The 115341-nt window shown below is 36.6% G+C and overlaps 5 protein-coding genes across 9 annotated transcripts; all 5 read right to left on the bottom strand.

Moving 5' to 3' along the window:
- Positions 1 to 6400: 6400 nt before the first annotated feature.
- Positions 6401 to 20969, bottom strand: LOC104883953 (caffeoyl-CoA O-methyltransferase). Of its 2 annotated transcripts, none has more exons than XM_057391001.1 (6): positions 20875 to 20969; positions 14177 to 14254; positions 14011 to 14090; positions 13208 to 13352; positions 7275 to 7406; positions 6401 to 7010 (listed from the first exon to the last, which is right to left on the bottom strand). In XM_057391001.1, the coding sequence occupies exons 2-6, from the start codon at positions 14240 to 14242 to the stop codon at positions 6720 to 6722; spliced, it is 714 nt and encodes a 237-aa protein (XP_057246984.1). In that variant the 5' UTR covers positions 14243 to 14254; positions 20875 to 20969; the 3' UTR covers positions 6401 to 6719. The 2 variants fall into 2 exon arrangements, with proteins under 2 accessions (XP_057246984.1, XP_048490270.1); XM_048634313.2 differs by lacking the exon at positions 20875 to 20969 and adding an exon at positions 14819 to 14924 and having other exon boundaries at positions 14177 to 14253.
- A 9189-nt stretch (positions 20970 to 30158) lies between these two features.
- LOC125492727 (uncharacterized) lies at positions 30159 to 43147 on the bottom strand. Its single transcript, XM_057391567.1, has 4 exons — positions 42578 to 43147; positions 33016 to 33082; positions 32443 to 32930; positions 30159 to 30359 (listed from the first exon to the last, which is right to left on the bottom strand). The coding sequence occupies exons 1-4, from the start codon at positions 43145 to 43147 to the stop codon at positions 30159 to 30161; spliced, it is 1326 nt and encodes a 441-aa protein (XP_057247550.1).
- Positions 43148 to 59438: 16291 nt separating this feature from the next.
- On the bottom strand, positions 59439 to 66614 carry LOC104883952 (probable metal-nicotianamine transporter YSL7). The gene is made up of 7 exons (XM_010668533.4): positions 65410 to 66614; positions 62646 to 62806; positions 61774 to 61871; positions 61512 to 61646; positions 60969 to 61158; positions 60339 to 60867; positions 59439 to 60161 (listed from the first exon to the last, which is right to left on the bottom strand). Exons 1-7 carry the CDS (start codon positions 65768 to 65770, stop codon positions 59617 to 59619), a joined length of 2019 nt encoding a protein of 672 aa, XP_010666835.2. The 5' UTR covers positions 65771 to 66614; the 3' UTR covers positions 59439 to 59616.
- A 1814-nt stretch (positions 66615 to 68428) lies between these two features.
- LOC130589924 (uncharacterized) lies at positions 68429 to 71496 on the bottom strand. The gene is made up of 4 exons (XM_057391566.1): positions 70252 to 71496; positions 69084 to 70109; positions 68810 to 68988; positions 68429 to 68612 (listed from the first exon to the last, which is right to left on the bottom strand). Exons 1-4 carry the CDS (start codon positions 71494 to 71496, stop codon positions 68429 to 68431), a joined length of 2634 nt encoding a protein of 877 aa, XP_057247549.1.
- Positions 71497 to 74439: 2943 nt separating this feature from the next.
- Positions 74440 to 92764, bottom strand: LOC104883951 (DNA replication ATP-dependent helicase/nuclease JHS1). 4 transcript variants are annotated; one of them, XM_010668532.3, is made up of 35 exons: positions 92570 to 92753; positions 91616 to 92205; positions 90782 to 90949; positions 90467 to 90697; positions 90317 to 90382; positions 89910 to 90119; positions 89720 to 89770; positions 89571 to 89632; positions 86798 to 86930; positions 86577 to 86687; positions 86368 to 86464; positions 86091 to 86173; positions 83995 to 84060; positions 83643 to 83798; positions 83484 to 83539; positions 83339 to 83396; positions 83141 to 83251; positions 82998 to 83054; positions 81889 to 82023; positions 81554 to 81796; positions 80632 to 80706; positions 80368 to 80489; positions 80199 to 80271; positions 80013 to 80117; positions 79717 to 79884; positions 78736 to 78805; positions 78500 to 78651; positions 77553 to 77630; positions 77388 to 77480; positions 77156 to 77293; positions 76996 to 77035; positions 76825 to 76898; positions 76552 to 76689; positions 75721 to 75840; positions 74440 to 74933 (listed from the first exon to the last, which is right to left on the bottom strand). In XM_010668532.3, the coding sequence occupies exons 2-35, from the start codon at positions 92150 to 92152 to the stop codon at positions 74775 to 74777; spliced, it is 4236 nt and encodes a 1411-aa protein (XP_010666834.2). In that variant the 5' UTR covers positions 92153 to 92205; positions 92570 to 92753; the 3' UTR covers positions 74440 to 74774. The 4 variants fall into 4 exon arrangements, with proteins under 4 accessions (XP_010666834.2, XP_048490273.1, XP_048490274.1 ...); XM_048634316.2 differs by having other exon boundaries at positions 91616 to 92753; XM_048634317.2 differs by having other exon boundaries at positions 90467 to 90679; positions 91616 to 92753.
- Between the last annotated feature and the right edge of the window lie 22577 nt (positions 92765 to 115341).

Genomic DNA, 115341 nt, shown 5'->3' with positions numbered 1-115341 from the left:
CACCTATGTACACTTTTACATTATTTTAATATATTTGAAGTTAATTATTACCTTTCTCCACTTGTCATATATTATTGTATTGCAATTTGCATTTTTTTCTTGTCCAAGAGAGGTTATGGGTGGGGGTGGGCTGGTGTGTGGGTGTAGGCTGTGCTGCTGCTGGTATGTGCAGGCTGTGTGCAAGCAAAATAAAAAAAAAAATTATAAAGTGAAGGGCTGCGCTAGTTTAAACTAGCGCAGCCCTTCTTACTTGAAGGGCTGCGCTAGTATAAACTAGCGCAGCCCTTCTAGCAAGAAGGGCTGCGCTAGTCCTTCACTAGCGCAGCCCTTCTTCTTAGAAGGGCTGCCCTTCTAAACAAAGAAGGGCTGCGCTTGTGAAGGAGGCGCAGCCCTTCTAGTTAGAAGGGCTGCGCTTTTTTCAAAAAGGCGCAGCCCTTCTTAGCAAGAAGGGCTGCGCCTTTTTGAAAAAAGCGCAGCCCTTCGTCTTGAAGGGCTGCGCTTTTCTAGCGCAGCCCTACTTGAATAATGAAGGGCTGCGATGGAAAGGGCTGCCCTCTAAAAGCGCAGCCCTACATGCCAATTTCAGCGCAGCCCTACTGCTTTTTTCCACTAGTGGATCTTAATTAATTAGTTAATTTAGTTCTTAGTTTATCAAATCAAACATCTTGTTAAATCTCCGACTTAGCTTGCAGCAATTAGCAACATTAGTGTTCTTCTTGCTATTCCCTGCGGAGTTTGACCCTTGCTTATCACTTTACCTAGTTCAGTGATTTAGTTAGGTTTTGTTTGACTTTAGGAGATTAATAACGACCTAATTTTCCCTTTGTCAAAAATCAATTTCAAGAAATATCATTTAAAATGACGATGACTTAATATGGATAAGGTTTTTTGAAAATTAGTTTTTCATACCATGAGATAGGGTTCATGGTTTAGGTTAATAGGTGCGAACGTCTGGAACTCGTCTCCTCTTCCATTCTAAAGAACGGGCTCTTATGAATGCATTATTTTCCTATTTTAAAGTAATCATGGCTATTAAAAAGTAATCATGGCTTTGTATGATAATTATGCATAAACATTTCCATATTTTTCATTAATTGATTGATGTAATAATTATTTAATAAGAAAATATTATTACAACAAAATGTACATATTTCAATCTATAGAAATCTTAAATCTTGATCTTCAACATGATGCTCCTTGATCTTCATCTCCTTGAATGGATTTTCGAATTCATGTTATTTGTAAACTTGTAAAAGTTAAAGATTAATTAACTTTTTTAATTTATTATTTTATGATGATTTTTATTTGCATAATAAAAATGATTCATTTTAAGATCGATAAACATAAAATTTAATGACTTTTATCATTTTCGTAACAAAACAAAATATTTTTTATGAAATTTGAGTTAATCACTTTATTTCATTTTCCAGATTGCACTTTTGTTCATAACTTTTAGTACATAAAGTTAAATTGAACATGTGATACACCAATTGGTAGGTAATTGAGTTCTTTATGTTGTGTCAAAATTTTACAAGATTTTAGTGACAACTCGAATTATGGTGAATTTTATAGCAAAATTGGTCAAAACAGGACCTCTATCCAATTTATTATTTGAAATCTAACTTATTGAACTTATTTTTAAATGAGTTTTGGTATTAACATTCTAGACACCTTGAAGTACTAGGCTTTAAATTTTCACTAGAAATGGACATTTTTAAAACCCTTTTTTATTTTTCTTAACTGAAGAGAAAATCAATTTTCTAGAATTTAGTGATTTGCATGAACGATATTGTAAAAATGAGATAAAATATTATTAAATTCCCATGAAATTGATTTTTATATTATTTGAAATTCACTAAGTACTACTTTAAAGTTGATGTTTTTAGTTTTACCTAAACGAGTTTAGTTTGAACTCTACTGAAAGAACAAGCTTATGTTGTACTGAACGAAATCAGTTTTTCAACCATTTTGTATGATATTTAATCAACTGTACAAAATTTCCTTTTTAGAAATTCCAAAGTTCATGGATACATCTTTAAAGCCATAGGAAACATATTACATCCTAAAACTATTTATATAATACGGACGAAAAAATAAAATAAAGTACGAAATTAAAACTGATTAAAAATTTACAGCATCACAATTTCTATTTTATGGAGATTTTTATGCACAACTTTACTTGAATTTTTTTATGAAAACACATATTTTGGTGATGAATAACAACTTAATTAAGAAAAATCACAAAAACACATTATTTTCTAAGAGTCTCTCCATTAGAATTGATTATTCTAAGTGGGATAATTTAAGGTTGAGAATCTATTAAGACTTCCACATACCCAAATCACTCCAAAAATTAGAAAAAATAATAAGAAAAAACAAGGAAAAAAGTTCGTAGATTATTCAGAAAGATTGATATAAATAACAAGAACTTAAACTTTACCTTGCTAGCTCAATGATGCACTTCCTTTTGCAAAGTTTTCTACTTTTTTTGTGATTTTCTTAGTTTCTTAGTTTATATTGAGTTTCTAAGTTTACTTAATTACTAACTAAAAACCCCTTTTTGTGTTTTTCTTTGATGAACTTCTTACTACTAATTACTTTCCTAACTTTTTTCTTTCTTTTTCTTGAATGAAATTTTTCTATCTTAGAGGACGGGAGTAGAGAAGATAAGAGGTATTGAAATTGTGAGAAGTTAAGTTGTGTGGAAAATTGTTGATTGAAGTTGTTTTTGTGAGTAAGAAGTTATTTATGATTAGTGAAGATAAAAGGGGGGTTATTTATAGGAAAATTAACTGATGAATTAGGGTTTGATAGAAGTAGAAAAATCATATTTTTAATCCAAAAAATATCAGATTTTTTCCCATCCTAAATCACCCTAATGACATCACTCTACTGAGCTCACCCTAATGACATCATCAAATTTCTTTGAAAACACAAATATTCTTATTCTTTTTAGATTTTCTCATCAATGAGGCAAAATCAGATTTTCAGAATATATTCTCCCCTAAATATATATTAATACTTAGAAATGCATTTAAAAAAACGTGAAAAAACGAAACTAACCGGATCACTGCGCCGAACGCAGGAGCCTGCGCTAAGCGCATGGCTCTGCGTCTGGTGCAAGATATTGTTGGGCACTAGGCGCACAATCATGCGTCTGCCGCATAATCACGTGCCTGGCGCATGACTCCAATCCATCAGTAAAAATCCGAATTCTCGCCTCTTACACATGGGATTTGATTCTTATTATCACACCTTTTCATGATACTCTTATTCCTTAACGAATAGATAAATGATGTGATTCGTGGATAAACAATATTGTTTTTTTTTACCATATACCCCTGACTAAATTTTTTTTTGCATCATATACCCTTTCAACTTTCCAAATTCGCCATATACCCTCTACGACTCTTTGTGATGCGGCGGAACCATGACAATTAGGATTTCAAGACGCAGCAACGCCTCTTTCAAAAAATACATCCACTTAGCCTTTTGATTGACAATGTTAGACTTCCGTTATTTATTAGGTCCTAATCCTCCCATAACCTTAATAAACTAACCTAAATCAAATCCTAAACCTAACCCTAACCCTAATTTAATACACTAACCCTAATCCTAATTTAATACACTAACCCTAACCCTAACCATCCCTCCCTTACCCTTTATCCCCACTGCCCCATCACCCTCTTACCACCACCACCACCCTCCCCTTCTCCCGCATCCCCCAATACCCCTGAAGCCCTCCCTCCTCGCTCCCCCGCAACTCCCCTCCCCTCCACCCCCACCCCTCGCAGCACCCCTAAAATTGTCGCACCACCCTTGAACCCACCATCACCCTGAAAATCGAACCTCCAAATCGCCGCCACTCTCCCCTTCCATCGCGGAACCCCCTCCCCCTGTAGTCGCGTACCCCTGAAACTAAGAAAAACCTCGCTTAGTTCGATTTTTTGAACGAATTTTTCGGGTGATGGGGAAAGGGGTGGGGTGGGGTGGGAAAAGGGGGTTGCGGGTGGGGAGGCAGTGGCGAGGGGTTATGTGGTGTGGTGGTGCGCCGGTGGCGATGTGGTGCAGGCAGGAGCGCGTAGTGTTGTTGTGCAGGCAGGGACACGATGAGGAGATGTCGTTCCCGGAGGTGCCGGCTGCCGCAATTTTGAGCGCGTTGGTACTGGCGGAAGTGGTGCTGGATTCAGGGTCGTGGTGGGTTGCGATAGTGAGGTGATGACTAGGGGATGGGTTAGTGGCAATGGGGGGCTGAGGTAAGGGATGGGGGAGTGGGCGCTAGGATAAAGAGGTGGGAGAGTGGGGGGTTAGGGTTAGATTTTTAGTGTTAGGGTTTGATTTAGATTAGTTAATTAGGGTTAGGGGAAGATTAACACCTAATGACTAACGGAAGTCTAAAACCTTTAGTCAAAAGGGTATTTTGATGTAGTTTTTGAGAGGTGGTTGGAAAATTGAAAGGGTATTTTATGGTGCAAAAAAAATTGTCCGGGGTATATAGTGAAAAAAAACGTAAAGAGTATATTATTATTCTTTATTCAATGAACAATGCCTTGACCATCAAGAAACTGATTCCCACTAATTTGGAGAGATGATTAAAATTTCGGCGCCCAATCACGACTTGTTTTTTAAAATTTTCAAAAAACTAACTTGAAATAATTAACGAACATTCGCCAGATAATTATAGACAAACATGATCGTCAACAATTCATTTTTATTGAAATCAATGGTGGTAGTCGTTGACCACGATTTTCGAAAAATTATATTTCTAAACCGCGATTATGTGACAAACACGTAAAAATGGAAAACCACACGACGGAATGAAACTCGTATTGTGAGACGAAATGTGCCTCTGGCAGGGCAGACACTCCACGATGTACGATTGTTCTTGTAATTTTATTTCTTTTTTTAAAAAAAGGTTATTGTAATATTTTTTATAACAGGGGTTCAAATTTTGGTGTCTACATCCATCGCTGAAACCCTCTCCCATCCCCACCGCCAAAAACCACCCCCTTCCCGTTCCCCAGTCCCGAAAACCTCCCACATCCTCTTCCCCAGCCCTGAAAACCTCCTTCCCTATCCCGAAAAACCTCCCATGTAGCCTCAAAAACCTCCCCAATCCCGAAAACCTTCCTCCTCTCCTTCCCCACTACCGAGAATCCCCCTTCCCTTGCCTCCAGCCCTCAAAAACCAGCATATCGCCTTCCCTACACAAGGGGGCGATTTTCAAGGGTTAGAGGAAAGGGGAGGTTTCGAGGCTAGGGACAGGGAAAGTGGAGCTTTTCTGGGTTGTGGTGGCTGGTATGGTGGCATGGTGGTGGTTGGGGTGGCTAACAGGTAAGGAGGGGTGGGGATTTAGTTAACTAACGTTAATGATGTTGAATTAGAGTTAATTAGGTTTAATTAGAATTAATTAGTATTAATTAGGTCAGTTAGCGGTTAATTTGATTGATTTAACCTTAATGACTAACGAATTTAACAATCATTAGCCATTAAGGGTATTTTAATGATTTTGCAAAACCTCGAGGGCACCTTATGCATTTTGGAAACTGCGAGGGTACCTAGTAAATTTTCGTAAAAATCAAGGGTAACTGGTGAAAAATCCGATGAATAAATGAGGTTACTTATAAGATTAAACTAGTTTTATTCATATGATAAAAATAGGTCACTCATACGATTAAAAAAAGTTACTGTCGAAACTAAACGAGCTTACTGCAAAAAATAGTTGGGAATATAATTTTTTTTTTAAGTTACACGTAACAATAGAACGGGTTACTCTTATAAACATATTGGGGTCATTTATGTACAAAATGGGATCATTTATGTACATAATGGGGTTACTCATATGATTAAATGGTTACTGATGATATAAATAAATAGGGATACTCATAATATTAAATGAGTATATTCTAGAAATAGTATTCATCCTTCCTAACCTCCTCTCTAGGTAGTAGGTTTCTATGGGATAATTCCTCACCTAAGCTTCTCGATTCATCTCTCCCATCTCAAAACCTAAGCTTCTTCAATGGCAACTTATTCACCTTCTTTCTTGCATAAACTTGAAAATTACACAAAATATCAAAAATTGTCGATTTAACTCAAAGATATGCAGCATATGTGTTGTTCGCACTTGCTATAAATCGCAACATTATCAACGGTGTCTCTCAACGATAAGCCAATCGACGCTGATATGAGCGTTGGGTTCATGAACATTTTGCTACTGTTACCTGTTCAAGTATTTCTCCCTCATTTTGGTTCTCGACATTTTTGGGATTTTCATTGAAAAAAATCAACGCATAGGCTTATCGTATGGGTCGGCCACACCAAAAGTTATATGTGGCCGATTACATATAAGAACTTGTTGTTATGGATTATGAAGAAACAATATAACTCCAAACTCCAATGATACTAATCCGCCATTGAGATTTTATTTCTTTTTGTTTAAAACAAAGTACATGACGTGTAATGAACGAAGAAACATTTGCGGACATCAATTGAGTATCAGGTGATAGCCTAGTAGTTTTGGCATCACATTCCATCCCAGAGATCCTGGAATCGAGTCTCACCCCTTCCAAGGAGGGATCCTCAATTTCCCCTTTTCTTGCAAATGACTTCAACCGCAAATTACACCATCGAACGAAATGTGAAACCAGCTACAATTTCCCGGTCGTCTTCTAATTGCAATATTATTAGGAACAAGCCAGGGACAAATATGCAACGAATCAACACACACGCCTACAGAAAGTAATACCATCACCAAGAGGTAGATGAGCAATTTCAATGCGAGGATCAGCAGCCAGAAATTTGTTGAGTTCTATAACAGCTTTTCGATACTCCTTCATGAAGTCGGGTACTTCTGATTCAGGCATGGCCACTGTCCCACCCCAAAGTGTGTTGTCATAAGCGATCACGCCACCAACCTTGATGAGTCTCATCAACCTCTCATGGTAATTTAGGTAGCCAGTCTTGTCCGCGTCCACAAAGGCAAAGTCGAAACTCCCCTCATTTTCTGGCTGTATTCACTCAACAAAGTAGCCATTTTCAGTTAGCCATGGCAGTGGCATCATGCCTTTAAACGTCAAAAAATATACTCATCTGCTCCATATTTACTGCGAAGCACAGAATGTGCAGAATACAAATCTATGTAGAGAACATGAACGTAGAAGTAACCTAAAATTCAGAATAGATATACTCTAAGGAAGAAAATAGCGTTTAATTTCATATAAATGCATGAAGTTGCAGGACAGCAGGAGGAATTCTAATGGAATTGTACTTACATTTTGCAGAAGAGTATCAAGAGCTAGCTTTGCATCAGATTCAATGAAATTGATTTTGTCTTCAACGCCAGCTTTTTGGATAAAAGGCAAGCCAATCTCATATGCCTCCCTATCAACGTCAATTGCGGTAATCTGTAGTATCCAAAAACTAAAGTTGGCTAATCTTGCAAGAAAAAAAGAATATACTCGTTTGAAATTAAACATATATATTCTTTCACGTTTCAAAAATAATCGGTCACATTTGATTTGGTGTCCTCTTTGAAGAAATTAATAAGAAAATCGTAACTATCTTCACCACAGAAACATTTACATCTCCATAATGCCAACGTAGTTTAACTAGTTGAAAGGTAACTTATTCTAGGCCTGAGTACCTTAGCATGCAATGTGGAATAGGAGTATAAGTGGATTGGACTGCATGGGACTTTGTCAAGTTCAAATTTAAATCTATTCCAAATTTTTTTCGACTCGAGAAATTGAGTCCAAATCCGTTCCAAATTTTTTTTAAGTCCAATCTAGTCAAGTTCGGGATTTTTTTTCCGAGTCCGAATCCAGTCCAGTCCAATTATTATATAATATATCAATTTTTTTCCAATTTAAGTTCACTATGTTTTCTCATGATTAAAGCTTTGAAATTTGAAAAAGTGAAGTAAATATTTCTTCTGTTTTTTTATACATGCTACATATGAGGGTTTTTTAAATAAAAGTAGAGAGAGAAAGTGAGGGCTTTTTAATAAAAGTAGAGAGAGAAAGTAGGGGACCATTACTTTTTGAATAAAAAATATTTGTTACGGAAAAAGTATGGGTATTTTTAAAGAAGAAGGTGAAGTACCACCAACTTTTTAATAGCATTTTAAGATCTTTATGGTGAAAAAATATTCATTTATGGTATGTACTATCAATTTTTTTTTTTTTGAGGGGAAAAATGAGCACATATTATAAAAGATCAAGCTCCGCCAAGGTTTGAATACCTTGCGGGAATGAATGTGTACAAATATGATCCGTACCAATAACCGCCTCCCATCTAGCTACAGAATGGGCTAACGTATTTCCTGCTCGTTTAACATGAACACAATGAAAAGAAGGGAACAATAAATTAGCATCAATAATATCATCAAAGAGAAGATAAATAGGGGCAGCGCCCTGCTTGCGAGCTTGAATATCCCGGACCCCTCTTAAGGCGTCGCATTCGAGTATCACCTTCGCCAACCTCAACCTGTGGGCTATCTCCACCCCCAAAACGAGTGCACCCGCGCCTCAGCTAGGGAAGGATCCCAATTCACTGCCATCCGCCTTACACCAGCCGCCACAATCGTTCCCCATTCATCTCGAGCCACCATCCCAAACTGCACACCCCCATCATGTCTTATGTGAGCATCAACATTAACCTTTACAAAAGATGGAGGAGGAGGACACCACGTCGCAGAAGAGGAAACACGAGAAGAGAGTTGAGTAATTCCACCTGCTGTACCCACTCTCTTGGTATAAGTCAGATGGTCCACTTTCAGCTTAATAAACCCAGCACCAACAGTAATGGGATCGACAGAAGACGGCTCCTCGAACACATGTTTGTTCCGGCAAAACCATGCGGCCCACACGAGCGAAGCAAAAGAAGAGAGTTGCTCTTTATCCATTTTATCAGCCAACCACACAAATCTCTACGCAAAAGACGATGGAGAGGCGTCAACAAGCAAACCCGACATGTCATTATGCCTCCATATTTCCACATACTTACACGCAAAGAGCGTATGCATGATAGTTTTCTCAGCATCTCTCCACACACTGAACACTCACTCGAATTACGGATGTGACGCCTATGCAAGACACTCATGGTACCCAAACTCCCCTTGCAAGCTCGCCACAGAAAATGACGAAGTTGCGGAGGTCCATCCACCTTCCATACAAGACTCCATATGTCACGCTCACCATCCCTATGAAAGAGCTCCCAGGTGCGTATCTTCCCCATTCGCCCAAGCCAATACCCATATCTTACCGTATAAAGCCCATCAGACGTAGGCCACCAATATCTTGAGTCTCCCCTCCATGATTGAGGGAGAGGGATATCAAGCACCGCTTGCCTTTCATCTTCCACAAACACATCTGATATTGCGTCGACGTTCCAGCAATTATTCGCATGGTCTAGTAGCTCCGAAACCCGCAATTCCTCATCAATATTGCCATAAGGAGATGGAACAAAATGTGTGCCAGCACCACCTAGCCAGAGTCCTCCCACACCTTAATAGACTCCCCATTACCCACCCGCCACTTCAAACCTTCAAGCAGTAGAGACTTCGCACCCCATATACTTCGCCAACTATAACTTGGATCAAAACCCCTACGGGCATCAAGGAAACCAGAATTTTTAAAGTACCTAGTCTGCAAGACACGATGTAGAAGGGAGGGATTTTCCATGCCGAGTCGCCAACCTTGTTTTGCAAGTAAAGCTTGATTAAAGCATTTCAAATCCCGAAATCCCATTCCCCCCATAGCTTTCGGCAAACAAAGAGATTCCCAACTGTGCCAATGAATTTTCTTCGGTGAATTGTTGGCCCCCCACCAAAATTTCGCAAGCACATCATGAATTTCATCAATTAAAGTTTCAGGAATCTTAAATATGCTCATCATATATGTTGGGATTACTTGGGCCACCGCCTTAATGAACACTTCTTTTCCGGGACGGGATAATAACTTTTCTTTCCACCCTTGAACATTTTTCCAAATTCTTGCTTTTAGACTTGCAAAAACAACTTTCTTTGACCGCCCTAGGATGGTAGGCAACCCTAAATACTTCTCATGTCTATCAACTTCTCACACTCCTAACGTTCTCACAATCTCTTCTCTTCTGCGCACCTCAACACATTTGCTAAAAGCTACTTTTGTCTTGCTTAGATTCACCTTCTGACCAGATGCTCTTTCGTACGTTCTGATATAACACTCCCTCAAGTTAGCTTTAGCAAATAAAATGTTGTCATCAGCAAAAAAAGAGATGAGAAATTGCCGGCCCCCCGGCCTACATGAACACCGTGAACCATTTTCTCCCTTGCTGCTTTTTTAATCAACCATGAAAACACATCAGCACATATAAGAAACAAATAGGGAGATATAGGATCTCCCTACAAAAGCCCTCTAGTCGAGGTTAAAGAGCTTGAGATGCCACCATTGTACGTAAAAGAGAAAGATACATACCAACTTTCATTAAACCCCATTTTGAGCATCACATTCTCCAAAAAAACTTCACTCCACCCTATCATATGCTTTACTCATGTCAAGCTTAAGCGCCACACTTCCTTGTTTTCCTTCCCCCCTTCTCTTCATAGCATGGAAAATTTCAAAAGCTAACAACGCATTATCAGTAATAAGGCGTTTAGGAACAAAAGCACTCTGATTTTCCGAAATGATATCACCTAACATGAATTTCATTTTGTTTGCGAGAGTTTTAGATATAATCTTATATAGAACATTGCACAAACTAATCGGTCTAAACTCTGTCATCCGCTTAGGATCATTTACTTTCGGAATTAAAACAATGCATGTGCGAGTTACCTCCTTCAAATCAATGTCTCCACGCCACCAGTTTTGGACGAACCGAATCACCTCCACACCAATCATCCCCCAAAACTTCTGAAAAAATAGAGCATGCATCCCATCAGGGCCTGGAGCTTTGTTAGGGGTGCATTTGGAATAAGGCCTCCCGAATCTCCTCCCCCATAGGTTCCATATCTAGAGTATTGTTCATCTCCAAAGTCACTACTTTCTCTACCCCACTCATTGCCTCCTCAAAGCCACATGGATTCTCCGTAGCAAAAAGACTTGCAAAATAAGTCTTAATAATATCGTCCATCCCAACTTTATCTTCCTTCCACACCTCCTCGTCATCAAATAACCCAGCAATTAAATTTCGTTTTCTACGATGAGAAGCTTTATGATGGAAATAAGAAGTGTTCTTGTCTCCATCACGAAGTTGGTTAGCTCTAACCCGGGAATGCCAATAAGACTCCTCGAGTCTTCGAAGATCACCGAGCTCGTCATGAAGAGTACGACATTGCTGCAACAGATTCGCATCCAGCTGACCCCCTTAAATATCACGAAGTTTACCTCCAGCTTTTTCTATTCGTTTTCGCACATCCCCAAAAGTATTCGATGACCACGAAGTGAGGTTCTCGGCCACCCACTGCAGTCGCACATGAATGGGGTCACCAACACCATCCAGCCAAGCATCCGAAATTATTCCCACACTTATCACTAGAAAGCCATAAAGCCTCGAAACGAAACAACTTTCCATTCATTCTTTTTTCCAGTTGATCCCCAAATTTCAATAGAATTGCCGCATGATCTGAATGAAAAATAGGAAAATGAATTACCTCCGCATATGGAAACTTTGAGCACCAATTGTTATCCGCAATGAAACGGTCCAACCGTTCCCTAACAAGCTTATCCATCGAGTTACCACGTTGCCAAGTAAAAACATTGCCTCTAAAACCCAAATCTCTACAGCCACAAATCTCCAGAGCCTCCTCCCCAAATGCATCCAACTGTCGCTCTCCTCTCACAGATCCCCCCTCTTTTTCAAGAATTTCGTTAAAATCACCACATAAGCAACGGTAGTGTAGAGCGAGCTCGAATATTTCTCCTTAAATCCCATGTCAAGTGTTTATTTATTGCTTCGGGACATCCATAAACACCCACCACTTTCCATGTCGGGATATTAGCAGCATCACACACCTCAACTTCAATATGATGGTTAGAGAAAGAGCATACATTAACAGCATTTGTACGCCACCAAAAACCCAAACCACCGGATCTCCCTTCACTACTCAAACACAAACCATGTTGAAAACCACATTTGTTTCTAATTAATTCAAGTCTTCGAGCATCCATCTTAGTCTCCATCACAAACACAAAATCCGACGTGTCCCTCCAACACCATTCTTGGAGGGCTTTAAGTGTCAATGGGTTACCAAGCCCATTGCAGTTCCAGCTCATGAGTTTTATTGTTCTTCGCGGGGTTGGTAGACTCCAACCGCCGCTACTTGAGATTCAAGAGTAATCCTTGTATCAAGAAAAGTTTGAGTAACATCCACTTCACCCTTCATCCCCCACTGTCCTTCCAACCCACCCTGCAATTTAAGCTTTTTGCCGCCACCCTCCATACCCTCCTTCTCGTCATCTAACACCATATCCTCTTCCATTTTGCGTTTCTCACACCTCCCCTCCTCCTTACTGTATGTACTATCTATTATGACATTTCAATTTAAGAAAAATGTAGTATCTATAAAAAAAAACAGAAGAAGTACATCCTTAAAGTCTTATAAAATGCAAACTGCAAAATACAAAAGGCGCGAGTTGAAGTAACGTTTGCCTTTTTTAGTTCTCACATTGGATTCTTGGAGGATAAATGAAAATTTTGGCGCGGGGTAAAAGAACTTAAGAGCGAGATGGTTAAGAAAGTATAAAATTTCAAATTGTTTTATTTTTCAAATATATATATATATATATTATATATTATATATATATTATATATATATATATATATAATGCATATTTGAAATTTTTGGAATGCATATATATATATGCTAAATTTTTTTGGAATGCATTGGACTTATTGGACTCCAAAGGAATGAGTTCAAATCCAATCCGAAAATATTTATACACAAAAGTTTGAGTCTGAGACCAGTCCAAACATTTTTCAGTCCAGTCCACTCCAATAAGTTTGGACTGGAGTGGATTGAACTCTGGACTTTTTGCAGTCCACCTACACACCCTAATTTGGCATGTTTTTCTCCCAATATTGGATCTTAGCACGCAAACTGGTATTATTTTAGGATGTAAGTAAAAATGTAAAATATGATCACCTTCTATATAATTAGGATTATGTGACAATTAATACCGCGAGGAGGGAAAACTTGATAACATACGAATCAATGCATAAAACCAACCTTTCCATCACTTGGGATTGAAAGAGCAGTTAGTAGCAACGAATATCCTGTAAAAACTCCAACTTCAATTGTCTTTTTAACTTTTTCCGTCTTCAAAAGAAATGCAATCAGTTGTCCTGCAAGTGGTGCTCCAGCCATGTAGCACCTGTTGGGTTACAATTCAAGAAACATACTAAACATTAATTACACATACTTTCTTACCATTATCGTCATTGGCATTGATATAATACTTTCCTACCAGCAAACTTATATATATATATATATAGAAGTAAGTTCATATATATGAGAATACATATTTACATGAGATTAGACTAAGGCTATGTTTAGTTCACCTTATTTTTGCTTATTTCAGATCTAATCAGATCAGATCAGATCAGATCAGAAAAAATAAGTTCAGATCAGTTCAGATCATGCTTATATTTAAAAATCATTATATCTTTCATTACATATTAGTAAAAATTATAATAATTGAATATTAATAAAGTACTCATTGAGACGAATCAAACAAGACCCCACATGACTATATTTTTCTTATATATTGAGAAAAATCTAAAAGATAAGATCTTGTAATCAGAAAAAATAAGTTCAGATCAGATCAGATCAGATCAGAAAAAATAAGTTCAGATCAGATCAGATAAGTTCAGATCAGAAAATTTCAGGTGAACTAAACATAGCCTAATAGTGTAGTACTATAGGACTATAGTACCTTTGGTAATTAATCCTGTCTACAATACTGTCATTGATTATGCCAATAAATTAACAATAATGATCTTAAAAGTAGCCAAGGAAAAAGAAAATATTACCTTGGGTGACTTTCAGTTGCTTTCCTCAGCTCTTTTAGAGGTTCTGCCTCTCGTGGATATACACTAGTTTCCAGAATATACTGCTTGCAAACAAGTGTAAGGATAAATATTATGTACAATAAAACAAAAAAAGAAAGAAACTAATAACAATATAGGCGATACTAACGTTGTGCAATTCCTCACTCTCAAGTAATCCTGTATTCTTCGCCTTCTTTTTGGTCTCAAATTCCATCTTTGAAATCCCTGCACAAAGTTTACAAGTTAAAACATCTTAATTAAGAGCTTGCGCTACTCGAAAAGTTTGATTATTGGCAATGAGAACGAATGATTCCTAGGATGATTCACCTAAGCACTTCACAACAGTGTTCTTAGTATCGAGATCCTACGAGCTCTCTTCTTTTCGACATATATAAATTCGTTGTTAGTATCGGGATCCTACTGCACTTTAATACTTCAAACCAAATCGTATCGAGTTTGTTGAAACCCATTGAAAGTCCACTTGTGAGTGTCCCACATTGGAAAAAGAGGAGAGAATAAACCACTTTATAAGATGAGAAATTACTCCTACTATCACTAATTGGTTTTAGGATGGAACCTCCTAATTTGTAAGTGGACTAATCTCTCTTTTTTCTTATTGGGTTACTCAGGCCCAATTTCGATCAGCAATTAAATGTGAATTGACTAATAAAAAACGGAGGAAATGAGATTCATGCTCCTTACATGTATATATATGACTTATGAGGATTATCATTAAATAAACACTAACATGAAAATTTTAATATTGCAATAGAGCCGAATATAATCTCACCTGATTTAGACATGATGCGATCCAAACCAAAATTATTATCTAATAAAGTTAAAAACCATCTATGATCTTGATGGCATACACCTATGTAATAACATGAGTTTTTCTAGCGGTGATGAATTGAATTGAATAAAATAATATAAGAAGAAGATCAGGAAGGCAAGTTGAATTTAGCTTCTTGCTTACTGAGGCATTCGCTGCCAATCTGCCAAGCAATGCATGAGTTGGCTACTTGGCACTTGGCAGCGGAGAATTTCCATGATGCTAACGAAATGTTTTAAGGGCGTTGGTCAGATGGAAAACATTTTCAATATTAAGTGATTTTTTTTGTAATCTATTTTCTAGAAAAAAAAAAACTCAATTTTAAATTGATTTTAATTTTCTATGTTCAGTTGCAAGGAGAGTAATTTTCGTTTGAACTTATTTTTTCTTTGTTTGTGTAGTGGTATTGCTTGATAGAGTGGGGAAAGTTGTGGCTTTCCTTGCCTTCATAAGGAAATTAATTTACTATTCTTGAGAAATGAAGTTCAACTCAGTTTTGCCTTTTTTGATCTGGTCTGAACTAATAAAAAAAGTCAGGAAAATACTTTTTCTTCCAACCAAACACACCCTAAGTTTACACGCGCTTTAACAAATAATAGAAGTATGAGAATTCATCACCAATCTGAGTAGTGTACATGTTCACAACAAGCCAGGAGTTGGCAAAGGGTTGTGAGTGCACAATGAATTGAGGGAGTAAGAGTTAGCGACTAATAATGATAGGTGCATGTTTGAGGGGTTAGGAACTTAGGATGTGCTGGGTTAGGAGAAAAGTTATTATGTTATAAAGTGTAATTTTCACTATAACAAATGAATGTAAGAAAGTGTAACTATATGAAAAAAACAGTCACTATATATGTTTGTGAGTTGTGACTTGCCGAATGAGGAAGACAGCAGCTTGCGCGAGAGAAGAATGGCTCGGCACGAGTGGTGCTCACTGTCGGTCGCCGCAACATGTCAGTGCGCCCGCACCAAGTAGTGGTGCTCCGCACATTCGCTACGACGGATTTCTTCAAGTTGAGCAGAACACTTTGGTGCTCCGCACATTAGGCTGGTGCTCCCCACCAAATGTTGGTGCTCCCGCACCAAATGTTGTGCTCCCGCACCAAATGTTGGTGCTCCGCACTATCGGGGAGGCGAAATTTTTCCGGTTTTTTTTATCTTACGACTTAGGGCTTGTATCTTAGACTTCATACAAATATGTTTTGTCATATTTAGGGTTTCTTAACCACAAAATACTAGAGAGAGAGATTAGAGAAAACACAATAGAGAAGATTAGAGAGAGTCTTTGAGATTCAATTGCAAACTTATTCAATTGAATCTTGCATTGTATTTGTAATCGTCTCGTTCATAGTGAAGCGATCTTTTTCCCTTGAGGACGTAGCTATCACGTTGATAGTGAACCGTTAAATCTGTGTGTCATTTATTCGCTTTCTTGTTTTCTTGTGTGTGTGCTTGGTTGTTGTGAATTTTGTTGGTTTAATTAAACGCTTCCGCATAACAAGTGGTATCAAGAGCTACAGGTTAACACCGGGGTTAATCGCTTTTGGAAGGCAACAACAACCTTAAAGATCGACAAGTTTACGGGAAGGAAAGTTTTGGGCTATGAGATAAAGATGAGAGCTTTATTGAAACAACAAGGATCTAAAACCATTGATTAAGGGTTTCACAACAACATCAAAAGAGGGAAATCTGACTGGTCTAACTGAGGCTGAGTTGGAATCTATGGAGGAAAGAGCACACTCCACTATCTTGCTATGCTTGGCGGACGATGTCATCACAGAGGTTGCAGATGAAATCACGGCTGCAGGTTTGTGATAGAATTGGAGAGCCTGTACATGACAAAGTCGCTCACAAACAAATTGCTATTGAAGCAAAGGTTGTTTGGCACGCATGAGAGAAGGTATGTCCCTAAAAGATCATCTCGATCGTTTGAATTCTATTTTACTGAGACTTGCGTAATAGATGTTAAGATTGAGGATGAGGATGCTGCGTTGATATTGTTGGTTTATTGTCAAGTAGTATATAAAGGTCTTTTGTGGTTGGAAAAGACACTGTGTCCCTAGAGGAGAAGTGGAAAGTGTATTATACTAGGGAATTGCGTCATAAAGCAACTGGTGATATGTAGAGGATCGTGATTATTCTGCAGGTTTGGTAGCAAATGCAGAAAAATAAGGGAGATTCGAGTAGGGATAGGAGAAAACCTAGGTCGAAGGGCCAAAAGTAGTGATCTTTGCCATTATTGTAAAGAACCGGGTCATTGGAAGAGTGAATTCCTAAGAAGGATGGTTCGGCTTCTTTTGCAAAACAAATAAGGTTGACTACGATTCTGAGGAGGACTCTAATTGTCCATGAGGAGAAACACTTAGAAGATAAGTGGGTTCTAGATAGTGGATGTTCTTACATATGTGTTCTGACAAGGAGATGTTTTCGACCTATAGCTTATGCAAAGTAGTGTTTACTAATACGGTGTGTGAGGTGGTTGGAGTAGGCTCTGTGAGGTTTAGAATGCATGATGGGAAGTTAAGGATCTTAGAGGCGTGAGGCATGTTCCACAACTTAAGAGAAACCTTATATTCTATGTTAGACCGTAAGGGTTTTCGATTCCAAGGAGGGGATGGAGTTTTGCGTGTGGTGAAGGTTCTTGTGAGTTACCAAGTCAGGTGTGGGTAACTTGTATGATTTGCAGGTAGACACTGGCTAGAGATGATCTGTGTTGAAGCTGCATTCTGTTGAAAAATGATGGTCTTGAGTGTGAGGTGGAGCTTATGGGGGCTTCTACACATGTTGAGGGGTCAGAGTCAACGAGAATGAGTTCAACATTTGAGAGTACTAGTTGGGCTGAGGATGAGATGAGTAGAGTTTGTGGGAACTTCTACACAACTGGTTGAAACTGAGGGTCATCAAGAAGAACAACCAAGGGTCTCTAGCAGCAGATTGGTATGATAAGGTTCGGTTCTATCGATACTTGCTTATAGCTATGGGATCTCGAGCGACATGTCTTTGCCAGGGAGTGTTGGGTTGAGAGGTGATTCTGGGAGAAGTCACCAAGAGGTAGCTAGATTGGAACTCCAGGAGGAGTTGCCTGCGTTCCAGTGAGAACGAGGTGGAGTGCTCCGGCGCGAGCATAGAAGAACTTCGACGGAAGTTCCCCTGCGCCAAGGGTGTTTTGTTTTGGGTACTTAGACGTAAGTGCAAATGGCTCTAGTTGGAGCAACTGGCAGGGTACGAGCTCGTCTTGATTAAGGTGGAGCTAGTGTGTTTGCGGTTCAGTGAAGGTTTATTTCCGACGGGTAATAAATTGGGTTTCAGGTGAATGCGCAACATGGGTCTCATAGGCTGTGAGACAGGGTCATTCATGATGAGTGGTCAGCGATCTTGGCGAGATTGGGTGAGACTCATATGAGGGCAAGTCTGGCATCGGGTGAAAGATGCATGAGCAGGAGGGGAAAGGAGTATCTCGCGTACTGTTGCAGAGGTACATGATGTGTTGATGGTTTCGAGGTGGAGTCGTGTGATAGATGCAAGTCAAGGTGGAGATTTGTGAGTTGTGACTTGCCGAATGAGGAAGACAGCAGCTTGCGCGAGAGAAGAATGGCTCGGCACGAGTGGTGCTCCCGCACCAAATGTCGGTGCGCCCGCACCATGTCAGGTGCGCCCGCACCAAGTAGTGGTGCTCCCGCACATTCGCTACGACGGATTTCTTCAAGTTGAGGCAGAACACTTTGGTGCTCCCGCACATTAGGCTGGTGCTCCCGCACCAAATGTTGGTGCTCCCGCACCAAATGTTGGTGCTCCCGCACCAAATGTTGGTGCTCCCGCACCAAATGTTGGTGCTCCCGCACCAAATGTTGGTGCTCCCGCACCTATCGGGGAGGCGAAATTTTTCCGGGTTTTTTTTTATCTTACGACTTAGGGCTTGTATCTTAGACTTCATATAAATATGTTTTGTCATATTTAGGGTTTCTTAACCACAAAATACTAGAGAGAGAGATTAGAGAAAACACAATAGAGAAGATTAGAGAGAGTCTTTGAGATTCAATTGCAAACTTATTCAATTGAATCTTGCCTATTGTATTTGTAATCGTCTCGTTCATAGTGAAGCGATCTTTTTCCCTGCCTTGAGGACGTAGCTATCACGTTGATAGTGAACCTCGTTAAATCTGTGTGTCATTTATTCGCTTTCTTGTTTTCTTGTGTGTGTGCTTGGTTGTTGTGAATTCTTGTTGGTTTAATTAAACGCTTCCGCATAACAATGTTAGATAATGGTAGATTCGTATAAGATTGTAGACACTGACTATATGCAGAAAAATTATCACTATATCAAATTGATGGTTTTAATCTACACTAATATTAATTTTACAAATTTCATATTTTTTGTACCTACATCCAAGAGTATAACACCACTATTAATTTGTTTTTAAAAAGAACAAGGAAGATAATCATCAGAACAGAGTGACCACTAGTCCACCACAATGCCACATAAAGGTTAGAGAGAAGAGTCTCATAAACTCTTGAGTTATTTCGTTTTTCCCAATATATCCTAACTTTTTCAAAAAGTTCTTTAAAATTCACAATATGCACTAATGATCGTGAACTGTTTTAGTTATTACTCCCTAATTATATTATTAAACATTAATTGATTTCTATTTGACCCATTAATCTTAATTGACCACTAATAAAACATCACCTATGTCCCTTTTATCTCTCTCCCTACATAACTCTCTTCCTTCTTCCTTAGTCATAAGTGGTGTTTCGCTAATGGTCTATTAGCATAAATGGGATAAATAGAAGTTAATTAGAGTGTAGGAACTAAATCAAAAGTTAATGATCAAAACTTTGATTGTTATTAGTCATTGAAGGCATATAGTGTATTTTAGAGCATGTAAAATGGCTTGGTTTTAGGTTGGTCTAGCAAAAAAGTAAAGCTAGTTTTACTTAGCTTTGCTATTGAGGCAATTGGCCCCTGGAATTGGTTGGTCTTGATTTCCAGACTAGCAGCACCTCGGATGGAGTGCACGTCTCTAATAGTAGCGCGCCACTTGGCATTTTTGTCTACTACACTCTTTCTTTTAATTTGTAACATTCTAAATTTTGTAATGTTGATAAAAAAAATCAACTTAGTACTTTTTTTAAAAAAAATTACAATAACGGGTATAAAATATTTTTATCTATAAATTGAGTCCAAATTTCATATATTATTTTTAAAAAAAAATTACAATAACGGGACACGAAGGGGTATATAATGAAAATTTAAAAGTTAGAGGATATATGCTTAAAAAAAAGTTACTCGATAGTATATGCTGAATAATCCTTATTAATTAATGAGAAAAATAGCACGTGATATACAAAATATCAGAGTGCTCAACAAGTGGTCCCGATGAAGAGTCCCCATCCATCCCAAAGGTAGAGGCAGTGCGATATCACTTGAAATCAGACATAATCTCCACAAAAAAAAAAAAAAAAAAAAAAAAAAAAAAAAAATCAGACATAATTAATTGAGGTCTATTGTGCAATTGCATCCCAATATCAATGAAATCATCATCAACCATACGCAAAAAATCATGATCACCCTTTGTTCAGCAAACTTCTTCATGTTAGAGCTAACAAAGGTTAAAGCTAATACAGATAAAAACGTCAATATATTTCTTTGTTTTGCTAAAGAATCATAACTTAAATAGCCTTACTCAAAAAATGAATACATCTCAGAGACAAAAGTTTGCAAAACCAAGAAAGGTGTAAAAAAAAGCAGAGTACATAGATCAAGAATCTAGCTATGAAAAGTGATTTTTAGTATAGTTTCAAGGGGTTAAATTTCATGTTTAAGGAGTAGTACTAAATTCTACACTAATTACCAATCCTGGTTAAAAATCAGATGAAATCAGCATAGAATATTCACAGTCAACGCCACCACAAATTCAGCAAAGCAATAAAATTGTAACAAGTAAATTAAACATGAATTATGAGAGATCAAAACAAAGAAAACTGAGAGCGATAGATGTAATAAAGAGGAAACATACAAAATCAGAGATAGTGATGAGCAGTGAGCTGTTGAAGTTTTTGATGCAGGGACGCCTAACGCCTTCGTAAGTGATAAGTTATAGGAGTAATAACTTCTCCTAGAATTCGAAATAAATTGGAGTGTCGGTTAGTCGGAGTCTACCCATAATGTATTGAATATTTGAATCACAATAATTGTATTGTTGTGAGAAATAGAGAGAGAAGTTATGCAAATATATCAGAGAGTATTGTATATTGCATTGATGTTCGGTGTATTCACAAATGGTAGTATTTATAGGCACAAAACTTACTGTGTATTTGCATAAATCAACAAATACGGCGAGAAAAACCTATCATGCATTGAATGCATGGCAGTGGAATTCATTGTGCTCAACAGTGGAATTGGTCATTCCACTGTTTTCCAACACTCCCCTTGAATGTCCACTGATAACTCATAACAGATGTTGTCCTATTTAGAATGCTGTTAGGAAAATCCTGGGGAAAAATCCATAACTAGGGAAAGAGTATAACTATAATATATCCTTATATGCTTAAAATTAACTGCCTCATTAAAAACCTTGTCAGGAAAAACCCAGTGGGATAAAAACCTGATCGAAGGGAAAAAGAGTGCAGGCATATAATACTCCCCCTGAATCTAGCATATATCATGAAGATGACGCATTCCAATTTTTCGGACTAATTCTTCAAATTTCTTCGCCGGAAGGGATTTGGTGAATAAATCTGCAAGATTCTCACATGATTGGATTTGTCGAATGTTGATCGTCCCTTCCTTTTGGAGGTCATGAGTGAAGAAGAGCTTTGGTGATAAATGTTTAGTTCTGTCTCCTTTGATGTACCCTTCGCTTACTTGGGTGATGCATGCAGTATTGTCTTCGTAGATGATAGTTGGATTTGTTGTTATTGTTTCCATCCGCATTCTTCTTGGATATTCTTGATCATTGACCTTAGCCATACACATTCCCTTCCAGCTTCATAAAGAGCAATTAATTCTGCATGATTTGATGATGTGGCCGTCAAAGTCTGCTTGTGATTTCCAAGATATTGCAGTACCTCCATAAGTGAATACATATCCGGATTGAGACTTAGCCTTTTGTGGGTCTGAGAGGTAGCCAGCATCTGCATATCCAATGAGTGACGCATTGGGTCTTGACTGATAGAATAATCCGAGATCTTGTGTTCCTCGAAGATAACGTAATAAGTGTCTGACTCCATTCCAATGTCTCTTGGTTGGTGCATTGCTGTATCTAGCTAACAAGTTTACTGAAAAAGCTATGTCAGGTCGAGTATTGTTAGCCAAGTACATTAAAGCCCAATTGCACTTAGATATGGTACTTCAGGACCAAGAATCTCCTCGTTCTTCTCGTGGTCTGAATGGATCATCTTTCTCATTCAGGGAACGCACTACCATTGGAGAACTTATTGGGTGGGCTTTGTCCATGAAAAAGCGTTTCAGGATTTTTTTGTATAGTTTGATTGATGGACAAAAATCCCATTTCTTAGATGTTCTATTTGCAGGCCAAGGCAAAATTTTGTCTTCCCGAGATCTTTCATCTCAAATTCTTTCATCAAGTATTTTGCAGTGCTTCAAGTTCTCTAGGAGTTCCGATAATGTTCAAATCATCGACATATACAGCAATGATCGCGAATCCTGATTTAGATCGCTTAATGAAAACACAGGGACTGATTTATTATTTTTGAATCCTTCTTTCAATAGGTATTCACTAAGACGATTATACCACATTCTTCCAGATTGTTTTAACCCATAGAGTGATTTTCTCAATTTTATTGAGAACATCTCTTTGGGCATGCAATTTTCTGGTAGTTTTAGTCCTTCAGGAACTTTCATATAAATATCTGTGTCAAGTGAGCCATACAAATATGCGGTCACTACATCCATCAATCTCATTTGCAATCCTTTCGAAACTGATAAACTTACCAGAAATCTTAGTGTAGTTGCATCGACTACTGGAGAATATGTCTCATCATAATCAATCCCTGGCATTTGCGAGAAGCCTTGGGCTACTAATCTTGCCTTATATCTAGTAACCTCATTTTTCTCATTTCGTTTTCTCACGAATACCCATTTGTACCCAACTGGTTTTACACCTTTTGGTATTTGGGTTATTTGACCGAATACTTCACGTTTTTCAAGTGATCTCAATTCTGCTTGAATTGCCTCTTTCCATTTTGGCCAATCTTTTCTACGGCGACATTCATCAACTGTATTTGGCTCTACATCATTTTCATCGTATGTCATTTCAACCGCTATCGAGTAAGCAAAAATTTCATTCAAGACAACATCTTTTCGATTCCATTGTCTCTTTGTAGAAACATAATTAATTGAAGTTTCATTGTTGTCTAGCTTTCATGTTCCTTTTCTTCTGGAACACGTTTCTCTTCATTTTTGTTTTCATCATGCTCTGTTGGGAGATTTATATTAATTTCGTTCGTTGTCTCCCCTTGCCTTTTCATTTTTCTCGGTTTTAAATCTTTAGAACCGGGTGGTCTGCCACGTTTTCGACGTGCTATTGACTCATTTTCAATTGCCTTATTGTCATTAGGAATTTCAATCCGTTCCGGAGCATTCGCAGCAGGTACATGTGACTTTGTCACTTTCTTAGAATCTGTGAATGCATCTGGCAATTGGTTTGCAATACTTTGCAGATGAACAATTTTCTTGACTTCTTGTTCACATGAATTTGTTCTCGGGTCCAGAAACGACATTTGCGATGCGTTCCATGTAATTTCCGATTTTATATTTTGTGGGTCCACTTTCTCTCCCCCTAAGGATGGGAATACCGACTCATTAAAATGACAGTCGGCAAATCGAGCCGTAAATAGATCACCAGTTGTTGGCTCTAAATATTTGATAATTGATGGAGATTCAAATCCAACATATATTCCCATCCTTCTTTGTGGACCCATTTTAGTACGTTGGGCGGAGCAATAGGTACATGTACAGCGCACCCAAAAATTCTCAAATGTGAGATATTCGGTTCTCGACCAGATACTAATTGTAATGGTGAGAATTTGTGATAGGCTGTCGGCCTTAATCTTATCAATGTTGCCGCATGTAATATAGCATGACCCCAAGTAGTAGATGGCAATTTTGACCTCATTATTAATGGTCTTGCAATTAATTGTAGTCTTTTGATTAATGATTCAGCAAGACCATTTTGTGTATGTACATGAGGTACAGGGTGCTCAACAATAATCCCAATAGACATGCAATAGTCATTAAATGTTTGGGATGTAAATTCCCCAGCATTGTCTAATCTTATTTTCTTTATTGTCTAATCTTTATTGTATGATCTGGGAATTGAGTTCTTAATCGAATTATTTGAGCCAAAAGTTTTGCAAATGCAACATTTCTGCTTGACAGAAGGCTCACATGTGACCATCGAGTAGAGGCATCAATTAATACCATGAAATAACGAAATGGTCCACATGCAGGATGAATAGGCCCACAAATATCTCCTTGAATTCTTTCTAAAAACATTGGAGATTCAGTGGCAATCTTATTTATAGATGGCTGATTATCAATTTGCCAAGTGAGCATGCAGAGCATGTTAATTCATTTGACCGAGGAATTTTGACATTCTTTATAGAGTGTCCATTGAGTTTTCAATGATTCTATGCATCATTCCTGTGCCAGGTTGCCTAATCGGTCATGCCATAGAGTAAATGATTTTCTATTATCTAACTTCTGGTTAGATATCATATTAATTTCAATCGGACGTATATCTATGCGATATAGTCCCGAGGAAATTGCTGGCAATTTTTCATAGATGTATTTCTTGCCGTTTTTCTCTGCCGTTAGGCATATGAATTCCTCTTTGTTCACTGTCATTGTTTCCAAATGGTAACCATTCTGACGTACATCTTTGAAACTTATGAGGTTCCTTCGAGATTTACTCGAATATAATGCGTCATTAATTATCAATTTTGTCCCATTTGGAAATATAATGCAAGCTTTTCCAGAGCCTTCAATTAGCTTGGCTGTCCCAGAAATTGTACTAACATTTGCTTGGAATATTGTAAGTTTTGAAAAATACTCTTTATTTTTCAATATGGTGTGTGTTGTCCCACTGTCCAGGAGACATTGTTCTTTAGTTCCAACTTCTGATGAATTCATATCTTCATAAATAATAAATACGATGATTAGTATAAGAAAAATACGTATTTTTATTAATAATAAAGGAACAAATACATGAAAGTGGATATTGAAGCAGTTTAAATAAACTAAGCACATTAATCGATTGTGATCTAAACAAACTTATTTTCAACTTCAGCATCATCCATAAAAAAATCTGAAACATCAAGGCTGGGCATGGATGTAGTGGCTTCATTAACAAAGTTTGCTTCAGCATTTTTTCCTTTGTTTTTTATTGAAGCTTGATATAGATCTACCAAATGTTTGGCAGTACGACATGTGCGGCCCCAGTGCCCGTCATGCCACATCTATGGCAAGTATCATTTCCTTTATAGGACGTCTGCCTTGATTTCCAGATGATTGTCCCCAATTTTTATCAGAATGTTTAAAATTATTATTTCTTGGGGAAAATCGGCCTCTTCCACGTCCACGCCCTCGGCCACGGTAATTACCACGTCCTCTCCCACGACCGTTGTAATTACCGCGTCCACCACTATGTATAGCATTTGCTTCTGGTGGATTAGAGCTTTCTATGCATTTATCTCATGAGTGGCTGAAGACCCCGTAGGTCTAAGATTATGATTTTTCAGCAAAAGATCATTATTTTGTTCAGCCACAAGTAGTACTGAGATTAGCTCAGAGTACTTTTTGAAAGCTCTGAACCTGTATTGTTCTGCCAATATGATATTAGAGGCGTGGAAAGTGGAGAGCGTTTTGTTTATCATTTGCTCTTCTGTGATGGGATGATCACAATATCTTAACAATGATACAATTCTAAACAATGTTGAATTGTAATCACTGACCGTTTTAAAATCCTGGAACCTCAGATTGGTCCAGTCATAATGTGCCTTTGGGAGAAGCACATTTTTGTGATGCCCATATCTTTCATTTAGGCTATCCCATAGTTCTTTTGGATCATCCACAAGTAGATATTCACTTTTTAAACTTTCATGTAAATGATGTCTTAGGAGGACTAAGGCTTTTGCCTTTTCTTGTACAGTCGCAATTTTAACTGATGCGGCTGTTGTAGTTGCATCCCCTTGTTGGGTTGTCACATCTTTAATTGTATGTTCCAGTCCTTGGGCCTTTAAATTCATTTGGGCGTCCACCGTCCATTCTAAAAACTTTTGCCCAGATAGATCTAGTATGTTAAATTGTCTTTTCACTAGATCTCCCATTCTTTTGACTACAAATAGGTAAATATTTGAAATTAGTAATGATGATAAATCACATATATATATTATCTCCCCCTGATTTATATCATTATTATTATAGATAAATAATACAAACAAAAAAAACTAAAATAGCGACAACAATAATGAAGCTAAGCAAAAAAAAACAAGAAAATACCAAAAATAGAAACAAAATACAACATGAATAAAAAAAAAAACTTCCTAAAATGCACTTAAAACAAAAAAAATTGATATTCATGTGCATTTTTCGCCATTCTTCCGGGGGAAATTTTTTTTTTTGTCTCCTATTTATGTATTAGGAGATATATCATTAATGCCATGAGGAGGAAAAAGAAACCGGCTATAAGAAATAAGTAGAGTTTTATTTTCCTAAAATCCTCTTCAAAAGAGGAAGATGAGGGTGGAGGACGGTTGTCGTCGGCGTTAAACATGGTGGCCGGAAGGTTGAGGAAGAAGGAAAAAAAATTTGTGGGTTTAGAGAAAGAAAAATCGGAAGAAGATAAGGGATATGTGGTGAAAATGGGGATGGTAATCCGCTTTTATAGAGGGTTATCCCTAACTGTGCAGTTCATATACAGTTAAAAAATATACAACGCAATAAAATTCTAATATTGACAAATATATATTAGAGCATGCTAGTAAATTGGTAATATAATATATGTAACTATAAATGCAAAAAAGTAGAAGATTAGAGACAATAATATATAATAATGTTCTGAATGCTTGTTCCCTGCATACATACGACATTATTGCACATATAAGACATAATAATGCTATCATTTACTAGGCCGTCCATATAGGGGCAATAAAAAAAATTAACCTGTCCATATAGGCGGTTTAAGAGCAGATAAAATAAAATAACGTAAATAAAATGTCCTTGCCCTCCATGAAGGTGGCGTTAAAATTATTTGTTTTCTGCGTTAGTAGTATGGTGACGTTTACTACTAGTTTCTTCCTGTTCATCTCTATCTCTTTTATTACTGGGCGGAGGTTGATTTTCAGCTGGTTGTATAGGAGGGTTATTATTGGTGTTGGGAACAGGGGTTTGTGGGTTTTCTCTGGTATGAGTATTTGTACCGTTGTTACGGTTACTGGGTCGGGGCTGTATTACAGTTCCCCTCGCTGGGTTGGTAGTGAATGGCACATTGTTTCGCTCTATCCAAAAATAAATACCCGAGACAGAGACATTGTGTAAAACAATGTTAATCCCGTTACTTTGTTGGTCCATGTTCGGGTAGTAAAAGGTTGGGCTTGGAAAAAAATTTAAACTTAAAAACAAAATGGATGTAAAAATTTTAAAGATACCTTAAAAAAAATTTCCGGTAGAACACTCGTGCTGATAACGTGTTGTGAGAAATAGAGAGAGAAGTTATGCAAATATATCAGAGAGTATTGTATATTGCATTGATGTTCGGTGTATTCACAAATGGTAGTATTTATAGGCACAAAACTTACTGTGTATTTGCATAAATCAACAAATACGGCGAGAAAAACCTACCATGCATTGAATGCATGGCAGTGGAATTCATTGTGCTCAACAGTGGAATTGGTCATTCCACTGTTTTCACAACATGTATAAAATAATTCTCGATTACTCTACACCAACCCCGGTCCCCTCCAATAATTCTCGGAATTTTTGTCTAAAATAGTTTTATCGATTTTTTCATTAAGGCACCGTTTGATAAGCGTAAAACGTTTTTATGAAAAATAGTTTTTACCTATTTTTAGTTTTACATTGTTTGGTTGACAAAATAGTATAAAATTATTTTTCCTTAGGTTAAAATTACTCTCGCAATGATGGAAAAACATTTTCGCTTCAAAATGAAAGGAAAAATATTTTCCTTATCTCTCTTGTATACTTCTCTCACTACCTACTTACTTTCGCTTTCATTTCATCATTTTTCTTACATGGAACCAAACAACAGAAAACTAATTTTGAAATTGTGTTTTGCATTGTAGATTGTTTTCCATGAAAATGTTTTACGCCCTACCAAAAAGAGCCTAAGTATTTACAGTTGAAGTTTATGAAAATGCATAGGTCTCGATCAGGTTTATAGGAAAAACCAGATCAACTGTAGTCAATTGTTTCGATTTTACCCAAGCCCAGATCAATTTAGTTGGTGGTGTGGCACAAATTTCATAATCTCATCTCTCTCTCACTCAACTGATCCGGTGGGCTGGCCCAATTTATATACTCGTGCACCCGTCTCTCATTTCTTTTTCTTTTTTTTTTTTGCTAAATAAAGAATTTCATTCATTACATAATAGTGTTGAAAATATTATAATCTGAACTTAAGTGTTCAAGACAATAACTACGGGGTGGGGAAAATCCTAGTTACAACAGATTCATCTTCCCTGACTCTACATGCCTTCCCCATCGTATCTGTCACTTGGTTGTCCGTTCTACTACAATGTTTAATCAGATGCTTCGTCATCTTCCTGATCCACGACCTGCACGTACTTAACACATTGGAGTAAAAATCTGAATGCTCCTTTGGAAGAACCTCAATCTCTTTCTAACAATCGGATCGGAGTATATGAGGGTCTTGGGGAGGTTATGAGTCTCCGCAAAATATAAAGCTTCAAGAATCGCAAGAAGTTCCACCACAAGACAATTATTAGTATAAATGTTTTTCCCGAACCCCACTAACCACTAACCCTTCGATCCCATAATGCACAACTCCACCAATTCCCACCACCTCAAAAAGACCAACAAAATAAGCATCAAACATGTATCATTCGATAGTACTGAGGATGGGAAAACACAGAGGTCCAAGTTGCACTATACTACTCTTACCCGTAGTCGATAAATACTCCCTTGCACTTCTCGATGCCCAAAAGTTGATCACTCGTTATCACATTCTCGAATAAGATGAGAAGTGTGTTCAAGCTGGCAATGACATCTAGGACCTGAAGCATCCTGAACAATCCCTCTGATTGTGAAAAGATGCTTATGAGGAATGTGATCATGTCATAACAACCACATAAAAATTTGACCTTTGGTTCCCTTTGCCTCTTCCAAATCTAAGACAAATCCACATCAACCAAAGGTTGGGGAAAAAGGGCGACATAAGCAGATATGAGTATAAAACCCTTATGATTCACAAAATTTGAGATAAGAAGATCCTCCGAAGAGTTTTTAAGAGGTGGGGGAATATTAAGAATACGATTGATAATGTAACTCGGAAGTTTAGGCCTTAAAGCAGCGAAATCCCAACGCCCTGGGATACAAGACTATGAACTTTCATGGCGTTTTCACTAGAACATAGGAAGCCCTGGACCCAGCTACGGAACAGATTTGATAACTACTGATAACTCTCGTATAGAGTATTATAAAGGAAAGATCCATTCGGTAATGAACTATTAGTTCTAAGCCATCTTTGGCGAAGATCCTTTTTTGGCTCTCTTTTTAGCCCTATGTCTCTTATCCCTAGGACGTCTTCCTCCACTAGCAGTTTTTTTTTGTTTTGGAAAACTGGAGGACCAATCATCATACCAAAAACAAATACTCATACCATTGCCTATATTCTAAGAACTATTATGACTCAGTAACTCCCATCCCTAACCTATATTTTCCAAATCCCAGACCCATATCTAAACTTTATCACGCAATTATTATGCAAGTATTTCGATCTAATACACTTTTGAGCCAGATTAGGTTGATTCTGAGCTAACTTTCATCCTAACTTAGCCACGAACGCCTTATTCATTAACTTTTGGCTTCTAATTCCCAACCACCCTAACCTTTAGGAAGGAAATTAGTTTGTCTACTGACTAAGTGAAGCTTCTTTTTTTCCCCTTTCTCATTTCACCCCTCTCTTATTTCATGCCCTAACCTCCCTCATCTCCTATCTCATTCAACCCTCTCTCATCTCCTCCCTCATTTCACTGACATAACCCCCTCTCATCTCCATCTCTCAATCTTTCGCATTTAGTGTTAATTATCCAAATTATCATTTTCAATAGCCACATCACCTCTATTTTCCGAGTCCACATTTTGATTCTCCATATCAACATTCTCGTTAGTAACCTCATTTTCAAGAATTTCATCATTTAGCTTCTCAATATTTTGATTATCAACATGAATATGAGGCTCTTTTATAATAAATTTATCAAGAGCTCCTCTTTGAGATTGAGGCTATGTTTGGCAAAATTGACTAAAATAGACCTGAAGCTGAAAAGGTGACTGAAACTGATAAGTTAGTAGTTGAAACTGATTAGGTACTGAAACAATAAGTTACCTTATTGTATAAATTGTTTGGTAAAAAAAATCAGTAGCTGAAATATTAAATTAAAAAAGAAATTTGTTGTTATTATACAAGTTTGGGTATCTGGCCAATAAAAAAAATAAAAATAGTTAGATGATTATGCAGTATACTCCCTCCGTCCCAATTTAATTGTCCCATTTTAACCATAAAGTAGAGTATTTTTTGGTCAAAATGGGGCAGTTAAATTGGGACGGAGGAAGTAGTTTTGGTCATATCCATGAGTAGCCATTAAAACTAGGTACTCCTCTCTGATTTTCCACTTGTACTAGAGCCTATAGAGTACTTCTTCATTATCATAATTGGGTACGCATCCTTGTAATTTCTTTCTTTAGGTCACCAAAACCCACGCACCTATCTCTTTCACAAACTCCTTTGGTATAATAAAGATTTGCAAACCTCTATAACCGTACGACTGCTTGAAGGTTGGCAATTTTATCATGAAAAATCAAACTATTAAACCCAATGCTAAACTAAAACCCCATATTAAATTGGATTTTTTAACTGGAATAATACAAACTTTGGCCGGTTCTCTCGCAATAATACAAACTTTAAATTATTTTTTAATAATACAAACTTTAGGCCAAAATTCCTCCAATGGGTCATGACCGGCTATGAACTTGTTGTTGTAGGTAACCTGCTGACATGACACTTACCGTTGGGAGACTTTTATTACAATTAATTTAGGCTCTTTTTTTCGTTATTTTCCCAGTCATCTTCTTCTCCACATAACTTCTTCCTCCATTTTTTTTTCTTCTTCCTCCCTCAAATTCTTCTTCCTCCCTCAAATTCTTGTCACGATTCCATAAATTTCGTCCTCAAAAACAAAATCCCAATTCCAATTGGAGAATCTGAAGCGTAAATGGCTGCGAAAAAACAAACTTCTGTAGGTTCCTCCTCTGATTCTAGGGGAAATTCTCAAGGTTCCACGAAATGTTCTTGTGGAAGAGAACCTGTTCTTCGTACTGTGAAGCGTGGCGCAAATGTTGGACAGAAGTTTTATGCTGCCCTTTATGGCCTGTGAACATTTTTTTTTTACTTGAATTTTTTTAACAAATTTGGGAAATCTAGGGTTTTTATTGCAACTAATTGACTGTTGTTGTATTGTAGGATACTAAGTGTGATTTTTTTAAGTGGTATAATGAGCAAGGGACTGAAGTTGATGATCTTAGATTTCAGATATTTGAGAAGGAGACTACTTTAACTGAGATGGAGTATAAGAGAGTTTAATGGCCGAAAAATCAAAAATTGCAGCTTAAAAAGGACAACTTGGAAGAAGATGTGCAAGAAATGAAATTTGAGCTTTCACAACTGCGTATTGAGGTGCTGAAAATGTCACGCAATGAGAAGAACTCGACCTTGGCTTTGTTTGTTCCATGGCTTATTTTTGCCATTTTCTTGTATTTCATTAAGTTACTCTAAGGTTGTTAGTATAAGGTTGCTATTGGTGGCTGTAACAAATCTGATCCTTTGTCTTTATAATAAAAAAAAATTGTTGGAACCCTTCAAGTTTTTGTCATGATATTTTGCATCTGGTGAATAGAGGAGAAATGTTTGGTATTTTGCAATGGAAAAAAGTTGAGTCAAATGCTTATCCATACATCCAATTTCACATACACCAACTGTTTAAAATAATCATAAGGAGAGTCAAATGCTCATCCATACATCAGTAGAAATGTCATAATTAAATTGTGGACTAATTAATTACCATAATGTACCAAAAAATGACAGCCCTAGTTACTCTACCTAAAATCAGTTCATAACCAAAAAACAGAGCCCTAATTCACTGAGTTGCTTGGTGAAGAGTGGAGCATTGGCTGGACTGTGAGGCTTCAAAGACTTGCTCAGTAAGCATACTGGGGGCAGCATATCTTGTGGCTGCACAAAATGTTGGTTGAACAAGTTAGGTGCAAGTTGAACAAATGTTGAAACTAAAAAAAAATAACAATGACTTACATTGAGAATGGGTGAACCATCATCCCCAATGAACACCCTCACACCAACTGGGACCCTCCCCCTTCCCCTGCCTCTTCTTCCACATCCCCTGGAACCAACTCCACTTCTGACCATTTTTCCCCCTCTGCCAAGCTGAGAGGGTTGTGCAGTTGCATTGTGATGAGTTGAGTTTGTAGTAGGTTGATATGTAGCTTGTGGTGGTTGGCCATCCTTCATAGGCCTCCCCCTAGGTTTTTTAGGTGCGGGCTCAGGCACAGTTATGGTGTCCCTGTTTGGACGCCTCCTTTTATTGTGGCCCTTCACCTTGCATAGGCTACAAGTCATTTCAGATCCAGTTCTCTTCAAAGTCCCATGCTTCTTAAGGTCTTCCTCAAGGTCCCTCCTCCTATTCTTTCTAGGTCTACTTGGACCTATTTTGATAGGAGGGGGTTGTACTTCACATGGCACCCTTGGCCAATGTCTTTCCCCTTCTAATGGTGGAATGGAACCTGCACATTTAACAATAAAGGAGTTAGAGATCATCGAAAGTAGGCCAAAATTACAAATGTAGAAATCCAAGTTCAAATGATTTACCTGCATATGCTGCTAAGCAAACATCCTTCCTGTAAAAAGGATCAACAAAATTTTCAGCTTCCTTGTTCTGAAAAAATAAATACATGCAATGGCATGACAGCAAGGCACACCCTTCATCTCCCACTTCCTACAGGTGCATGTCCTTGCATTTAGATCCACAACCAACTGGTCCAAATAGTCACTAGTAGAATCAATGCTTATTGTTGCGGTCAAAAAGTGGCCTATTGCTGCGGTTTTGGACGCGCAACAATTAAGGGGGCAGCAATAGGTAATAATTATATTGTTGCGGACTTGCGGTTTAAACCGCAGCAATATTTTTATGTATTATGTAGCTAACACGAAATATTGTTGCGGTTTCTGGCCCAAAACCGCAACAATTATCCTTAAAAAAACAATAAAAGGAATATTGATGCGGTTTTGGGCCAGAAACCGCAACAATGTTCCTTTTATCTATTATTAAAAAATAATAAAAGTAATATTGCTGGGGTTTCTGCCCCAAAATTGCAGCAATACTACTTATTAAAAAAATATTAAAATGCATATTGCTGCGGTTTTGGGCCATAAACCGCAGCAATATGCCTTCTTTTTTTTTTAATTTTTATATTGTATTTAATATTGATCGGAAAGCTATATATGCAACCTTGAGGAAGCTATGCAGCAATATGCTATTAAATTTTCTGCATAAATTTCGGCAGAGCTCCGTTTGTAAATTGGATAAACCCATAATTGGGAATTAACCTGTACAACAACCAATAACATCTCTGAGATCCACCATCCAAGCAAATCTGAAATTCCATCAAACGACCACCATCTCCAACATTCATCATCCAATATTCAACCCAACAACCAACATCATATTCAACCCAACAACCAACATCATAAACACAATTCAATAATCCAACAAAAATATTTAGCAAATCCAACGTATATGTATATATCATGAAATCTAAATCACTACAATGTTGGTTGGTACAAGATGCAATAATGTATATGTTCGTCTAAAGTTAGAAAAACAAAGAAAATTAACATAAACTAACTAACCTACGCAATGCACTCATCAATAAAGTATCTTGCCCACTTATTCTTCACCTCATTGATTTGATCCTCCGTATAAGGATCTTTCGTAAAGGTTTGAGCAACCTGAAATTAATTTACCAAAGTTAGCATCAAATAGTTAAATATATTAAATATGAAATGAATAATTATATGAACCTACTTTGTCCAAATCCTCCGAACCAAAATATGAAGCGAGTACGTCAAAAATGTATCTAATCACAAAATAACCGCACTCCATGCCTCCTTGTTGTTGCGGGCACTTTATCAGAAGTTTTAAGAAAATGAGATAATTTACCATATAATGAGAATAAAGTAAGCTTTTAATTGAATCAAGCAATTCTATTATATATACCTTAACATTTTTCCACAAAAGCTTCTCCCGATGAACTTTGTGGCCGCTCATCCGAAACCTCCTAAAAGCACTAGATAATTACAACATCAAATGATTTAATCTTTAATTGTTCTATGTTATAATCTCAATTCATTTAAAATATATCAAACGTATATCAACTTACGCTATCATAGGCGTTCTAAGCTTTAACTTCCGCGGTTTGTGAAAGCTGGCAGAATCGAAGGTATAAATTATCCAGAGTAAGGGACATATGACAAGGAGCATCCAATGTTGGCTATTACAACATTGAATAACAATAATTACTTAAAAAGTCACATATCATGCAACAATCAATATTTGAGATATTAAGATAGAATATTACTCTTGAAAGATTGGCGCGAACATGATACTAGCACCTACATCGACGCATCCCGTCATAGCATGCACAATGTACTTCGTTACCTGATAGGCGTGTCGCGCACCTAACAAAAATAAATAACCTAACTAATCCTCCTAACTATGTAGTAGGGTAAGTCAGAGTCGATCCCACAGAGAGAAAGTTGTTCTATGATTAGCTCTTAAATAATGGTAAGACTAAAGGAGATTAATATCAATGATGCGAAAACTATACTAATCAATAATATATATAAAAGACTCTACAGTTAAGTATCCCCACTAGCACGAAATAATACAAAATAATTTCTACCCCAAACTAATAAATTAAATGTTCACAAGGAAAAGTACACCCTATAAAGTACCATAAACCTCTCCCGAGTATCTATGGCTTCTCTAATATGCATTCAAGCCTACTCCCGTGGAATCATGCAAATTAAAGACATTAAACACGCACTTTAACTTCCTAACAATCCATTCTACCTACTCCCGTGGAGAACTTCATGTCCTTAATTGAAATACTCAAATCCGTCAAAATCCAACTCCCGTTGTGATCAAGACAATGGAATCATAACAATACTAGTTATCCCTAATCTAGTATTGGAATATGCACAATCAATTAAGCAAGAACAATTAACAATTAATATGAGAATTTAAAGAAACAATCATGAATTAAATCATACTAGGGTTCAACTTAACCATAGATAAAAGAAACTACTCTATCATGAAATAAATAATGAAATCTAAAACTATAAAAGAAAACATAATTAAAGAAATCAATGAAAGAAACTAATGAAACTCATGAATTAATGCCAAAGAATAAAAACTAGGGTTTACACTAAAAACTAGAGAGAAAAAGAAGAAGATAGAAAACTAAAACCTAAAACCTAAAAAATAACGTGAGGGGAGGAGAGAGAAAAGAATGAAAACCTATCTAAATAAATATTCAATAACCTAATATGACTTGGAAAGTAATTTACAAGATAAGGAAAGATCTTAAATAAATCATTAATAGCGGATTAGTGATCCGCGCGTACGCGTGGCATATTCCAGCAGAATCAGTGCAATCTTCCGAAAGGCATAACTCCTTGACTAAAGTCTCCTCGGGGCGTGCCACCTATCGTTGGAAAGTCTTCAAGTCTAGTTTCCAAATATGCTGGAATTACTCGATTCTAAGAATCACATCAAAAGTTATGATCAGAAGAGTAGACATGACTCCTTTTTCACATTTCTTCTAATGATTTTCCGCTTCGTTTTCGCTCAAATTCGTACTATATAAATATCTATGACGATCCTTATGCATTGTAGCTTCCTTCCAAGTGCTCCTAATCCTCAAGCTTAATTAATCATACTCCAAATAGTCTCAATGCCTGAAATTCATCAAAAACAAGAAAACATACCGAATAGGATAGAAAAATATAACTTAAGAATATAATGCATCAATGAACCTAAATATGAAACTAAATGCTCTAAAATGCAACCTAAATGCAACTAAAAACTATATATAAATTGACTTATCAAACTCCCCCAAGCTAAACCATTGCTTGTCCTCAAGCAATAAGACATAGACATCGGAAAAGTTAGACAACCTACAATATAGGACTACAACAGGGCTAAACACTCAATTGAAAACACAAGAGATATAATCACTACATAAGCCAAGCATCGAAACAATCTCGAACAAAGCCGCATAGCATGTCATGTATCGCAATCGACTCTCCAATCATACCACAAACCATCTCCCCCAAACTGGATTTAACCAAACCTGTCAGACCTCACTATAGTTATGTGCACTCAAATCTCTCATGTGTTTAAGGGATAAATAATGACTCTCAACCTAAATCAGTCGACTCAGATGAAGCAAATACTCTTTAACTTTGACTTTTTGACTCACTTAATACTCAACAATACAATACATAATGATCAAGAGGACTTTTAAGGGTTGTAATGGGGCTGAGGTTAAAGGTATGGAAATAATTTGGGAATTGTGGTGGAAAAACCAAGAAGGGGGAGCATCATATAACTGAAAACATGACCTAAAAGTCAAACAACTCCATGCAACAACCAACAATCTCCAAAAATAATCAACAACCTTTTTCACTCAAGAAATTCAATCATAACCCTTTTTATTTCACTTTATTCACAACTTTTTTTTTCACTTCTTTTTCATTTCATTTTTCACTTTTTTTTTCACACTTTCAATTCAATTTCAAAGCTCACTAAACATATTTTTCCATCCTTCTAAACCACAAATAGAGCACTTTAATTCAATACAAACTAAACCAAAACTAATACTCGCTCCCCCAAGCTAGGCTTGGGACAAGAATCAAATGAGGCAAGGTTTATAATGTAGGTAACAATCAAACAAAGTCAAAAAGGCTCAGCGGGGCTAGAGGAAGGATAATATGAAAATAAGAATAACTCTGGAGCTAAGATCATCAAATGAAACGCCTCAATCATATCAAAATGTATGCACTATCAAATATCAAGGAGTACCAAGTCAAAGTCAAGATCAATGCAACAACGAGGAACTAATCACACATGAAAGAACATAACTGACACAGATACGTCAGTTTATAGGCACAAAGCTCACTTAGGTTAAGGTGTCTGCATAGTAATGTTAAATCGAGCCAGAGAGAGATCAATCAATCTTACCACAAACAATCAGTTGCGAAACAATCGTGCTATGAAGTATCATGAACAAGATGAGTGACACTTAACAAATGTAGTAAAATATCAACAAGGTTCTCAACAAGTTTTAGCAGTAGTCCCATAGATGCAACTAAAATGAGATGAAATCTAATATGAGATGAATAATATGAGATGAATATGCTAATGCAACTAAGAAAGCAGTACAATTTTTTTGGTTACACGTAAACTCCCACTCCTAATAAGCAGTACAAACCGTGCAACATCCTACGAAAGCAATGAAATCTACACTAAAAAGCAATAAAAGATAGAATATTCCTCCCCCAAGCTAGAATTTGCAGTGTCCTCACTGCATAAACCAGTTCAGAAAAGGAACGAAACACAACCCCGGATCACCAAATCACCAAAGTCGCCCACAAAAGCCACAACACCAAAAAATATACACAAATCCCGAAAATCGGCAAACTAATAATCAATTATTACAAGATTCTCAACAAGATGGCATCAAAAAAAAATCCAAGCAAAAATCTGAGATGAACATTAACAACAATTATAGGTGAGAAAAGATGCGTACACCCAATTAATTGGGGAAGACTCAAATATTCTCAAAAATTATGTGTAATGCTTCACGAAGGTGAACTTGAATCAATTTGGGCCTTCTTGAATAGAATCCTATAACAATCATTGATAAAAAAAATAAATTAGAAACCATGGGAAAAAAAAAAAAAAAAAATTGAAAAGAAAAAGAAAAGAAAGAAAAAGAGAAAAAAAAAAAAGAAACAGATTAAATGATGAATACTGAACAGAAAAAGACGATGAAAGAAAGAAAGAAAGAAGAAATAAGGAGGGGCGATAGTGCCATGAGAAGGCAGGCCGTATGGAGGGTGGTAGGCGGTCGGAGCAGGTGGTGCGCAGGTGGACGGACAGGCGTCGTCATCGTGGGTCACGACTAGCGCTGTTTTGGCGGCGAGCAGGAGGCCGGCGGGTCTGGAACGGAGTGAAGCAGAGGATGACAGAGAGGAGTGTTCGAAAGGGAGGATGACAGGGATGCTCGCTGCGGTGGTGGTGTGCGTACAGGCGCCGTAAATGATTCCGGTGCGGGTGGTGTCGGTAAGGTGACTGCTGGGCTGAAACGAATGAATCCGGCGACGTGGTGGGGCTGGGGTTCTGGGCAGGGCTTTTTTTTTTTTTTTGATTTTTTCGATGGTTCTTAATCTCCGTCCACCTACAACAAACACACAAAAACCAATATGCCAAAGTGAGTAAACTCACTAAAAAAAAAAGAAACAAAGACAAAAATCATAATAAAAAGTAAAGAAGAAAAGATAGAAAAATAAGTTAATGCTCGGGTTGCCTCCCGAGAAGCGCAAATTTAAGGTCTTGCATGACCGTTTAAGACTAGTAGATCACTCATAATAGTTCAATGCTCTAAGAAGCTTATCATATGTTCCTGCAGACATCTCACAACATATTATATAAGAATGAAAAGGAAAAATGAAAAATGTTAGTCCTAAAAAATTATTAAAACTACAAAAAGAAAAATCAAACGAAAAGTTATATTTACAAGAAGAAAAAGAAAAATCGTTATTCTTTTTACATGATTCAAAAGAAGGAAAAGAAACAAACTGTACATTATTTACATTATCATGATAGTCATTCAAAAGGGGAGAAAAAAGGAACGATGGAGGATATAATATAGGGGAAGAAGATATAATATCAAGTTTCTCAGAGAATGGAACATGAGACTCAAAAACAGTAGGTGTTACCGATAAAGACTCATAAATCACCTCATGCTCAACTTGACTTTCCTCCAAAGAGGAAATTTCAATCATGGCTTCTTCCTCCTGCAAAACATCCATCACATTAGTTGTTCTTTCAATCTTTTCATCATCCCAATAGCTCTCATTTATTATCCACCCCTCATTATCATCATAAAAAATATACGGTTGGAGATGAGAATTTTGATTATAGTAATCAAATTCATATTGAGATGAAGGGGTGATATCATTCACTAAAATCACATCACAAGACAAAATATCATGAGAAGTGGAGTGACAATTAGAACAATGAGGAGGTGGTGTAATGTAAGTTGGGGGTAGAGGAATGACTCTAGCTGATAAAGACATCTCCCACTCATAAGTATCCCTAGCCAACCACTCAATTAAATCCCAACAATAATCAGGCAATTGGAATAGAAATCCTCCATTACACATAGATTCTACCACCATCCTAGTTTCTTCATTTAACCCCTCATAAATCACTAGACACATATCCCACAGTTCAATTCCATGATTAGGACCAATAAAATCACCAAGTCTATGATAATACTTCCAAAACACTTCATTCTCATACTGAAGAAAAGAAAAAATTGCTCTAGAATTACAAACATGTCGGGGTTCACAGAACATATGAGGTAATTCAGGAGAACTCATGCAAAAATTGGGAGGATTTTGATATGATGCATTAAAACTGTAAACATGAGAATTCCAAAAATTATTACTATGTTGCCTAGCAAAATAATTATCCCCATCATCAAAATAGCATGACTCCATGATACAAAAAAAATAAAAAAAATAAAAATATTCACAAAAAGGGGAAAAAAAAAATATATATATATACAATTTAGTTTCACCAACAATAAAAACTAACTAAAACAAAACCGTCTCCCTGGCAACGGCGCCAAAATTTGATAGGTGTGTCGCGCACCTAACAAAAATAAATAACCTAACTAATCCTCCTAACTATGTAGTAGGGTAAGTCAGAGTCGATCCCACAGAGAGAAAGTTATTCTATGATTAGCTCTTAAATAATGGTAAGACTAAAGGAGATTAATATCAATGATCGTCGAAAACTATACTACTCAATATATAAATAAAAGACTCTACAGTTAAGTATCCCCACTAGCACGAAGTAATACAAAATAATTCCTACCCCAAACTAATCAATTAAATGTTCACAAGGAAAAGTCCACCCTATAAAGTACCATAAACCTCTCCCGAGTATCTATGGCTTCTCTAATATGCATTCAAGCCTACTCCCGTGGAATCATGCAAATTAAATACATTGAACACGGCACTTTAACTTCCTAACAATCCATTCTACCTACTCCCGTGGAGAACTTCATGTCCTCAATTGAAATACTCAAATCCGTCAAAATCCAACTCCCGTTGTGATCAAGACAATGGAATCATAACAATACTAGTTATCCCTAATCTAGTATTGGAATATGCACAATCAATTAAGCAAGAACAATTAAGAATTAATATGAGAATTTAAAGAAACAATCATGAATTAAATCATACTAGGGTTCAACTTAACCATAGCTAAAAGAAACTACTCTATCATGAAATAAATAATGAAATCTAAAACTATAAAAGAAAACATAATTAAAGAAGTCAATGAAATAAACTAATGAAACTCATGAATTAATGAAAAAAGAATAAAAACTAGGGTTTAGATTAAAAACTAGAGAGAAAGAAGAAGAGAGAAACCTAAAACCTAAAACCTAAAAAATAACGTGAGAAGGAGTAGGAGAGAGAAAAAGAATGAAAACCTATCTAAATAAATATTCAATAACCTAATATGACTTGGAAAGTAATTTACAAGATAAGGAAAATCTTAAATAAATCATTAATACGCGGATTAGTGATCCGCGCATACGCGTGGCATATTCCAGCAGAATCAGTGCAATCTTCCGAAAGGCATAACTCCTTGACTAAAAGTCTCCTCGGGGCGTGCCACCTATCGTTGGAAAGCTCTTCAAGTCTAGTTTGACATGACTCCTTTTTCACATTTCTTCTAATGATTTTCCGCTTCGTTTTCGCTCAAATTCGTACTATAAAATATCTATGACGATCCTTATGCATTGTAGCTTCCTTCCAAGTGCTCCTAATCCTCAAGCTTAATTAATCATACTCCAAATATATCCTCAATGCCTGAAATTCATCAAAAACAAGAAAACATACCGACTAGGAGTAGAAAAATATAACTTAAGAATATAATGCATCAATGAACTTAAATATGAAACTAAATGCTCTAAAATGCAACCTAAATGCAACTAAAAACTATATATAAATATGACTTACCATTACCTCTTCCGATGCATGCACCTCTGCAGCGGTACTTTGTGGACACATCTAGCAAATACGTGCAATAACATCCCCAAATTCATCCAAGTTCGACTGTGTAGCCCTAAAAATTGGCAAAAGTAAATTATATGTGAAAGATACAACTACCATATAATTTAAATGTAAAAAAAATCATAACTTTGATTATTGTTACCTCATGTACACTTGGATAATAGAAATATTAATCATTTCTCCTTTCAAAAACTGATAAATATCTTCCTTGGTCAGAAAAGCGGTGCCATCATCTTTTGAATAATGGAACAAGGATTTCGACAAGGTAACACCAACAGAATCATCATCTGCGACGGCAAGGGCAAGCGTATCTGCTAATTCCCTGCACTCTTCGGTGAGGGAGTCCAAGAACGATCGATCATCGATAACTGGACTAAAATGAGAAGCTGAACCGGCTGAATGCAGCTGGCTAGAAGATCTTACAGCCTCCCCCGAAATCCCTTTTTGTTTTTTAGGTGTCGTTGTAACCTAATAATTATTTTTCAAAACGCGCATAAAATTATGAAAATTTTAAATCGAAAGCTATTATTTTTACATAAATGGAGGCCTATATGAACAATTACCTCAACACTTAACATTTGCGCTAAATTTTTTGGCCATTACACCCAAGTACCCAAATTAGTAGTTGTAGTGTCGATCTCATATGCAGGGACGGGAACAGGTAGTGGCAAATGACCATATTTCTCTATAATTCGATGAATTTTCAGTTTCAGGTGATCATTCATCATTCTAGTCCCATGAACTGTAGTGGTCTCATCAAAAGCATAAGATTATGCATCTGCCACTAGACAAGTCTCTCCACTAGTTGGATCTATCAAACATAATTGACATGGAATCTCGTCCTAACAACAACGTAAAGTTCATGTATATAAGATATTATTTGATATTATTTAAATAAAACACACATGTATATATGATAATTATTTGTATAAAGGACATGTATATAAGATAATTTTTTTTATAAAGCACATGTATATATAATAATTATATGTACCTTCAGCTGAGGAGAATGAGTGTCGGAAAATCCAGATAGTGGAGTACGTAGCTGAGTGGGCTGTGAAGCAGCTACCTCAGGAGATGGCCCAGGAGACGGCCCAGGAGATGTCCCAGCACATGGTGAAGCAGATGGTGGAACAAATGATGGAATAGGTGGCTGAGTGGGCTGTGTAGGAGATGGCACAGCAAATGGTGGAACAAATGATGGAATAGGTGGCTGAGTGGGCTGTGTAGGAGATAGCACAGCAAATGGTTGAATAAATGATGGAACAGGTGGCTGAGTGGGCTGTGTAGGAGATGGCATAGCAAATGGTGAAGGGAAAAAATGATATAACCCAACAAGAGGCTGAGTAGGTGGTTGTACATGTGAAGGAGATGGAAAAAGAGAATATGTCCCAGTAGGTGACTGAGTAGGTGGTTGAGTAGGTATTTGTACATGTAAAGGAGATGGCTCAGCAGATGGTGAAGGATATAACCCGGTAGGTGGATGTGTAGGTGGCTGAGTGGGCTGTGAAATCATCACATTCTGCATATATGTGGCGATAACCTTCCTCCACCTTTCACTCATTTTCCGTATGAGTGCCTCCTCTTGTTCCTAACTCGATCTCGTATAGTGCGTACGAGGTACGTACCCAAAAGCCTTCGTATAGCCAACATTCACCCCTCCAAAACCGTAACAGCGACCCGAATGATCTGGCTTCTCTCCAAGAGCCATAAAAAGGGCGTCTCTGTTACGTACCGGAATGAACTCACCCTTGGCTTGCTTCTCCTTGTACTATAGCTGCCCAAAACGCAAGTTAAATGTAATCATGTAGTTAATAAATGAAAAAAGTATTCATGTCAAAATAAAAGTTAATTATAATGATAGACATACGTATTTGTCAGCTGCAATCTTTGTTTCCTCAGCTGGAATAAATCGCTGTTTAGTAACAGGATCTTTCTTATGCATCGCGCACCACCAATCATCACCCCGGTTAAAAGTGGAGGACACCGAGGAGGAAAGTGTACTAGATGACGATCCAGAATCAAAACTAGGTAGACCGAATTTCTCCTGCTTCCACAACTCTCTAGCATCCCCATAGCTCCTCTAACCTAAGTGATGGTGATGATGTGTGTTCTTTTTTGCGCTCTCGAGCGCCTTTTTTCTCGCTTTTTCTGCAAAAAAAAATACATTTAGTATAATATTATTTAAATTAATAAAACCAAGTTAATAATTAGATTGTAAACTTACTATAGCACAATATGACGTCATCTTTTCTTTGAAGGTGGCCCAATCCTCCTTCTTGATGTGCTTGATAGGCGTGTCGCACCTAACAAAAATAAATAATCTAACTAATCCTCCTAACTATGTAGTAGGGTAAGTCAGAGTCGATCCCACAGAGACAAACAGTATCAAACACTAGATATCTTGACTCAATCTAACTAAACGAGTGACAAACAATGATGAAAGGGGTATTGAACTAATACTAACGCTAAACTATGACAATCACTAGAAACGCACAAGGTATAATCAGTTAATTAAAACATCTAGAATTAAGCATCACCACTAGCATGACAAATACATGAATAATCTCCATCCCAAATAACATAATCAAGAATTCAAGAGGAGTAATGCACCCTATAATTACCAAAGATCTCTCCCGAGTACCAATGGCTACTCTAAACAAGCAATCAAACCTATTCCCATAGAATCATGCAAGAAAGAGACATTAAGCATAGCATCACAATTAAATTCCTAGCAATCCTATCTAACTATTCCCATAGAAGACATTCATACCATTGATTGAATCAACAAAACCATCTAGATTCAATTCCCATTGAAAATAAGATATATGGAGTCAAATCAAAATCATCTATCCCTAGTATGATAATGAGCATAAGAACAATCCAATCAAACAAGAACAATTGATCATATAAACTTGGGATTAATGGAGGAATTCATGTATTAAATCATTGCTAGGGTTTAACTTAACCCTAGATTAATATACTACTCACACATAATTGAAATTGCAAAACAAATAATAAATAAATTGAAAGACATAGCAATAATAAAGGAAAAGAAGAGATTAGAAAAACTTATTCTTTACTTGAAGGAATCAAACTTGTAGAATTCAAAGTTCAATAATGGAGTTTTCTCTCAAAAGTTCTCTAAAAAGTAATACTCTATTCTCTAATAATGAAAAGTACTGAAAAGTATGTTTTTAAAACCTAATATATCGTTTACATAAACTAAGAAAAAGTAATTAAAAGTCGCGGATTAAACCGAGCAGCAGCACGCACGGTCGAGCCCAATGTTGCACGGGCGTGCAGCACGTGCGTGCAAAACAGAAGGTTTTGATCGATTTTGTTACGCTTCTGCACGGGCAAGCGAGATCTCGCTTGGGCGTGCGCCTTGGTGCGTGGGCTAGCGAGATCTTGCTTGGGCGTGCACCTTGGTGCGTGGGCAAGCGGACTTCTGCTTGGTCCCGCAAAGAGGATAATCTTTGAAATCATCATTCCTGTGACTCCAAAAGCACTCAAACTCATCTTCTTGCATCCGGAAACCGCCATCTGGACCATCTACGAACCATATGAGCTCCTCCTAGTCACAATCGGCCTCAATAACCTGAAAATCACATGAAAAACCCGAAAGTGTCCCGAAATAACACAATGATTCAGAAGAGTGCCCAAATCATGCAATTAGACCTAATATGCACTAAAATCTTCATGAATATGAGACTTAATACCTACCTATATGCAACTAAAAACCGACTTATCAGTGCTTGTATACATCTGGCGGACTATCACCTAACTTCTCTTTCTTTGATCTAACTCTCGTCATTGTGATCCAACCAGATACCAATTTGCTCTTAAAATCCCTCTATCTAGTGTTCACAGCAAACAAGTATTGCTTCTTGTATGGAACCAAGTCGGGAATGTGAAACATATTCTGTTTTTCAAAATAGGCTAAAATGGCTTATTTTGGTTCCAACTTGTCTATATGTTATATTACCACTCAAAACTACCATTAAACACATGAAAGTAAGTATATATGATATGTTAGAGGTGTTTACAACTTAAACTATCATGAAACTATTCATATTCATTCATTTGGAAGGAAAAAAATGACCCGAAATGGCCTAAAATGGCTTATTTTGGTTCCTACATGTCTATATATTGCATTACCAATCAAAACTACCATTGAACACATGAAAGTAAGTATATATGATATGTTATAGGTGTTTACAACTTAAACTAGCATGAAACTATTCAAATTCATTCATTTGGAAGGAAAAAATGGCCTAATATGGCTTATTTTGGTTCCAACATGTCTATATTTTGTATTACCAATCAAAACTACCATTGAACACATGAAAGTAAGTATATATGATATATTAGAGGTGTTTACAACTTAAACTAGCATGAAACTATTCAAATTGATTCATTTGGAAGGAAAATGGCCCGAATTGGCCTAAAATGGCTTATTTTAGTTCCAACATGTCTATATTTTGTATTACCAATCAAAACTACTATTGAACACATGAAAGTAAGTATATATGATATGTTAGAGGTGTTTACAACTTAAACTAGCATGAAACTATTCATATTCATTCATTTGGAAGGAAAATGGCCTCGAAATGGCCTAAAATGGCTTATTTTGGTTCCAACTGTCATATTTTGTATTACCAATCAAAACTACCATTGAACACATGAAAGTAAGTATATATAATATTTTAGAGGTGTTTACAACTTAAACTAGCATGAAACTATTCAAATTCATTCATTTGGAAGGAAAATGGCCCGAAATGGCCTAAAATGGCTTATTTTGGTTCCTACATGTCTATATTTTGCATTACCAATCAAAACTAAGATTGAACACAAAAGTAAGTATATGTGATATGTTAGAGGTGTTTACAATAGTGTCTGTCCACATCAAATCAAACAAGGTAGGGGAAATGTGTTTCCATGACCAATTGATGTTAAGCTTCCGTATAGAAAGACCGATCCAAATCCATACTTGGCTCGCCATTGACCTATAAAGAAACAATTAGAAATCCAAACATGAAATTGTAATAAGCATTGATAAGTATAACTATTTACCTGTTGGTCTCCCAAATCATCAAACTCTAAAACCATATCTCATGTGTTGTGGAGATTCATCGTGAGACCTCTTTTACTCTTTCTAGATGTCATTGGATTCCCACTTGACTTTTTCCCGCTCCCTTGTGCACCATAATATGCAGTGGTATGACGTGGATCTAAGAATCAAAATAACGAAATTAAATTGGAGAACGAACAAGTAAATTACATATTAAATTTACAATATTCAAATAGACACGAACCTGAGGGGGGTGGCTGCTGATCACCTGTCACCTCAATGCCAAGTAAAGCATTCCTATCAGCATCTAGCTCAAATCTCTTCATCCAATCATCAAAAGCATCTGCAGCACGATCACTGCCCTCTCCTTGGTCAGCCTCCTTTTCTGGGTGAAAAGGTGCATCGAACTCCGATGAATGATCGCTCAAATCGTCACTAGCCATATCTGTAGCATATACATAGAAACAACAAAGAGTGTTAACGAAATTTAAACAATATACATCATCACATTATCAACAAAATCATTATAATCATCAATATAAGTCAAATTACTCATATAGACATTTTTTACCTTTAATTTTGGTCAATAGGTTGCTCGATGACGTTATACCTTCTTGGTGATCCATTGCATGTAACTATTTTCAGTATCAGACACATTCATCATATCATCATTTGGGATTGGAAAGGGGGATATCATCAAACTTATTCATATTCTTCTTCGTCGTCAACATCACCTACTCCTAAAATTCGCCTTTTACCATTAACAACAATGCACCACTGAGTGTCTACAGGATCAGATACATAGAACACTTGTTTTGCTTGCGATGCAGGATAAAAGGTTCTTCAGTGTCACGCAGACGACTCATATCGACTAGAGTAAAACCGCACTCATCCTTTGCAAACCACGTCTATTATCCGCCCACTTGCATCGAAAAATCATAGTGAAGTCACAATAATCGAGCTGCTCCATATTTCTTGAATGATCCCATAATATGATTGTTAGCATCAATCGGAGTTTTATCCTTTGCAGCATACTCCCTAGATGATGCAACATTGAAACCCCACAATTCAGGACCACCTTTGATTTCTAATCCTGACGTTTAGTGTAAAAGGTATAACCATTGATATCATACCCTTCATACAAGTTAAAACTGTCACGTGGACCGTATGCCAACCACTTAATTGTATCAGGTACATGATGGTTGTTTGCAGACAATTCACCAATTACTTTATTGTGAAACCAGTCAATGAACGACCTGTTATGCTCATTCATCAATGCCCTCTCCCCTTTTGACGGATTTTTGTGACGCAATTCACGCATATGTCTTTCTAAGTATGGATTAACTTCAGTAACATGGTGCAACACAAAAGATGAGCTTTATGCAACTCATCAATGAAGGTGAATATGTCGCATTCCGACCCACCTTTGCCTTCTAATCTACCCTCGTGTCTGACTTTGGAAGACCTATCGTCACAGCCTTAGCAAAATAAGAAGAACAATATCCTCCAACCTCTTCGGCAATTGTTCCTTGAATAATACTCGCCTCTGGTCTTGCTGGATTCTTCACTTTCTTTTTCAAAGAACCCATATGTCTCTCAAAAGGGTATGCCCATCTTAAAAACACAGGACCACACAGTTAATCTCCCTTACCAAATGAAGGACTAAGTGAACCATAATGTCAAAAAAGAAGGTGGAAAATACATCTCAAATTGACAAAGTGTGATCACCACCTCATTTTGCAAAGCATCCAACTTATCAGGATCAAGTACCTTGTTGCATATGGTATTGAAAAATGAACACAACCTCGTGATAGCAAGCTGACATGTTTTGGAAGAATCCCGTATTGCAATCGGCAAAAACACTTGCATCATCACATGACAGTCATGAGATTCAACCCAATTAATTTCAGATCAGTCATGAGAAACAAGTTTCTCATGTTAGATGAGTATCCAGTGGGAACCTTAATACCGTATAAACACTCACGGAACAATCGTTTCTCTTTCCTAGACAATGTATAACAAGCTGGAGGCAAATACGTTGTTGTTCCCTTTCCTTTCTTAGCTTTTCCTTAACCTTTGGCCATAAATTAGGCCGAATCTTCAATTTCTCCATATCTCTACGAACCTTAAGACCATCCTTAGTCTTTCCTGGCATATTCAACAGAGTACCGATAATTGCATCACAAACATTTTTTTCAATATGCATTATGTCGAGAGAATGTCTAACTGGTAAGTATTTCCAATAAAGTCTCCAGAATATAGACTTTTTTTTCCAAATGACACCATCGTCTTTCGAAGGTTTAACCCCCTTACCAAATACATTTCCCATCCCCTTAACACGATTATAAACTTCTTTTCCAGTTAACATTCTAGGAGCTGGAGCATTTTCAACAAATCGTTAAATGGTGTTTTTTCTTTCGATATGGATGAGAACTATGTAGGAATTGCCTATTAATGATATAGACATGTTTCCCACAATGTGGCAAATGTGTAGCCTCCATACCATTCTCACAAATGGGACATGCCTTTTTCCCTTTGACCTTATACCCCGATAAATTCCCATAAGCAGGATAATCATTTATAGTACAGAATAGCATAGCACGAAGCCTGAAATCTTCATTAGAATACGCATCAAACACCATAACAACAACTTCGTCCCACATCTTTTTAAGATCTTCAATGAAAGGTGCAAGATAGATGTCTATATCATTTCCCGGCTGCTTAGGCCCAGAAATTAAAAGAGACAACATAATATATTTTCGCTTCATGCACGGCCATGGAGGAAGATTGTATATCACTAAAAGAACAGGCCAAGTACTATGTTGACTACTCAAAGTACCGTAAGGATTCATTCCGTCCGTACAAAATGCAAGTCTCAAGTTCCAAGCTTCCTAACCAAATTCTTTATATCTGTAATCGATAGCTTTCCATTGAGGAGAATCTACTGGATGCCTAAGCATCCCATCTTTCTTTCTCGATCAGCATGCCATCTTAGGTTTTGTGCATCTTCTTTGATAGAAAGAGCCTCCTAAACCTTGGCACAACTGGAAGATACCACAACACTTTCGCAGAAGGACCAGTATTGCCCGGTCGGCTCAACCCCATCCGGCAATTTGTAGCGGGACTTACCACACCTCGGGCATTCATAAAGGTCCGCATACTCATTTCGATACAACATGCAATCATTCGGACATGCATCGATCCGCTCATATTCCAAACCCGAAGGACACATTAATTTTTTGGCAAGTAGGTAGATTTTGGTAACAAATTACCCTCAGGAAACATATCTTGTAAAGCTTCTAAGAGTTCTGTGAAGCCTACATCAGTCAAATTATGTTTCGCTTTTATGTTGAAAAGAGTTAAAACCCACTCAATTGAGTGTATTTTGTACACCCTGATAAAGGGGTTTCCCAGCAGCTTCAGACAAACTGTCAAACACTCGTGGCCGCTCATTAAAATGGTCACGAGCCCCTTCCAACATCTCCCTAATCGATCACCAAACTCTTCATCCTCAGTGTCACTATTATCTCCGTTGTCATTTTCATCACCTACTACATCATCACCTTCAATCCTAACATGATCTTCATCACAACTTCTTCTCAACCCCGACATTCGACATATCAATCTCTAATGAATTACTAGTGCCAACATCAACATTAACCCTATCCTGAGTATATTTTCCCTTCTCACCATGCCATAACCAAATATAATACTCAACCTAAATCCACGACGAAAATATGATCCCTTATGGTCCTAATATCAGAAATCATATTCACATTGTAGCAATCAACACATGGACAATAAATCTCAGCCTCGCAAGTAAGTTGTTGATGTTCTACAGCACGTTTACAAAACTCATTCACACTTTACGAACTCCAACGTTTCCGCTTTCCATACATCCAACTTCGATCCATTTCTAAAAACCCAACACATCATACAAATTATATCAATTTAAAATTCACATAACTCCAACACAACAAACTAATATTCAATGCATGCCTCAATTGGGTCCTTATCACTCCAACCTAACCCATCCTTAAACATCCAATCCCACTAGTGAATGCATATATCATCTTTGATTCTAAGTAAAATTCGGTAGCATTTCCCTTCAGTTCTCCAAGTACACGATAAAGATAATTGTTTATCTTATATGTACCCGGAGAACAAATTAGGGAAATGACTAACCGTATTCCACTTAGAATCAAAGAATCAACACACATTCACCACCTAAGTGAGATGTGACGTTTAAGAACAGTCCCAAAATGGGGACTATTCAAGACTTAATCCTAATGAGTAAGTCTTGAACGGGTATCTAGGCAATATGATGTACATAAAAACAATCGCATTCAAGCGATTGCAAGTATTCACCAAACAATGATCGCATTCAAGCGAAGTTATTATCAAACAACAAGTACCAAACCATTTCTTAGATATCCTTTCCCCTCCCATTGGTGAGTCTATCAATATAAAGGCATTGCATATCACTTTAAACAAAGAATTGCAAAAACATCACAATAACTTAAACATAAACAATCCCGTATAACATATTAGGGCATACAAAAACTAAAGCAAAATTATCACAAAATCAGCTTTTAATACTCAAATCTTATAACTAAGCATATATATACTTTATACTAATCATTTTAAACTACAACTTAAGCCAAAAATTTCATTAAAACGCTAATTAAGAAAATTTTACAAAAAAAACTAACCTAAGATGACAAATTCGAGGAAATCGCTTGAATGCACCGGAAATTCAAGGAGAAGCACTGGAAATTCAGAGGAGAAGGGTCGGAGGAGAAGCCCCGGAAATTTGAAGTGGCGCCGGTGAAATAGAAGCGGAGGAATTCGTTGGAGCAACTAGACCTGGCAATCGGACCAATCGGATCGGATTCGGACCGGACCAATTCAGATCGGACCGTTTTCGGATCAAGTTACATTCGGACTGGATCGGACCGTTTCGGATTGGGTCATCGTTCGGACTATTATTTCGGATCGGAATCGGACTGGGCCAATTCAGGTCGGACCGTTTTCGCATCAAATTACATTCGGACCGGGATCGGATTGGGTCATCGTTCGGAACTGTAAGCCTGCAACTTTATGTCTTAGATTAGTTAGATATTTAGCTTCTTTTTTTTTATATATATTGACAATATTGTTATGTATGGAGCTGCAAGCCTGCAACTTTAGTAATTTGTGTAATTGTGGCTTTATGTTTTGTTTGACTATGGTGGAATAAATGGAATACTTATGCCAATGTTATTTTTTTTATATAAAAAAAGGGTAAGTTTCGGGTATTTCGGATCAAAGCCTAATCGAAACCAATAATTTTGGATCGGTTCGGATCAGGTAAGATTATATCGGATCATTCGGATGAGTTTCGGATCAAGATTATTTCGGATCGGGATTCGGACCGGGTCGAGACCGTTCGGATTCGGATCAAGGTTCGGACCGTCTCGTTCGGACCCAGATTGGACCACGGATCGGATATTTCGGACCGGATTTTCGGATCAGGACCAACTTTGTCAGGTCTAGGAGCAATGAAAGAGAGAAGCGGAGGAGATTCGAATTCGCCGGAAAACGAAGGAGGAGAATCTTTCGCCGGAAATTTGTTGCAGACGTCGCCGGAAAAACAAACTCTTTCGCCGGAGGAGAGAGAGAGTGTGTGTGTGTGAGAGGGTCGAGAGTGTGAGAGGAGAGATAGAGGATGTGTGTGTGAGAGGGTCGCGAAAAATGAACGCGTTCTTTTGGCCAAAAGATTTAATAAGAGCAACTAAATTGCTGCGTTTTCCACGTAGGACCGCGGCAATATATTAACAAATATTTTTTTAATATATTGTTGCGGTCCTACGTGGAAACCGCAACAATATTAGCTGTTATGGTCCCCACATGTTTTTCAAAATTTATCCATTGAACAATATTGCTGCAGTTTTGGTCGGGAACCGCAGCAATATTATCATTTTCTATTTTTTCTTTTCTTTTTGCGTGTTATATTGTTGCGTATAGGTAAAACCGCAGCAATAAGCATTTATTCTACTAGTGAGTAGTTGACATTGAATAAGTTGTCTGTGGAGGGAAGCACATCACACTTTGCAGCATTTTGTTTCTCTTTCTCCAACATGGCTTAAATTCTTGGACACAATGCAGATGTAACCTTCTCCATTTCCTGCCTTTTGAGCACAAGTCGCTGCATCAGAGCAGCTTTGATGTCTTCCATCATGTACAGCAGGTGCTTTGTCCTTGCATTGATAATATATGCATTGAAGGTCTCTGCCATGTTGTTGGTGATGGGATCAGTCCTCATAGAACAATCCAAGAATGCCCTGCAGAACAACTTGGGGTTGTATGCTTTAAAAGCATTTGCATCATCTTCACTGATTACCCCCAATTCTTCAAGAGCCTCATTATAATCAGCTTGATTATAAGCTTTTGCAAGTTTCCAAAACTGCAATTTAAACTCATCACCCTTGAAAGACTTGTGCCATAGGGCAAATATATGCCTGGCATAATGTATGTGTTCTGCCTTAGCTTGGGTAGAACAGTAGCCACAACATTGACTATAGCCTATAACAATAAGTATAACATTGAGTATAATCACACAAATAAAATGAACAAAATGAAAAAAAAAAACAAGGAAAGGGAGTGGTTTAGGATACCCGATGTTCATCAGAAATAATGATGGCAACTCCTTCACCATCTCCAAGTTGTAGGCAAGCTTGAATGTGATCAAAAAACCACTACCATGACTCATTATTCTCACTCTCTACAGCTGCCCATGCTATGGGATACATCTGCTCATTCCCATCTCTCCCCACAGCAGATAACAATTGTCCACCCAAAAAAGTCTTAAGGAAACATGCATCAACACATATTACCTTTCTACATCCCTCCATAAACCCTTTTTGCAGCCCCTGAAAGCATGTAAATAACCTCTGAAAAACAGGTGCCCCCCTTTTACCCACTGTTGTAACCAACTCCACACTTGTACCAGGACTGGATGTCTTAAGAGCCTCCAAGTAAGGCATAACCTTCCTATAATGATCAGTCATGCTCCCATGCTACTTATGTGCAGCATACTTCACTTTGTATGCAAAACCCCTTGTGACAACAACTTTATAAGCCCTCCTTATAGTTTCAACTATTTCCTTAGCTGGCCAGTGGGGCCTAGCCTTGAAAACATCCAACAATTGCTTAGCAACCCAACTACTCTTTAGTTGTCTGTTTCTTTTCATGTTTCTACGGCAGGTGTGATGTGCTATAACTCTCCTAACAACTAGTGTAGCTCTCCTAGTGTCCCAAGCTGCATACAAATCCCAATTTGTTGTTGTTTGTTCTTGTTGTTGTGACTAATCTTCACATTCCTACCCTGTAATATAGCCCACTTTGCTACAGCTTCTTTAAATGCCTCCTTGTAGGGAATCTTTGCCCAACAGACCACTTAAACTTAGAGAAGCCAGTGTTTGGGTCCACAATTTCACCCACCCTCTTTTTTTTCTAACAGTCAAATCACCCTCGTCTTCACTCTCAGGGGGTGTGTATATTTAATCTCCACTCTCTTCATACTCACTATGGTTATGTTCTTCAAGGGTGGGGGAAGATTGTGACTCTTTTTGTTGACCACCAAGCAGACCTTCTGCTGCTTGTTCTTGCAACTCTTTTGCAATTCTCAGCAACTTGTTATTGCACTCACTAACCTTATTCCTAGTTGTTCTGAACTCATCATCACTAGTATCAGACTCAGGGATCTCAAAGACTTCATCTTCTCCTTCTAACTCCTCTAGCTCAGGCACTCCATCTTCACTTTCTAGGTCACTCACCTCCTCATCAGTACTAGTTTCACCATCATCATGTTCATAATTAGGGTCACTTTCATCACTGAAATCATAACTATCAAGCCCATGTAGATCTTTCAAAGGGATTGGACTGTCTGCCCTTGGGTCCAACCATTCATAACTGTCAATGAAGTTTGTGTTGATGGGCTCAGTGCATTGAATGGATGGTGCATGTTGTGTTGCTGGTGAAGGTTTTTTGTGTGGTGAAGGTTTTTTGTGTGGTGAAGGTTTTTTGGGTGGTGCAGGTTTTTTAGGTGGTGAAGGTTGTGTTGCTAGTGAAGCCAGGGCCGGGGCTAAGAATTTGGAGGCCCTGTTCAGAGTCATAGGATGAGGCCCTTGATTCTCAAATATTTTTTTTTTTTATTTTTCAAAATCACAATAATTACACAAATTAAAACAAAAACTAAAAAAAAAAATAGCAAAAAAACCCCTTTCAAAAAATAAAAGTTTGAAACATTGTCAAGCCATATGCGAAGTATTTTGTTGTTGTTGTACTGATGCAATGCAATTTTATTTTTTTTCTGTAATATGGTATATGTGGTGAGATTAATTTCAAGAAAGAATTTAATTTGCGTAGAAAATTGTGTGGTTGTTGGAGAATAAAAAAATTAAAGGAAACAAACTTGGCCCAAAAAAAATTAAGGGAGTAATATTTAAGATTAGTGTTGGAACAATAAGTTAGCTAAAGGTAGCCATTAATGGTTTACCTCGTAAAAAAAAAACATTAATGGTTTACACTTTTTGATGAGACAAGAGGAGAAGTCATATTTGAGAATTAAAAAATTGACAAAATGACAATATCAAGGTTCGAACCCTTGTTTCTTGGGAAATAAAGCTTTGCTCAAACCATTCATCTACATTCTGCTTTATGTAATATTATCATAACAAATAATATATATCTGAAAAACTGAGGCCCCTGTTTGGCGGAGGCCCTGCGCCGTCGCGCAGGTGGCGCTGCCCCTCCGCCGGCCCTGAGTGAAGCATGTGTGGGTGCTGAAGGCTCTGTGGGTGCTGAAGTTTGTGGTTGTCTTTTCTCGGTCCCTCCTGAGTTTTTATTTTTACTAGGTTGTGATGATGGCTTAGGAGGTGGTGGAGGTGAAGGTTGTATAAGAGGGGAAGTCTGCTTGGGAGGGGAAGTCTGCTTAGTAGGTTCAACTTTCTTAGGGTTATTTGGTCTTACTTTAGGAGAGGAGTCAAAGGAAGGCTGACTTTTTGTGCTTGCTGATGTGGAAGATTCTGTTGGTGGTACTGTAGAAGAGGATAATCTTGTATTCCTTTTAGGTATCAATTTTTGAGTTGGGCTTTTGGACTTTTCAGTTGAGGTTTTGGGCTCACTTTGCAAAGACTGAAAGGACCTTTGAATAACAGGTGGGTCAGTGGGCTGAATCTCTGGTAAAAGACCACTATGGTACACATAAATATCAACACACCTACTCTTAACAGCAATTTCAGCCATCTCTAACACCTCTTTGTCTGCATAAACCCTCCTTAAACTATTGACTAAACGTAGTCCTGGTACCAAGTAGAAAAGACCCTTAATCCTTGCATAGTTTCCTGATTTTTTTACTTCATTTTCTAAGTCAAACCAACACAACTCATCACATTCTACACTCACAGTCCTAGACTTACCTCCCTCATAAACTAAATCACGTTTCTCATAGTTCCTAAAGACACCACCATGCCAAAATTTGACAATCACAACAGACATCCTACAATTATGCATGATAATGAGAAAAATCAACAACAAACATGAAAAATCCACACAAAAACCCTAAATCTAACACAATCAAAGCAGAAACCCTAATTTCTTCAATTGAACCAAATTACCATCAACACAAAATTTCTTGCTTTGCTTGAATTACTAGCAAATTAGAAGCTAATTGATGAACCTACCTACTTTTAAGAACCAATTATATCAAAATAACCCACCAACATCCACAATTTAAGCTTAACACACAAAAAATCATCTTCAAAAGCGAATTTAAAAGTTTAGGGTTTCGAATTTTTACCTTGCACAAAACGATGTCGTCTTTCTCGTCTTTATCCTTCTGTTGGGGTTGAAACGTCAATGTCGAGGTTGGTGCGCTCAGTAATGGCGGAGAGAGAAAAGTTATGGCGGAGTGACAGAGGTTGGTGAAGGAGAGTTCGAAATCCTGGGGGTTCTTGTCTTTTGGGAGAAGTCAACAAATTTTGGGAGGGAAATTTATTTAAAAAAGTCAACAGACACATGTTGCAAATTCATATCCGGTTGCCAGTAAACTTGACCCATTGGAGAAATTTTGGCCTAAAGTTTGTATTATTAAAAAATAATTTAAAGTTTTTATTATTGCGAGAGAACCGGCCAAAGTTTGTATTATTCCAATTAAAAAATCCTATTAAATTCCTTAAAAATGGCAGCCCAAACACCAAATTCTCTCTCCTATGTTCAATTATTCGCCATTGCCATCTGCAATTTGCCGGATTTACAACTTTAATGGTGTGGTTAGTGGTGCTACTAACATACGCAATTTGCTTGTCGAATTTCATGGTTCTTAGATCATCAAATGTGTGTGTGTTGTGTGTGTGTGTGTGTGTGTATATATATATATATATATATATATATATATAAAGAAAAAGAAAAAAGGCAAAAGGAAAAGAAAAAGAATTTCAGGACCTGAAATTCAGACGCCACATTGAGTAGCGTTTCACTTTCAGCTCATTTCTGGGACTGAAATTATATTTCAATTCTGTCTCAAACACTTCTATTCATTTAAGCTACCTTTATATTAGCACCTAGTTATTTAAGCTACCTGAAGTGAATTCCCAAACAGAGCCCGAGTTTACTCCTCAAGCTTTTTTTTCTTTACGTTTTCATACCGAGATTGATACTTTCTAGTTTTATGAGGCATAGAAAAAATACAACTAAGGTGTAAATCACACAATCGACAATATAAGACGTAAGTAAAAGTGAAAAAAAAGGAGTGAAACAACCTGATAATTAAGTAATAATACTCCAATTTGTGATGAATATTCCCCAATTAATCAATTATTAACCAATGACTTCAACCTAAAAAATCAAAGAAAAAAATCTCATTAAAATATACACAATACCATTAATCCTTAAAATTATAAAATACTACTTCTACATTACAAAATTACTTAAAGCCACTAAGTGGGTAAAACTACAAAGCCACTAAGTGAGTAACAACAATTTTTACCTGGTGCCACATCTAGTACAGTAGTACTAATCGTCTTCTTCGCAAGTTCGCGTCATCTTATGAAGCAAATGTCAATTAGTTTACTATAGAAAATTCCACCATTACAAACCAAAAATTAAACACAAAAAATTGATAATTGATAAACACAATCGAATAACTAGTGAATGATAATCTATTAGTATAGATATTTAGAATTCACCTGTCAAATACTCTCATATCTCTGCTTTCTTCGAAGTTCGACTTCGACGGTCGACCGCATGCCGAGATTGAAAACAGAGAAACATAAGGTATCTTCATGAATCACGACTCACTCTTCTGGTTTCTTCTTCCTCCCCAACTTTCCTGAAATCAAAAAATAACAAAAAGTTGAAGATATGAATTTTTAATTCCTTTTGTCTCGGAATTAATTGATAATTGATATGAGTTAGAAATATATAGAGAGTGAAAAAATTAGTCGTTAATTAAAGATTGAATGGAGAAATTCATAATTGATATTTTCATATTCTATATAACGGTTGATAAGGAATGAGTGAGAGAATTTCGAAAAGTTGTTAAGAAAAATTGAGAAATTAAGAATTTAGAAGATTTTCAAAAGATAACAAATTTCTCAAACTTGGAAAGAAAAATTAGGGAAAGTTAGAGAAGAACGTGAGTGGTGTGTTTTGGTTGAGAAGAACCGCATAGAAGAACGAAGTTTTTTTAAAAAAAACATGTTGGGCTGCAATATTTGGGAATTGGGCCTTGAAATTTCGGGGCCTATACTGATGGTTTGTTTGCACAAGTCATTGGCCATCCCTGGTTTTGGTATTAAACTAAAACAGAGGAGAGAGAGAGTGGTGATAAACTTTGCGGCTTTCTTCGCTGGTGGTTTCCGGCGAGCTCTTAATGGAGGAAAAGACTGGAGGATTGAGTGTCTCATTTTGTGATTGTAGGAGTGTTGGTTTGTGCGATGTGCTTGAGCAATGGATGTGGCAATTAGGGTGCCCAAATTTGAATCGTATTTTACAATGGGGGGAGGGATCAAGAGCTTCATGAGGGAACAAGTGAGGAAGGAGGGAGGAGAGTAAAGAGGAGAAAGTAAAAAATCGGTTTTAATTTTTTGTTTTAAAAATATTAACCTCTTGAACATGTAATCAGTCAACTGGGATCAATTTTGTAAAAACTGATGTATAGTTAGTTGGGACCGATCAGAAATAATCTTTAGTTAGAACTGAAAATGGCGAAACGCTCATAATTAAGATTGTTCCTATCAATTTTTACTAAAACCTTAGTGCGTTTTTAAAGAAGCATCCAACAACTGACCAAAGACCACATCTTCACTCTTTGAAACCCAAGTATCCAATGTTTTATGGCATGTTCTTCCCATCTTATTTTCAGTTCAATTCAGTTCAGTTCAATTCAATTCAGTTCAGTTCAACTCAGTTTAGTTTAGTTTAGTTCAGCTCTGGACAATACTTTTACTCTCACATATCACTATTCATTTCAATTCAGTTGTTTAATGCCGAAGAGAACAGGCTCTTAGTTATATGTTTAAAAGTTGGGGTTTGCAAGCAAAGTAGCGTCACGTAGCGAGCTGACTCATATGAAAACTCTTGATTTACCCCTAATTCTTTTACTTTTTCACGAGTTTATTGACTAGATAGGTAGTTTTTCCTTTTGAATATGGGGTAGGAGTAAAAATGGAAAGAGATTATGGAGATCATGTTACCTTAAAAGAAATTAAAGCAATCTTTCAACGAAGGCAATACCATATTGTGATAAAGAATGAAATAGTAGCATAGATACTGCCATAAAGTATAAAGTTGAGCAGTGAAAAATTAACATCAACATTTCTTGAATTATACTAGATACTTTGATAATATATAACTAGCTAGACGAATCTACAACTTATATAGCTAGGAAATGCCATAATCCTTTGCTTTCTTCTAAACTATCTGGGAACAAACTTCATGCAGATAGGTGGATTAATACCGGCCAAAGCAAGTATAGAACTTGGCAAGGTCCATATTCCATCACCGCAAATCAAGCCAGAAGCAACTGCAGGCGAAAATGCATCAGCCTCAGCCTTGTTCTTGTACTGCCATAAGAAGAGTATCAAGCTACCAACGCACATGTCGATAGCAAAGTAGCCTCCGATGTAGAATGGTATAGCCATAGCCATTGGGATTGGTATAAACCTTGCATACTTCTTCCCTAGGAAATCTTTGAGGCCATTAATAACAATGGCACCGAAAAAGAATATTATGCATAATGTGACACAATTCTTAGGCAACGAACTTAGTCCTTCGACCCCAAGAAGAGCTATGTTCCGGTAAAGTGATGCATATGGTGCTGGATATCGGGATTCTGGTAATCCAAGATTAGGGAAGGCCTTGTAGAAGATCCAGAAGACGCAAGGAGATAAAACACAACCCATGGCCGTTCCAATTATTTGGCTCACAAACATTGATCTAGGTGAAGCTAGCGTCATGTAACCTGTTTCAATGACAGATCCAAACAATAAATTAGTAATGAGGGAAAACTTCAATATACTTGTAATCAATTTCATAAGAAAAAAACACAATTCCAAAATCTATACTCCATTCTATACAGATTTGGATAATTAGATGCTATGATGCTAAGGACCAGTCATAGCATGGGTTGGAGACTCACCAGTTTTAAAGTCTTGGGTAAGATCAGATGCAGTTGAGACGATGTTCATCATAACACCACAGGCTGCGAGACCGGCAACAATACCACCATGAGAAGCACCAGCCCACCCTCCAATGATAAAGATCGCGAGTTTTCCATAAGTAGATGCCAAGGACCAGTCAGTCAGCCCACAACCATAGGCGTTACAGAAGGCCAGTGGTGGTGCAACAATGTACAAGATCAAGACATGATACCACTTTAACTGATGGATGATGTGCGGAAGTACAGCAATAGCAATTACAGCAATTGCGACATAGCCAGCCACTGCAGCCCAGTTTGGGATGCTATCCTTGAGAAAATATTGAGTTCTTCGTTGATCATCGAACAATTGATCAGGAGATACTTCAGTTGAATCACGATCAGTACAAGGAAGAATCGCACCTGAGTTCTTTTTCTTGTACTCCAGGTACAAGCCTACCATTGATCGCAGGGAAACTTTGGCAAAATTATATAGTCCATCTCCTAGAATAATTGCTATTGCAATAAAAATCTGTAATCAAAGATGGAAACATAACTTATTATTTATCCCCATTTATTAGTATTTGCAATTCTTTTCCATAATAAGAATTTAGAATAAAAAAGAACAGTTACCTTGTAACCTTGCAGACCATGAAGGCTGTTGTCAGAAAGACTTGCATCATACCAACGCCCTTTCCTAGTCCCAATGAGAGGCCACATTACACCCCATGATAAAATCGCACCGAGTAGTAAAGATATGTTTGTAAGATGAGAGCATATCATGCCAACACCCACATATGTTGCAGAAAAATCAAAGTAAAACCTGCAGTATACGTTACATGAAAATGAACATGATTAATTATGATGTTTAACTGAATTCATTCAGATAATAAAGTGGAACAACCAATTCGGGTGAATGAGCAGGGTTTCGTGTTTGATTTCAGGTCGATTTGGGCTATGCTAAAGAATAGATATATATTAGGAGTATAAAATTAGATAAACTAGTACAATTACAATATATGATAAATGTCACGAATCAGCTCAAACTAGGGTCTCTCATTAACTTCAGGTTGATTTATCAGGTCATATCATAAATTATCAGTTATATCTTATATGTAGAGGTAGTTATCTCAAAAGAATACGAAAGTTGTTTTTAGAGAGAAAAGAAATACATACTTTTGTTTGTAGGCTTTAAGACCAAAAGTCGGAAAGCTTGCAAATCCGCAATCATCACCACCTGTGAAGAACCATTGGAAGAATCCCCACAAGAAGCTAAAAGAGAAAAACTTCCCCAACACCTTCACTTTCTTCCTGTAATAGTAAAATAAAACATGGCAAGAAAAAGTGAGCCAGTTTAGATTGCATTATCATATCTAGCAATTATTACAATCAACTTTTGCACTAAAAACATTGTTACAAACATGTAAAGCTTACGTACTTTGCTATTATGGCACCCTCTGGAGTGTGGAAGCTGTTGATGAGGTGAGCAGTAGCAGTACCACTTGGGTAAGTAAGTTTGAAGTCTATAATCATAATCTGCATGGGAAACAAAAATAAAATCAAACATCCAACATAAAGATATATAAATTAATAAAACTTTGAACTTATATGAGAAGACACCCAAATTAAATTTGAAATTATGATTTTTCCATTCAAAAAAATGCTTTGAGGCAAATGTTGTTAAGCTTCACATTAAGACTACCATATCAAATATCAATCTTACATAGTGATCGACAATTTAGAGTAAAATTTCACAAGTTTGACAATCATTTGAGGACTTAAGGAGCATGAATTAGCTTAGGGGCTAGTTTAATGTAAGCAACATGGGTTTGCAAAATGAATCATGTCTAATAATGAAACTCATGTGTTACCAAATTAAAATTAAGTAATATAAAGTTATGCTAACAGTATGCTTATCGCAAAAAAAAAAAAAACATATCTATACAAATATATTAAAAGGCGTGTATGACAACTGACAAGTCAATTAACAAAAGTATAATTACCTTGCAATTTCTTACTATTATATATGACACAAATATCATCTTAACCAACTTTTAATCAAGCTTTAAGTGTTCACATTATTATATTTGTACCTTTTAAATGTCAAGTTTTCCTTAATATATTTTAAGGGGAATAGAAAAAAATGCATATCAAGTTCGGAAAACAATACCAAACTGAGGCAACGCTCGGGCCCAAATACTAGTTATAGTTAATAACAAGTTTATTTTGTTGTTGTTATTATCTTTATTTAAGTAAATTACTAAGTTTAATGACCTGTTTCAAGTTAAAAGAAATAAAATAACTTGGTACCTTTCGGAGTGGAACAACTGAAAACAATCCAATAAAGCTAACAACAAAGAGAAATCCAATCATCCATCCTAGTGAAGGGTTCTTGGTGTCCAGTAGATAAGCTTTCTCTCCCAGATTTGCAATTCTTTCACTCATACCAAGAACGTAACTTGCCGCACCCCCTGTTTAACAAAATTTTAGCTTAATAATTATCCTGACTAATTAATCTTTTATTTACAAAGTTTACATATTCAATATAGTATACCAACAAAAGCTAAAATGAATTACTTCCTCTCTTATTTAATAATGTAACTAATTCACTTTGATGGCCTTCAGTTCAATGCAAAGCTTAATTGACATCAATACCTTTAATTATATATTAGTCTATAAATTGAAAAGTAGCATTTTTGCAATATTACAATACAATAATTATAAACATCAGTTCAATTAATTCATTAGTAAAAAAAAAAAAGTCAAATTTTAAAAATTTAATAGTTAAAGATTCGCTTGATTCAACTTATCTAATCTTGAATTTTCTAAAATCTTATCTATCTTATCTCATCCTATGTACTCCCTCCGTCCAAAAATATAGTTCCCAGTTTCAATCAGGGAGTCCCAATATATAGTTTCTATTTCCATATTTAGTTCCACATTTTTCCGTAATTTGTCTAGAAAAATCATGTCCCATCATTTATTTCTTATTGAATTTTGTTTTTTCCTTTGTTTATTCAATTAAAATGTTACAATTAATGCTCTTTTGCCGATTATTCTCCATTCTCTCTCCTAAAATCATCTTTTCCCATGCAACATTAATTTAAATGAACAAAAAATCTTTACTGTCCCTCGTAGATTTTTACTTGCATAAATTACCATGAAAAAGATAAACGAAAACTATATTTTGAGACGGGAAAGGTACTTATTTTAAGTCTATTACATGTGAGTATGTGACAAATCTTAATCTTAACCTTAAACAATATAAAATATAAAAAAATGATGTGTTATATACAAAATAAAGCCCAGTACCAAAACATTCAAGGTACGGCTCATGTTGCATGTGAAAACAGTTTAAAATAGAAATTTTGGTCATACTAAAAGCACGTTAGTGGCAATGGAGGATTGCTCCCAACTTACTAAACCTAAGTTAGCTTTCACGTGAGAATAAGTGAAAACATTTAAAAATAGAAATATACCCAACTTATTCTAAAAAAAGAAATATAAATATAGTATATGATAATCATTTAGGGAATAAAGAAAAAGGAGTAATGTACGCAGAAGACTTTCTCCAAGATTTGAGGTATGTGGTAAATAATAACCACGCGTGAAGTGTGGAATTCAGTTAACAATTAATATCACGCCAAAAATTCACCATACGTAACAATAGTACCAGAAATATATAAATTTTGGATTCATATGTAATTCTTGTAAGTTCTTACGTCTTCTTGTTTTTGTTTGAAAAAAAAATTACATTAGTTCTTCCTAGCTTTGGTTTTGAGATTTACATTCTTTCTAAAGATGGGAGGGTACATGAATGCTAGATTGATGATTTTAGTGTGTCGTTTTATCTTATTATTTGTTATTCCATCAATGGAGATGTCGGTAGACCCTCTGAATTAACACAAATTTTTAGAACGGACAGTCTAATTTTAACATAAAATTAGACAAACTTAAGACTGAATTTTTCTAGCAAATCCATCTCATTTCACTCTAATCCAACACTATTTTAGTCATCCCTTCTCTTCTCCTTACTTTGTTTTCCTGATTGTCGAACTAAAACAAACAATTTCAAAAATAAATCGATAGTCTTACCGAACGGATTAAACTCGTCGCTAAATGGATTAAACTAGTCACTAAATGGGTTAAAGAATGTCATTAATGAATAGATTAAATTGGTCACGAAATAGATTAAATTAGTCCCTTAATATATTAAACTAATCAATGTATTTAAAAAAAGTGACATGTTTCTTTTTAATATTGGACTTGAGCCGTCACTAATTTTGAATTAAAAGGATGCGGTGTCTTACAAGACCAAAAATTAAAGTGTTTAGTAGATGTGAGATGTTGGGTTAATGAAAGTGTAATTCACTTGAAAGGCACAAAAATACATGCTTCATTTAATTCTTAAAGCTAATGGAAATCACAAATTAAAAAAGTTGTACTCTATTTTTCACGTTTCAATTACACACTCATCTTATTAATGAATGAGTTGTGTCCCTACACAATCCACTAGTTGTACAAAATATTATATTAGAGATATACAAAATATTTGGAAAATAATATCATAATTTATACATATATATACCATGTCTTTCATATACTTTCCTAATATGTTTTATATCCATGATATCATATTATGAAATTATATGTATTTGTAAGCAAAATCTTCCATTAATGAGATTTTAAGGAGAAAATCACCTATTTAAAGGAAGACAATCATGATCACCGAGAATAATAAAATACCTTATATTGATACATTACCATTATCACCATTAATAATTAACCTTACCATACAAAAACTTATCTATCTTTATAGTGCAAAACTTCTATTCAGTAATTAATTGATTCTATATTTAATAATTTGATCACAGCAGTTTACCAATATCTAGGGAAAAAAAAACTACAATATGATGTCTATCACCTTATTAGTTAAAAAAAAATCAGTTACACTTATCTTTCAACTTAATAAGAATAAATCAAACAAATATACATAACTATTAATAACAAAAAATCAGCAAAAACAGTAAATTTGGACGTCGAAATAAAAAAAAAAAAAAAAAGGATTACTAACCAGAGAATGCAATTCCAGAAGATGCAACAATACAAGTTTGAATAACAGTGTTTTCCTGACGAGTAAAAGGTTGTTTAAGAAACCCAGATTTCTCAAGCAACTTTGTCCAACATTTGACGAAGAAAAAACCCAACAATCCGGCGGAAATATTAAGCGACGGAATAATTCCAGTAGTAAGATTAAGTTTCATAACAATGAACGTGAATAAAATGCTTAGCAAAAAGCTCACAACAAAAGCTCTCAATGTTAATTGTTGCTGCCATGGCGGAACTTCCGTCGCTTCGAAATTTTTTTCTATTGAAGTTGTCATCGAAGCGTCGATTTCTAACGACGATTTGGGTTTTATTTCGTCGGAATCCATTAGGGTTCAATGGTGTTTTTTTTTTTTTGTTTTGGAAGAGAATGTTGATTGAATGTGAATAATAAGGTGTTATATATATAAGGGAGTGAGGTGGAGGAAGGTTGAGTTATTGTTTTTCTAGTTTTTGTTTGGAGAAGTAAAAGATGATAATGGGTTTTTCGAATTTGGTATGGATTTTAATTGGTTAAGGAAGTTGGGGTGGAGAATGGAGATATAATAATAATCGATTTAGTTATGGACTCTCTTATGTTATACGTTAGCCCTCGTGCTATTAAATAGATTTTGAACTCGGGGCTCAGGCCATGTTCTCATCTTTTCTCAATCTTACTGAAAAACAAAATTATTATCCATTTTTTTTTTTTTTTTGAGGGGGAAAGAAAGTAGTGCATTAATCCAAGGACAAAGTGTCCATCAAAACATACGGAGCCACTTCACGAGGACAATGGTTCTCCCAACATTGTTCGACTCCAAAAGGCACTACTCTAGCGAGATGATGGGCTACAGCATTCCCATCTCTCTTAACATGAAGGAATTGAACTGAATCAAAAACATTACATAAAGAAAGCACATCTCCTAGAATATTATCCAAATCTGCAAAATAGAGGGTCTCATTTGTCAGCCTATTAGTCACCACCTGAGAGTCGGACTCAATAATAATATTCGCGAGACCATGAGCCTTAGCCAGCTTAGCCGCCATGTAAATTGCTTTGCACTCCGCAATAGCCGCAGGCCAGCAGGCCCTAGAACGACGCACAGCCGAAAAGCATACTTTCCCTTGAAAATCACGAGCTACAATGCCCAATCCGATCCACCCTTCTTCCCCGAGGTAAGCATCCGTGTTGAGCTTAATCATTCCCCTAGGAGGCGCACACCATTTCGTCGAGCTCACACAACCTCCCATTTTCGGACCTCCATAAATTCGAGTACGTAGTATAAGAATTGAACTCATCACATTGCCTACCCACCCGTTGGACTATGACCGGCACCGGTTGCCTTTGTCCTTCAAATACCAACTTATTTCGTTCAGTCCAGACATTCCACGCTAAAAAGCTTCCTCTTTGCACCATCTTAGCATCAAGCTCACTCCATCTCACGACCGTCTCACACATCGTCTCACCCTCCACACCATCAACCATTGCCTGACATCCTAGATCCCCCCACACCGACTTCCAGCGATCGCATGTGAACAAAGAGTGATGAATCGTTTCCACGCCATGTAGACACCATGGGCATTCGTCCTGATCGACGAGATGGCGGGCCCTAAGAACAGCACGTACCGGCAGTGAATTGGTACAGACTCTCCAAAGAAAGTGGCGAACTTTTGGGGATACCTCTAAACTCCATAAAATGCCCCATGCCTTATGAACATCATCCAAATTACCTCCCTTCCCAAGCATATAGGTCGTTTTCACCAAATAGGTCCCATCTTTAGAGTAGGCCCATGTTAACTCATCCTGCAAGCACCTTGAACTCAACGGGATTGCTAGAATGCATTTTTGATCACGTTCCTCAAAAAGATTTTCAATCACATCCGTTTTCCACTCTTTTCGGTCTCCATCAATTAAATCGCCCACAAACTCCAATCCTTCAACTCTATTGCTCAAGACAAAATGGCCATCCTCATCACAAAGCCACGGATCCTGCCACAGATTTATCGATTTCCCATCTCCCACCTTCCAGATCAAACCTTCCTTCACCAAACTTTTCGCACTCCATATACTACTCCAGGAATAGCTATTTGAGTATCCTAACCTCGCTTGAAATATATCTCCGTGGGGATAATATTTTGCACTCATTACTCGGCTCAAAAGGGAGTTCTTATAATGTAATAGGCGCCAAACTTGCCTGCCAAGTAAAGCATCATTAAACACCCCAAGATCTTTAAATCCCATGCCCCCCATACACTTCGGTTTGCACATCTTTTCCCAACTTAACCAATGCATCTTCCTTTCCGCACCTTTGCCACCCCACCAAAACCGCGCCATAGCTGAATGAATCTCTTTTATAACTGCCATTGGGATCTTATAGACCCCCATCAGATAAGTAGGGAGAGCTTGTATCACAGCCTTGATCAAAACTTCCTTTCCAGCCCTTGACAACAATTTTTCCTTCCAACCCCGCAATTTCTTCCACATTCTATCTAAGAGTTCCCGAAACACCATTTTCTTTGACCTTCCAGTAATGGTGGAATCCAAGATATTTTTGGTGCTTGTCAACTTGCCTCATCAGGAGAGTAATATCATCTCCCTTTGCCCACAGCTTACACCTTTACTAAAAGAAACCTCCGACTTTTCATAGTTAATTTTCTGCCCAGATGCTGCTTCATATTTGTTGAGAATATCAACTATTGTCAAGCATTCCTGGCGGGTGGCTCTTGTAAAGAGAAGACTGTCATCTGCAAATAGAAGGTGTGAAATTTCCGGTCCGTTTCGGCTAGCTTTTGCACCATGAAGTTCTTTTGCATTCACTTTTTGCTGAATCATCTGAGAAAAGGCATCAGCAACCAATATAAATAGAAAGGGAGAAAGAGGGTCACCCTGCGTAGCCCTCTGGAAGGAGATACAGAACCACATACTCTCCTATTGATCAGGAAAGAGTAAGTGACAGATGAAATGCAGCTCATCACCAAATTAACCCAACGGCCATCAAACCCCATAGTCAACAGAAGTTTTCTAGGAAGCCCCATTCAACCCTGTCATAAGCTTTACTCATGTCAAGCTTCACTGCCATCAAGCCTTTCCTGCTATTTTTCTCTTTTTCATAGAGTGAAAAATTTCCAGAGCAATAAGGGAATTGTCTGAAATCATTCTCCCTGGAACAAAGGCACTCTGGTTCTCCGATACTATAGCAGGGAGAAAAGTTTTAAGCCGCATAACTATAGCCTTCGAAGCTATTTTGTACAAAACATTACAGAGACTAATAGGCCTAAACTCAGATACAACAGTAGGAGATTTTACTTTTGGATGAGAGCAATATTAGTGCAGTTTACATTCCCAGGGCAAGAAAGTTATGTAAAATATTACTCACAAATAAAAATACCTCATCGCCAATAATGTGCAAAACCTCTGATAAAATATTGCATGCATACCATCAGGTCCCGGGGCTTTGCAGGGATGCATCTGGCTCAATGCGGAATAAATCTCCTCTTTTGTATAAGGCTTCAACAAAAAATCATTAAATTCCTGCGTCACTGAAGGGCTCACAAACTTCAAAACTTCCTGCATACTTTCATCGGAGGTGTGTAACGACGTAAAAATGTCGGAAATATCCAACCACTTCCTCCTCAATATCATCAGCCTCCGTTTCCACACACCCTCACTACTACGAACCCCTGGATGTAGTTTCTTTGCTTTCGCTGAGACGCTTTGTGGTGGAAATAGGAAGTGTTCCTATCTCCATCTTTCACTTCCGCTACCCTGGATCTTAAGTACCAATAAGCTTCATTTTTTGCGTGTAAATTATCGAGCTCAAGTTCAATCTCCGCACATTTCGCACAAGAAGCAGCACTGATAGGTTCCTGCTGAGCCTCATGGAGCCGTTTCTCCACTTTTTCTATCTTTTTCTTCAAATCTCCAAACCCCACCTTGCTCCACCCCTGAAGACTCCTTGCTACCTCCCTCAAACGGTCCTGAATCACCGCCCCATCCGTGGCGTTCCATGCCCCTCTCACCACCTCTTCGCACCCTTCATCAAGAAGCCAACACGTTTCAAACTTGAATCCTCTCCCACTCGGTTTTCTAGGCCCCTCCCTCATTGCACTCTTCATTAAAATGGCTGCGTGGTCCGAGCTATATCGAACCAGATGCTCCACATGAGCTCCAGGGTAAATGTTACGCCACTCCTCATTAACTACCACCCGATCAAGCCGTTCTCTAATGCGTGTCTCTGGGCTATTGCCCCTCTCCCATGTATACCATTGCCCAGTAAAACGCAACTCCCCCAACCTACACTCATCCAACGCATTCCGAAAGCCAACCATACTCCTCCTCTCCCTATTCGCTCCTCCTTCCTTCTCATTGTAACTCAAAATCTCATTGAAATCGCCACCGAACATAATGGGACCCTCATACTCATCACAAAGCGATCTAATCAAATTCCAAGTTTTATGCTTATTTTCCTCTTCTGGCCACCCATAAATTCCCACAAATCGCCACTGCAAACCCCTATTATCCACAACATCACCACACATATGATTATGAGAAAATGAAACGAGAGTTAGAGAAACCTTTTCATCCTTCCAGAATAAACACAAACCTCCTGACCTTCCAATACTCGAAATACCAACTGAACTAGAAAAACCAAGACGATCTTTTGTTTTTTCCACAATCTCTTTAGTAACCTTTGTTTCCGATACAAAAATATATCGGGGGTATGTGAAGAACAAAGTCTCCTCATTTGACGAACTGTCCAAGGGTTACCCATTCCCTGACAGTTCCAGCACAACACATTCATTGGACCGGGCGGGGTTGGTGGTCTCCAACCTCCGCCTCGACAATGTTAACATCACTGCCACTGTATATAGGATCATTAATTTTCAACTTCTTTGCACCCAAATCACACTGTTCCTCGACCCCATCAATAAACATGACATCCAAAACTTTTCTTTTTTCTCCCACCCCATTATCATGAATTAAAAGATTTAGTGGGTCCCCAGGTACAATTAACTCATGTTTTTTCACTTTTTGTTTCACTTTGACTTTTTTAAACTTAGTGGCAGTACCACCATTCCCAGCTACAAATAGAGGAGGAGATAGAATATTCTCACCTAAACCATGTAATTCCTGCGTGCATGGGGTCTCCTTTTGACCTCCCTCCCCAACTGCAGGGGCTGCTCGAACCCACACCGCATCCCCTTCACGGCAGTTACGCCGTGCCGCAGCCATACCGCCATCATTAAGAGAGGTGCACCGCTCCTGCATCTCCGGTCTAGCCTTCTCGAAAGTAAGACTCCTAGCCCCCTTCAAGAATTCTTTTGCTTCCTCTTCAATCTTCAGTCTCCCTTTTCTTGGCGAGGCCCTAATCCATGAGCCCCATTGTTTCTCAACCTCTTTATCTTCTGCTACATTTGATAGACAGTCCCTTTCGATATGACCGATTACGCCACACAAGTAACAAAATGTGGGTAGTCGTTCATACTTTATTTCCACCAACACCGACCCCCCGCTTTTCACCGCTATTCTCTGGACTCGTTTAAGAGGTTTTGTAACATCAAGAAGTATTCTAAGACGCGCCGACTTATCCCAGCCAATGTCGTCCATGTCGATTTCTAATACTTGCCCAATACTCCCTCCAATCATTCGAATGTGGCTCTCGGATCGACTTCGCATGGGGAGATTGTACAGTCGAACCCAAAATGGACACCGCTTCAGCACAATCTCCGAAGGTTGAATATCGTCTTCTATCTCCTGTAGCATGACCAGATTTTGATCAAAGGTCCATGGCCTCCCTGCCATGACCTTGTCTTTATCCCTCTTTGACGCAAATCTCACCACAAATAATCCATTTTCTATTGATCGAAATAACGCTCCTCGAGATATAGCCCAGATTTGGTTAAGCGTTTTCTTCATTGGATCGAAATTATATGTTCGAACCGTAAGCATTTTCCCTACCAACGTCAACTCGAAATCGTCGGTTTCAGAATTAGGGTTTTCAAGAAACTCCACCATGGTGTCTTCATCTGCAGTTATTTTTAGGTTTGAAACCCTAGAAACTATGTCATCCGCCATAATCAACTACGTCAATCCCAAGAAGGATCAGCGATCTCGAACAATCGAGCAACAAAAATGGAGTCCCAATACTAAAACACTCAAACCCTAGGCTTGGCTAGAGAGAGACTTTTTCTCAAATTATTATCCATTTGCCTCATATTAATTAATGCTTTTTCACGTATGTCAATGTATAATTTTGATCATTAATATATTTAATCATTCATGTATAATAATTACTCCCTCCGTCCTCTATTAGTTTACCCGTATTCCTTTTAAGAGTGTCACTTATTAGTTTACCCCTTTTTTTTTTTGCTATTTTTGGAATGGGATCACAAATTTTTCATCACACATACATTCAACTTTAATATAAAATAATAATTTCTCTTTTTTTCTATGACTCACAGCGTTATTTCTCCTAAAATTCTGGGCAAAATAAAGGAGTAAACTAATAGAGGACGGAGGGAGTATAAGAGATTGATATTTTAGTTTACTTATTGGGAGTTGGGGAATATCCAAATATCAAATTCTATTTTATTAATAAGATATATAAGAAGAAAAACATTGGTAGACCTTCCTCAAGGGAGGAAATTACCAGTTTTTGGATGAAACTTACTTTTACCAAATTAAAGTGATTTTGCAAATTAAAATTTAATATTGATGATTCCCTATTGTGTTTCTCTTATATGATTTAATAAATTTTATTAAAATTATATTTAATGGACCATACATATTTTTATTTTGTTGAACTTAAATTTACTTTATATTAGTTCATCTACTTTCTAAAAATTGACTTGCACGATTGTCAAAGCTCAACTTTGACAATCAATATATTTAATTATTCTGTTCGTGAACATCGTGAAAACTTTATATCTTGAAAATCCTTATTAAGAAAAGTAAAAAACGTATATGAGTCTGGTCCAAATTAACTTTAATGTACATATATTGCTAGTACATGTGATTAATGAAAAAATAATAAATATAACGGTTTTTTCACCAAATACCCCGACAAATTAAAAAATTCACCATATACCCTCAATGTTCCAGAAATGCACCATATACCCATGAATTTTGAAAAATGTTTATCATATACCCTTTTCCTAATTGTCGTTAACTCATCATTAGCTTTATTTACGATTTTGCCATTATTAACCCTAAACCCTAATTCTAATCTAACCCTAACCCTAATCTAACCCTTACCCTAATTTTAAATCTAAACCCTTACCTTTACCCCCAAACCCTTACCCACCCCGCCCACCACCCCTCCACCCCCAAGCCCAGCCCCCCACCCCTCCCCCCTACACCACCGCATCCCCCTCCCTTCCACCGCGGCATCCCCCCTCCCCCTCCACCGCCACATCCCCCCTCCCCTCCTTCTCCCCTCCGCCGTAGGCCCTACCCCTCCCCCTCCCTCTCGCAGCCCCGCAACCCCCGTAGCGCAGAAATTCGAAAGCCCCCCACCCCTCCCCTTCGATGCCGAAAAAATGCAGACCAAACGCCCAAAATTACTGACCCGAAAAAAAAATCGAGGGCGAGGGAGAAACCGTGGAGATCGAACAGAGAGGAGAAAGAAGCAGGGCGCTATGACGCGGTGCGAGGATGGGGCAGTGGTGGTGTGATGCGGTGTGGGGTGCTGGTGTGATGCGGTTGGGCTGGCAGGGGAGAGGGGTGGGGGCTGGGTGGGGTGGAGGGGAAGGGGTGGGGGCTGCCAAGGAGTTAGGGTTAGGGATGGTGTTAGGGTTAGGGTTAGGTTTAGATTAGGATTAGGGTAAGGGTGAGGGTTAAATTAGGGGTTAGGCTTAATGATGGCAAAATCGTAAATAACGCTAACGGTGAGTCAACGGAAGTTAGAAAAAGGGTATTTGGTGAACGTTTTCGAAAACTAAAAGGTATATGGTGAATTTTCGGAACATTGAGGGTATATGGTGAATTTTTTAATTTGTCGGGGTATTTGGTGAAAAAACCGTAAATATAATAGAGAGGAATTATAGATTGTAAAGGTTGGCTATGTGAGAAAAGAGATTACTATGTTATAAAGTTTCATTATAATAATCTAATGTAAAAAAAAGGGTGCTTGTATGAAACAAAAATACTATCTTATATAATACTTCCTCTGTTTTTTTATTTGACTCATTTACTTTAGTCACACTTGCGCAGGCACTAATTTGAACATTAATATTTCGAATTGGAGTATCAATTAACAAAAATTACAAAAAAAAGTTGATATTTGGATAATATACAATTGAGACGAATCTAACAAGGTCTTACATGACTATATTTTTCCTTAAGTACAAATCATAAGAGATAGTCAAAGTATGTATATGATTATGTTAGTGTCAAAAGTCAAAACAATCATCTAGAAAAGAAAAATGGAGAAATTAATCGATTATTGTAACTTTAGATTATAAGAGGTGACTATAAAAAGAAAAAAGAGTCAATATGTCACATGAGTGGTTTTAGTCCACAGTAATATTAGTGTAAACCATATTCACACAAGACTACCTCAAACAAAGAAATGAATGTAGAACTTATTTTAAAGGTTAACTAGATGTCTAAATTCTATAATTAATCGTTTCATATGGTTTGGATACATGTATTAATACAATGGAAAAAGAATGGTTAGAGTGTTGAGAGAGGAGGAACAAAAAAATATCCCTTACCACTGTTGTAGATCATACGTGGTACAATCAAATCATTCTCAATCAATCAAAATATTTTACAAAGTATCTTTGTTATATTATTAATTTCCCAACCCTCCCTCTATTTTTCTAGGGTCATGAGATGATTGTATATCCATGTAAGCGCAATAGTGGTTGTACCAGAAAAATCTTGGAGCGCAGGAATGAGTAAAGGAGGAGAATGGAATGGGGATGGAGGATGTATAAAAAGTATTGTGCGATACTAGGAAAATACAGTACTATTAAAGTTTGAAGGACTTCAGAAAATAAACTCTTCAAGGCACTCTTAAGGGAAATCCAAAAACAAAGTTTGATTGGCAAATTAAGTTTGGAGTTGGTGATTTGTAGCCAAAAAAGACATCTATTACATTATTCTTCAATGAACTTACAACTGGTCACCAAAGTTTGGGAAATTGTTCCCCTAAAAAAAAGTTGGGTAATTGTTGTTTCCTGTATTTACATTTTACATTGTTACATAAAATGGCAAAACTCCGCTCCACTTCCCAATTCCTTGTATGGTACAAAAGCTGGGACTGGAGGATAACTGACTCACTGTACAGATTTCTTGGGATGATACAATATAATTGCAAAACTTAAGAATACATGAAAACTTATGTACACTCATCTGATGTGGGAGCATCGCTTCAACTCTGTCTTAGGCTCGAAATCCTTCCTGGTGATACAAAACATTCCAGACTGCTCTTCCACTTTCTCAATAAGAAGCTTTAGAAGTGGAACCTTCGAAAGAGTTTTGCATGAACCCACCATTATCAGCTTCTTCTGCAAAATATGGATATTAATGATTGCAGCACACGATTTTTAGGTTGGCGGCTAGTGAACATGGAGGTAAGCTACTAATTTGGAAGAATTCAGATGCTCAAAAAAAAGTGCCAGAAACAGCATCCACAAGCATTAGCGTGTTGATGTCAATTGTCAACTAGCATCGCGAATAAAATTTACTGCATGTTACAAAAGACCCTAGTTTTGAAGTTTGTGTATCTATTAGGAGAACCTCACACCAAATCTGAACCCATCTATTGCAACTGTAGGGTTGTAATTCTGGAGTAAACTGAAGTCCCAAGTGTAAAATGGTAAGACTGGTATCAACCAATCAAAATTCGGACCAGGTAAAGGTAAGGTCTAGAAAGATAGGTTTTAAAAACCCTCTTACTTGCTGGTGACTTCGTAAACTCTATTTTTATGATGTCTTGAAACCTAACCAGGCAAAAATTTAGTCCTAAACCAATTACCAAGTAGCAACTAGCAACCTACATGCTAAGCGTTAACTTCCATTTATAAGTGTATTTATAGTGCATTTCAATGTAGTGTAGAGCACCTTTAGGACTGCTTTCTCATGCATTTTGATTCATACTATTGCCTGTGTTCTATATGGTTTGCTCCACTAATTGTACTTTCTGTGTTCTATTAGTGAACGAAATATATGTGGTAAGTGGTAACAGTAATAGTCAGATTCCTGAAGGAATCTAATGAAATTTTCTCCAGGGTACCAGATAAAACCAACATGTCATAACAACAGAATTTCAAGATCAGACCAAAGGAGACCAACCTTAGCACGTGTTAAAGCCACGTTGATTCTATGCCAATCACCAAGTAGCGAAGATGAGCAGTTCCTTGGATTTCGAGATGATCTAACAAACGACAATATTACGCATTCCTTATCTCTTCCCTGAGAGACAAATCAGAAAGTATAAGAAATTAAGGTTAAGAGAGATTATCTAATGTTTCAGATCCCAACAAGTGTCATATGTCTTAACAACATAATCGATGAACTCCTTGATAAACTGACAAATCAGGATAGATCATAGACAGGGATACCAAACATAAATCTAAAAAGAAATGGGCCAAAGCATTGCAAATTCTTCGAATTGTTGGGTTTGACAAAGGAATGTTCATGTACAAAACATCAAAATGAACAAGATGAAGCAAAATTAGTCAAAGGAAGATCAAGGTCTAGACTCTCGACTGGTTCAGAGGTGAGAGTTGACAATTCAGCATAATCCAGGAACAAGATAAAATTCTACAAATAAACATATATCCATTTATATGATTGAAAGATCTTAGAAACTGGGCCACTAGGGACAGATAGCAAAGATTGGAAAAGCTGCAGGCTTTGATGTCATAAATAGTCTCTCGCTATACCCCAGGCTAATTCTAATGTTTTTAGATTACATGGTCTTGGCTGCTGCTCCATTTGTTATTTGGCAATGCAGATTTGACAATCTTTTGTCATATCCACATTTGCAGTATAAAATGCCTCAAAGGCATTTCAAATCCATGCATATTTGCCAATCTGAAATCCAAATTGATAGCATCTAATGTTTTAAAGGCACATCAGTAAGTGAATCAAGTTATAGGCAATTCAAAGAACATATATTACCTGATATTTGTCAATTGTGTGGACCTCCACAGCTTCCATATGCAGAACATGCTGGACTAAAGTTGCCTGGGAGTTGTAAGGGGTGATGATTCCAATTTCCCCCTTTTCAACTCCATGATTAGCTAACGCCTCCGAAATCTACAATAAATAGATGAAAGTTAGAGATCTTAGATAATTCGCGAATGAAATTTTTCATTCAAGAGACGGCTAACAAATCGTCATTATTTTAACAAAAGATTCGGGAAGGTACCCAATAACTTTTAGTTTTTTTACCTCTGCTACAATATAAGCTTCAATTGGATTATTCACAGTCTTCTTATCCTTCGTCTCAAATGCAGGTAAGAAATCTATTTGTAATAAATAAATGGAAAAAAAAAAGCATTTTGTAAGAGACAGGCCACATCATCATCATCTAGCTGGAAGAAGGATAAAGATTCAGTAGACCTGTGTTGATAAATATCACTGGCTTGTCTGGATCTAAAACCTGTCATCATCAGCAAAAGCAATGACAGCAAAGAGTATGTTATTAGTTATAAAACGAATAGAACATTTAGTTATCCTGTTCTTCCAGGAAGACTTAACCCAGGATATTAACAGTCGTTACCTCCTTCAACCATGAGGGCATGGACCCTCTATTTGATAACTTAAGCTTGGCATTTTCTACATCTGGAGAACCACAACGCAATCTTTCCCCATATATAAGGGAATTTGACAGTTTCATAATGCCTGCACACATACGATACTATATACGGAAAAATAGGCAGATTCAGTTTTATTGATGATGTTTCACAAATTTCACAACACATGAGCATAATTAACCAGAAAATCTGACTCACCTGACTCTGCAATGCTGCTATTGCTTGTGGATGTCCTTCTGATAGCCTGCGGAACAAACTTGTGGACATCCCATTTTCTCGAGCCTCTGCACTCTAATGAGGTTCAAAATAACTCAGGCATACTGAGAGGAAACTTTGACAATCACATTTTCACATAGTACATACCTTCACTAATGGCGGTAACTGATAATGGTCTCCAACAAGGACAAACATGGAAGCAAACATCAATGGCCCTAGAGACACCTAATAACATCAAATTGTTAGTGAAAATCACCTCCTATTTTCTGCATAACCAGATTTAGAATACCGAATATGCTACCCAGGGCCAAGAGCAGAAATTCACTCCTAAGTTTCACATTGGTAAACTCTTCAATTACCTCCTTTGTTCTTAATAGATGCATTATATTTACTAGCCACACTTGCCGATGCACATTTTTTACCATCAATATCCTCAATTATATATATTATTATATACCATAAAAAATATTTTGAAAATATATATTGAGATCAACCCATCAACAATTATAATTATAACAATTATCCTAATAAATTAGTAAAAAAAATGGTCAAACTATTCAAATAGTGTAAAAAGTCAATATTATGCATCTATTAAGAAACAGAGGAAATATTAAACAAGAAGCTATGAAGCTACCCTCTTAAACAAAATTTCACTTTTCACAATCTATACGTGCAACAAGTTGAGAAAAGTATATATTTGCACTGAAGCTGTAACCAATGAACATATAGAAATCCGGGTAGCTTGAACTCCATAGTGGCATTCATATCTCATACATAATATAATAGTGCTAGTCCATCCCATAGCCTTGACATGACATCAGTTGCATTTGCTTTTACAAATTTGTATTTCTACCCCCCCCCCCCTCTCAAAAAACACAAATATAAATAAATTAAAAATTCTCTCCGGCTCTCACTCCTTTTCCGCAGCAGATCCAAAAAGGAAATTACAGTGGGCTTGTAGGAGGTAAACCTTGGAAAATATAATGAAATAAATGAGCAATACAATCATGATTTAGGTACAACGTAGGAAAAATCACACATGCAATCTTCTGCAAGAGTAAGGTACAAAGTAAGAAAGAGCTAATGATACATACCGGCAGACTAGTCTGTCCAGCTTCATCAATTATGCATACATCGAATTTCTTGTTTACAAGCAAGGGACTGGTAATTCCCAGACAAGTAACTGCAACAACTTTGACTTGATCTAGCTTCCATTTGATTTCCTCCACACTATGAATGTCCATATCTGTCAACATATAGTTATAGACATGAGCCTCTTGAAACTGATTCAGTCCTACTAAAAGATAGTAGTAACTAGTAAGGTGAATACCTGATAAACAATTTCCTCGAACTTCCTTGTGCACAACTTCGGATCGTCCAATACGTAGAAAGTCTATCCCCTGAATAAGACACCTTTCAGTAGAGTTGAAAGAAAACTATGATAGAAGCAATGGGCACACAATTAATTTTTCTCTAGGGGAACTCTAGTTACAGTATTTGCTGGTTCTGGCTGTACGGAAAGTATTTGCTTTAAGAAATCACAATTGCAAGCATAATCATGGACATGCTGCATAGTAAGCAAGCTCCACAACAAACAACTGTAAATTGCAAGCATAATCATGGATATGCTATATAGCAAACAAGCTCCCCAACAAACAACTGTAAATTGCAAGCATAATCATGGATATGCTATATAGCAAACAAGCTCCCCAACAAACAACTGTAAATTACTTCTTTTGATGCTCGTGCCTTATTTACTTCATGGAAAGAATAGAGTTTAAAAAAATTGAAAATTTCGCATTGGATCCAATCTAGTGTCTGAAAATTTGGATTTGTTTGGTTTGGTCTCAAGCTCTGAAATCCAGATTTTGTGAAGGTTGGTTTGGACTAGGCCTAAGTATAAACCACACACCGAACTCTAATCCCTAGTCAAAGTAGATTACTCATATCAAAATCAACTCAAGCTCAACTTTTATGGCTTTGGACTGAGCTCAAACTTCGCAATTTTAGGACCAAGATTGGCATGTGATCTCAAAGTCTATCAACACTAAGCCCTAAAATACTCTATAAGGAGAAGTAATTAACAGAAAAAGCTCCACAGAACAAATGGTAATGGTATATCAGTTGGCCTAAGATTAAATGTGAAACTATCAATAACACAAGTAAAACTATCTCTTTATGATACAATATGATGCAACACTCGAGATAGACTAGGTCCACTTTCCAAGATAACCAGGAGCAAAATACAGTATGATTTAAAGAGTGAACTAGACATTAAAACATAATAGTGAGGGGTGACAACAGGTATAACCTGAGATTTTAGTTTGATAAGCAAACTATCAACGGCTGAGTTAGTGTATGATGTAAGCAAGACAGATGCTCCTCTCATTAACAAAGCCTTCACGGCATATACCATAGTGGATGTTTTGCCAGTCCCTGGCATTCCCAGTATAAGAGCATAATCTTTTGCTGTAAGAATCTGAAAAAAAAAACCAGGTTATATACATAGTACAGGAAGTACCAAGCAAAAGCACTTTGGATTGGCCAGTAAGTCAAAGAAAGAGAAAATAATAGCAAAAAAAAAATATCCAAAAAAAATTGTTTCACCTTGATGATTGCTCTGCGCTGATCAGAATTTAGATTCTTCTCTGACCAAATATACGATATAGCAGGATCTTGGCTAAGTATAGATCCACTGTCGAATCGAGGAGCCTAGACAACAACACTGTTTAATCAAACGCTGAAATTTACCATATCAAGCTAAGAGCCATTAAAGGTAAATTTAATACTCACCTCAAAATCAACAATTAGCTTCCTCAAACGATCACTTCGTGCACTTTGCATAAAGAGGTGTACCAGATTGAACCTTTGGAGGAAAAGAAAGCAAGAATTGGAGTAATTGAACAACTTAACCAGTTTCTTGATACAAATGATGAAAGTGCCAGCACTTCTAAAGAGTCACCTCATGGTACCATAGGATGTAGCAACTTCATCCTTGTCTATCCGCCAGACCTCATGATGAAGATCCTGCGACATCGAAGATTGTGTGCTCCTTGGAAGCCGTAAGCGTTTCGAACAAGAAACCTAAATTTTGGATGAAGATATACAAGGCAAATAAGTACATTGGAGATGGGGCACCAATTTGAAACACTTAAATCATGCCTCACAAGTCACAACAAAACAGCAATGTTAAATATACAAAAGAGAAGGTCAATTCTATCCTTACTGAAACATGATAGCGACTGATATCAGTGATAATGCCACTTGCAACCATAAGACTGTTAGACTCAGTGCTCAAAATCTGTTTGGAAATACAAAGTACGTTAGTAAACATGCAATATTTTGATATCAAAGAAACAGGGAATATTAATAAAACTTTAAAAGATGACAGATCGTATTGAATAATGAAGCATCAGAAGCATTACATAGTAGCTACTAGCAACTGCAGCTTGTACAGAAAAAGAGATGTTTTTTTTTCTGAACAAGGTGAAGACAAGCTTACCAAAAGAAAGGGTAGGTATACACACAGGACAGTGCTTGCAGAGGTCTTCAATAATTTTTTTCCCTTAATCTTTCGAGATAATTAAGTTAAACAAGAAGGGGAACAATATTGAAAAGTAGGTACCCATTGATATCAAAGAATTTTTTGAAATTAGAATGTGCAGTCCACAGAAGACAAAAGTTGGTATTATGAAGCTAAACAAGGTCGGTTGTTTGGTACCAGGAACAAAAGGTAAACAAATAATGTAAGTATACAAACAAAATGAAAAGTATTCACAACATAGTCATAAATGAGATTATCAGCAATTTAAATTAAAGTATGCTTTGACATGTTACCATTTTGAGTAGATATGCAACCATAAATTTGTTTATACACATTTGCTTTTCAAAGAGTGAATGTACATATAAAATTTTGATGTGCTGTTTTCTTCTTTTCCCAGATTCTTCAATGTACTTCGGAAGTGAAAGAGATCAAGAGAATAGGGAGCATCACATAATGCATTGTCACACATTCACCCATACTTTTATGTGGATAATTCCAAGCAAGTTCAGCCACAATTTGAGAACTTTTAACTATGTTAATGACAGCGAAATTTAGAAAATTTCATAATCCTTGTGAAATGGAGTACAAGAATAATGAGAATTACCACACGATCACCACTGCGGAGACTGGAATTCAAATCATTCTCCACATTGTTAGAGTCTTGATTATGCACTCTCTGATTAGGAAAGGAATTATCCTTGTGCACAAACCGATATACAAAGCGTTCATCTTTAGCATGTGTTTGTAGATGAAGCTCATCTGAGGCATCAAGAACAATCGAAGTGAGGCAGCTAGAGATGCTCTCATCCTTTGAAACATATGATCTCCCTCTGTCATTTTTGGTTTGCTATAAAAAAATTCCACAATCACAGAAATTAATTCTCAATATTGACCTAATAAACAGTAACTCTGGAAAAACTTCAAATAAGTAACACAAACCTGCGAATCTTTAGCTTCTAGATCAATTAATCGATCCCATTGTTTTAAGAAAACTTTGTGAGTAGCTGTTAAATGATCAGTCAATGACTCAAAAAGGTCTCCCAAACCACTACTCTCAGAACTTCCACCATGCACCTAGGATATCCAGAAACAAAGTTAACATAGACGATACCGACAAATTCCAATGATGTTTCATAAAAAGGTGGCTTTCTTGGAAAACTCCAGGAAAAGCATTGACCTTGAAGGCAATTAAGTTGATTCTTTAACATCACACATATTAACAGATCGCATGAAATAAGCTCCAAAAATTGTATTGGTCTCCATGTAACAAATCCAATCCTCGTATTAGCTCAGCTTCTTTGCTTGGTATCTTTCTTTAAACTCAAAGAACCACTTTGACATGGTTTTGATCCTATATACTTTATTATAAGGTACATTATGGACCAAATAAAGAAGAAGAATATCTTACACTTGTAGTACAGTCCATATATAGATAAACAATTGATTGACCTAGAAAATAAATACAGAATATCTGTTGGGTTATGGACTTCTGATTTGTTGAGAGTCTACCAAACCCAAAAGATATGACTAAAAAGTTTCTGCTCATTTTATTTATTTTAAATGTTCAACATCACAAAAAGCGTCAGATGTATCCACAAGGGGTGACTTGCTCTGTGTCTAATAAGCAAATCTTATGGTACAGAAGACAAGGAACCAATAAAGATTTATTAGAGAATAATTTCCCTATCTAAACTACCTCAGCTACAAAACTAAACATTTATCAATTGTCACAAAATAGTAGAAGGCATTGGAAAAACATGATCACCATCTAGTAATTTCTACTCATAAATTGATGAAAAAACATACATTGCTCGATGCTGAGCAAAAATCAAAAAGTTATCATCAGGAGCCAAGAACGCACATCCATCCTTAAACACCAACAAGTTGTTCGTAAGTGATATCTAAGAAAATTCTGCTGTTGGTGTATATATAGCATTGAAACAGGAAAAAAATCCTTTCCAGCTAGACTATGAAGTAAAAAAATATTGACATCACAGACAACTGATGGAATATCAATGGTCTACGAGATGAAGAGGTTAAAAATATACCTTATGATAAATGGTACAAGCATTAAGGTGGCGACAACCTCTGCACGCATTTGGACTCTACAGCATTGGAATTGACAGCAATGAATTACCAACATTGAAGAAAGTCAAAGGAACAACTAAAGAAGTTATATTGACAACCATACCTGGAGCATTTGTGGCAATTGCTGGACCGCTGATGCCTTAATAATGTTATGAGCTAATTCATTCCGACGCATAATCAGTCCAATCAAGTCTGATCTCCGGACAGTAGTCCCCTTTTTAAATTGATGTATTTGCTCAATAATATGTAAATAAATAGAAAGTTAGATTCATAAGAAAGTGACAATATTGTCTAAGCTTACCAATGTCTGATCTGTCGACAGGTAATATAAAAGGCCAGAATCAATCTTCTGCAAATATCTGACCATCATAGGATATATTAGAAAAAATATTTTCAGATGCCGAAAATTTTTGAAAGAAAAGAGACAAAGAGACATAAGTACAAACCTCTCAGACAAGAGAAGAGTGTAGAGGATCAATTGGGCTGAGTGTTCTGTCAGGGACTGCAGAAGAATGCATTCAACCAAAAGAGTAAAAAAATACTGAAAATATTTTCTGATTGAAACTAACTTAAAAGGGTTAAAGTTTAGTCAAAAGGGAGCTTGCCTGTCCACTGGTAGCTTTGCCAGTTTTAAACTCTAGGGGAATTATCTTTTCATTAGCCTCTTTTCGATTCGAGGGAATTTGTACTCGAAGGGAAGCATCAATCATTCCTTTCAAGCCATACTTTGGCGCCCAAGCCATTTCCTCAATATCAACTACCTAAACACACCTTGCAAAATTATATTGACAGTTGTAACAAAAAAAACAAAGACCAGGCACAAAATGGTCAACAGTGACAACAAATATTACTAAGAACAGCTTATGAGTACTATCCAGGTTTTACATAAGGGATGAAAAGATGTTAAAGTAGAAAACTAATGAATAAAAACACTCAGAGTTTAACATGATGCCTTACATCGCATATGCTCACTCTCATCAGTCCATCATTGGGCCCAAAATCGACAGTAGGTGCATTTGGTTTCTGCAATAACTTAGAAGCTGATCAGAAATTTTCTAACAACAAAGATACATTATACCAAACAAGTCTTGTCGTGTGGAACACGAATAAGAATATAACCTCGAGTCGTTGAGGAAGCTCCCTCAGTGCATAGTGGCAAGATGACAAAACAATATCAGATATTATATTACAGATACAGATCATATTCATTTCACAAATATACATCTACATACTAACTGCCAAACCTAACATTTGCTGAAAGACAGCTGGTGCATTTACGAGTACAAATGGAGAGGAGTTCCAACTAGATCAAGACCTGCCAGCAGGTCATGAAGCAACGGACTTAGCAGGACGAAGTATATAATGTCCCCACTACAATGTTATTGATTGTGCATGCTTACAGGTCAATTGTTGTCATAAAGCAACATATGAGGGACTGGGTAGAACAAAAAGGGGATAAACCTATCAAAACCAGCACAACAACTATCGAAGCCTAAATGAAGGTTTCATTGGAATGCCTATCGGGACAGCTTGTAGAAGCAGGAGTAACCTCTACCCCTCTCCAATCTATAACATTGTCGAGTCAAAATGACATCAAAAGGTCATTCCTCCGATGCTGATCCCACAGACCATATCCTGCATTTAATGTTGTATGTCCTGATTTACTTCTGCTAGTTAATTGAATGCAACTCAACAAAGATTTTTCCACTACACCGTGCCAATGAACTATTAGTTAATACTCTTTCACTTGCTGCATAAATGTACTCTTCAACAATGTGAAGTTTATTGTAACATAACTGTGAGACCAAATTATCTATATGAATAAGTAAATCCTTGAATATTCACAAAACATCATCATAGCTCAAACATAATTGATCTTAACTCCCTTTAATCATATGGTTAGAGGCATGGTAGCGTCGTTCATATGAAACATCCAGTCAGTCTATAAGGAGTAGGCATTATTTAGCATCTTTATGTCTATAACCAGTCAAGAAAGATGGATGTGTCAAAATATAAGTTAAGGAAAAGTCACCTTGCCTAGTCAGAACTAGAGGTGGGCATGGGCCGGGCAGGCACGAGCCCGCTCGAGGCCCGGTCCAGCCTATTGTCTGCTACGTGGGCCGCGGGCCTGTCATGGTCAAGATATTTTATTTTCGGCCCGCACCGGCACGAGCCCGCGGGCCGAACACTCCTTTCCTTTGTTTTTTTACCCTAAAAATGTCAAAAAAACAACATAAAACATGGGCCGGCCCGTGGCAAGCACGAGCCCGTCCCGCGGGTCCGTGGGCATGTGCGGCACGATTTGGACCCGTCCCGGCACGAGCCCGCTCGAGCCCCGGTCCGGCCCGTTGTCCGCTACGTGGGCCGAGGGCCTGTCACGGTCAAGAAATTTTATTTTCGGCTCGCACCGGCACGAGCCCGTGTGGGCTGGCCCACGGGCCGAACGCTCCTTTCCTTTTTTTTTACCCAACTGTCAAAAATACAACATAGAACATGGGCCGGCCCGCGGGTCCGTGGGCCTGGGCCGGGCCGTTGACAAATTTTTAAAATTTCAAGCCCGGCCCGGCACGGCCCGCCATTTACTCATGCCCGGCCCATGCCTAACTCTAGTCAGAACTCAGAAGTCAATTTCCCATGTGCACAGGAAATTACACTGACACGATAGGCAAGTTGCACTACTTTAGGGCCATCTCGTTTCTTGATCAATAAAATTTGTTGAAGAAAAATGAACACAGAAATCTCTGATTAAGTTGCAGTAACAGTCACATTGAGCTACGTTTGACTTCTCCTAGAAAATGAATAATTGAGTATCATGAAAAACACAGTCTTAATATGATTAAATTTAAATTGTAAATAGACACAAGTTGGCAGATTAATTTCCTATTGTCAGCTTACATTATGATGTTTCAAGATTTCAGTACTACTTTATTGAAAACACTAGAAACGAGCTAGCCTAATATCAGTAGCATCATCATAAGCATAGCTTCATCTTCCAATGCAATATCATAAAAAATTCAACAATTCAGCATCTAAGAGATGAAAGATTGCTCAACCTGTGAATCTCTGAAAAGTGCTATCCAATTGCATATCCTTGGAATTGCATCATTCAAGGTTTCACGCATATCATTTTCCTGTACTGCAAGCCAACACAGTAGATCGTATTACCATGTATGAGCAAAAGCTATCAGATTTTCTCTCCTACAAGTTTAAAATGAAGAAAAGGTGTAAAACATAGACAAGACTTTGGAGTCAAAAATATCAGAGAAAACCATAAATCAAGACAACATCCTTAAAGAAGAAATAGAGACCTGAAACAGTGTAAGATCTTACCTCCACAAGCATACAAGCCTTCGATATTTTTCTGAAGTACAACCTTTGCAAATTCCTGGAGTAGCTCTATTGTGGGAATCTCCATTAAAAGCCCGGCCTACAAATTACATGTCTTCATAACATTACTACTACAGTGCTTTAGCAACCTATTCCTAAACTACTCTTAGTATTGACAGTCCTAACACAGAAACTTATATCAGGAGCAGCACCTGAAAGATTTGGTGCAGCAAAGTGCCAGTTAATGCTGCAGTTGAGTATTCACCACATTTCAGCCTCTCATCCAATACTGCCCGCCTAGGACAACCAAAACTACCTGCAACCTATAGGAACATCAGTTTCTTTAACAGTAATCTAGTCTTCCAATCACACCAATGAGCTGTAAGGCCGAGAATAATGGATATGAAACAAAAGAAGTAGAAGTCAAACTCACCCGAGTCCCTGAAAGTAGTAGGTTAGGATGTGTTATAAGAAGATTACTGTCATGATTTACATCACAATTTCCCTGATTATCAAATACACCAATAACTCGTATGGTGTCTCCAGGCTCAATCACGCTATAGAACCTGCGAGTGCAACAGTAAAAGCACAATAAACATCTAACTAGTTTAGATAGAGCACTATTTTATCCGTCTTATAGGATCAAGAAATCTGCTAGCTTCACTATATGTCAACATCTAGTCAGTAGTAAGCACATACAAATAGCTAATAGTATCTCGGCAGATTGCAAAGACCATTTGGTCACATATGTGTTGTCCACGAAAGTCAGCTATAGGCTATAGCTATGATCAACCGTATTCTAACAAACAAGCCTTCTTAACCTTATGAACATATACAAGGATCATTCTGCATGGTCATGTGATAATATACCAGAATTTAACACAGACATTATTCAACATAAAACCTTTTATATCAATTGCCAAGTGAAAAGAAGGTTGAGCTAGCTCCAAACCATGAGATGCAAGATAGTGTCTTGTCATACTCGAGCTTTTCTGGTCAATTATTCTAGGTTTAGGTTCACGGGTCATGGCCAGGTGTAAGTTACTCGGACAAAATCCACAGTCCAATCCAAACACAAACCAAATTAGCAAAATATCGTATTTTTCTTTAAAGTCGAACGCATTTGGATAGTTTAGAAAATAAAAGGATTTTGAGTTTGGATTTGGAATAAACAAGCAAATTAAACCAAATGCAAAACTTATATTTACAGTTGAACTAAACAAAAGGGTCCACTCCAAATATTTGATCCTATCTACTAATGTTTTACTTTGGTAATTTTGCATTAGATATTATTGTGGTTGATTTACTTCAAACTAAAGCTATGTTGAAGGATTTGAGAGCCAAGACATGGGCTCTTTTGGTTCTTTTGGCTTCATAAATTTTACTGTCATTGAAAAGTAGGTCTATTTGTTTCCTCAAAAGAGAAAACAAGTTCCAAAATATGGACTTATCGCAATGGATCTAAATTAGCAATTTGAATTGTATTTGTTTGGAGTTAGGTTAAGGTCAAAATTTGGTTAGGATTTGGACTCAAAATTCAAATACCAAATAATGTGAAATTGGATTTGGGCTTGTTCAGGAGCAACTTTTAAAGTAGCTTTGACAGTGTACACTTGGGCAACACTAGCGTATAGTTTCTAGAGAAGCATTTCTGCAAAAGCAACCAAAACTAGCTTAGTGCTCTTGTTTGGAGTTAAGATTAGGTCAAAATTTAGTTAGGATTTGGACTCAATATTCAAATACCAAATAATGTGAAATTGGATTTGGCCTTCTTCAGCAGCAACTTTTAAAGTAGCTTTTACAGTCTACACTTGGTCAACACTAGCGTATAGTTTCTGGAGAAGCATTTCTGCAAAAGCAAGCAAAACTAGCTTAGTGCTCTTGTTTGGAGTTAGCATAAGGTCAAAATTCAGTTAGGATTTGGACTCAATATTCAAATACCAAATTATGTGAAATTGGATTTGGCCTTCTTCAGCAGCAACTTTTAAGTAGCTTTTACAGTCTAGACTTGGTCAACACTAGCGTATAGTTTCTGGAAAAGTATTTTGCAAAAGCAAGCAAAACTAGCTTAATTCTTCAACAATTAGATGAGCAGAACACTTCCATCAAACATCTAATCTGACATATAATACTGACGATAGCATCCACTCCAAGAGATAAAGCTACTTCAACAGCTAGTTTTGTGCAACATGCCCTTGGACTTGGGCCAAGTGCATTCCATAAACCAAACTTACACACCTGGTCGTGGGCAAGAAGCAAGAATTTCAACCGCGGAATGGAGGAACGAAAGACATTTGTGCTTAAAGGATTAGTTCAAAGGTAACATGGAAAGATGGATATCTCACGTTTGTGACATCCAATATTATGCAGTTGCCGGAAAGGAAAACGCCAAGAAGCCCAAGGACCTTGGTATTGCTTACCAATTTCCACCACTGAACCAGCAGCCCTTGTGCAAAACATGCTCATTAGTCATCAAATTTTGTGGTCAGAAGTTGGGGACCTCAAAAGGATTATGGAGTATTAAGTTTGATCTCAGCATGTAGTAATTCAAGTAACTGAAAAAATATTCCAGTTACAGCTAATCACGCCATATCACTAAGCCACTAAGAGCAACTTCAATGGTTAGCTAAAACAATACTTGGCTAAAGATGCCACATCATTTTTCTTAACTAATTCTATCTTTAGCCAACTTTCCTTTAGTGGTTTAGCTAAATTATTTTGTTGCTTAGGTAGGTCACACAAATACTTTTTCCTTTTTTTTAATATATAAAATATCACTTATTGAGAAGCTATTTGTTGGGTGGGACCCAACATTTTGGCTAAGCCAATTTGCTCTATAGAGCCAATTTGCTTAACATAGCAAAACTCCATTTTGTACTCCAATGGTTAAGCAACTAGCTAAGTATTTTGCAAAATTGCTAGCAAGTCCTTTTTTTGCACCATTGGAGTTGCTCTAATAGTCATTTCAGTCAACCTCAGTTAAACACAAATGTCATTGCTATAGTGGAGTTAAGAAAACTCAAAGGAGAAGCAACAAAGATTACTAATAATATAAGCCACAAAATTAAGTGGCATCAAAATTCAATTATCTGTAACTTCATTGCCAGTACAAAATTAAAATACAGATACAGACATGATACATTAAAAGATGAAAGCCCAAATGTCTACATGGTTGCAAACTAAAAGCAAAAAAACAAATTACTTACCAGTCATCCCACAGATGTACACATTTTTCCTCCCCATTTAGCTCATTTAGCAGACGGAGAACCTAAAAGAAAGATAATTAATTACGCTGTGGTACTGTTTCTGTTTGAACTTTATTAGAAAACATTATCATATTAAATCTTCAAATTACCTTCACTGAACATTGCGTTCCAGCTGAAGTAGTACAACGCTTCTCAGTTACCTACCAAAAGAAATAACACAGAAGATTATCAAAATCCACAAATAATGGAAGTCTCTTCAAAGGGAAAGGGAGGGGAAGAAAACTGAAACGGCTATAAAAAATTAGTTCCATTATTAGAGCACTTGTGTTTGACACATACCTCTAAGACAAGATAATAAGGATCAGAACATCGCAAATCAGCCTCCTCTTGTTCCTTTGCTGCCACTCTATTTCTAGCCATATTAGATTTTACAGATTCCTCGCCACTGATTTTATTGCAAACACCCGATGGGTGTTTCAACTGTCCATCCAATGCTGACCCTTCAACTGAAATCGCACTTTCTACTTGATCTAGGAGATCAAGCAGGGCCTGGAGAAAGTCATGAAATGATAGCCATGAGTATGCCAAATTACATATTTCAAGAATTGTTGTTGGTTATCTCCAAGCACACATGACATTCAACAGACTATCTTGGAAGGATACCCACAAAAGACAAAACCAAACAAAAAGGCATTGTAAAAAGATTAATAAGGCACCATAGATTAAGTAACATGAACATAACTCACCTTTTTATGCTGTCTCAGTCCTGTGCATTCTCTGAGACTCTCCTTATTAACAACACTCTTAGTAGGCTGCACTAGATATATGAACCATTGTAAATAGAAAGATAGGAATAACATCCAAGGTAAATTTAAGAAGCATGAAAAGTTTGTTACCTTATCATGCCGATATGACAATGAAGGTGGAGTTCTAAAAGGGCTCTGACTACAATGAGCTCCTGAGATATGTAATTCTGAAACACTGCCGTCATGGATGTCCATATTGGTATTATGACCATGACTCACCCCCTTCAATACAACACCATTTGATGAAGTTGATTTTTCAGGTGCCCCGATTATAGGCATCAAATTTTCTTCAAAAAGCTTTCCCTGCGGAACTTGCACATTCTGTAAAATTCTAGCTTTAAATAAACTGACTAAGCATTAACAGATTAGCAATTAGGAGTCGACCAATCCAATCAATATTCTTACAGTATTTTCAGACATGTTCTGGAAGCTGGAAGAATTAAGCCTCGAAGCATCAGCTAAAGCCTTCATTACATCAGGAGCAAGCTTGGAAATTGCTTGAAGGCGCTCATTTACAGGAGAAATCTTCCACGTCACCACTTCCCCTCCATCATCCTGACTTTGCTTAATTAACTGTGTCACCAATCACCATCACCACGACAATTTAATTGCAATCTGGAAAATCTACAACTTTAACTCGTGAAACAACGGTAAACCAAAAAAATAATCACTCCATCCATAAAAAAATCAAGTCTTTAAAAGTTGAGCACACAGATCAAAAGGTTGTTAGTTATTGCATTACAATTCAAAACTTCAAGTTACTACTACATCAATATATTAATCTGACAAGTTTGTAGTCGTTCACACTCGTATCACCATTCAAAACCTAAACATAATACGATAACAGTATTTTAATCTAACTAGTAGTAGCGCATGATATTTAAAGTGACAAATAACATGAAATAAGAAATGTGTAAAATGGACATAAAATTTGGAAGGGAGGCAGCACAGAGCTGCAGTACTTTAATAAAGGACTAGAATTCCAGAAGGGATAATTTTGGCTATCGCCGCAACAATCATGATGGCAAAATTGCATCAATGTAACAGGAAAACTTCCTTTGCAGAAGGCATAGAAGCTTGTTAAAGAGGGAAGATAAGCCAGCTACTCCAAGAAACTCAGACAACCAAATACTAAATAACTGTCAGCAAAATATAATTATCATAATCAGCCGACGGCGTATACCCTATACAGTCTAATCACTTCACTAGTGTTGCTACTACACAGAAATGCATAATTACCATTCCAGGAGAGAACTTAAACCGCTTTCTGGGCATGCACTTTGAAACTTCTGGGGTAACTTCCAAAACATCATCTGAATCAGTCAAATCCACCAACACATCTGGTGGGGTATTCTCAGATTCCAAATTCGAACCCTTTTTAGGGTTTTGACCAATCGATAAACCCACATTCTTAGAAACCCTAATTTTCTCAGAAACTCCATTTGCAACCTGTTTCAAATCCGACCCATTATCAAGTTTCTGATCAAATACTGGTGAACCCACATCCTTAATTGGTGGGTTAACTCCATTTTCAACACCTGTTTTTTCTTCGCTCCTAATTCGCTCCAAGTTCGACCCGTTTACGGCTAAATTTGATCTCTTGGGATCAGAACTAGGACAAGGTTTAGGGTTTTGATGTGAAGAAGTTGGATTATTTTGAGAACGACGCTCAAAAAAGTGTTGAATACCATACTTAGAAGGTTGAGAGTTGGTCTTTGGAGTAGATTTTTTGGATGTTGAAGATGATGAGCCATTTTGTTTCTTCTTTGGCGGCATCTCTTTCTCTCTCTCTCCTCTGAATGCCTGATATGGCGTCTTTGACCTCGTTACTGTAATAGAATGAATTGATGCTAAAACATGATAAATGAAGCTGCAGATTTCTAAAATCTAGCAATCACTGACTGAACCTAATAATGTTGAAGATGAAGACCAAAATATAACTTGAAGAAAAATAAAGTGGAAAAATTAAGCTAAAAAAGTTTACGAAAAAGGGAAATTCAAGCGAATTTGAATTGCAGTCTAAAATATTCAGTAATTGAAGTTCCAAAACTGAAAAACAATTTTAAAAAATAAGAACTTAAAATTCAAAAGAAAAAATTTCATTCAACAATATGAAAACCGATTTAAGTTTTTAAAAAGATTAAAAAATAAAATTTTGAATGAGCAAATAAAATTCCAAAATTGCACAAGTACCTTGCTCAAAAATTTGCCCAGAATATTGCAGTCGATGTTTGAAGATGACAGAGAAAGAGGAGACTCGTAGAGTTGCTTGTTACACCGACTTGCGAGAAAGAACACAACGGAAAATTGCGCGGGATGAAACCCATGTATTTTTGAATTGTTATGAGATCTTCCCGCCCAGACCCACCCCTCAAAAAAAAAAATAATAAATAAAGAAGGATTGAGGATAGGGATGGAAATGGATCGGATTCGGGGCGGGTGGAACATTACCCGCATCCACCACCCGCAATTGTTTACTCCACCCGCATCCATCCATCGGGTGAAACGGGTGTGTCGGGTGCTAAACGGGTGATGATATTTTGTATATTTTTAAAAAGAAATTAGTGACATAATATAAAATAATTATATCAAAAACATAAAATATAAGTAATTTACATGTAAACTTTTATAATTGGGTAATGAGTTGGATGTTAAACGGGTGATGGATTGGATGACGGATGAAAAAATTGTCACCCACTACCCACTTTCCATCCATTTAAATTCAGGTTTTCATCCATTTAAAATATCGAGTTAAGCGGGTGATGGATCATCCATCACCCATTTCCATCCTTAATTGAGGATAGCTGGAATTTGAGGCGGAGATGGTAGCTCGATGGAGTACCACCTCGAATTTTAGGTTATTGTTCGGGATTTAAATTCTCATCTCAACAGTATGTTGGGGCATTTACTTATGCGTTTTAACCTTGTAACTAGTCGTTGAGCTGGTGTGTCCTACAAGCTAGTAGCTTAGGAGGGGTTGGTCTTCGGACCAATTATATTTTCTAGTCTAAAAACAACAAAGAGGAGTTAGGACCCGACCCATATCCGCTGGATTCGATTAATTATTAGGGTATGCATCTAGAATATTTGAGATTCATTAAGTCTATGTTAGATTTGGGTGTTGAAATTCACGTGTGGGTCTGAGTCTAGCTTTGAAACACAAGCTCATTTGATTACATATATATATATATATATATATATATATATATATATTATATATATATATATATATATAATATTAGGGGTGGTGCATTTTTGAATACCGAATCCAATCCAATCTGGAAAATCTGGACATCATCTACTTGATATTCGACACGGAAATCCAATATATATATATATCTAAAAATCTTTTTTATAAAAAAATTCTAAACCAAGTTGACACTTAAATAAATAAATAAAATCAAACCCGATCTGACAATTTATTTAACTAAAGCTCATTTTCGGTATCATAATAAAAATAAGTAAATTTTGGATTTATGGACTATCATAAATCTAAAAACTTGATCCATATCAAATCCAAATATCTGTAACTTTTTTTTTGGATATCCACTCCAAATTATCCAAAACTTAAAAAACGGATTGTTCATATCGGATTTTTTCGCCCATAGCTAAAGTTGAGTCGTATGCAATATATTGCATAAACTGAGCAAAACTGGAGAAAATATGAGAGTGGGTCACGTTGTATGGAACTGGGCATAAATTGACACACGTCTCTCCAAAAATGCTGTAAATAAGTGTAGGAAGAAAATTGAGCAAAATTGGACACCTGGACCATGTGGGCCGCGGCAGTGGCTCAATGCCCTAGGGGTCCTGGGCTCAAACTGGTTTGGATCCATCTATTTTGTGTTCAGTACATTTTGGAAGTTTCGGGCTTAAAATCCGCACTTCATAAAATTGTTAAAAAGCCCAATCTAAAGCTTGAAAACTAAATTTCTGAATTCATTTTATTAAAATATTGGCCAAAACTCGCTTAAAACGACAATCGAAATAAAAATCTTAGAATAATTATATTAAAAATCGCGCGGCTGGACAGTCTATTATGATGCGTGCTTTCAAGGACATCCCATCTATTACGAGTTGTTCATCATCGTATCCTGCTAAAAGCAGGTGTCTACAGTTAGCATGCACTTTGATTAAATCTAAGTAAGGCGACAATCGAAATATGCCTTAGAGATGTACTGTAAGAAATGATCAAATGATATGCATGTTTGTGCGATGTTGAATATATCTTCAAGAGAAGAAGATAAACAAAGTTACATTTCAATCATTAATTCCTCATACAAAAAAGGATAATCGAAAATAAATAAGATATGTTTTTAGAGCGTATACTAATGATATGCGTTTACTTGTTCTGAATAAAAATCGTCTTTGAAGGTGGCCAAAAAAGTTGTTTTGCCTAATTTATTAGAGGGGAGCAAATAAAAAAAAACAGCTTGACTTTTAGTACAAAAAAGTTTACCTAATTTTTAACGTAAAATTTAAAAGTTAGCGGGGGTCACAGCCCTCACCCGCCCCTTAGTTACGCCCGTGCATTTACACTTGATTGTCACTTTTCATATATATAACTAACAATTCCTTAGAGAATTTCAACCAATATTAGGTCCGAGTAAAGATGCTTAATTTATTTGCTTTTGACCAATTTTGAGGACTTTGCGTGGATTGCCACCAAATTTTGTCAAGTATTGAGCAATCGTTGTAACAAATGGCGTACAACTAATAAGATTAGGTTATAACATGATACTTGAAAATGGGTTTATAACTTCTTTTCATTTGGCAGTTAACTGAATCTCAATGGAGAACTAAATAATCAAATAAGGTTGAAGGCTAACATACAAGGAAAAGAAAAGGAAATTATAGGTTCATCATCGTGCATAACTTATCTAATTTTATTATGAAAAGAAGACAAAAGGTCGAAGAATTACAAGGTTGCATCTTTTCGAACTTCAAAGGTTCGATCTACTAACAGGGCGGACCCAAATTGGGCCTTGGGTGGCACGGGCCACCCTATTTTATCGAAAAAATTTGAGTTTGTCAAAAACAAAAATAAAAAACATCAGAATCGACTAAGAAAAAGGAAAGTGCAAAGTCGTGAATGGCAAACTAGCAATTCCGAATATTTAGAAGAGAAAAAAGAGAAAAATGTAAAGAGAGAAAAGAGTTAGAGGTAAAATAGTAAAAAAAAAATCCAAAAACTATTGTAATGTTACCTGGTTGGCACTCCAGGCCTCCACTTGTTGTCTTTTCAAGTAGTACTCTTACTCGACAGTTTCTCCTTACCTTTTTATTTTTCCTCAAATCCTTTTTTAGTGCTTGATTAACGTGTACATTGATTATGAATACTTTGATTGATTATGAATACTTTTATTACTTCATTGTTTTACACGTTATTTATTTAATTCACCATATACTCTCAATTTTTCAAATATTCACCATATACACTTGAGTTTTCGAAAACGTTTACCAAATGTCCTTTTTCTAATCGTCTTTAACTCATCGGTAGCTTTATTTACAATTTTTCCATCACTAAGCCCTAACCCTAACTCCTAATCCTCTAACACCTAATTAAACCCCTAAATCCTAACCCTAATCCTAACCCCTAACCCACCCTCCCTTCCCTCCAGCCCAACCCAACCAGCCCTGCCCCTACCCATCCCCTCCACCCAGCCCAACCCCCTCCCTTCCACCATCGCAGCCTCCCACCCCTCCCCCTTGCCAACCCACCTCCGGCGCATCTCCCCGACAACACGTTGCTTGCTCCTACCACCGCTGTTCCCGTTTTCCTCTATCTCTCGTGCTCTTCCTCGACCTAGCCTCCACCCCCAATTTATCTTCAATTTTTCATTATGAGCTCTGATTTTTGAATTCATTAAAAAAATTTGAATTGAAGGGGAAAACTAATAAAGGGTCTTTAAATTTTGGTACGCAATTTCGATTATTTAATTTCTCAAACAAAGCATTAAAAATATAAGATAAAACCAAATGTTCATGATAAAAGATAAATTGTTTCTATTAAAGAATGAAACTTAAAACATAATCATGTTCATACAACCATATGTTATAGTAATATTTTATTGTGTACATAGTAAACTACTAAATTTATTGTAATACAATACTGATAAAAAGAAAAATAAAAATAACTATAAAATTTCTCTAACACATGAATCTAAAAAAGAAATTGACTTCTCGGTCACACCGGCAAGCTTCACATTTCAAGACACACTAGTAGAATAAATGTTATTTGTTGCGGTGATATTGCCGCGGTTTTACCTATACGCAGCAATATAACACGAAAAAAGAAATAAAAAAATAGAGATTGACAATATTGATGCGGTTCCCACCCAAAACCGCAGCAATATTGTTCAACGGATAAATTTTGAAAAACATGTGGAGCCATAACAGCTAATATTGCTGCGGTTTTCACGTAGGACCGCAGCAATATATTAAAAAAAATATTTTTTTAATATATTGTTGCGGTCCTACGTGGCAACCGCGGCAATATTAGTTGTTACCAAAAAAAAGGGGGCGGGTTTCACGACATTCTCTTAGTCTCTCTCACACTCTCGACCCTCTCACACACACACACTCTCTCTCCTCCTGCGAAAGATTTCGTTCTTCCGGCGACGTCTGCAACAAATTTCCGGCGAAAGATTCTCCTCCTTCGTTTTCCGGCGACATTCGAATTCCTCCGCCTCTCTCCTTCGTTGCTCCAACGAATTCGATCCTCCGCTTCTATTTCACTGGCGCCACTTCAAATTTCCGGTGCTTCTCCTCCGGCGCTTATCCTCTAAATTTTCGGTGCTTCTCCTTGAATTTCCGGTGCATTCAAGCTATCTCCTCGAATTTGTCATCTTAGGTTAGTTTTTTTGTAATTCTTAATTAGTGTTTTACTAAAAATTTTGGCTTAAATTGTAGTTTAAAATGATTAGTATAAAGTATATATATGCTTAATTATAAGATTTGAGTATTAAAAACTGATTCTGTGATAATTTTGCTTTAGTTTTTGTATGCCCTAATATGTTATACGGGATTGTTTATGCTTAAGTTATTGTGATGTTTTTGCAATTCTTTGTTTAAAGTGATATGCATGCAATACCTTTATATTGATAGACTCACAAATGGGAGGGGAAGGGAAATCTAAGGAATAGTTTGGTACTTGTTGTTTGATGATAACTTGAAATCGCTTGAATGCGATTATTGTTTGGTGAATACTTGGAATCGCTTGAATGCGATTGTTTTTATGTACATCATATTGCCTAGATACCCGTTCAAGACTTACTCATTAGGAGTAAGTCTTGAATAGTCCCCGTTTTGGGACTATTCTTAAACGTCACATCTCACTTAGGTGGTGAATGTGTGTTGATTTTTGATTCTAAGTGAAATACGGTTAGTCATTTTCCTAATTTGTTCTCCGGGTACATATAAGATAAACAATTATCTTTATCGTGTACTTGGAAACTGAAGGGAAATGCTGCCGAATTTTACTTAGAATCAAAGATGATACATGTATTCACTAGTGGGATTGGACGTTTAAGGATGGGTTAGGTTGGAGTGATAAGGACCTAATGGAAGCATGCGTTGAATATTAGTTTGTTGTGTTGGAGTTATGTGAATTTTAAATTGATAATAATTTTGTTGTTTCACTATTTTGATAATGACAAATAATTAACTTTATTTAATTCTAGTTTTGTTTTTATTCGCATGCTCCTAATTTATTTTGTTAGACTTAATCATGTGTGTTTTAACTTAGTTTATAGTTTAAGATTTATTCTTTTAGTTTAAATTAATTTTAGATATCACAAGTAATGTTAAATAACTTATGGAGAATCGATTAGGAGATTAATAAAAAATTAAGTTGTTAAACGTTATTTGTGACAAAACCGTTTATATTATGGAGGTAAAAATTATGATATGATTGTGATTCCATAATATTCTGTTTAGTTAGTTTGTGTGCAGCTTTTTCGTATATTCCATAAACAAGGAGCCGCCAGAATCTAACCTAAACAAGCGCCTAAAAAGCATGCGTTGTGGTAGTTCCTATATTTTAGGAACTACAACAACCCACCTACTAACAAGGCGTGGGAAAGTGGGGATGCGCGTGTTAGTGGCTGAATTTGTGGACATTAACCAACTAACTCCCAACTGATATTTTCAACGGAAGATCATGGAAGAAGTGGCTGAATACAAGCTTCATGGGATTGTGGAGAAGATCGTGGAAAAGATTGGCCTCTACAAATAAGTTGTTTGTAACAATCTTTTTATGTATGCTTTCAGAATTTTAAGTGTAATATCTTAGTGAAAGTGTATGCGGTTTTACTCTTCTTTCATTATTACTTAGAGTTTTATAGATTGGGTTGAGTGAATCTAAATCTGTAATCATTTCGAGTGAAAAGGAGAAAGAGAAAGAGAAGAGAGGTTTGAAAAAATAGTGTGTTCCTATACTCTGTGATAATACTAGTGCCATTTGCATTTCCAAGGATCTAGTTCATCACTCTAGGGTCAAGCATATTCACATTCGACATCATTTCCTAAAAGACAATGTAGAAAAGGGATTAGTCAAAGTTGATTTTTGTTCAACTGAAAATCAAATAGCTGACATATTGACTAAACCTCTACCTAAAGACAGGTTTGAAAAAATACGCTTGGAACTAGGAATGATAAAAATAGTTTAAATGTACAAATGATGTTGATTCCCCTAAAAGTCTTTCTTACTAAGTATGTCCTGCAACTTTCATGAATTAAAATTCATACACCTAGGGTCAAGTATAAGGACTCACATATGTCTTTGAATATTACCCTTACTGTCTTTACACATATTTGGTACGTATGTAGTTTGTACATTATGGACACATTTTATCATATGCAAGAGCAATTTTTTTTTCTTTTTTATTTTTCTATTTTCCTAATTTTCCTTCCAAACTTCCTTGCTTATTTTTCTTTTCACACCTTCCCTGCCATAATTAATTACATTAACATGAATTATAGCCACGATTACACGTTCGATTAATCTAAGTTAAATGAAGAAGCTTCATTAAATGCCTTCCAAAACCCCATAAACCGTTTCATTAAATCTAACTCTCCACTTCTCTTTCACACGGTATCATGATTACTTTATAGCCCAACCCATCACATCACTGACCCCTCATAATTTCCAACTCTCACATCAACTCATCTCTCTCTCTCATCGCTCATCTTCAACCTCCCTCCAAAACACTTTCACCATGTCTTCCAAAACCCAAAATACCGGTGATCACGAAAATTTTCCCAGAGAGAAAACACCATCCCTTGATGAAATTAGTTCTCAAGAATCATCCAAGACTAAAGAAGATTCTACCGGGTCAAAATCGGAATCCTCTAATCCTGTTTCTCTCTCTCCGAAAAAAGAAGATGATGACAATGAGGCTGAAAGTGAACAAGAAAAGGAGATAACAGTTCCTACAAAGCGAGGTAAGAAAACAAAAATCCTCACAATTTCTTGTGGGTTTTTGTATTGATATTGCATGGTGCAAAAAGTCCAAGTGGTCAGAACTATTGAACATCTTAAAGTTTCAAAAATGGTGGAAAATTGTTAGTTTCGATGAGGGTCTTTATGAAAAAGAAATGAAAGAGTTTTGTTCTAATTTCAATATAACTGAGGGTGTCTGTGTGTCTGTTGTGAATGGTTGTGTGGTTACAATAACTGAAAAGAAACTGAGGGAATGGTTTGATGTCCAAATCGAGGGTTATAAAGAATACATTAAGGGTAGGGCAAAACTGAACATAAATGGAGCCTCAAATGCTAAAATTCTTGCTTTCTTTAACGCAATTCTAATGCATTATCTTTAGATAAAAAAGAATTGTCCCCATTTCACAAATTATTATTCCAGTTTGTTTGGCGTTTCATTCTACCCCGTTCCTCAAAAAGAACCCATGCTAGTCTAATGGATCTCTCCATTATGTATTGCCTTGCTAACAACATCAAGATCAACCTTCCCTCTCTGATTATCTCACATCTCTCTCACTGCATTTCCCACAACACCAAAGTGGGCTATGGAAATTTTCTCTCCTCTGTCTTCAAACACTGCAAAGTTAAATTGCCTGCCAGTCCCTCTTTTTGCCTTGAACCAGAAATTATCTTACCAAGGACACTCTGACCAGGCTTAGTTTGCGGTTGGTCAATGGGAAGATAGACTTTGAGAGGGAAGAAACGCCTATCAAGGTTGAGGTGGGTAGTAAGAGGAAGTTGGGTGAAGAGGGAGTTCTAAGTGGGTCTGTGAGGAAGAGTAAGAGGTTAGCTGGGTCCAAGTCTCTGAAGGAGCAGGATCAAGGTGAGACAGTGTTTATTCACCTAGACTCGGATCCAGTTCCTTCAACTGCTGTGGATTTTCCGTTGTTGTCTACTACTGGACTCAACAAGTTACTTCGGGAAATTCAGGACTCCTTGACCCTTTTGCACACCAGGATAAATGCCATAGAGACCACTGTCTCTACCCTGGATTCTCAGCAGCAACAACAAATGATAGCCATCAAGAATGCTGATACGGGGATCAGGAACAAGGTGGATGGTGTGCTCTCATAAATTGACTCTGTGGTCTCCTCTCTCTTCAAACGCTCCAAGCCCTAACTTTCTTTAACTTTGGAACAATTGAACAAGTTTTTTTGTGGCTGTAATTATTAAACAATTTCTTTTGGATCTCTCTTCTTGTGTCCTTCTGAGACACATGAAGCACTTTTAATTTATTTTTAATTTCTTCACTTTCTCTGCTTTTCTCTGTATATTGCTTAAAATCTGCTGTCCGTATTGTTGATTTCTGCATGCTTATTCTTTTCTGTGTGTTTGGATGGCTAATATTATGAGATCTATGTTTGAGCAACTTGCTTGATGCCTAGACTGTTGAATCTCTAGTGCTGCAGGTACACTACTTGGTTTTGATAATGACAAAGGGGGAAGAGATATTGTTGTGTATAAATTATTTTTTTCTTAGTTCCTATGCAAGTTTTTCTCATCCCTGTTCACAGTCAAGCCTGATCCTGTTCCCAGTCTTAGTCTTAGTTTTAGTTGAGTTTACTTAAGTCTAGTCTGTGTGCTATTTTTTTTATAGATTTTTTTTTCTTTTTCTTAAAAAATAAAAACATAAAATTTATTCAAATTATTTGTCATAATCAAAAGGGGGGAATATTGTTGTTTCACTATTTTGATAATGACAAATAATTAACTTTATTTAATTTTAGTTTTTTTTTTATTCACATGCCCTAGTTTATTTTGTTAGACTTGATCATGTGTTTTTAACTTAGTTTATAGTTTAAGATTTATTCTTTTAGTTTAAATTAATTTTAGATATCACAAATAATGTTAAATAACTTACGGAAAATTGATTAGGAGATTAATAAAAATTAAGTTGTTAAACGTTATTTGTGACAAAACCGTTTATTTATGGAGGTAAAAATTATGATATGATTGTGATTCCATAATATTCTGTTTAGTTAGTTTGTGTGCAGCTTTTTCGTATATTCCATAAACAAGAAGCCGCCAGAATCTAACCTAAACAATCGCCTAAAAAGGATGCATTGTGGTAGTTTATATATTTTAGGAACCACAACAACCCACCTACTAACAAGGCGTGGGAAAGTGGGGATGCGCGTGTTAGTGGCTGAATTTGTGGGCATTAACCAACTAACTCCCAACTGATATTTGCAACGGAAGATCATGGAAGAAGTGGCTGAATACAAGCTTCATGGGATCGTGGAGAAGATCGTGGAAAAGATTGGCCTATACAAATAAGTTGTTTGTAACAATCTTTTTATGTATGCTTTCAGAATTTTAAGTGTAATATCTTAGTGAAAGTGTATTCGGTTTTACTCTTCTTTCATTATTACTTAGAGTTTTATAGATTGGGTTGAGTGAATCTAAATCTGTAATCATTTCGAGTGAAAAGGAGAAAGAGAAAGAGAAGAGAGAAAGAGAAGAGAGAAAGAGAAAAGACTTCAAGTGAAGTCAAGAGAGAAAGTCAACTGTTCAGGGGGAACAAGTTGACTGGGAACCAGTTCCTAGAGGAACAGAGTAGGTCCGAGTTTAGGTTGTACAAAAGTGAGTTCTTTTGGCCTAAAGTTAGTAAAGAGAATTGAGTCAAAATCCCTCGTGGTCAAGGTTTTTCTTCCTATTGGGCCTAGGAAGTTTTTCTTGTAAAAATTCCGTGTTCCTATTTCTTTCTTGTTCATGCAATTATTTCTTTTGTATTTAATCATTCTTTTTATTTCCGCAAAAAGTTTGAAAATCTCCCCGCAGCAATAGGGCACTTTTTAACCGCAGCAAATAGCATTTATTCTACTAGTGTGTTAGGATTGAAGGTGATGATGTAGTAGGTGATGAAAATGACAACGAAGATAATAGTGACACTAAGGATGACGAGTTTGGTGATCGATTAGGTGAGATGTTGGAAGGGGCTTGTGACCATTTTAATGAGCGGCAACGAGTGTTTGACAATTTGTCTGAAGCTGCTGGGAAACCCCTTTATCCAGGGTGTACAAAATACACTCAATTGAGTGGGGTTTTAACTCTTTTCAACATAAAAGAGAAACATAATTTGACTGATGTAGGCTTCATAGAACTCTTAGAAGCTTTACAAGATATGTTTCCTGTGGGTAATTTGTTACCGAAATCTACCTACTATGCCAAAAAATTAATGTGTCTTTTGGGTTTGGAATATGAGCGGATTGATGAACGTCCGAATGATTGCATGTTGTATCGAAATGAGTATCAAGACCTTTATGAATGCCCGAGGTGTGGCAAGTCCCGCTACAAATTGCCGGATGGGGTTAAGCCTAGACCGGGCAATACTGGTCCTTCTGCGAAAGTGTTGTGGTATCTTCCAGTTGTGCCAAGGTTTAGGAGGCTCTTTTTTATCAAAGAAGATACACAAAACCTAAGATGACATGCTGATCGGAGAAAGAAAAATGGGATGCTTAGGCATCCAGCAGATTCTCCTCAATGGAAAGCTATCAATTCCGATTATAGAGAATTTGGTCAGGAAGCTAGGAATTTGAGAATTGCATTGTGTACAGACGGAATGAACCCTTACGATACTTTGAGTAGTCAACATAGTACTTAGCCTGTTCTTTTAGCGATATACAATCTTCCTCCATGGTAGTGCATGAAATGGAAATATATTATATTGTCTCTTTTAATTTCTAGGCCTAAGCAGCCGGGAAATGATATAGACATATATCTTGCACCTCTCATTGAAGATCTCAAAAAGATGTGGGACGAAGGTGTTACGGTGTTTGATGCTTATTCTAATGAAGATTTCAGGCTTCTCGCTATGTTATTCTGTACTATAAATGATTATCCTGCTTATGGGAATTTATCGGGGAATAAGGTCAAAGGGAAAAAGGCATGTCCCATTTGTGAGAATGGTATGGAGGCTACACATTTGCCACATTGTGGGAAACATGTCTATATCATTAATAGGCAATTCCTACATAGTTCTCATCCATATCGAAAGAAAAAATCACCATTTAACGGTTTTGTTGAAAATGCTCCAGCTCCTAGACCGTTAACTGGAAAAGAAGTTTATAATCGTGTTAAGGTCGGAGATGAGAACAATATTTGGTAAGGGGGTTAAACCTTCGGAAGACGATGGTGTCATTTGGAAAAAAGAGTCTATATTCTGGAGACTTCCTTATGGAAATACTTACCAGTTAGACATTGTCTCGACGTAATGCATATTGAAAAAAATGTTTGTGATGCAATTATCGGTACTCTGTTGAATATGCCAGGAAAGACTAAGCATGGTCTTAAAGTTCGTAGAGATATGGAGAAATTGAAGATTCGGCCTAATTTATGGCCAAAGGTTAAGGAAAAAGCTAAGAAAGAAAAGGGAAACATGTATTTGCCTCCAGCTTGCTATACATTGTCTAGGAAAGAGAAACGATTGTCCTGTGAGTGTTTATACGGTATTAAGGTTCCCACTGGATACTCATCTAACATGATAAGACTTGTTTCTATGACTGATCTGAAATTAATTGGGTTGAAGTCTCATAACTGTCATGTGATGATGCAAGTGTTTTTACCGGTTGCAATACGCGGGATTCTTCCAAAACATGTCAGGCTTGCTGTCATGAGGTTGTGTTCATTTTTCAATACCATATGCAACAAGGTACTTGATCCTGATAAGTTGGATGCTTTGCAAAATGAGATGGTGATCACACTTTGTCAATTTGAGATGTAATTTCCACCTTCTTTTTTTGACATTATGGTTCACTTAGTCCTTCATTTGGTAAGGGAGATTAAACTGTGTGGTCCTGTGTTTTTAAGATGGGCATACCCTTTTGAGAGACATATGGGTTCTTTGAAAAAGAAAGTGAAGAATCCAGCAAGACAGAGGCGAGTATTATTCAAGGAACAATTGCCGAAGAGGTTGGAGGATATTGTTCTTCTTATTTTGCTAAGGCTGTGACGATAGGTCTTCCAAAGTCCAGACACGAGGGTAGATTAGAAGGCAAAGGTGGGGTCGGAATGCGACATATTGCACCTTCATTGGGTGAGTTGCATAAAGCTCATCTTTTCGTGTTGCACCATGTTACTGAAGTTAATCCATACTTAGAAAGACATATGCGTGAATTGCGTCAAAAAAATCCGTCAAAAGGGGAGAGGGCATTATGAATGAGCATAACATGTCTTCATTGATTGGTTCCACAATAAAGTAATTTGTGAATTATCTGCAAACAACCATCATGTACCTGATACAGTTAAGTGGTTGGCATACGTCCACGTGACAGTTTTAACTCTTATGAAGGATATGATATCAATGGTTATACCTTTTACACTGAACGTCAGGATAAGAAATCAAAGGTGGTCCAGAATTGTGGGGTTTCAACGGTTGCATCATCTAGGGAGTATGCGAGTGCAAAGGATAAAACTCCGATTGATGCTACACAATCATATTATGGGATATATCAAGAAATATGGGAGCTCGATTATTGTGACTTCACTATGCCTATTTTTCGATGCAAGTGGACGGATAATAGACGTGGTTTGCAAAGGGATGAGTGCGGTTTTACTCTAGTCGATATGAGTCGTCTGCGTGACACTGAAGAACCTTTTATCCTCGCATCACAAGCAAAACAAGTGTTCTATGTATCTGATCCTAATAACACTCAGTGGTGATGCATTGTTGTTGATGGTAAAAGGCGAATTTTAGGAGTAGGTGATGTTGACGACGAAGAAGAATATGATAATTTTGATGATATCCCCCCTTTCTCAATCCCAAATGATGATGTGATGAATGTGTTTGATACTGAAAATATTTACATGCGAATGGATCACCAAGAAGGTATAACAGTCATCGAGCAACCTATTGACCAAAATTAAAGGTAAAAAATGTTCTATATGAGTAATTTGACTTGTTTTGGATTTTGTTACAATAATGTGATGATGTATATTGTTTTAAATTTCGTTAGCACTCTTTCTTGTTTCTATGTATATGCTACAAATATGGCTAGTGACGATTCGAGCGATCATTCATCGGAGTCTGATGCCCCTTTTCACCCAGAAAAGGAGGCTGACCAGGGAGAGGACAGTGATCGTGCTGCAGATGCGTTAGATGCATGGATGGAGAGATTTGAGCTAGAGGATGATAGGAATGCTTTACTTGGTATTGAGGTGACAGGTGAAGGGCAGCCAACCCCCCAGGTTTGCGTTTATTTCAATATTGTAAATATTCAATATGTAATTTACTTGTTTGTTCTCTAATTTAATTTCCTTATTTTGATTCTTAGATCCACGTCAGACCACTACATATCATGGTGCACAAGGGAGCGGGAAGAAGTCAAGTGGGAATCCAAAGGCATCTAGAAAGAGTAAACGAGGTCCCACGATGAATCTCCACAACACGGGAGATATGGTCTTAGAGTTTGATGATTTGGGAAGACCAACAGGTAAATAGATGTAATTTATCATACTTAGCTTATTCCAATTTCATGTTTGGATTTCTAATTGTTTCTTTACTAGGTCAATGGCGAGCCAAGTATGGTATTTGTCGAAAGGGAATAATAGTCAGTGATCTCCTAATTCATTGTATGTTGTTGGTGTGTATTACATGAAATAGGTGGTTTTGCGTCCACAATGATAATGATATCCATATAATAGTTCTTATGATATCACTACACATTCCCCTACATTCTATACATCTATTTTGACCAAGCTCTCTCATAATTTTGTCTATAATTTGAAATCCCTCCTCTTTGCATTTTATATCTTCATTGCATAGATATATGTTGCCCAAGACATAACATGCACGAATATATACTTCCGCGCAGGCCTTTTCCAACATGTTAAGTCCATTTTTCAATTTATTCTGTGTAAATATGTGTACTTTTAAAAAAAGTTTGCAAACCAACGTTATCGACCTTTTTTAAAAATACATAGTGTTTAGTTATTTTGGTTCACCATAAGTAATTAACAAAGACTTAAAAGTTACCATGCCAAAACGCAAAGAGTTTGAGGATTGTTGTATTCTAAACACTTGTTAAAAAATATAATGATGACAATTACGCCATGCTCAACGGATTAAACCCTCAATGAAGACACTTTATAGAACTATTTTTTCGGAACTAATTGCATTGAGTGTTTTGGAATTGTGAACCAAAACAAAATAAATTGATGGTTAGAAAATAGAAATAATGACATATATAAAAATTGATATGTATGAATCATATATAAATATGAAAAGTAAACCTCAATTTGCATTGAAATAAATCAAAAAACCTCAATTTGCATTGAAATAAATCAAATGGACTATCAACCACTACACATTGTATAATCTCGCTAATAATTTCAGTTGCCAGAATTATAAAAAGTTGTGGTATTCTTCTTGATAATAACTTCATTGTTTGTCGCTTTCTTCAAATTTGATTTTCCGACCAAGTAATGACCATGAGGGCTGATTTTGAACCCTTATGTCGTAAAAAAATTATGAAAGTTATAGCTTATTTACTCAATTACACATATCTTGGTCGAAATTTGCTTAACTTCTCACAAATTGAAAAAATTCAAATTGAATGGAAACAAAATATTCAAGATCCTTTTTGTATTAGTTTTTATTGCATAATTAAGTCATGAAATGATGTAAAGTACACAAATATATATATTTTTTTTGCGCAACTTCTCCCAAATGAACTAATTTAGAATTCAATGAAAACAATAATAAAGGGTCTTTTTTTAATACTAATTGCCTAATTTATCCCGAAAAGCATGTCAATTACACAAATTTGGCCGATTTTTCCCTTGATTGTCCCAGTTCGAAAAAGTCCGACTTCAATACAAACAATAATACATTTGGTCGATTTTTCAATACTTATTGCTAAATTTAGTCCTTAAATCATGACAATTACACAAATTTGCCGTTTTTGCCAACCTTTTCCCAATTGAACAAATTCCAAATTCAATACGAACAATAATAAATTGGAATATATAATTGATATTAATAATACAATCTTTCACCGATTAATTTTTAATCAGTAAACCTTTTAATTAATCCTTGAATAATGCAACCTTTTTGAGGTATTTGCTTTAAATAGGCTTTGACGTGTTGATAGTCAGTTTGTTGGGTAAGCCACATTTTCCAACTCATCCATTTTTCCCTTCCATTGCCTCCATGTTCCTATTCCTATGGTAAAGCGATAATGTTTTAGACGATTTTAGGTCATTTTGACTCACTAGAAGTAAATAGGGTATATAGGTTGCATCATTCAAGAATAATTTTAATTGGTGAAAAGTTGTATTATTAGAAACAATTATTTCTAATTAATAAATTTAGAAATAAGGAGCATTCTCATTTAATCTTGTCCCTATATATATCTATAAGAAATAAGAAATTTAGTCTACGAATTCTTTTTGAGATGAGTAGTATTTAAAAGTTATTAAAGATTAAGACTTTTAATTATAAAAATTAAATAAACTTGGTATTAGTTATGGCAATGAATTAGACTTGGTTTTTCTATATAGCTAATATATTCTAATATTAGAAATCACGACTGTTTTGCTCCATGATTTTATTGACTAACGAAGTTTACTTATCTGAAAAAGGCTAGTCAGATTAGGGAGTAAGGTGTATTAAGAGAATTAGTTAAGTTAGTGTTGTATTCCATGTTTTGATGATGCCAAATACTTAGGTTAAATTTTACTATATATTATTTATTTAAGCGAAAATTATAAAAAATAAAAAATAATGTAATGTTCAAATTTGCATTTATATCTTGTGGAGAAAGATTATTAATTATTTAATCTAAGTTAAGACATTTATTTTATACTCTTTGAATTTTTATCATATGGTATGTTTAATATTCTAGTAACTTAGAATCTTTGGATAAACGATTCTTTAAGTTAGTAGATATTTTGTTGCTGTTGTTATGCGTGAAAATCAGTTGGAAATTGTGTGACATACAATGTGGAGCTGATCCCTTGAAGCTCTCCAACAAACTCCAACCAACTCGCTGAAGATGCTCCCACGCACTAATGGCTAATGGAGGTAGTTTATTTCCGTTGCAAAAAGAGTAGCGGAAGTGCAGCAAAAAATCAGGATATGATCTCCATTACTCCACTCGCGCCATTTGAGGGGAACATGGAGCACAACATGTCCAGATGAAGGAAGTATTGCAGCAGCTATTTAAGGAAGAAATTGTTTGAAGAAAAACTTAAGAACTTTCAAGCTAGAATAAGTCAACCATTACTTAGAAAGTTCTTCTTGTAATTGCTTATTTATTTAACATACTCAGGCGTTGTTTGGTTGTATATGGGAAGTCATACTTCTTAGGAAGTTATCTTTTCCATGTATTTGAAATTCCTAGGAAGTGTAAAATTGTGTTTGGTTGACGATGGGAAGTAGAACTTCCTATGGGAAGCTCTACTTACCTAGGGGGACCTAGGTAAGTAACTTCCTCCATTTTGGAGGAAGTAGAACTTCCTAGGAAGTGCAAATTCCCATGATTTTGCCACAAATTTCTACTTCCTAGGAATTTGCACTTCCCATGATTTGTTTTATCAACCAAACAAGGCCTCATTATTGTAATATTCTTAGTGTGTGGGTTGAGAGAACTTAAATCTTGTATTCAAGAGTGAGAAAAGAGAAAGAGAAAGAGAAGAGAGAAAGAGAAGACTTCTAGTGAAGTCAAGTGAGGAAAGTCATGTGTTCAGGGGGAACAAGGTGAATGGGAACTGGTTCCTAGAGGAACTGAATGAGGATTGATTTATAATAAGTTATAATAACTATTATACATAAAAGAGCAAGGTTTCTTCATAAAGAATTGTGGAAGAGAACCTTGTTAAAAGGATCTTCGTGTGTTCTTACTTACTACTCCTTCACTTTATTATCTCTCTAATTTAGTTTATCTGCAAAAAGTTTGAAAATCTCCCCAACTACAATTCACCCCCTTCTTGTAGTTGATCTAGTGTTTATACTAGACTAACAGTTAGCTTCCTTATTTGAAGCCAGTGAGAATAAATTTATTTGTTGTTATTGTTTTGAGGTGGTGATTAGATAATGAATATGGAGATAATTGATCGAGTTCAAGCTAGAGTTGGTGATCAAGTATCTATATACAACCTTGGAGATTTATTAGTGGAGGATTGTATCGTATTTAAGGTAACCTTTTATAGTTTTATGTTTAGCAACATATATTTAAAATACCCATGTATGAATTATATTTTGATATTTTCTATTGTTTATAATTATGGCATGGTTAGATGTGTTTATATGAGTTAGTTGTGAATTGTTATTGGATGACTATAAAAGAACACTTTTGTTCTATACGTTATTGGAATTGTTTGGAAATGATATATTTAAGAAATATGATTTGAGTATGATAATGTAAAAAGAATTTTGTATTTGTTTTAGCTGGTTTAGCTTATGATCACTAGTGGAGTTTTTGCTTATTGTTGGGGTGATATTGCTGCGATTTTACCAATATGCAGCAATATATCACGTAAAAAGAAAAGGAAAAATATAAAATAACCATATTGCTGCGATTTTGGCCGAAAACCGCAACAATATGATTTCAACAGAAATTTTTTGAAAATTTTTGACTATTTGACCAGTTATATTGTTGCGGTTTCTGGCCGAAACCGCAGCAATAAATTAAAATATTATTTTTTTAATAATATTTGAACCTATTGCTGCGGTTTTCTAGAAAACCGCAACAATATACTATTAAAACACATGTGGCAGTTAATAGTGTTCTTGCTCCCTCACTATTTATATCTCTCATCTCGTCGTTTTCTCTCTCCACTCTCAACCTCTCCCTCTCTTCCCTCCTCATCCTCGTCTCGCCTCCGTTTCAGATCTACAACTCCTCGATATTTCTTCTTTCTCCCTCCTCCTCGAGATTTCTTCTTCGTCAGCCGTGCTTCTTCGTCGGCCGTTCGGATCGACAACTCCTCCTCGAGATTTCTCGTTCTTCGTCGACCGTTTTTCTTCAATTTCGTCGCTCCTCGCCACTCATTTCTCTCTCCTCCTCGATATTTCTTCTTCATCAGCCATGTAGATCGAAAACTCCTCGAGATTTCTCGTTCTTCGGTCGGCTGTTTAGATCGAAGACTCGTTTAGATTGAAGACTCGAAGATTTCAATTTCTTTTTGTCGTTATCATAAGCAATGATTTCTTGAATTAGGATTTTCATTGTTTTTTATCTTTTCTCGTTCTTTATATTTCGTTTGTTTCAGATCGGTTTTTTTTCGTTTTTCTTTGGGGGTGAAGGTAGCTCTGGTTTTTTGAATTCATGTGACCTATTTTCTTTTTTTAGGAAGTTTCTACTAATTTTAATTCAATTCTCATCTGTTTTTTATGTTATTGTTGTTGTCATTTGTTGTATTGAAGAACTGATTTTTTTGTATCTATTGATTTAACAAAAAATGTTAATTGTAAAATTTAGTTATATGTTATGTAAGAATATCGTTTTATATAATATATGAATATAAGGTTGAAAGTTTGTGTTATAGTTTATTTGTTTTTTTGGCACTCGTTCTCATATTGTATATGAATACTGAAGTTTTTTTTTGGAGCTCTACCTATTGCTGCGGTTTTTACCTAAAATCGCAGCAATAGGCTTAATTAATTTAAAAAATATCGATTGTTGCGCTCAAAAACCGCAGCTGTGGCCTTAATTGTTGCGCAGCCAAAACCGTCACAATAGGCCACTTAATGACCGCATCAATATGCATTTATTCTACTAGTGGAACTGAGTTAAAAAGTGGGCAAGGTACAAGTGGAGAAAAATTATTCAGATATAAGTTCAGTTAAGACCAGAGAAGGTCGAATACTATGTTATGTTATGTTATGTTATGTTATGTTATGTTATGTTATGTTATGTTATGTTATGTTATGTTATGTTATGTTATGTTATGTTATGTTATGTTATGTTATGTTATGTTATGTTATGTTATGTTATGTTATGTTATGTTATGTTATGTTATGTTATGTTATGTTATGTTATGTTATGTTATGATATGATATGATACGATATTTCAAAGCATGTACTTGCCAACGATTTGTGTTAAGTAATTGATCTATGCCAACGATATATGTTAATGAGTGGATGAATTCTTTTCCGAACAATTACCAAGCTTGCTTATTATATATGAAAAGCGTTTTCGAACTAAAAGCGATATATTTTTAATGAGTGAATGAATTCTTTTTCGAACAATTACCAAGCTTGCTTATTATGTGAAAAGCGTTTTCGAACTAAAACTGTCTGACCGACCGAGGTAAAGTTACTGAGTTTTTCGCTCATTTTAGTTTTTGTTTGTTTTGTTTTTCTCTATGTAATTTGCGGATTTGGGTTGGAAGCTCGGAATGGATTAACATGAGAGTTTAGTTGTAAGATTGTAATTATATTAGTATATTAGAGTAGCAATTTGTTTGTATTCAAAGTGCTTATTTGAGAACTAAATGCCTTATTATTTTGGGGAACGAGTAAAGTATTCTGTAATTAGATATTTGGTTTTAGAGTTATGTTGTGGGCCCTGACCCATATGTCCAGGATCGATTTGTAAAGTTATGTTTCTGCTGCAAGATAATGTAATTCGAGGTTTATAAAGTGTAAATCGAGGTTTATGAATGTTAAGTGTGATTAGCTAGCAGCTCGAAAGTTACGGGCTGTTACACATATCGTCGTCCTAATTGGTCCGATTAAAGGAAGATCATTTCAACAAGCTAAACCAAAACCGTTTTAAGAAACATAAAGTCTATTTATTTGTTTAAAACAATTTTGAGCCCATTTTTAAGAGCCTAATAAATTATTAATGATAATTAATTGTATTTTTAAGCCCATTTGCCAAAAGCCTAATTAATTATTTATGAGAATTAGTTGTATTTTTAATATAATATTTATTATTAATAATTCTTGATAATTAATAAATATTTATTAAATTTAAGGTTATTATAAAAATCAGATTTTTATTTCTAAAAATAGTTGATTTCTACCTTTAAAATATATTATTTTATCAAGGATAAAAGGGAATTTTTAAATGAACAAAATCTGATCAGATCTTCGGATGCGCTCTGCGCGCTTGGATGCGTATGGCACACTGATGTTGCACACATGCAACATAAAAGAAGTTAACAAATTTAAGAAGCGCAAAACAGTGGATTCGCTATGCGCGGCGTTATTGCGCGTCACATCGTGATGTGTGTGGTGCAACAATGTTGCGCACTATGCATCGTTCTTGTGTCAATCGCAACAGGTCTGCGCGCCTTGTATCTTTATATCTTATCCGATTTCCTATAAATAGAATTTGTTTTAACCCGAATTTAGAGGAAAACTCATAAACCTCATTTTCTCGTTGCATTGCTGGCATGCTTCGAAACTCTCTAAACTTGCTCGTTTAGAAAAAAAAAACCTATTTCAATACAAACCTTTACAATGACTTGTTACACGCCTATAATAATATACTAAAATAAAAACCAAAGGGGACATGTGTCATTCTCTCATTCAAAAAATTGCCTATTATGATATATTATAGGAAATAAAATATTCTATTAAAATTATACTATTTTTTGAACAAGAAATCTTAATCTTCATAAGAAATTAAAATGCAATATGTAAAAATAATTTTGTTAAGATTTTCAATTAGTTATACAAAAATTTAAGTCATAATATTCAAAATTAACTCATAAGAAATTACGTTTTATATATAATCCAGAAGTCTTTCACATTTATAGGTATTATATACGCCAAAAAAGGATAAAGATGTAGATTATTAAATATGTCATTCGTTCTTATTTATTAATATATATATTTAATCCATGAATTTTGTACTTCTTCTTCACTATTCATGTTCTCCAATTTAACTAGCGTTATTCATTAGGGATTTATTAATAAAGAAAAATTGTGTACGTGTGCGCTTCATTCGTTTCTTACAAGTGAGTCACTAATGTAATGGATTAGTTCCTCATTTATATTGAATTTTTTTTCAAACTAATTAATCTAATCCCACATGCAACAAATCCTAGAACAGACATTGGTATAAGGTGATGATGTGCATCGAAAAGACCCAAATAAAAATTAAATGGTATCTTTCTAAGCGAGTAAGTTTAAAGAGTTTCGAAGCATGCAAGCAATGAGAAAAAAGAGGTGAATATTTACGCAAGAACACTTGGAAATAAGTAACAAGCCAAAAACTCAACTCAATATTCAATATAATAAAAATACACAAATTTCATTTTCAAACCTTAAGTGTATATATATAGCTAGAGTTATAACCTAACAAATTTAAGAGCCCCAAAACAACAAAAACAAGTCCAATACAAATAAAACAATAATAAAAAGCTCGCTTGTATAAAGAAAACTAGGAGAGTTTCTTAGAGCATGTACAATGGTTGGTGTCTCTCCAACTAGCTCTCCACACTCTCTCTCATATTCTCTCTCTTCAAGCTACTCTCAAGAGCCATGTTTAAAAACACCCAACAACAATAAAACCCTTTAAAGAGCTCTCCATTCAACTTTTCATTATTTTGTGGTCCCCATGTCAATAAATGAACCTCATTTCATATTATGATCAAAGTTATATAAATTAAGTTATTCATGTAAATTAAATATAATTACAAATTAATCTTTTTCATAATTTAAGCAAAGTAGAATTTTTAAAAAATAATATAATTATGAGTGCTAATATTTAATTTTCATAAATTTGGCATGGAATGAAGAATTAACCTACAACATGAAAAACTAATTTTTAAATATCCAATATTAGGCTCATTTTATAGATAAAGAAAAATTATACTTGTTGACATAATAATTATTACCATCTTTTTTTTAATTTTTATAGAAAAGATCATTAAATGGTTGCATGAAGAAAAAGAATTGAAGTAATTACAATAAAAAGTGGATCCCACATTGGAGAGCCATCTCTCCATCAACCCAAATGGTATCTCCCCCAAGAGCCCTTTGGCAAAGTGTCTCCATGGAGAGACACCCAAGACACACCCAAGAGCCCCATTGTTGGGTAAGAGGTGGCTCTCCATTTTCTCTCTCCTTGGAGAGCTAGTTGGAGAGCTAGTTGGAGAGCCCCATTGTACATACTCCTAATAAAACAATAAAGGGATCTACTACTACAACACCAACGCCACCACAACAAAAACATTCAAAGAAGAAAAACCTTTTCTCTTTCTCTGGAATACCCCTGACACCTAAACAACTCAAACCCTTGCTCTCTACGCCGCCTCGAGCCGGCTCGCTGGTGGCTGGCTGAGCGCACGCCGCTCTCTTAGCCGCCGGCGAGCCTGCTTCCACCCCCTCCCGTTGGTTAGTTTTTGGTTTTTCAGTTTACTGGTTGTTTAGTTTTTTGTCTTTTTCATTCGCTGGTTTCCTTCCCCCGCCCCGTCGTCAGCTACCGTTCGTTCGTCTCCCCTCCGCCGTGTTCCCCTCCGCCATCGTCCCCCCTTACTTTCGAGTCAACTGTGGTCGTCGCCCAAACGACTCCCCTACCCCCTGTTCCC

The sequence above is a fragment of the Beta vulgaris genome, chromosome 8 (genome assembly GCF_026745355.1).
Source record: "Beta vulgaris subsp. vulgaris cultivar EL10 chromosome 8, EL10.2, whole genome shotgun sequence".
Classification (NCBI taxonomy): domain Eukaryota; kingdom Viridiplantae; phylum Streptophyta; class Magnoliopsida; order Caryophyllales; family Amaranthaceae; genus Beta; species Beta vulgaris.
The sequence above is the reverse complement of the archived record's forward strand: the minus strand, read 5'-3'. Positions and strand labels throughout refer to the sequence as shown.

Coding starts and splice junctions, on each gene's coding strand:
- LOC104883953 (XM_048634313.2), bottom strand. Junction 7,407..13,207: donor CAATCCCAAGTGATGGAAAG/GTTGGTTTTATG, acceptor TGGATACTACAG/ATTACCGCAATTGACGTTGA. Junction 7,011..7,274: donor TTGATACTCTTCTGCAAAAT/GTAAGTACAATT, acceptor GAGTGAATACAG/CCAGAAAATGAGGGGAGTTT.
- LOC125492727 (XM_057391567.1), bottom strand. CDS start 43,147: ATGAGTGAAAGGTGGAGGAAGGTTATCGCCACATATATGCAGAATGTG. Junction 32,931..33,015: donor TTGCTTAGCAGCATATGCAG/GTAAATCATTTG, acceptor TTAAATGTGCAG/GTTCCATTCCACCATTAGAA. Junction 30,360..32,442: donor ATGGTTCACCCATTCTCAAT/GTAAGTCATTGT, acceptor TGCCAAACATAG/CCTCAATCTCAAAGAGGAGC.
- LOC104883952 (XM_010668533.4), bottom strand. CDS start 65,770: ATGGATTCCGACGAAATAAAACCCAAATCGTCGTTAGAAATCGACGCT. Junction 61,647..61,773: donor GAGGGTGCCATAATAGCAAA/GTACGTAAGCTT, acceptor TTACTATTACAG/GAAGAAAGTGAAGGTGTTGG. Junction 61,159..61,511: donor CTTAAAGCCTACAAACAAAA/GTATGTATTTCT, acceptor CGTATACTGCAG/GTTTTACTTTGATTTTTCTG.
- LOC130589924 (XM_057391566.1), bottom strand. CDS start 71,496: ATGGCGGATGACATAGTTTCTAGGGTTTCAAACCTAAAAATAACTGCA. Junction 70,110..70,251: donor TTAACATTGTCGAGGCGGAG/GTTGGAGACCAC, acceptor TCGGAAACAAAG/GTTACTAAAGAGATTGTGGA. Junction 68,989..69,083: donor AGGGGTTCGTAGTAGTGAGG/GTGTGTGGAAAC, acceptor GAAAGTATGCAG/GAAGTTTTGAAGTTTGTGAG.
- LOC104883951 (XM_048634316.2), bottom strand. CDS start 92,152: ATGCCGCCAAAGAAGAAACAAAATGGCTCATCATCTTCAACATCCAAA. Junction 86,688..86,797: donor TACTACTTTCAGGGACTCGG/GTGAGTTTGACT, acceptor ATGTTCCTATAG/GTTGCAGGTAGTTTTGGTTG. Junction 77,036..77,155: donor TGCCCTCATGGTTGAAGGAG/GTAACGACTGTT, acceptor TGATGATGACAG/GTTTTAGATCCAGACAAGCC.